The sequence below is a fragment of the Aptenodytes patagonicus genome, chromosome Z, assembly GCF_965638725.1.
Source record: "Aptenodytes patagonicus chromosome Z, bAptPat1.pri.cur, whole genome shotgun sequence".
Lineage (NCBI taxonomy): Eukaryota > Metazoa > Chordata > Aves > Sphenisciformes > Spheniscidae > Aptenodytes > Aptenodytes patagonicus.
The window spans coordinates 21,150,013-21,294,191 of NC_134982.1; the positions used below are offsets into that span (position 1 = coordinate 21,150,013).

At 39.9% G+C, this 144,179-nt stretch overlaps 3 protein-coding genes across 7 annotated transcripts; 2 read left to right on the plus strand and 1 right to left on the minus strand.

Moving 5' to 3' along the window:
• The first annotated feature begins 28,955 nt into the window (after positions 1-28,955).
• Positions 28,956-91,405, plus strand: MAP3K1 (mitogen-activated protein kinase kinase kinase 1). 4 transcript variants are annotated; one of them, XM_076361932.1, is made up of 20 exons: positions 28,956-29,437; positions 66,204-66,354; positions 68,896-69,102; positions 70,864-71,064; positions 71,984-72,100; positions 72,654-72,802; positions 74,766-74,887; positions 75,643-75,724; positions 75,854-76,031; positions 76,812-77,102; positions 77,546-77,667; positions 78,736-78,827; positions 79,077-79,266; positions 79,598-80,876; positions 81,803-81,955; positions 83,858-84,020; positions 85,508-85,639; positions 86,623-86,765; positions 87,253-87,384; positions 88,729-91,405. In XM_076361932.1, exons 1-20 carry the CDS (start codon positions 28,971-28,973, stop codon positions 88,876-88,878), a joined length of 4,521 nt encoding a protein of 1,506 aa, XP_076218047.1. In that variant the 5' UTR covers positions 28,956-28,970; the 3' UTR covers positions 88,879-91,405. The 4 variants fall into 4 exon arrangements, with proteins under 4 accessions (XP_076218047.1, XP_076218043.1, XP_076218045.1 ...); XM_076361930.1 differs by lacking the exon at positions 28,956-29,437 and adding an exon at positions 41,599-41,638; XM_076361929.1 differs by lacking the exon at positions 28,956-29,437 and adding an exon at positions 65,838-65,907.
• Positions 91,406-94,967: 3,562 nt separating this feature from the next.
• SETD9 (SET domain containing 9) lies at positions 94,968-103,323 on the plus strand. The gene is made up of 6 exons (XM_076362228.1): positions 94,968-95,079; positions 95,892-96,256; positions 98,025-98,148; positions 99,365-99,480; positions 100,721-100,826; positions 102,939-103,323. Exons 1-6 carry the CDS (start codon positions 94,994-94,996, stop codon positions 103,024-103,026), a joined length of 885 nt encoding a protein of 294 aa, XP_076218343.1. The 5' UTR covers positions 94,968-94,993; the 3' UTR covers positions 103,027-103,323.
• A 6,110-nt stretch (positions 103,324-109,433) lies between these two features.
• Positions 109,434-131,924, minus strand: MIER3 (MIER family member 3). 2 transcript variants are annotated; one of them, XM_076362385.1, is made up of 13 exons: positions 131,867-131,924; positions 131,089-131,113; positions 128,724-128,869; positions 126,664-126,798; positions 125,096-125,216; positions 122,761-122,846; positions 122,519-122,591; positions 119,874-120,025; positions 119,332-119,413; positions 115,790-115,881; positions 113,769-113,896; positions 113,436-113,581; positions 109,434-113,353 (listed from the first exon to the last, which is right to left on the minus strand). In XM_076362385.1, exons 1-13 carry the CDS (start codon positions 131,873-131,875, stop codon positions 112,896-112,898), a joined length of 1,653 nt encoding a protein of 550 aa, XP_076218500.1. In that variant the 5' UTR covers positions 131,876-131,924; the 3' UTR covers positions 109,434-112,895. The 2 variants fall into 2 exon arrangements, with proteins under 2 accessions (XP_076218500.1, XP_076218499.1); XM_076362384.1 differs by having other exon boundaries at positions 115,790-115,884.
• Between the last annotated feature and the right edge of the window lie 12,255 nt (positions 131,925-144,179).

Here is a 144,179-nt window from a genome sequence, read left to right on the forward strand (position 1 = left end):
CTAACTCTGCAAGCTAGGCTTGATGTAAACTGGCCACCTCCTGAAGAGCTTTCCCATTTAGTATTCACGTACAAGATAGCTATCCAAAGTGAAATCCCTTGTATTTCATTAATAGACATTGTTACTAAAATGAAACTCATTTCCTGGATTCTTTTAAATAAAGCTACCAAAAATAGTCTCATACCACTGCCAAAAAGTTAATGCGGTCCAAATTCCCATGGAAAGCATCATTGTGTGGTATTTTCTTCAGCTGGTGTATAATTACTGCCCAAATGAAATGCCACGTACCCCACCTGGAGTCCAGGAGCCATTGCCATCATCCATAAAAAGGAGGCTGTGTAGACCCCTATTCCTTTCTTCATACGGGTGTTGAAAGGAGAATGCTTATAGTAATGAGGCATTTGAGGCAATGTTGTACTATTAGTGTCATTAAATAGATCAAATAGAAAATACACTCTGTTCTGAAAAATAATATTTAGCAATGGCTCTATATCAAGACTAATAAGGTTAACAGGAGAACATATAGAAATCTGGAGTCTGAGGGCCAAATCTTATAAGATGCTGAGTGGTCTCCTCTTGCTCAGAGTATTAAGCATTGTTTAGTCTCTGTAGCTAACCCCAGTGACTCAATGGAATAACTCACATTACCAGGTCAGAAAGGCTGATACTGATTCTCCTTAGCCCTTCACTAGAAAAAAAAAAAAAAAAAAAAAAAAAATCATAGTTTCTTATGTATTTTTAACTGGCCCAGGCCCTTAGTTTACAGTTATGGGACACTACTCTTTTAACTGAGAACTTCTCTTCCCATTTCAGTTTCAGTATAAGTCATCTTGGGGTGCTCTGGATGAACCCAGATGGCTCTTAAGAGCTGTTTTAAAAATCAGTACTTGTGGCTAGGCTTGTACATTCTGACATCTCTGGTAACTGCAGCAGTTTGTTAGTGTGGTAGGCTGTGCTATTAGCATTTAATTTCAATATCTTTTATGAGCTTAGTGCGAGGCTCTGATCTGTGCATTCCTGTGAAAAAAGACAGGACCAATATTGTTTCATTGGTTCTTTTTGTATGCAAGATATACAAGAAACTCTTATCCTTAAAAGTATCTCCCTGCAACACAACACTGTTCATTGTGACAGGGAGCAGGAAACTCTGTGGAAATTGGGGATGGTTAAAGTCAGAAAAATGTTAATTATGTAGTGGGAAATTAGCTGCAGCAATGCTTTTCAACCTCTTTCTGTCTGGAAGCCCCTAAAAATCTGCAAGTGGGTGCAAACCACTTTTCAGGAAAAAAAAAAGTTACTTGCTAATGTACTTGTGTTTGGGTTGTCTTTCACAAACCCTTTGGAAGAGTAACTGCTAAGCTATGACATTGGTATAGCAGTTCCTTTCTCAGAAGCCGAGAAATGCCACAGTTTTTTTATGATGCCTTGTGAGAATCTGTTACTGGGATTTTAAGCACTGAAAAGAAATTTCTTTCAGCAAGAGCATGCTCAAGCACCCTCCCTGTTTGAGCTGTTGCAAACAAAAGCAACATTGGTATCTTCTGGCAGTTATTTGGATTTTTCTTGACTAATTTCTATACAGCTTTAATAATACTTAATTTGATATTTCCTGTCACCAGGGACTGAGATGATCTATTTCCGACAGAGTCATTCTTAATTCTCAGTATTAGCTAGCACGGGTTCTGATATTCAATGGTTACATAGCTATGACCTTGCTGAATAGTGTTGTATAATTTGACTGTACTTACTGAACAATTTATATCTTAGAATATTTATTTGTTCATTTTTAAGATATTAGGGGAAATGATGTCAGTTTCTATTTCCTTTTTTCCCCTCCAACTTTATCTAGTAAAGGTCCTATCTATATTTCATCCCTCTGCATATCTGAAAACAAAGATAAAAGTTCTCTCAGAGATATATGACATAGATGATAATCAAAGTATCACCTATGTATAATTATTCCCTACTCAAAGAAGAGCCTTGATCAGTTTGCATCTCTGCTACCTTGTATTTAGAGGACGAGACTTCCAGGATCATCATCTCATATTTTGGAGGGATTTTAGACTCCAATACTGTTTCTTACTCAAGCACAGGAAGCATCTACATTGTAGGCATCCTTTCTTTCATAAATATTCAGTACAGATTTACTTCTTGCACACAAATGCCATGCTCCTCTGAGCTTTGAGAAATTGTGATTCCTTCCCAGGGTGAATCATAAAAAAAATTCTTGATAGACTGAATTTCCACAGAAGAGCCTCTAGCCTTCAGCATTAGTAATCAAGCTTGGTTACTAAAATATTTGGTTATTTTTGGTTAAGGAGAACTTTTGAAGTTACACTTGAATGTAATTTTTTCCCTTTCCCTGTATCTCCATGTGCCTAGCATCTTTCATTAGCAGTTGTGTCAACATGGCTTAGAGAAATTGAAAGGAAACAAGTTGGAAGGCTTTTAGCATATAGTCACTTTGTTGTATAAAGATACAGATCATTAAAAAAATTTTAAACACCTGGTGTAGATAAGAGATACATGAATAATTTCTCATGGTCCCAAATCTGTATCTATTAAAGCAGCCATTGGGCTCTGTTTGGAAATAGAATTTGGTTATTTACTGTCATTTTCAACAGAAAACAGTATTTCCTATTTAGCTTCTTTAGACAGCCTTAAAATTGTGATTTGATTCTTTTTGTGTGCACAGTGTGTAAGACACTCTCATCCTTAAAAGTATTTCCCTGCAACACAACACTGTTCATGGAAATTGGAGATTTGTGTGAACAAATAAGAAGAAAGGAAACAAATTGGCATGACATATTGGCAATTTTAAAAGAAATGTTACAACATAAAAACATGTTTATGCTCCATAACATAGACCCAGGTTTAAATATGACTACACGAACCATCCAGCTTTGTGCTGGAACCAGGCTGTCACAGAAACTGTCCCAGAATTTCTCCCTACATCTTGAGCCCTCATCAGGGCTGTAGGAAGGTATCACCAAGAGCTCTTCTGCTTTTGAGCACACACATAAGCACGTAGCTTGATAGCTTTAAATTTATTACAGCAAGATGCATTGTCACGTGCAGTCACTGTGGAGTTTGGGTTTCTAGCATAATTTTAGTAGGATGATAATGTGCAATAGAGAGCTCCAAGGTAAAAGGGCAATGGGCTAGATTATTTACTGTAAAATAAGGTGTCCTTGTGAGACCCCAGCTTGTGAGAGGATGGGTTTTGTTCTGACAAAGAACTGCTAGAAGGCCTCTCTTGATTCCTGATGTAGAGGCTTCAGGGTCGCATGGAAATGATCTAGGCTACATACTGAGTGGATATGTGCAAAGTGAGTAGTTACGAGATCTTTCTTCACATGGAAACAACCTCATTTAAAGAGGTGGCTCGAGACAAAGTTTAAATCTGAACTTCTCTGGAGAAGTAACTAACCGACAAAACAGCTGATGAGCTTAATGAGTCATCTGAAGATTTAAGATAATGAAAAGTAGGTAATTTCTTAGAGGAAGAAAAGATTAGAGAGATCGCACATTTTAGGAGATAAATTGTTTTCAGAAAGTCAGTGAGAGAGAAAGGATCCCAAACTCTTTGGTCAGTAGACGTCCTGATCTCAGAGTGCTGAACCCAAATTTGTAAAAATGTGAAAGAAGTTGTTGTTTGATTTACGTATTTCTTGAGCCACTTAATGTGCTATGTGAGTCAGCTGTTGTTTGCCTGGAGAGAGAAAGCAGTGAACTGCTAGAAAGCCTGGACTGCAAACATGAAGCATTGGTGTGGGCACCCGGACCACAGAGTCCTGTTAATCAGCTGGACAGCGAAGGACACCTGAGGAAACTCAGCTCAACCACCCTGTGATGAGGGGAGCCAAGGATTTAGCAGGGGGAGCACAGACCACCCCACTCTTTGTACCTTTGCAATTTGAGATTGAAAATGCTTTGGGGCAGGGATTGCCTCACTGTTTCTGGTAGCACAGTGGGACTCACATCTCAGCTGGAGCCCTCGAGCACCACAATAAAGCAAATAATGACAGTCATCTCCCATAAACCTACTGAAACCCTGCCTCTATTTCAAGGAAGGCACCAGGATTATTAGGTCCTTGCTGGGTAACAAGTATACACTGTTATCACTTATTTTGCTCTCTGATTTTTTTAAGCTTATTTTTTCAGTTAACAAAAATTAACTGCATCTTAATGGATAGCTTTAATGCAGGTAAATAGACAGAGTGGATTTTTTATTAAGAGTGAATTAACTAATTCTGTCCTTACCTCTGTTTTAAATGTACTTGGCCAGAAGGGGAAGCTATAAATAATGTAACCTTGCGCTTTCTGTCTGTAGGACAGAGAAATGCAAATGACAGTCTAGTTGTACATGCCTGAGTGAAGACTGGAACTGAGCAGACTAGCCTGTATTAACATTTTAAGATATTTGAATCAAAGTGGTATTATAGGCTTAAATCTAACCAAAGGTTGTCATGGATTTTCATGTTATGCATAATCCCATCTAGCTCTTTAATAATGAGCAAAAGACTTGAAAAAAAATTTACAGAGACTTTCATAACAGAGTTATTTTAAAAAACAGGCTCTTCTCCTATAAGATATACATCTTAAGGGCTACTGACTGTGAGCAATACAAAGATCAAATGAATTAATTTCTAAAAATCAGGCTACTTATTTAATTGCTACATATAGATTTAGGTGCATGAATATAAACACATATTTGAAAATCCTAAGTCATATAGCCTTTTCAGATATGGATCAAATTGTGGTCAGGCAGTCATGTGCCTCAATTACCTTCAGGGAAGGCTGCAGCAGCACATTTGACACTAAAGAAAGGCTCAAATGGTCCAATACTTGCATGAGGAGGGAGGACAGATACTACATAGGCCTTCATGCCTAGCCTTCTAATCTCATTCCTTGGGTCTGATCTAGTTGTAAAGCTGCCATTAGTTCAGTGCCTGGATGTGCTGGAAACCATTGGTGGAGTCACTGGTTTGGCAGTCAAAAATACTGTTATAGATGATAATGGCTTAAAAATATGGCTGAATGTCTCCCACTGAGCACAAGAGAGCCAACAGCAGGCTTTCACCTGGGATTTGCCTATATTTTCCATAGGGTACAAAGTCTTTCAATCCTATTTTTTGTGCCTTGCAATTATTCCATCTATGTACAAAACTAGGTGTCCCCCAAATGACTTTTAAAGGGACTACAGGCTATTATTTTTACCTAATTACAAGAATGACTCATAAATAATTATCAAGACTTGTTCACTTCCTAGCAGTTTATCCGTTCAGCTGTACTGATGCCAGATAAGCTCCTCATTTCATTTCTTTTTCAAGGTGTGGCCCTAGGTCATGCTTGCTGGTGACCCAATCATTGTTTTGAGGCCAGGGGTCCCTGTCAGTCCCAGCGGAGGCCCCCTAAAAGGTCCAGCTTAATCTCTAATATCAGGTAAAATAAGAGACATCTGGGGTTTTTTTTGAGGAGATTACAGATCTGCAGTTTTGGTCTGATTCATTTCCATGCCATCCCTCATCCCTCAGAATATGGCAGGGAATGAGCACCCCAGGAGCCAGTGGTCTGAAATAAGAGAGTTGCAAAGGCAGTTTTTCTCAAATCATAAATCCAAGAGATAGAAATAGATGTCAGGCTGTTCGGTTCCTCTCATTGACCATTTCCAGTTGTCAGAACATTTTCTAGCTGTTGTCTAACAAAGAACTGTTAACTAAAAGGCAAACATGACGCCTTTCTGAACTAATTTAAAACTTTCAATTTTTTTAATGGGTGGAGAATTGAAAATGACTTTTTGAAAGTCAAACAAATGTCTCTATTTTCCATCCTGTAAAGGCTGGAATGTTGCTTTTTGAAGTGTACAAAATAGTAGCATATGGTGGCATTTTAACAACATGTCATTTCTATTACTGATCACACAGCATTATTTTATCCCAGTTGCTTTTGAGGCACTTGATTTCAGTACTAACAGCCCAGGATGAGTGTGAACTCTGTTTCATATTTTATAACACACAAATAATCTCAAAGAAGAGAAACACAAGGCTGTCTTCATTTTGTGGGGTTGGTTAGCTTGCAGATCTTTAAAAAAGGCTGCAAGTTATAATTTCTATTAATATGGAATTACTACTGTGGTTCTCATAACATCAGTGGTCTCTAAGTTAATGTAAAGATGTAGAGGACTGGTCCAAGGAAACCCAGGTGTGTGGCTAATGTTTCCACAGCCAGTCACTGAGATTAGAGGAAATTCCTGCCTGAGATACTCAGACTATAAATTTTTCCTCTGTAAGAGCTAAGTAGATCATTCTTGTCAAAGAAGCCAGTATTAAGTGAAAAGTACAAACATGTAAGCCTTTCATATTTTGACATCCTCAGTAGATTATGTTGTTTTCTCATATAACAAGATATTTATAATTAATCGTAAGGATTGTTCACTGCATGTTTTGTAGTGCTTACGGCTTTTACTGCTGGCGCTCATATAACAAAAGTTTCTGACAAAGCTTACATTTTTAAAAGGCTTTCTGTGAGTTCTTACCACAGTTTAAAAATAATACATGATGATCAATCCTTCTACTAAATTCTGGAATAGAAAATTTTTAACACTTTTAACTGCATCCTCTGATCAATCTAAGGGAAGTGGTAAATATACAATAAGTGTGAATAAGATATATTTTTATATCTTCTTCATCACTTTTGTCTTTCACTAGTGTTCAAATTTACTCTCCAAGGTGTAGGCAAACAACACCCTGAATTTTGTAAACATCTGTTTGTGATCATAGCACACAGGTTCAAACTATGCAGAAATAATATGTGTTCACTTATAAAAGATAAGGCTCAGATCTTTGGTCTGCCCCCTTTCTGTCTCCAGTTGTGTATTTTTGCTTTTCTGTGTTGGCATTTTATCACCTCAAAGTCACCTTTATCGCTGTGTTTTCTCCTCCTTTTCTTTCTCCCTTAAGTATTGATTTGGTCCTGGGTGGCTTAGTGTATTGAAGGCGCCGAGGTAACTTCTTGTCTAAGGACAGAATAAGATGAACTGCAGAACACAGCATAGGCATGTGATCCTACAGCTCAGCATAAGCCTCTGGTTTTTAGAGCTGCTCTGTGATCAGTGCACAACGTCCTAATAAGTGTGCATAATGCCCTTGCTACAGCCTTGCATCCACAGTAGCACACGAGTGTGTAATCATGCACATCTTGAATAAAATTTTCCAGTGTTTGGGTCCACAAGCCTGCAAGAATATAATCTGAAGTGTAGCTTTGTAATAGATATACTCAAATGTGCTTCCAGACATTTTTTGTCGTTGTATATATTGAAATGCAAATGCATAGGGTTTTACTCCAAGTCAACTAAAGGATTAATGATGCTTAATCACGCATGTACATCAGGTAAGTTGAAGTCCAGGAGAGTGACTCTGTTCCCCTTAGCTCACAGCTGCTAGGAGCGTGCTATGCACAGCCACATCTGAAGTCCTCAGCAGTGCTTTCAGCCAAGCAGGTTCAACCTGCTGAGAGTCATGAGTTTCCTGAGAGATAAAATAGTCTGTTGCACTGAAATTCCAGCTAACCGGAGAGCCTTCAAATCACGTTAAAGAAATCCAGATATAACATGCTCTGTAATCCTTCAGGACCTGATGATCTAAGTCCCATAACTGATTCATAGACGATCCCAAGGATTTTTCAGGGTTGTGATAAACTCTGCACATGCTTATGTAGTAAGTACTTCCTAAGTAACTGCGATATGACAGCTTTCACGGCCAGTCAGTAACCTATCCAATGTTCACCAAACAATGGGACATCAGGAGGCATTCCAGCACAGATATTACCATGAGCACCAGCTAATTCCAACAACATCAGGCAGTGATAAAACTTTTCATAAGCCTTCTTTAGTATTTTGCAAAATAGATCTTGGCCAAATGGAAGATTCCGAACTTCGTATTCTCTTTTTGAGTCCAGGAAAGTATGTTTCACCTTGAACAATCACATTAATATAAAAAAGACTTCTATTTAGATTAAACACCACTGCCTTCTCCCATGTCTATATCCATGTGTTACTCTATGTTTTTAAAGGAAAACTAACCTTCCTCTGCCTTCAGTCTAAGTGAATATGTTTGCACATTCATTCCAATGCAAATTTTATTCCAAACTTTGTAATTAAGACAGATATTTCCTAATCTGTCTCTCTGCCCCTAAGAGTATGTGGTATATTATAGAGGAGTGGAACTGAAGCCAGTATGGTCTAACAACAGAGTTCAGACAAGGCACCACATGCTGTGTAGCAGCAACATGTTATAAGAACAACCTGATCTTATATAAATCGTAAATTCCTTTCCCTGAACATAATGCTTTCTTGTGCATCAAACTGCCTCAAAAAGAAAGTGTTTTCAAGTGTTTTCCTTGGGGTGCGGGAAAGCCTCTCTTCGATTATTTTGTTTTTCTAGACATGAAGATAATTATTCCCCCAATTTTCTGTTGGGATAATTGATACAATGAGAAACAAGTTGAGAAGAGAGATGCATCAAGCCTGAAATTTTCCCCGCTATGCCAAAAAGCCATCCATGATTTGGCAGAAAATAAACAACTTAAATTAGGCTCCAAATCTCTTTTTGATAAAGCCATTTCATGGTTTAATAAAAGTACTATGTTAATGTGACTGGAGCAACTGTGAAGTTCCCTTATCTAAGCAGTACATCACTGGTTACATGACAATAGTACCAATATCTGAATACAGTGTTACTGCTGCAATCCTTTCCTGCCCTGGAAGTCTCTTGACCTCTCATTTAGAAAGATGATCTCTTCTCATGATCTTTCCTTAGCCTCAGACTGTCAGCTATATAGCTGTAGAGATGAGGCTATGCAGCCCTTAAAAAATGGAAGAAGATTGGCATCTAGAAATCAGACAGTAGTCTTTTTTAATTATTACTATGATCTATCCCAGAGCTGAACTAGAAATTATTCTAACCAGTCTAATTATTCTAACCTGATCTAACTGTCTGCAAAATGACCAATACCTTTTACTTTTTATTTTCAGTCTCCTGAAGGGCACAGGAGTCCAGGAAGGCTGGACATTCTTCAAGAAGGAGATCTTAAAGGCGCAGGAGCAGGCTGTCCCCATGTGCTGGAAGATAAACCGGCAGGGAAGATGACCGGCCTGGCTGAACAGAGCTTTGGCTGGAACTCAGGAAAAAAAGGAGAGAGTTTATGACCTTTGGAAGAAGGCGCAGGCAACTCAGGAGGACTACGAGGATGTCGTGAGGTTATGCAGGGAGAAAATTAGAAGGCCCAAAGCCCAACTAGAACTTTGGCTACTGCCGTAAGAGACAATAAAAAATGTTTCTATAAATACATTAGCAACAAAAGGAGGGCTAAGGAGAATCTCCATTCTTTATTGGATGCGGGAGGAAACATAGTGACAATGGATGAGGAAAAGGCTGAGGTACTTAATGCCTTCTTTGCCTTGGTCTTTAATAGTAAAACCAGTTGTTCTCTGGGTACCCATCCCCCTGAGCTGGATGACAGGGACGGGGAGCAGAATGGAGCCCCCATAACCCAAGAAGAAATGGTTAGTGACCTGCTAACTGTTCATGGAGTTCAGCTGTCTCACAGGGGGAAAAGGATTCTTGCTCATGAATTGGCAGGGCTCATTGAGAGGGCTTTAAACTAGGTTCAAAGGGGGAAGGGGATAAAACCAGGCTCACTAGAGATGAGCCTAGGGGTGGCGTGCCGATGCTGGGGGTGAAAGCGATAGCTCAGCTCAAGTGCATCTGCACCAATGCACACAGCATGAGCGGCAAACAGGACGAGCTGGAAGCCATTGTGCAGCAGGATAGATATGACTTAGTCGCCATCACAGAAACATGGTGGGGTGACTCCCACGATTGGAGTGCTGCAATGGATGGCTATAAACTCTTCAGAAGGGACAGGCGAGGAAGGAGAGGTGGTGGGGTGGCTCTGTATGTTAGGGAGTATTTCGATTGTCTAGAGCTCAACGATTGTGATGATGGTACGGTCGAGTGTTTATGGGTAAGGATGAGGGGGAAGGCCAACGAGGCAGATATCCTGCTGGGAGTCTGTTATAGACCACCCAACCAGGATGAAGGGGCGGATGAAGCGTTCTACAAGTGGCTGGCAGAAGTCTCACAATCGCTAGCCCTTGTTCTCGTGGGGGACTTCAACTTCCCGGATTTCTGCTGGAAATACAACACGGCAGAGAGGAAGCAGCCTAGGAGGTTCCTGGAGCGTGTGGAAGACAACTTCCTGACACAGCTGCTAAGTGAGCCTACCAGGGGAGGTGCCTCGCTTGACCTGCTGTTTACTAACAGAGAAGGACTGGTGGGAGATGTGGTCGGAGGCTGTCTTGGGCTCATGAAATGATAGAATTCTCCATTCTTGGTGAAGTAAGGAGGGGGGCCAGCAAAACCACAACCATGGACTTCCGGAGGGCGGACTTTGGCCTGTTCAGGACGCTGGTTGAGAGAGTCCCTTGGGAGACAGTCCTGAAGGGCAAAGGGGTCCAGGAAGGCTGGATGTTCTTCAAGAAGGAAGTCTTAATGGAGCAGGAGCAGGCTGTCCCCATGTGCTGTAAGAAGAACAGGCGGGGAAGACGACCAGCCTGGCTGAACGGGGAGCTCTTGCTGGGACTCAGGAAAAAAAGGAAAGTTTACCACTTGTGGAAGAAGGGGCAGGCAACTCAAGAAGAGTACAGGGATCTCGTTAGGTCGTGCAGAGAGGAAATGAGAAAGGCAAAAGCCCAGCTAGAACCTGCAATCTGGCCGCTGTCGTTAGGGACAACAAAAAATGTTTTTACAAATGTATTAATGACAAAAAGAGAGCCAAGGAGAATCTCCATCCTTTATTGGATGCAGGGGGGAACATTGTCACTGAGGATGAGGAAAAGGCTGAGGTACTCAATGCCTTCTTTGCCTCAGTCTTTAACAGGCAGACCAGTTATCTTCAGGGTACTTGGCCCCCAGAGCTGGAAGACAGGGACGGCGAGCAGGATGAACCCCCCATAATCCAAGAGGAAGCAGTTAACGACCTGCTACGCCACCTGGATGCTCACAAGTCTATGGGGCGGGATGGGATCCACCCAAGAGTGCTGAGGGAGCTGGCGGAGGAGCTCGCCAAGCCACTTTCCATCATTTATCAGCAGTCCTGGTTAACGGGGGAGGTCCCGGACGACTGGAGGCTTGCCAATCTGACGCCCATCTACAAGAAGGGCTGGAAGGAGGATCCGGGCAACTACAGGCCTGTCAGCCTGACCGCGGTGCCGGGGAAGATTATGGAGCTGTTCATCTTGAGGGCGCTCACAAGGCATGAGTGGGACAACCAGGGGATCAGGCCCACCCAGCACGAGTTCATGAAAGGCAGGTCCTGCTTGACCAACCTGATCTTCTGTGACCAGGTGACCCACCTAGTGGATGAGGGAAAGGCTGTGGATGTGGTCTACCTGGACTTCAGTAGGGCCTTTGACACTGTCTCCCACAGCATTCTCCTCCAGAAGCTGGCGGCTCACGGCTTAGGCAGGTGTACTCTGCGCTGGGTCAAAAACTGGCTGGACGTCCGGGCCCAGAGAGTTGTGGTGAATGGAGTTCAATCCAGCTGGCGGCCGGTCACGAGCGGTGTTCCCCAGGGCTCAGTTTTGGGGCCGGTCTTGTTCAATATCTTTATCAATGATCTGGATGAGGGGATCGAGTGCACCCTCAGTAAGTTTGCAGGCGACACCAAGTTGGGCGGGAGTGTTGATCTGCTCGAGGGTAGGAAGGTTCTGCAGAGGGACCTGGACAGGCTGGATCGATGGGCCGAGGCCAACTGTATGAGGTTCAACAAGGCCAAGTGCCAGGTCCTGCACTTCGGCCACAACAACCCCATGCAGCGCTACAGGCTTGGGGAAGAGTGGCTGGAAAGCTGCCTGGCGGAAAAGGACCTGGGGGTGCTGGTTGACAGCCGGCTGAACATGAGCCGGCAGTGTGCCCAGGCGGCCAAGAAGGCCAATGGCATCCTGGCCTGTATCAGAAACAGTGTGGCCAGCAGGAGTAGGGAAGTGATCATGCCCCTGTACTCGGCACTGGTGAGGCTGCACCTCGAATACTGTGTTCAGTTTTGGGCCCCTCACTACAAGAAGGACGTTGAGGTGCTGGAGTGTGTCCAGAGAAGGGCAACGAGGCTGGTGAGGGGTCTGGAGAACAAGTCTTATGAGGAGCGGCTGAGGGAACTGGGGTTGTTTAGCCTGGAGAAAAGGAGGCTGAGGGGAGACCTCATCGCTCTCTACAACTACCTGAAAGGAGGTTGTAGCGAGGTGGGTGTCTGTCTCTTCTCCCAAGTAACTAGTGATAGGACGAGAGGAAATGGCCTCAAGTTGCGCCAGGGGAGGTTTAGATTGGACATGAGGAAAAATTTATTTACTGAAAGAGTGGTGAAACATTGGAACAGGCTGCCCAGGGAAGTGGTTGAGTCCCCATCCCTGGAGGTATTTAAAAGACGTGTAGATGAGGCACTTAGGGACATGGTTTAGTGGACATGGTGGTGTTGGGTTGACAGTTGGACTCGATGATCTTAGAGGTCTTTTCCAACCTTAATGATTCTGTGATTCTATGATTCTATGGTTTAGTGGTGGATTTGGCAGTGCTAGGTTAACGATTGGACTTGATGACCTTAAAGGTCTTTTCTAACCTAAACGATTCTATGATTCTATGGTCAGATATCACTGACTTTTGTCTAACTCTTTACTTAATTGACTACCTCTGTATGAAGCTATAAAAGAAGAAAACAAACAGTAATTCAAATCCATGCATGGATTGTTTTAATTTTTTTTTTCCCCTCTTCTTATTATTACAAATGTTAGAGGGCATATTTCCATGGACTTTCTGAATAGGTCATAAAAATTACAGAGCTTTAAATGATAAAAATAAGTGAAATCAAAAGAAAACTTACCACTCTATTGTCAATGGTCTTCCATTTTCTTTTAGAGGAATATGATGCTAAAGACATGTTTTGAACTTGATTTTTCTAAGTAGGTAGTCTTGAGTGATTCATGTGAGTAAAGGATGCATTATCAATCCCCTTGATCATTTCTTACATACAGTGAAGAAAGTATCATATGTAGACACAGCTTCATTCTCACATGTGTTTAAGAGCATGTTTTGCCTTCATTTTACACTTCTGGAAGAGAGACAGCACCAAGCTGACGAGTGTTTGTACAGATCATATAGATCTTAGTAGACTTTAAAACCGGCTTAATTTTAAGTAGCATAGACTCAGAGTGTGCATACCTTTAAACCAATTTAATCCTTGTTGAAATCAGTTCAGCTTGTCTAAACACAGGATGCTTCCTTTGCACATTACTTACAAGATAATGTTTGCTCTAAGGGATTCTATAATGCATATTCCCTTTCAGATCTTTGAATTTTGAACTCCAAAATGGCTTTGGTAGAACTATTCTTATGTTACAGGTTGTTAAAATTTGTGAATGCATTGTAATTGAAAGAATACTGAAATTTTGCATGGCTATTTTGCATTTACAAAATATACAACTTTCAGTGCTAAGTACATGCAGCACTGAATCTGTATGATCATGATTCAACTTCTCTGTCTTTCTCAGCTGCTAATTCCCTGCCAAGTTTCACTGCTGGCAGTTTTGTATAGTATAAAGATTTGAAATCAGTATGTGGTTGGCAACAATTACAGAAATAAGTTAAAAGATCCCAGTGCATTATTTATTTTTAAAGTGTCTGGACAGCTTTCTTTCTCAAGTCAGTAGCACAAATCGCCCCTCTTGTGTCTTGGGCTAGGCTTCTTTCAGTTGCTGTTTCACAACATCAGTTTCACAATGCTGAGGCAACAGACAAACTAGTCTTCCTTGGCAACAGGCATTGCTATCAATTTACATTTCCTTTTAAATATTGCTGGAAAATTAGGGAGGAGTGAGGTTGCTGCAAAAATACATTTTAATATCATTACCATTGAGTTAGGTATGAGACTAATGCTTATCTCTGACTATAACTGGCCTGCCAAGCAGATGCATTTGTCTCATGGCTTCCCAGAGCAAAAGAAAGCATGTTGTGCTTTGCTGCCAGTGCTGGTGTCATAGGCCTGCAGTGGGGTATGTTTGTAGCTATCAGTGCCTTTATAACAAGGACCCATCCATCCTTTGCAGTGAGCTGTGCTGGCTTTTAGTATCCTGCCACTGCCACAGGCAGAGGATTTCCTGTCACTCCAAAGCACGCAGGTACAGTGATTTCTTTGTCTGCAGACATAAAACTGCATCGTTTTCTCACTCTTTTTATTTACAGGGGGGAACATTAGAAGCCACAAATACGAATGGTGCTGTGGTGACAGTCATCTGTATTGGCTTCTCCAAGGTCTTTGATGTTCCAGTCCCAGATAAATTAATTTCTTTTGTGCATCATGTCTTCAAGTCAGGAAGACTTTGTTCTACATTTAAATGCATGTAGTCATGGCCTTTATTTACATAGTTCAGATGCTAGGGAAGAAATGATGCTTCTGATTTTGAAAGCTCTGCCACTGGACTATTAAAACTCTGCACATATGGTTCTTATGTGACCGGTTCATAAAATGCAAGCAGACTCTCTGTTTCTTACCTCTGTTTACTGGTTGTTGTTGGGTAGAAGGAGGTTTAGAAGTGGTTTGGACAGAAATGAGGGTGATGTCTCTGTGTCCCTCTGCTCTGTTGCAGGGCAGGCTGGGCTGTGTCCAGCCCTTTTGCCAGCCTGTGTTGGCTCATTTCTTTTCAGAGGGAAGGGACCTGGCTACTTAATGTGCTTCATGCCAGCACACCCTGCTCTCGGTTGCTTTCAAACTCTGCCCATCAAAATTTCTCTAGTGTGGCAGCCACAGCCAGCCACGGCAGACAGAGCTGGGTATTAACTTGGGGGTGACAGTCCCTCCCTGGACAGCACGTCAAGGTGGGGTGGGTAAGTCTATACAGAGCTCCAGAAAAATCCCAGGTCCCCCAAACCTCGTCCCACCAACTTCTCTACTGAAATCCACTGGGACTTGGTCATGCCAGGATCTCCTGCAGTTGCCGTCCTTCGCACACATGTGCCATGGGAACCAATGAGGTTTGCATTGGGAAGAACTACCACGGAGGATGACAATGCTTGTAGGGTCCATCTGACAGAAGGTGACATTATCAGGGTGGGGACAGCAGGGCATATCTCCCTGTAGGTAAGAATGACTGCATATGGATATTTGCAATAAGTGGACTGAATTGTCATATTAGAGCAGGGCTGTGGCTGTACATCAGGACTCTATCAAGACAGAATATGGTTTTCAAGGTTATCAGCCATGGCTCCTTGTTTCTGCCTCCTGGGCTAGAAGCTGCCATCTCCTCTGTTGTGCCAGTAACTGTTGCTGTAGCTGCTCTTTAAACTGGTTGTGCTTATGATCTGACTCAAAAAATAGCAAGCAAACAAAAAGAGTTGCCTTTAAAAAAGGTTCTAATTCACTAAGGGGGAAAGCATACCTTGGGGTAGTTGATAAGGTTGTTATTGACAATTTCATTTGCCACTCCCCAGTTGCAGGGATGGCTGAGATGTATATGAACAAGCTGCTGAACCAGCGCAGTTTACAGCAAAATTTGAAGGCAAATGCCATGTTGTAATCTGCAGTATTTTGGCAGCTGATCTGTGAGCAGCTCAGCTGTCCATGCACTGAGAGCAGTGTCCTGAGTCACCAGCCTCAGCCATGCCGCATCTGCTCAGGAGTCAGTGCTCTTGGCAGAGGTTGTTGGGTTTTTAAGCAGGGTCATTGCACAACTTTGGTTTAGACAAGCCATATAAGAAATAGAACAAACACAACTGTGGGGACAGAAACTTTTGGGCTGCTGAGACCAAGCTGCTGGGCTCAGAAGTTTGGTAATGTCTTGAACAGATCTGCTGCCAACAGAGTAATCATGTGTAATGGAAATGCAGTCTGGACGCAGAGATAACCCAGATCAGAGTGCAGGATTTGAGTTGACACAGCTTGTGATTCAGAAGGCTGTAAAAGGAGAATATATGTATTCTCCAGTCCCAGTGTTTGGAGGTTTATGCTCCCAAAACTTTCTGGGTTTTATGTGGTGAAAAAAATCACTGTGTATAAAAAAACACCCCAACCTAAAGTAAAAGAGACTAATAAGAAACATAAGTCTATTTAATTTAAAATGAAGCAATGAAAGAGCTTTCTCTATACACCAACACTTTAGGAAATGTTAAGTTAGAAATCCATGGCCTATTCCTGCAAATTTTTATTTGCAGCAAGTTCTTTCACATGTATATCTTAATATCCTGAACTGCATTCTTTAAATGTATAAGTATATATTTGTAACAGGAACTCACCTTATTCATCTGTAAAACTGGGTTAATGACTGTGACCTATTAATAAACTACTTCAGCATCTCCCTATACGTAATACAAGACTTAGCTAATATAAAAACCTGATTAATCCCTCTCCTACCATAACAGACAGCATACCATAGCAAATCAAGTGTTTCCATTTTTCTGAGATGAAGAACTTTACTAACTTGGCAATTCTGCAAAAGCTCATCCATTCTCATGCTTTTTTTCAGATACTACAGGCCAATACAAATGTAAGATCCATTGCATTCACACCAAGTTTAAAATTGCAGGACTGTTGAAATGTTGTTTGGAAGGGCTTTCTTGAGATTATCTAGTCCAACCTCCAGCTCAAAGCAAGACTATTGCCAGAATTAAATCAGGTCAGTTGTCGTGTCGTCTAACTGAGCCTTGGAAACCTCCAAGGATGGAGATGTCATTAGATCCCTCAGGTTCCAGTGACAGAGGAAAAACATTTAACATGAAAAATATCCACCAGCAGCCCTCTACCTGACAGCTCAGTGTTAGGTCAGCCTTACTGAAAACGTAAGCTGAGCTTATCTCTGCATCCTGAAGGCTGGATGGAAAATGTGGTGGTGTTTCAATACAATCATTTTTATTGCTTCTTGCTCCTTGTTAAATTAGTTGTAAGCTCACACTTTGGCTGATTTATATTCTGCTATAGCACTGTATTTTGGCTGTTAGATGGTTTACTTATCATCTGAACATAACTTGGAGTGAATTTTCTGTGGCCTGACTTTGATGGAGGAAGAGAGGCTCTAGACATTTTACAGATACTTCCAATATTTTTTGCATTGCAAAAAGTAAGTTCTAAGAGATGGAGGCTCGTTAGGAGCTAACATTGTATAAAAAACACTTTGAAGTACACCAAATAAGACTTACTATTTTGTATTTTTTAAAGTTGATTATGATCACCATGAAATCACCGGTACATCATTACAAGGTTCGCAGAAATGTGATCCTCAAAGCACATTCATGGCAGGAAAACTTGGAAACCCCATGTGGCTTTGTGGCTGAAACACTGAATTGGGCAGACACAGGTTTTTATTCCCAGCTTTCTACTTGCCCACAGTAGGCAAATCGTTTCATCTGTTCCCCATCTGCAAAACAGAGTAAATGGCAGTGACCTACTTTATAAAGTGCTTTGAGATCTATTGATGAAAAAAGCTAAATGAGAGGCTTTGTTGATACTAAATAAAAGGTCTTATCTCTGGAAATTATTCGGAGGGCTCTGAGTCTTCATACAAGAGGATTGCTCTGATTTAAATATGTTCCTTTAGAAACTGATTCAGTTAAATCATTGCAACTTCCGTGGTACAGACAAGACCAAAGAAAAAGCCTGAAGCAGTAAGTACAGGGGAAAGGGAATGTATGTGTAGGTCAAGCAGTGCAGAGCAAAATTCTCTGAAGCAAGCACTTCAGTTGCAACCAGTTCTCACTAGCTTTCACCTCCTTCTGTTTTAACTCTGGATCACACTATATAAATGAATGTAATAGCAAACAAGATCCAGCCCTTTTACCTGAAGTTCAACCACACGTTATTCTGTGCTGCAATATAAACCATACTTGCAAATTTCAGTAGATTGTGCAGCCATGGAGGACAATTAAAAAGAACTAAGGAACAGCCTGTGCCAAACTTGGACTTCCTAGTATATTTTAAAGTTGAGATGATTCATTTTGGCAGCAGTGCAAAGCCTGGTGGGGGGGACTTAGCCTGAAGGATAGATGGTGTTGTCACTGTCATCCTTCCTCATAGTTTTGTCTGGAACAGCTTAAGAGCCTTTTCAGCAGAGCATGCTGAATCAACTCATTCTTGGCCAGCTCAATTTGCTTTTTGCTGAGCCCAGTGCAGGCAAAGAGGAGGGCGTGACTACCACAGCCTCTTTATTCTGCAGACTTCCTAGCCCCTTTGTCATGGTTTCTGCTACCTGGACCTAGAGAAAATTGAACCGTGTCTGTTGTCCAATGTATCTTGTGATAGGAGTTGTAATTTTCATGCATGTTCTTGAAGTGCAGAAAAGCTGTGTGATTCACTATGATGCTGCCACAAACCCCCTTATCTGACTCATGTTTTAAAAAAAATTATTAGAGCTTAAAAATATTAATGTGGGGTTTTTTGACAGTAACACGAAGAGGGAATAAGTGACATAGAATGCAATGGCCTAGGTGAATTAATTCAATCCTGGGAGATTGTGGGAGAAGTATTTGTGTTTGCAGCAAAGAGAGTTAAACATATTCTGCTTTAGATGAGTCTGTAAGGATTCCGGTAAGAGTATTTCGGTGCTTAAATCCAAGAGAAACAGTATCTAGTCAATCTAGTATCTTAACTGCAATCAACGGCATTTAAACTAAGAAGCACTGAACAGAGCACTAGGTCTCTCTCTTCAAAACATTTGTTGCTGAGGCAAAGAGGAAGCCCAAGCCATGACATGGAAGCCCCGTAAGTCCTTTTTCTTTCCACAAGGAGATGCACCTGTGCCTAGTGACCAAAGCAGATGGTCTCACCTAATTTCACTTCCAGCTTAGGCCATGAGGTTTCTGTGTGATGGTAAGTTGTTTCACTTGTCTGTGCTTTAGGAATTGCTGTTATACAAATAAAGTCTGGATATTCAGAGAATTACAGTGTTAAAAGTGTGGCGCAACCTTAACACTTTCCCTTGCTATGAATGCTTTGCTTAGGGAGATCTTCATATCAGTATTAATAAAACATGCCACACACCTTTCATTAGACATGTGGGAGGATGACCCACAGTATTTTGATTTCTCTTTGCCTCATTTAGATAAAAATACCTTTCATTTTTTAAGAGGTTCTTCTAAACTTGAACTTCTCATAGGGACAAGATCCAGAACCCTTACAGTTGGGCTGTGGGCAAGAGGGGACTTTAGGCAGATGTTGCCTTCACTGGGCCCAGGGACCTTAGCAGGAATTGTAACAGCATCCTTCCCCCATGACTGGAGTTGAACCACCTGCACTGTGACTGGTGCTCTGCAAAATCTTAGCTGAGATTGCAGAGGAAAAATGGACGAATTTTGTGTCTTCTCTGTAATTTTGGAGCCTCCGTATATCCTCTTCTAGACCAATGAATGCCAAAATACCCAGAAAATCATATGGTAAGCTTGGGCTTACTAGCAAAATTTTCATTCATACTTCCCCATCTTCTGCAGCAAGACTAGAATGCGAGACCAGTGGAATTCAGACCTAGGACCTTCTGAATACTCACAATGAACCCGCTATGAAAGCATCATACACTTCAATCTCAGGACAGCTTTTGTTGTCTTTGGTGTGGTACAATTACTAAAATAAGATGGTTGGAATGCTTTTCCATATACCAACACAGACTACAAACACCCTCACGCAGTTCTGTAACATACATCTGACATCAAATCTACTTTTGGTTATGGTTTTAAACAAATTAATTGACAGGCTTATAAAACTAGTCTAAGTCTCAGATATGAATCTTTATTATTCCAAATAGTAGCTATTTATTTCATGCTTTGTTGGGGGCAGGGGAAATAGAAACGTTTTCTTTTTATAGCTACAACTTTGGCTTTCATGACATCATCAAAACGCATTGGAATTTAGCTTCTCTTCTTTCAGTACTTTAAAAAAAGAGGGAAGGAGGAAGGAGACAGTTAATGTTACATATGTCTCTAATATGCTGTCATTAGTAATAGTTTTAGAATGAAAAATAAGAATCAAAGGAATTTTAAGGGAAAAAAATTACGTACAAAGAATTTTGCATTTATTGACTGATTAACATACATGTTCACAGGAGTTAGAGAAATAGTCCTGTTTTATTTTAGACATAAATAAGTTGCTTTATACCACTTATATTAGGGGAAATTCTGGTTTTAAAAAATAGGATTTTTGTCGTTCTGCAGGCATTTCCAGTTGGCGACATTCTTCCTTCATAATTTTCTCAAGTGATACTTTTCTGATGCTCTTCAGCTTCCTTTAAACATTGGCTAATTTAGAATGGTGAAAAGATGAGCTGTATGTTCCTTGATATCTAGACTCTCATATAGTACTGTATATACTACCCCAAATCCTTCAAAATCTGAAAGAGAAGCTTCTGGTAGACATATATAGTGCTTTATACAAGTATATATCTGACCATTGTGTTGAGACTGAAGATTCCCAGAAACAAAGTTGAGTTTTAAAAATCTGGGGGGATTTTTGGAAATGTGGAAGAGAACAGGGACTCTACTAGTCAGGGAGAGAAAAGAGCTATGTACTGATTAACGATGCAGTGAATGGCAATCTACTCTATTAAAATCTAATTGGCAGGATAACAGAATAAAGGATTAATTTGAACTATGAGGCTGTTTTAATGTATGAAAAGAAAAGTACCTTTTCTTAGGGTTTAATGAGTTTAATGCCTGCCTGTAGATTAACTGACATGGAGAGCTGGACTTTTCTCATACTTAAAATAAAATGTTGCTGCAATTTCATGTAAGCACTTCCACTAAACTAAGCCCAAATAAATCTGAGTTCTCTGCGAAAAAGAAGGCATATATAGTCACAATTCATACTAAACATGGGGAGTTAGAATATACAAAGGAATTTGGGAATAACTCAGAAAGTTTTGGGTTTAGGAACTTAAAAATAAGAGGAGGTGCTATTTTCTTTATTCAGCTTCTTCGCCCCGCATTTTATTTTTACATTTGGTATCTCTCCATATTTAAAATATACATGGGTATGACCCAGAGGGTGAAAGTAGTTATCAGAAAGGGGCCTGCAGTAGTTCTTACTGTAGACTGAAAGGTATGTTACTGCCCTGAGAAGGATTCTTTGTTCTGGTTAAACAGAGCAAACAAATAGTTATAATCTCAAGACTTCTGTGACTAATATGTAAATGTGTTAATACACATCCTTATCTTGGATAGAAATTAAAAGGAAGATTGTTCTTTTCAACATAAAGCAGACAGTTCATGCAGCTTTATGATTAAGATGTTAGAGACTACCTAATGGAGTTAATATAATGAATTAATATAATGAAATTAGTGTTAACATTTGTAAATAAAATCACCTCCAAATCTTGTGTCTAGGGGACAGGAAACTAAGAGCAGCAGCTCAGTGGTGTTCATTTGTTAATGAAATTCAAGAGAAAATAGTGATGTGTGTTTGAAGTGATCCGACTTGCACTGTTAGTATCATGCACGATAAACTTGATTAAGGCACTGTCCTTGAAAAGTAGTTACGCAACTCATTGGAAGTGGTTTGCGTGGTTAATACCTTCAACAGGTATTATCAGGTGGTCAGTTATGCTCTTGAGACTTGCAAGCCTTTGTTCAAAATCTGAAAAGTTTTGGCTTAAACGACAAAGAACAAGGAAGATAGGCAATCTGTCAAAATAAATTATGTATCCTACCTTGGCAAGCATTACATTAATGCCCTACCCCAAATCCACACAAACATCATGTCAAAGTAATTCTTAGCTTCTCAAGGCCTTTCATAGTGAAAACACGTAGAACATGTGAAGTCAGCTCAGTTTTGTACCCTGACAATGTTTCTAGGTTACATCAGCAGGATGAAATCAAATCATCAAAATTAAAATTGTAAAATATAAATCCAATCTATTAAAGAAGCAGCATATATATGTTATGCATATATTTATAGTAGATACATGTATTTATATTACATGCAAATTAACTTTGCAAATGTCAAAGATGATCAACTAATACAACATTTATTTTCTGTGATTTCAGTACCTAAGAGAAGGAAGGTAAGTATGCAGAAAGCAGAGGATGATTTATTGATAGGTGAGATGCATTAGTCTCTACAAACATAAAAAATGTAAATGAACCGGGTGTAGCAAAGGAAGCTATGATACAGAGCAGCAAGACCGCTATGAATGATAAATAAACCCCAGGAACAGCAACCAAATTCAAGAAGTAGGTTTATACTGTGGAATAGATAGAATTTTTTTTTTAAATATCTTTTTATCAGTAAATCAGATCTCAAGAAAGGTAAGAAATTTGTTTTGCAAAGATATATTTTATTTCATCGTATTTCTTTTGGAGCCAGCTGCTCATGCAATATAAAGGTAAGATGTTTGGTTTTCATACCAACCAAATAGTAAGACTGAAAAGTTACTTTCCTCAGAATTCTCCAGTGCAACCTTTCTTTCTCCAGAAACTGCCTGGGAAACGTTTTTATGACTCCTGGGCTCTTATTTGCACAGAAGAGAAGACTGTTGAAGCAACACCGTGTTGAAAGTATTTTGTCTCAGGATAGGCAAATGCCTACTACTCATGTCCAGATCATCTGGCTTTGCAGGATGTTTAGTTTAGGTGATAGCTTGGGACACTGTGATTAAGTGGCTTCGGAAACACCATTCTCAGGGACTGGCACTGGCACACAAGCAATAAAGTACTGTTGCACCTACTGTAATTGCTGGAGGGAATAATTTATATTTGAGAACTTGGGAAAAAAAATGATGCGGCCTCTTCTAAAAAGGTGGGTATGATAAAGATCTGACTGGACATAAAAAATCCCGTAACTGTTTTTAAGATCTGTGGACTCCCAGCCATCATTACAGCAAAAAGCTATTTGATTCACTTCTGCCATGGTGCCAGAAAATTAACAGGCCTGGCATAAAGGGATCATATGATGAACTAGGCACTAATGTTGCTGCTGAGTTTTCTTATTCCCTCTGACAGCTTGTGAGGGCCTTAGCAGGGTCTGCCTGGTGGATTTAGGAACAGCACTGCCACCACTGCCAGCCATCATGAATGAAAGCATACAGACAGTATTACTAGAGGGGCAGGGTGGGATGAACAGAAATAAAAAGGAGGGACAGAATGTGTCAGGCTGGATGCCATTACTGCACCCAGAAATGATTATTCAGATATGCACTGACTCTGGAGAAAGCAAGTAGGGTACTCTGTGGAGGGTGTTCTTGCCAGTTCCTTGCCCATCCAGTGATTATTTAGGGAGGCAGTTATCCAAAGGTGGCTATCAAGCTGTGTCACTCTCATCTGCTCCTCTTCTACAGGATCCTCATACAGCCTGTGTGGTATGGGCTGGATATACCAATCACGCGAGACTTGGTTCACAGCCCACAGCCAAGCTGAGACACACCAACAAGACTTGGCCTCATTTTTATGTTTGCTGATGGTTGAATGTTTATGCTGTTGTCATGTTACTGTCCTCTAGTAACTGCAGTTTATTGTTGGTACAGCATGATTCTGCTGCTGTCAGAAGAAGGCTGACAGAGCAGCAGGCAGAGGAAAAGAATAACTGGAGGGTCCTCTTTAGTGGGAGTGAGGAAGAGGTCCTTCTTCCGTCCTGACCCTTCATGCCCCCTTTCAGTAGGTTGCTATTTTGTCCTTAGAGACAAAAATAAGAGTGAAACTCTTGCATCTGTTCCCTTGTAATTTGGAAGTCTATAGCTTCCAGTGGAGACGAGCTTCCACAGTTTATTAACAGCTGTGCTTATGCCCCGTGCCTTTGTCTCACAGAACGGCAGGAATAATAAGCACCTAGGCTGAAAGAGATGTAACAGCTAGTGGTAGCAGTAGGGTAAAGGAAAACTAAGTTATTGCTGGTCTCCTGAGCCTGAAATGGTACAGTTGCTTTTCCCTGGGGAGGGAACAGATAGCGGTGCTTACAATAGACGTAACTTCTGATCTGGGTGAGAGTTATGTTGTCAATTTAGTTGTCTGGAAGAATATAAGAAAAAGAGCTGATGGCTGCAATAATTTTGGTAGCTTTTCATTAGTGATATACGAGGAGAGGTTTAACAGGTCTTGCTCACTTCATTACTAGACTTCCTTTGAGCAAGGGTTCACCTGGAAACTCAGTAATATTAAATCCCTCAGCCTTGTGTCAGGTCTGAGGCAGGTAAATATATTTGTTACCCAGTTACAGTTGGGAAAAATTGAGCCATGAAAGGATGGTGACTTATTCAAGGTCAGAAAAATTCTCTGTAGCACAGCCAGGAAGAATCCAAATTAGATATCGAAGTATCAATATTTTAAAGACTACCTGAGGTCACAAATTGAACTGATTTTAGTAGTTAATGCAAGATGTACAAACTAGTGACAAAAAAAAATCAAGGCAGCAGATAGACTTCCACTGTACAAGGACTGCAATTTAGCTTGCTGATTGCTTTGTTCCTTGTCTGTCTTTCATATTTAAATTGCAAACTCTTTGGGAACAGATCACCTTTTTGCTTTGGATCATACGGTGGATAGACCAAAAGGTTCCCCAGTTCATGAGTAGATGCTACAGGAAGAAAATTGATAACTGTGATGAATGTGACTAGACAGTGCAGGGCTGTTAGAAGGAACATCAGTATTGTTAGTTCTTAAAAAGAAACAGAGAACTGTTATTACATGCTTTGGCAGAAAAAGGAGGTTTAAGTACAGCTCTTTTTTTATATAATGTGTCTGACACCTAGGTCAAGATGTAATCTTAAGTTTTGTGGATCCAAAATACATTTTTAACAGAAGTTCAGTCCTGTGTGAACTGAAATGTGAGGGAAGAAATTAAAAGGTAAACCAGTAAGAAAAATAGTTAAGTAACAGTGAGACTAGACATTCCCAGTGTCTGAACTAAACCCATAGAATTCCCTGTAACAGATTCTGGTTTTACCTGGCTTTCTCTCTCCTGTAAAGCAATATGCCATCCTGATCTTCTGAGGTGGAATTGCTTCTGGAAGGCACACCTGTTACGCTATGAAGTAAGAACTGAGCATCAGCAACATGGCAGAGACACCAGCAGATTTTCAGCAGGTCCTAGGAAACAAGAATGAAAAGGACCTCACACTCTATGTCCTCATTTAGTTGCTTGACTTCTCCATTACACAGAGGCGTAAACAGGAAAGGATTATGGCTTAGGAGTAGGTTTGTTTTCCCTTTCTCACAATGGAAAGAATGAATGGAAGATCAAGGTGGGGATAAGTCTTTCTACACAGAAGAACAAGATGGGGAGAATCTAGTTTGTATACAGTATTAAAGCACTTTTTACATGTTTAGTCAAGACCAGAAGCTACGGACTGCGTTATCTCTCATATTTATTCTGTTTGTGGATGATGATGCCTAGGTTATGTATTCAGGGGCACGGCAGATTCCTATCTCTAGCATGTTGAAAATTGTTGGTTGTTCATGACACTGTTACAGGTTTTGTGCAACAAGGAAACTCCTTGGCTTGCAAAAACTTAGTGTGTTCCCAAACAGAAGTTTCTTTGTGTACAACAGTTGATGTTCCAAATGTTGCATGATGCTAATTTGAGGCCAAAGGCTTCCGTTTCATAACAAACCCTGGGTGCTGCTACTTACGACTTAGGGGAAACAGGCCCACTGAAAGCTGCTAAAAGTCTCATGTTACCCTCCAGAGCTGTATTTTAGATAGACTGAGAAATAATCTGTGCAAGAGGTAACTGAATATCTTTCTGAGCTCTTCAGTAAGTTTTATGCTTTTTGCAATGCAGTCAACTCACATTGATTAAGTGCAAAAGGATTTTTAAGAGCAGATCACAAGAAAACACAGATGTCAGTCAGCATGTTCACTTACTGGTTTCAGAATTTAGTACTTCCCATAGACCCTCTATGTTGTCCATAAATCTATGTTACATACAGGCATTACATTACCTAGCGTTCTGGAGTGAGGCATGGCAGGTGTTTTCTTTTTTGCCATTGTGCTGCCCTGGTCAAGACAGAGTGGAGAAACATCTGTTTGAAACAATAAGGTGAATATAAGGATCATAGGCAAAATGTAATTTATTAGAGTTGGATTTCAGCCAATACTCAGGGGACAAACAGCCCTTGTAAGACATGCTGTGTATTCTTCAATGACTAAATAGTGAGGTTTTTCCACTTCCCATCTTACCCAAAAGTAACTCAAAACCTTGATAGTGCTGGCCTTACTCAAAAGGCAAAGTCGTGCCCTAACAGGGATGGTAACAGCACTTGTCCGCGCTTAATTATTTCTTACACTGGTGCCTCCCACTGTCCCTGGATTTCATGTTTTGCCCTGTTCTTAGTTGCTTTCCAGAAAGCATTTCACCTCAGTGCACATGCATATTCCTCAACACCCCATTACCACTCTGACATTTTGCCTTGAATTTCCCAAGTTTCCTTACCCTTTAGGCCTTGTTGGAGTCTTAGCACTCTGGGAGAGGTGTCCCTTAGGAGTCTGTCAGACCAAAAGGATGTGTACGCACTCTTATCTCCCGGATTTACTTTTATTAGAGGTTTGCTTTTTCTTCTCTGTATCCTTTTCTAACCAATTGCTATTCAAAGCTGTATTCCTCCTCCATGTGACAAGTGTTTAGTAAATTCCTAAAGTTGGGGGTTTTTTTCTGTTTAGAACACTTTCAAAGTTGGTTGGTTTTTTTGGGTTTTTTTTTTTTTTTTTCCCCTGTGAGTGTGATTTTATGGCAGAGAGGAATATTTGAAAAGATATAATTGTGAACTGTTTGTTGGGTTTTTTCCTATTGAAGACTAGAGGATCCTGTGTACATGCAGGTTACTCTGCCAACAACTGGTAATAATTTGAGTTCATTTCGACCATCTGCTTCAGAATTTGCAAGCAACTAATCTCATGCCGCTTCTACAAAGCACATACTTTGCTCTGTTCTTCCCTGTATTTAGTTACATCCTCACTTTGGCAATAAGGCTTGGTTTAGGAATCTTCCAGAAAACTGTCCCTAATTTCTAGTAGAGGCTTTAAATAAGTGTCAAATACTATCTTTATGAAATTCAGAATTAATTTATCTTTAAATGTACATCCCTGAGCTGTACATTACAAGAGGATATTTAGACGACCTGCTTCTCCCAAAGGTACCCTGCTTACAAGGTGACAATGAATGCAACTGACTTTCTCACAGCATCCTTCACTGAAAAACCTTCATAAGGGTAGTTACAGCGTGGCATCTTGACAGACCCCCTAAGTGATTCACTTAGTGTGACCTTGAGGCCATGTGCATACTGATACTATTCTGCAATTATATGGAGCACAGACAGTCTCCTTGGGCTTTTGCTCTTGCAAGTCTAGAGGGAAAGACCTCTTCCAATCTGCTCGTCACATCCTTCAGCGAAGACTCTACATTTAGGTCAGCATCTTATGACATATGTAAGGCAAGAAAGAATCTGCTTCTGTTAGGAGATGCTTCTCACTCAACTAGTGCTTCACATCAAAGCAGTGATCCCAGCAAAGTGACCATACTAATGATCATTGTCGACATGCTTAGTTAATGTTACACTTGGGGGATACATGGCAAATTCTGAGATATAAGCCTCAGATATTCAGCTAAAGTAAAGTGCTTTGAACTGTGTGACTTCTACTGTATCCAAAATCACACCATCCTGAAAACAAGCCAGTATGCATAGTGACATTCAGTTTTCCTTTCCTAATCTCAGATTAAAACAGCATTCAAATAAGTAGGCTTGTTTAACGGCAGCAAAACAGCACCTTTCTGACAGCAATGTACGCCCTTCTGTTCTTGCAAAATTTTAAGTCCCTTCTCCACAGCTTGGAGGTTGAAAGCAAAACCGCCCAATTGTGGTCGAGTGGAAATCTAGACCAAGAGTAAATTTTACTTGGACCTCCCCAGGGTTCTGGTCATGTGATGTCTCCTGCCTTTCTTCTCTCTCCCAGTCCCTTGGGAAACAGCTGCAGCGGTAGGTATATGCGGCAGGCTATAATCTAAACTAGATGTGCGTACGTACGCACATATGGAAGCGGGTGTGCTCCGACGAGACATTAACGCTTCTAAGTAGTTACAGACATGGAAAAGGATCTGCGGACGGGTGAAGCGGCGCCTGCCAAGTGACGGCAGCCCAGAGAAGGACGCGTGAAGGCTGCAAGCAAGGATGTGCAGTGAATTTCGTGCTAATCCCAGAGAGGAATGAGCAGGTAAACTCGGGCGCAGCCGCGATTTCCCGGCGGCTCGCTGCAGCGCAGCAAGGCACCGCAGGCATTTTACTCCCTCCTCGCCCCTCGGCCGGCTCCCGGGGAGGACGTCGCCTGAGCAAGTTTTGGGGCTGCTGGGGAGAGGGTGCACGCAGACGGGGTGCTGCGAGCTGGGGCGCTGCGAGCTGGGGCGCGGCAACGCCCGCAGCCGGCCCGAGTTTCGGGAAGGGCTTCCCCGCGCCTCAGCTCCTCACAGGGCGGCGGCTGGCCCACGCCGCAGCCCCCCGCCTCGGGGCCGCCGGAGCCCCTGCCGCTCTCCCACACGTGGGAAGGGCCCGTGGGGGCGGGGACGCCACCCCCGCCCGGCGCCTCCGCCGGCTCCCGGGCGGGGCGGGGCGGGGCGGGGCGCGGCGCGGCCCGTCCCATCCCGTCCCGTCCGTCCGCGAACGGCCAGGCCCGGGCCAGGCCCTGCCTCTAACGAGAGGGCGCGGCGCGCGGCGGCGGGCGCGGCTCTTTCCAACGGCCAACACCTGCGCGGGGGCGGGCGGGGCGGGGCGCCGTGCGGCCCCGCCCCGCTGCACCTACAGGCGGCCGCCCCGCCCCGCACGGCTCGCCGCCACCAATCCGCACCCGCCTCCCGCCCCCTCTATACGCCGTTTGCGCAGGCAGCGCTGTTTCCGCAGCGGGTCGGAGTGCTGGCTCCCTCCCTTTCCCCCCGATCCTCGGGAGCCCGATGTGACCCGCCAGAGAAAATGGCGGCGGCGGCGGGGAATCGCACCTCGTCGTCGGGATTATCCTCGGGCAGCGGCGCGGAGGCGGCCGCCGCCGCCGCCTGCGGGAGCCTGAAGGGCGGCGCGGCCGCGGGGAGCGTCGCCGGGAGCGGCGGGGGGCTCCTGCGGGAGGCGGGCGGCGGCGGCTGCCGGGAGCAGCGCTCTGACTGGAGACGGAAGCAGCTGCGCAAAGTGCGGAGCGTGGAGCTGGACCGGCTGCCCGAGGCGCCCCTCTTCCTCGCCGCCGCCCCGGCCGCCTCCTCCTCCTCGCCGGAGCCCCCTGAGACGCTGTTGCTCCACTACCTGCCCGGGCCGCCGCGCTCCAGCCCCGCCAGCCCGGCTGCCTCCCCCAGCCGCTGCGCGGACCTCCTGGAGCCGTTGCCGGCGGGGACCCCGGCGGGGACCGACCCCGCCGTGGAGCGGAGGATGGAGCCGTCCCCCCCTGCGAGGTGAGGGGGCGCCAGGGGGGTGGGAGTGGGCAGGGCTCGACCCCGGGCGGCAGCGGGTGACAGCGGCGATGACGGGGCTGTTCCCGCGGGGACGGCTCGGCGTGGGCTCCGGCGCCCCGTTCCCCCCAGCGGGCGCCCGGCCGCCGCCTGGCCGCGGGCCGGCAGCGGATGCGGGGGCGGCGGGAGCTGCCCGCGGAGCGCAGGGCTGGGACGCGGCAGGCAGCCCTCGCCCGCCGCCTTCTCCCGCGGCGCGGGGGCACCTTGTGCGTGGGTGAGGGAGGGGTGGCCGCCGGGCCGGGCTGCCCCGCCGGCCGCCGCAGCTGTCAGCGGCGCGGGGCTGCGCGGGGCCCGGCAGCCGGCGCCGGAGGAGCGGGTCGGGCTGCGCGGGAGCCGAGCCGCGGGGGGTGGCGCGCGTGTTTGCGGGGGGTGCTTTTGTGTTTAACTTCTGCGGGAGTCCTGAAGGGCTTTGAAGTGTGAGTTCGTGGTGGTGGTGGGGCCGGATGTGTCAGCCATTGGGTCTCGGGGCGAGCGGAGCCCGTTGACTCTGCCCGCAGCTCTGCGGCGCCGGGGCAGGGCGCGGACTGCGCCGTGGTTCAGGCGGCGGCTGTGCTCCTGCTTCGGGCGCTTACCGAGCACCTGACCGCTTCCTGCACTGTCCTAGCAGTTTGCTGCACAAGATTGAGTAACTTTTTTTTTTTTAAAAGGATTTCTCTGAAGTTTAATTCCATCGTGATATTGCAGAACTGATTTCTTTAATTCTTAGTAAGGGGGAGAAAAGGCTTTCAAACATAGATGTCCTCTCTTTTTTTCCAAGAGAAAGTAATTTTGTGGTGGTTTAGTCTAGATGATACATTTCAGTGGTTTCATTTAGTGCCCTAGTGTTTGTAGCCCATATTTGCCTTCCGTATTATTTGGTAAGTCCGTTTTCTTGAGGTTTTATAGCACTGCCCATATTCTGCCTGTTTGACATCTGTAGAAGTATTCAGGATGAAAGCGAACTGATGTCCATGGTGAAGCAGTTTAAGTACTTCAGAGCACATTTCAGCTTTAACGTGTACTTGCTAGGTCTAACTGTGTGCGGGAAGGCACTGTGTAGTGCCAGTGTAACTTTGATGTGAAGTTGTAAAATTGACAATTTCATATGGATTTCTTGTAAGGTTTTATGTGATGTGGACTGTGTAGTTTAAGGACTTAGTATTAACATCCAAGGACCTATTTTAATGCTGCCTTACAGTTTGTCTGCCTAATTATTTAAACCTCATAAAAAATCTAGTTCCAGTTTGGACACGACTTGTGTATTCTTTTCAGTTGTGTCTTATGTCAGTTAAACCTCAAGGATATTTTTTAAAGGTTGACTTACCTTGGCACTACTATAACAAGAACTGTTTGCTAGACCAATGTCCTGTTTATGTGAATTCTCAGCAATTCAGATGGATTTTGGTCTATTTCTAGGGCAGCGTAAAAATACTTGATACGGTGTGGTCGTAACAGATAAGAAATGCCTCTGTGCTTACAGAAGGATTAGTGGGAAATCTTAAGTGTTTTTGGGGGGGAATATTGTATGAATTTTAGTGAGTAACTTGTCTTTTTATGACTCTTAGCACCATCTTTGTCTCTATCAAGTAATGAAATTATAATGTACTGTATCTTGTAATATGATTATAACCAGTTTCATGGCTTTCAAGGAAAATAAAGAATCAGTGTCAGAACACATTTCAAACAACTCAGTCACATGGTGATAGCAAGTGGGAGTTAGGCTTGATATTGGAGATTCAGGAAGGTCAATATATGTTGCATCGATGCTGAAACACTGAGTCCATCCTTGCTAGTCAGTCCCACAGCAGCAATGACAGAGCAGCTGTGGAATTTTTTCCTTTCACATGGACAGTTTTGCTTACTTTTAAGTACCTGCATTTGGACAAGTCAGTGTTTTGAGTGTGCGTACAAGTTAAAACCCTTCTCCTAAATGCTCTCTGACATTTGACTAGGAATGTTAACAAATCATAGGAAATACTAAATGCCAAGTGCTTTTCTCTTTAGTATTTTAGTGAGATGGTCTCCTTTGAATTTATCATAAGTGCAGTTGAAAATACATGGCAACATTAATAGTGGTTGTTCTTCAGAAATATCCTATAAATGCTCATGTAGAGTATCTCCATAATTCTGTATGTCATGTTACCACTAAACAGATGTTAGACAAAGTACTACTTTGTCAGGCCTTATCAAGAATATAAAACATCTCTCTGCCCTTATTGTAATATTAATTGACTTGTTCTAGCTGAAGGAGGGAAGGTAATTTGTATGTGAGTAGCATGTAGTATATTACACATTAAATTACTGCATGTAGCTGTTGCCCAGGCATTTATTAAGAGACAAACTGAAGGACATAATCAAAATAATGTATTATGTAGAGGTTTTCTATTCTGTTTTTAAATACAGTAGTTGTACTTTCCTGTAAGGATCTGCTGTTAAAAGATACTGTGCTTGCTCCAAAGTCCCCCTATCAGTCTCTTTGGTATTACAGTTACTTTCTTTTAAAACAGATTTTCTGTTTATGCTGTCATAAGACCTGCATGAGCCTCAGAATGAAGCAGAGAAGGGAAATTGATTCTGCTGTTAAGTCCTAAATGTAAATATTACCTCTTTTCTTTAATCTCTCAAGCATTCTGCTTGTCATGGCAGTAGAGCAAATATTTTCACTAAAAGCTGTGAACGTTGTAGGCTATGTTTTTATATCACTGTAAGAGGAGAAGGGAGTTGTTTTACTAGGAAATGCAGCTTCAACATAAAGCACTTAAGACTTCTTATCCCATGTCTATACTGACACTATATTGATTTGATTTATATAAAAAGATCCAAACAGTGAGTTCAGTGATAACTGTAGTATGACTTCTTGTAACTTGAGGGAAATCCATGAAGGCAAAATGTACCTCCTTCTCTGCGACATTAACAATGTGCTTTCAAAACATTCAGACCCTTTAAGTGAAGTTTATTTGTGTCTGAAATTGGTGCAAGACATCCCCAAGTACAGGATTAGTTATACTGCCAAACCCATGTTTTTATAAAAAATGAAAAGCAGGAAATGCTGCAATTCATCTCCTCTGTGTACAGTAACCATGTATTATGTGACTTGTGTGAAAATTAAGTGTTTGATTTAAAAATGTATGTGCTAGATACGGCAGACTTGTCAGTTCAGCTGCAAGACAACCTTTGTAGATATTTATACTGTATTTTCTGCAGTTGCTGTTTGATGCCTGCTAGAGACACCAAAGACGCACTGTGAAACTGAAGTTTTGACTATATGTACAAGCGTACTAGTAAAAGCTCATCAGTTTTAGCTCTGCTTATCAATTGTAGCACCTTTGATGACTTTCAAAGGAGGGCATGAATGCTTTAACAGAACACTGGAGTGGGCAGTGGGGTGAGAACAGAGGGAGAGCACGTACAGTGAAAGCACAGCATGGCCAAGGTTTGACTTGGGGTTTGGGTTTTTTTTTGACTGAAATGATGATAACTTTCTCTGTTCGTGTTGTCAAATGTAGCTAAAGTAAAAAATACAGCTTACTATTGACCTTGGCTATTCTTGGCTACGGTAAAATATAATTTTATGTGTTTTAACAAAGTCCATAATGCTGGGTATTTTTAACTGGCTGCTTAAATAAGCCACCAAATTTTCTGCTTCCAGTTTGAGCTGGATACTACCGTGAGAGAAAATTCACTTCCTACCTCTTCTGTGCTCTGTGGCTTGAGAGTACTTTTGGAAGAGGATCACCCTCTACCGTGTCTGATTTTTATCACTCTTGGTTATTGCAAGTGGTAGGGTTCTGCTTAAATGGTCTGATCTGGTATGGCAGTTTCTTTGTTCCTATGCAAAGTAAATAGATTGTAACTAACTAATCTAGAGCTTTCTGTCTCATTGGATTTAGTAATACTAAAGGTTCAGTCTAAAACTGCCACTCGGTGTAGTCTAAGTACTGCTCAGTGCAATACCTGTGTGTAGGCATGTGCAATTGTACTCTACATGTTTGACCTTTGGGTAAGGCACAAGATTTGAAGAACAGTTTTTCCGTGTGTATGATGGATGTGAACTTCACGAGATCTTTTGGTGTGCTGATGCATTTGTTGTCGTTTGAAGATGGAGTAAAGGTAACAGTGCAGCTGTGCAAACGTTTATCCTGGTACAGGAGAAGATGAGGCGGGAATGGAAACAAGTGGCTGGGGGTGGGGTGACTGTGGGAATGCTTCTGTTGGCTTTCACTGGCTTCCAGTATTGGTGAAACTTGGCTTAAGCTTGTTTAAAATAGAAATTATACGTTGCCATGTAGCTGTTATTTAAATAAACTTGTAAAGCTAGTTTTCAGCAGTGTGATAAGAGAACAGATCTGGTTTGACTTCTGAGTTTCTAATGCTAATCTCAGCGTTCTTCCAGGATTCTCTGCAAAGACCCAAAGGTCATCTTATTTTACTTTTTATCTGCTCTGCTCTCACTTAAAACTCTAGAATTACAGTTTATTCTTTTGCTTAAGGCAAAGTGGACAGAAAGCCTTTAATAGGGCTTCATTACTTGTATCTAGGTGACTAGGAGAACATGGTTAAGTGGAAAGTTGCTTTCTGTTGCTTCCCTTCCTTTTTATCTTTACCCGGAGGCTGAGCGTGTTGCCTGCAGGATGCGTCCAATTTCCTGTCCTGCCATGCTGCAGAACTGGAGAATCCTGCTCGGTGGTGAATAGTCTTGATTATTTTTTTCCTATAAGGTATGTTTGGGGTTTGGGTTTTTTTTGTTTGTTTCTTGGTTTGTGGGGTTTTGTGGGTTTTTTCTGTGGCGTTTTGGTTTTTTGTTGGTGTGTTTTTGGTTTTTGTTTGTTGTTTTTTGGGGGTTTGGGGTTTTTTTTGGAAGATGAGTTTTGTGGGATCTGGGCTGAAAATTGTCCTGAAAAAACAGCAGCTGTATTTACTTGATACTTGAGTCATTTGAAATGGGGGATTGTTTACCTTCTGTCTGGAAACTGGTGAAATACTTCTAGAATTGTCTTAATAAAAGCTGATAGAGCCATCACTCCCTCTCAGTTTTGCTCAGAAATGTCCAATTATTTGATAGTGCTCAGCATCTGATGACTAAGGCTGTGAAGGTGTTTGCAAAAAGTGGTGTTTTTCTTTAAACTTAGAATGTCATTGAGTATTCCTGGTTCTTTGCTATGAGATTAAACTGGAATTAAAGTCAGTCTACCTTTGTTTCACACTGTCTCCATCTATTTCTTTTGTGTCCCTGAACTATTTACATCATTCATGTAAATATAACGTAATACTGTTTGTTCTCATCTCTCTTGTCCTAATATTCTAATTTGTAGTGGAATGGCTGCTAATATACTTATTATGCTGGCTGCTAATATACTTATTATGCCAGGTGACTTCAATTCATCCCTAGTATTCCTCATCAGTAGATTTCACACTGCTGTTGATACCGCAGCTCATTGTAACTTACCCAGGGTCACTGTGGAAGGCAGGAGTAGAGTGCTGGAAAAATGAGTTGCATCTGCTAGACCACACTGACATCTGACCACATCTGACATCTTGTTTTCTGAGCTCTTTTCCATCCTCTTCTTGAGCATCCAGTCATCTTGCTTTTGAGCAAACTGAAATGAGCCTTTGCTTAGCTGTCAGCGATGATCAGGTCGTTTTGTGAGCTGGTAGTTAACCCTCAGAGGTATGCAACTAATACTCTTTGTTTTGGCCCATGCATATGCATGTTATTTCACTCGTTATTTCTCACAAAAAATCCTCAGGGTGTACGAGGGTATTTGAATGTCCTGTACGACCGTCATGCTTGTATCTTCAGGATTGTTCCTTTCAGATAATGAAAGGGGTTGGTGTAAATATTTGAAGTGTTGAAAGAAAAAAGTCTGATTTGTGATAATGCCAAATTGAGAAACAGTTTTTTTTTTAAACAAATTGTCAAGTGTTACCTCCCGTCCTCCTGCCAATAAATGCCTGCAGAATTTTATTTTAGTAATTCTTTGTATTCTTTAAACGGGAAGCTTCAAAGCTCAGTGGATAACAGGGACTCTAACTGTTCTGCATCTGGAGAGACATACAAAATGCAAATATCTGAAATGTGTGGTGAAACTTGCAGAGACTTCCAGTTTGCAGTTCATGTAGAGTTTATTGAGCTTGTCAGATTAATACACTCTAGCAGGCAAGTGTTTGTTCATTGTCATGGCTAAGACAATATTCTAATTGCTTTGAATTATGACAGTACCTTAATTTCTGGTTGCTGAATAATGTACTTTGAAAATTCACATGTAGTCAGTGACAGTTTTCTAAGTTTATCAATAGTTTACACTTTTTGTTTTCACTTCTTCCATGTTTTTAGACTGCGGAGTTGCCAGGTGTGATATATTCCTTTCAATTTTTTTTTCTCTTGTTGCAAGTTTTAACTTTAATGTTTTAACATTTTAACTGTAATATATGTACGTATATTACAACCAGATACGTAATCAGTATCTTAAATGTTCCCATAAAATACATCTGAAATGTTTGTTATTTCACTAAAGTAAATGCCTCTACAGGTGCCTAGCCTATGACTAAAGACTTGTTTGCTTAATGTAAGAAAATATTGTAGTTGTGACTAGCATGGAAGCTCACTCAAACAGTGATAATGTGTTCTTAAAAAATTGGAAAGGATCTCCCATATTAAGGATCCGTATTGGTTATTAATTTTGTTGGATTATTCATGGCTCCTTTAGTTGTGTAAAGTTCTTAGGCAGTTCAGACTTGAGATGGAAGTGTGAACAGCTAGTTTTTAAATGGAGTGGAGCCGGATGGCATTTTTCTTAAAACTATTAATATGATAAGTTTATTTTTAAAAAGTTATTTCAATAATGTCTGCATATAGTTCCAGAACATGAGCTCTTCTGTAAATATGGAAGAGACATTAATTTGTTGGGTTTTTAACTGTAAGTTCTGCATTTATTTGTAATGAACAGCTCAATACTGTAGGTTTCCTGATCTCTGCAGGCACATTGGATGTCCCAGCCTGTAGGAAGCACCAGGGCAGTGGGGTTTTTATGAAGTTTTCCATCGTAAGTGTGGAAACTAGCTCATTTATATTGCCCAGCAAATGCAGCCAGGCTCTTCACTGCCTGCCCTGCAGTGGTGGCTGCTGGCTTCTGGCAAGGTCACTGTAACCAGCAGAACTGGCTTTCTCTTTGAACCTCAAAGGTTAGGGCCAGGATCTCCTGCACTGGTACGTTCTGCTCTACACAGGCTTGTTCACACCTTCTTCAAACATCTTCCTAAAATTAACTGAGAGTTCCAGTTTCTTCCCCTGACAAGAATTTACTCTGAGTTGCAACTGCATGTTTCTTATCCCTCCCAGAGGCTCTTGGGAGGAGGAACAGGGGTACGTGGGGAAGAGGTCTTAAAGACATGCAGATTGTTCTCTGTATTTGTTTTTAAGCCAGTATTACAGGAAGAGGGAGGAGAAGCAGCTCCCTCCCCCCCACCCCACCCCCTGGCCTTGTGTACAAAAAGGCATGAAATGGAACTCCTTAAGCCATGCAGATCTCTGTCAGAGAGCAATGCAGATAGTCTTCAGGGTTGTCATTTTAGAAGTGCATTGTGCCAAACTGATACGGAAAAGATTGGATGACTGATCTGTTTGGTTTCTGCACTGTGCAGATAGACGTGCAGACTGACACTCAGACTGCCTTTTTTGTGGGAAGAAGGCAGATAATCCCCATCAGGGAACTGAGTAATAAAACATTTTGGATTAAACTAAGATGTTTTCCATCTGTGCAAAGTTGTAAGGTGCTTTCATGTAAGGATGTGTTCAGTATTGTAAACCAACGTACACTGATACCTTCAGCAAGCTGAGTGAGGAGAAATATTAACGATTGGCAAAGTGTTTGGCTTAGGTGATAAAGGGCAATTTAGAATTACTGCAGTGGGTTACAGTGGTGTAATGCCTGATCATTGCTTTTGGCTTCTGCTGCAGGTCAGCATACCTCCATTCAAAATGGTTACTGTTGTCACTCATTTCAACTATATTGTTGGTAGTGAAGGATTCAATTCTTATAAAGAAAAAGCTTTCTTTTTATAGGTACTTCAAAGCCAGATGGGTCCAAGTGACTCTCTTGGGAATGGAAAACATGGGGGAAAGGGTTAGAAAGCAGCAGATCAGTAAAATAAACAAATGTGAAGTGTTTCCTTGTACCTGGGGTGCTCATCATTTGAGCCCAAAAGAATTTCTCAGGCCAAGCTTTTTTCTATCCACGAAAGAAGAGAAGTCAGGGTTTGCAGACTGCGTTCCTAAACTCTCCTACAAATTCTGTTTCTTTTCTACTGTGGAAGCTGGACTTCCCTTTCTGAAGGGGAAAAAAAAAAATTGTTGGAAGGCTTTGAGCTGAAAGTTGCCCTATGAGATGTCCATGAGACAGGTCTTGATGACATCTTATTCAAATGTTTACTGTCTGTACCAAATACATCAGTGTCAGTAACTTTCCTTGGCTGTTGCTCTTGGGATATATAATATATACTCTGTATAATATAAGTTTACTAATAACATCACAAACCTTTGTGAAAACTGGCATTTCTCAGAAAGGTACTGTCTTTAAACAAATCTTTCCCCTATTTTCTCTACTTATATTAAACTAATGAAATTGTTTAATGTTCATCTTTCTAAACTCATTTGGAATATAATTATACTTGGTCTTGAAATTACATTATTTACATTGAAAAATATGAAGTATAGATTAGCTCTTTAGAAAGTGATGTATATGTATGGTAAAAGGAACAGTGCTACTGTATCTTCAGTTTTGTCTTTTAAGCTTGTGGTTAAGTTCCGGCATGTTCAGGTACAATGGTAAACCATCTTGTCCTGGTAAATACGCTGAAGTATATAATTCCCCTCAGTACCTCAGCAGAAAATTAGTATGCTCTACTGTTTGCTTGTTCTGACCTGCTCTGAGCCGCATGTTTGTGGCAGTATTTTACAATTCTGCCACTAGTGAGGATTCCCAGCAAAACCAAGTGTGGAAGGAATTGCTTTGGCATTTTGAAATCAGCTATGTATGAATTACATTCCTGTATTTTAAAATTGACTGCAAATGGGAATATAGGTCCAGTGCCAGGGCAGGCCACTTGTAGACCCTGGGAATCAAGACTGCAGGGGAGAGCACAGCCAGAACTTTTAGGCTTTTGGCTTCCTTTCAGCCCACAGGGTGGACTGCCGAGGAGCCAGCAAAGGGAACTAGTAGGAAATCTGCCAGCTTCTAGCACGTAGACAAAGTTCCGCAGGAGCTTCATCAAAATGAGTCTCTGACTTATTCTGAATTGACAAATAATTTTTTTTCAAGTATTTCTTTCCAGGCAGCAGCTTAGCTGTATGCCTAAGTATTTCCACTGTCTTAAAGTGCTTGCATGTGCATAAGTAGTTGAGACCTAAATAACCATAAATAGCTGGAACTTAAACAAAAATACAGGTTTTAATCTTATGAGTGAGCCTCTAGTAAAATCCTTATGCAATGGTGGAGCCTTGTTTGGTATTCTTTGTGAGCAAGTGTTCACTTGTGTATTTATCTTATTTGTGGTATTGGTGCCTTAGGCTGAAACAAAGCAAGGTTTATCACTGAGTCGGTGAAACTTCTCTAATCTGGGTTTCATTCAAAACATGAATCCCAATTCGGAGGAAAATCAGGACCCGAATTATGACTGTGCCCACCTTGGAGTCACATGTGACTCTTGCAGGGTTCTGAGTGAAGCTTCTCTGCTTGTCAACTCTGTCAAGCTACTGGCAGCAGGGTGACACTAGCATAAAACCTGTTGTACTTACAATGACTACATAAGTACTGTGCATCTTGTGGCCCTCGGCTACATAAAACTTGGTGTGGGACTCAAGGTTAGCAAGGTGGACTTTGATGCTTCAGGCAGCAGGTGCCTATAAAGCTTGGGGGAAAAAGAAGCAAGATCTCGTAGTACAGTATGTGTTTTAAACTGCAAGACCTCCTGGTTCTAACAGAATCTCCAAATATAAATGTGTGTTTCAATTTATGTATGTTTAGTACTCTTCAGTTGCTTCTGCCTAGGCCGTACTGATAGTGTTTTGGTACATGCTGATTTGTGAAATATCTAAAAATGGTTGAGTTTCTGTCATGATTAAAACCCTGATTCAAAGGATATAACAGTCGAAGTTGTCAAAAGTAAGAATATGATTGTTTTTCCTTTTTTCCCTTTTTTTTTCCCCCCTTTACTATACCTAGGACCTTTTTATCTATGAATAGCTATACTTAAGGAGCCGTAAGATTTTGAAAAAATACTCAGTTTGCTTCTTCCAGCTTATTGGGAAGTAATTCAGCTCTGTTCCAATTAATGTTTGTAAGGCAAAGACTACTGAACAAATTTACCTTCTCCACTTACCATTGGTACAAATCTACATTAAGTTTCTCTGGTCATAGAGCCAAAAGGGCTACACATCTCCCTGATTTGCACAACTAGTAAGTAGGTAAACTGGATTGGAACAAAGCCAAAAACAGATGGAGGACTGATTTATGCAATTGCAGCATTTTCAGATTTGTGACATGTTGTCATCTGTGCAAAGAGGTTATACTAGTTGGGACCAGCTCTGCTCTGTCTCCCCTCTGTGGGGACAACACAGCTTGTGTTACAGGAGTTGGTACCTTAAGAAGGACAGGCTCTTTTTTCCATTAAGTATTTTCAGTTAATCTCGGGGGGAGAAGACACCATTGCCTCTGGATTTCAAAACACTTTCTTGTGCAGCAAACACTATGACAAATAAGTTTATGATTTGGTGGAGGCACAAAGCAGGCCTATGGATTTTGCCCTAAAGAAATTTTTAAAACTTTTTTTTTGCTAGAAACCACAAATAATTAGTGCATAAGCATAAATGCAGTCAAAGGTTTCATTGTAGTTATAACTCGGCAAGGTTTTGGCATTTGTCAGTAACAGTCAGTCTATCCAATCTTACTTCAGGTTTCTTTACAATCACTTTTGGAAAATAAAAAATACTATGTAGAACTTGCTCTTTTCCCCCCCTAAGTTCCCTTTAGAGAACCAACATCTTGCTTTCTCTTCTGAAGGCCCAGTGTCTGCTTCACTGCATTTCTGAGCCTTATTGTGACAAGGTCTGCATTTTGATACCTAAAAGGAAATGGGAAATGAGACAATATGGGCCTAGCACTGTTACTCCCTTTCCATGTTCAGATAAATGGCATGTTTTTATAGCTGGGAGGGGATAAAGCTGGCTCTTGCAAGGGAAGTGGTTAGTGTAGCCGGTTCTTACCATGGTGACTTTTGATAAGGATTTGTTGGGTTACTATATACTTATTTGCAGTCACTAAAATAATGTATAATTACAGGATTTAAAATGTTTAACTTTTTCAGTTTAACTGCATTAGTCCTTCAGAAGCTGTGAATGGGCAGTCAGGGTGTAAGAATTGAGAACTGTGCTATTCCATATTCATACAGCAGCTTGCTTCTAACTTTGTGTAGATGTGTGGCTGGCTGGCTAATGCTTAACCCAGACATATTAAGCAAGTAGATGGGAAGGCTTTCTTCTGAAAGTGTTGACCTTCCCTGTCCGCAGTGTTCGAAGAGATACAGTTTGGGTCCTGTATCTGAATGTTCACCTAGTATTTGTTGTTAGAAATACAACTGAAGCTGACTATGCAAGCGCCTTTAGTTGTCCAGGATAGGATTATGTGACAGTGTGTTCTTCACTGGTCCTGTGCAGTCCGGGCTGAAGTCAGCCTTGTTCCAACTGCATTTCAAAGGTGCATCTTCCTTCTGACATCTGCATGGACTTGGGGCTCTGTCACCCTAGTCACAGATTGTCTGTCAGTTTAGTGTAGCAATTAAATCAATGGGTGACATCAGTCTTCAGCTTCTAGTTCACAGCCAGGTCACTTCCAGTACCTAGTATAAGATTAACTTGTTGAGAAAAGTATTTCCATAAACAGTCCATTAGTAAGACACAAGGGCATGACTTGTTTCACACACAGACTTTCCCCCAACTATAGTTCCACCAGTGTTTCCTGGAAACTAGCTTTTTTTTCTGGTCTTTTAAATATGTTATGTACTTTCATAGTAATTTGAAAAGCACTTACACACCTGTTTAAAGAAGTGAGACTGCTTTCTCAGTTACTGTCCCATTTTTGAGAGGCTGCTACTGTGATACAAGTCCTCATGGTAAGAAGTAAAATGAGTCTGGCATCTGTAGTGATCACAAATGTTTGCTTAATCTTTGAATATTTTATTAAAATTTAATAAGGAACTTATCTGTGTGTTAAAGCAAATGCTTTTTACATCCTCTTTTCTTAGACATCTGTCTTGTAAAGGTCTTTCAGAATACTATGCTTTTCATTGACCTTAAAATCAGCATATTGCAAATGTTTCAGTGATGATATTTAAACTTGTAAGACATCTGATCGCGCATTGATTTGACATGATTCCTTTTGTAATCTCTTAATATGTGGCAGTGCCATTAAACTAGAGCACCTTCCAGAGTTGTAAGAGGTGTGGATTTTTTTCCCTACTTTTTACATTCTTTCAAAGTAAAACTTAAATTGTGTAGCAAAGTAGAGAAAATGAAATTGGATTATGAATTTGTAATAATCAGACAAATTCTGGGATAGATTTCTTACTATGTCATGTTAACACTAGTTGTTTTTAACTTAAGGCTGAAAGTCCATTCAGAGGAGTCATAATACAGCAAGTGGTCACAAATGGGACTATAAACTAGTACAGCTGCCATGCTGGTCAGACTGCTTGGCAATCACCTGTTTTAATTTGTTGCTGGTTTATCCTTTCATGTGCTGAAGCACAGCTGATGAGTAAAAGCATTCTTGATAACATCTCAGGGAGTTACTTCAGATTCAGTTGTTATTGATTTCCTTTGGGTGAAAGATATTTCCTCTGTAACAAGGGGGATAATTTCCACTTTCTTAAGTTGGTTCAGTGAAACTTTGCACTCTTATTTCCCACATTTTTATGACTATTTCATTACTAGAGTAGGTATTACTGCTTCAAGTCACAGTCCTAGTTTGTGTTTTGTGTTTCTTATCTTTAAATGTGTTGCTTAAAAAAAACCCACTCTGCTTTAGGTTACTACTGACTTTTATATGGATTCTGATTTTTAATCCTCAAATAGATTGTGGAAATGTGGACAACATGCAACTTATTGAGATTTCACTTACGACTGTTTCTGCAAAAAACGCCTGTGAAGCTTTTGGAGGAAAGCTTTGTAAGGCAGATTTGACAATTTGATCTTTCCAGATAAGAATGAATGTTCTTGAAGATAATCAGCTCTTCACTTTCATTTCACTTAATTTTTAGTAAGACAGTTATGGCTGCTTGCAAATAAATGAAGTCACTTTAAAAATTGTAGATTGGTTTGAGTCTAGTACAAAGAGTGAGCAAACTAATAACTTGCTTCAGAAGGAAGGAAAAAAAAAAAATAAAGCCACAAAGATAGGCACTCTTTTGAGCTGTGCAAGTTCAGATTTTTACAATGTGAAGATACTTTAACCTGAGTGTACAGAAAATCAGTTCAAACAGAAATGAGTTATGCTTCATCAAATCCAAAAATCAAAAAAGGATTAGGTGAGTTGGGCCTCACCTGTGCCTTAAGTACATGTTAGTACTTGAATAGGATCACAAACTGTACCAAAACTTATAGCTAGCAACATTGTCTTAATTTTTTTCATATCCATTTGGATTCTCATTCATTGTAGTCTCATTTTCCTTGTGATTAGGCTTTTTTTCAAAGTAACTGTTATATCACTTATTCGGCTTTTTGTTTAATATTGGAGTTTCAAAACACATTCTTGTCTTCTGTTGCTGCTTTCTAGATTGATACGCTTCTGTCTGAATGTTCATACAAAAAACCCACTCAAGTTACTCCAATTTCTTTTAAATCTCAATTAATAGTTCTGAATTTCTCTTGTCAGTATTTGATTTACGTGTTTTCTGGAAATGAATGCATCTTCTGTTCTTTTTTTTTCTGTTCTTTTTTTTTACTGTGTCCTCTTTGATTAGAATTGCTTATGCAGAAAGTGAAGGTTGGATTTTAAATACAGATGAAATATGGAATTAGTTACTTAAATGTGAAGCCTAAATTTGGTAACAGCTTTGGGAGGCTTGGCATTTGTGTAGAAAATCAAATTGCTCCTATGGATACTTCCATATGAATTGGGAAGCTTTTGTAATGTGAAGGCGGAGAGGGGAACAATCCAGAACAGCAGTCACTGGTAGTCTTTCACCTTCTTCAGAAAGGTAATGCCTTCTTCTGAAGCAGGCAGTGGGAACAGATTAACAGAAGCGTATGTTTATCAGCCAGTTTGCTCAAAGTGATGTAGTTTGTTCTGACTTTTTTAGGATTGAGTGCATGATATTCAATATTATTTGCATTATTAATTTGAAGTTGGAAGTGGTTAAGAATCTTCCAAGAATAATGCCAAAATTTTACTTTTCTCACAATACGTAACTTGCTTGAGGTGCTTTTTGTTAAATGTTTTTGAAGAGAGGCTAGCTGGCTTTTACCCACCAATTTGAAAACCAATAAGGTTTTTTAAGGTCGTCATTTTAATGGACCAGAATTTGTTGTTGCATGAAGAAATTATAAGATGGTTTTGAACAGAAATACAAGATTCAGTCAATGTTAGTTTAACCTTCCCTTAGACCACTGAAATAAAATGAACTGGAAAAGCTCCGGAAACCAGATTAAGACACACTTGAAAGCACAGATTCATTTAGTGCCTTTCTTACTTTAGTTCAAAACTACTGGAGAATCTTCATGAGAAACTGGTAATAAATAGAAGTAAAAACTTGCTGCAGGAATATATGCCTTAGTTTCAGAAATTCCTGTTAAAACTGCAGTGCAGAAAGAGTATCTCAGTTGGTGAATTTAGTGCTGTGAAGTGACAGAGGAACTCTCTTCTTGTTTAGTCCCGAAGTGAAATGGCAACACTTGCAAATGATTGGGCTTTTGGACCTTTTGTAAGAGAAAGTGGTTTCGTGGCCAGCCTCAGAACTGTGTTGGTAGGGATTTGTGTCTGACAGTGGGATGTGGAAAGGAAAAGAGACAGGTCTTGGCTTTACTGAAACTCTGGAGCTGGTTCAGTGTTGTCATTTATGGCCTATTCTTCTGGGTTTGCCTTTGTTGTACGCATATGTTACAAGTATTTTCCATTCGTTGTTCTTCACTGCACTAAACAGTAGGGTGAAAGTTAAGGAAAAAATACTTCTGTAATTAGGTTCTGTACTTGATTTTGGGAGGTGGGTTTCTGATTTTGGTTTTTTACCTGAAAGCACAGCACCCAAGGAATGCTAATTTAAATAAAACTGTTCTTGTAGATGCAAAATTATGTAGATGGCTTTCAAACATAAGATTAAAAAATAAAGCGCATAATCTTCCTTAATTACACCCATGTCTAGGTCTAATACTGTTGTTTAAAACCCCTTAAATTTATGAAATAGTTTTGAATAGTGTCTACTACTAAGGATGTCCTGCAAAGTACTTAGTTTTATTATTTTCTGGGATACTTTTCTTAAGGTTTTAAAATCTGAGAAATTGTAGAATTATTCAGTTTGCTTTCAGTGCAGATGCACAAATCTTAATCTGCAGATTGGTATGAGTTTTCCATCAGATAACCATTTACATTGCATTTCATATGTGGGTTAGAAAGGTGTTCTAGATACACTGGCAAAAAAATACCATGCAGGATTTGCTGTGAAATGAGAAATCTGGAAGTTGCTTTCAAAGAGTAATGATTTAAAAAAGTGGGAAACAAATATGGAAGTTATAATTTAAACTTGTTCCACAGGTCCAATCTGGTATTTACTCCTTTTTTTAATCTTTGAAATGCTTTATTCCAAATGAAAGGGGAAAAAAATGGAAGCAGATCTCTTTTGCTCCCAGGCAGTGACGTAGTTAATGTCAGTTGGGAAAATTTTGAACCCAGCTTGTAAGGATGGGTCCCAATCCCATCCGGTAAGGATGCCTTTCAGGCCTGCTGTATGGGTTGGTTTCACAAGTGAAATATTGCTGAGTAGTGCAGTTCCAGCTCATGAGGAATGAGGAATAGTGTAATAATTATGATAGTATGGCATAATTGCCTATATCAGAAATTACTTCACAAAAATGCCTAAATAGTGTCAAAGGATCATTATCACGTCTGATTTTCAGCACTTTCCGGAAAAACAGTGCTTCAGTCTCCTGCCTCAATTTATTTCATTGCCTATTAATAAGCAAGGAGTTTACCAGCAAACTTGGGCACGTAGCTCTGTGGCACAAGTGACAGTTATGAGATACTTGAATACATGGAATAAAGTGCAAGGAAAGAATATATAGGTTGGGTCTGGGTGGTTTTGGGTTGGTTTTTTTTGAGGTGAGCGGGGATACAGATATTTGAGTGATTTCTGCTAACTTTCTCTGATATTGTTTCAAGACTTTTTGTTTGCATTTTTTTCTTCCAGATTTAGTGTTAATTGTTTGTTTGCTTGCTTAGATAGAATTGCTTAGTTGATTTGTGGGGCTGCAATTAATACCAGCATAGCTCAAATGTCTTGATCTGATGGCAAGTTAAGAGTGTTTCAGCATGTTTTACACTAGAAGCCTTCCTTTAATGATCAAATCAATTTGTGAAGCACTGAAGGGGTATACAGTGTAATATCATCTTGTTTGCTTATAATTGTTGTTATTCACTAACTTATGAATATATGAAACCAGAAAAAGATTCAGACAAGGATAACTTCCTCCCCCACACCAACACCCCCTCCCCCAGACACTAGTGGCATTTGTGCATTGTATTAAATTAGACATAGATACTTTTGCTTATTGTTCTCATACATTTGAATTCTACTGCCCTTCATAAGGGAGAAAAACTATGGATATTTTGATTGAGTATACTAAAATAAAAACTCCAGGTAACTAACTTGCTTCACACATTGATCATAATTTTTGTTGGTAACACTTTCATGCATGAGCTAGGTTTCATGTTCTGCTTTCTTCTCAGTAAGAACATTGCTTTTAAATTAATGCTGTTACATAGATGTGAACACCTCTCTTTGGGTCCTGAAATGAGGAGAGAGTATGGTATGCTGTCCTATGGATAAGAGATACCCATATCCTATGGATATGTAAGTAGTTTACTCTCTAATGCACTGTGAAACTGGAGCTGGTAAGTTGCAAATGGAACAGCCAGCTGCTACTTACATAGTAACATCTTCCAAATTAGTTAATGTTTTCTTTACTGTACCACTTCCAACTAGATGTATTATATGTGAATGACATAAGATTTCTTTTGCTGTGAAGAGAATAATTTTATAAGAGAAGTATTTGCATTTTGTAAACTTGTAAAACAACTCTTCCTAAAAAAAAAGGCAGATCCGAGTTTGTTGATGAACTTTTAAAAATACCGCTGTAAGTCTTCTGAGATAAAGTGCAGGTAACAAGTGCCTTGTACTTTTTTTTAGCTTACCTCATGCAGCTGAAATCTGTAGCGGATGGTGAGTTTGCTGTGGTCTTGACGCAAAGTAACCAAATGCTTACTGCAAAGAACAGTCCCAGTGAGTGTATTCTGCAGTGCAAGGAAACAAAGTCCTGACCTCCAGCAAAACACTTCCTGTTGTGTTCTTAACAGTGCTATCATAGTAAATTGTTTATTACTTAAACAAGTTGTCTAAGGAGAAGCTGAATTGTGACAGATCGTATAGTACAGTAAAATTCAGTTCTGTGCTGATCATATCTATTAAGTTTATTTAACTATTACATACTTTAAATTGAGTCAACTGTGTACTGTGCTATTCATAACAAGTCATTGCAAACGTCATGTAAGACTGTTTTTCACACACACATTTCCCTTTTTATAATTGTTGAAACAAACAGCTGTATTTCTGCATTGTCCAACCATTTGGGTTTTTTGAATGTAACGATCCGTAGAAAAAGAATTGCTTTATAAAATGTGCTCAGATGCTAGAACAGCACTTGAAAATAACTTCTGCTTTCCAGATTTCTGCCTCCCATGAACTGAGTTTCACAGAGATTTTTGTGTGCTTCACAGAGGAGAGAAGGGTTTTTTCTTAGCCAGATAAGAGAAACTGAAAGCATGCAGCTGACTTCTGCAAGATGTTTTTTCATTCCCCACTTCTGCAAGGGAAGGAGTCCTTATGAAGCCTTCTTTAACTTCCATTAGTAACTATCTTTGTCTTCATGCCATCTGTGTTATAGCAAAAATAACTTTAATGTGTGTATTGAAATTGCTGTCCTTTTTGTATTTATGTTTCAGAGAGAGCACGAGAATGCATCTTTCTTGATTAATGTCTGGTCTTGTTCTGTCTAGGCCTTGGGAAGAGATTGCCTTTTCATTGTTGATACCTTCAGGAATTTGAGGTTGTTTTTTGTTTTTGTTTATCTTTAATTCTGCTGCCAGCTTTCCTTCATAGCTGAGGTAACATTTTCAGCGTGCTAATGAAACACTATCAACATCTAGGTACAGCAATCTGTTCCTGTCTGCCTGTTAAATGTTGAAAAAGTGACAGTCGTTTTGATAGTCTTGCAAAGCAGGATATTACAGACTTCTTACGCTTTGTCAGAAACTTCAATGCCTAGAGCAGGAAGAACTGCTGAGATCCCTAAGAACATGTTCCAAGGTACAAACACATAGTGTTTCTGTTTCAGCTTCACTGTTTGTGAGGAAACTGATTTAACTGAACACTTTTTTTTTATAGTTTGTAGTAATTGATAATCATCTTCTGATTTGTTTAGGTATGACTTAGAAGTCACTTTTTAACAAGCCATGGTGCAATCAGACCTTATTTCTAAGAATTCATTGCTAGTATAGTTACCCCAGGGAAAGCCTTCATGAAACGGAACTTGCCTTCCTTCCTCTCCTCTTCTGGGCTGTATGTATGTGATGATACTGACAGATCTGTTTGTTGAATGTCTGTCTGCCTGAATGGACAGCTTCTTTTAGAGTTTTAACATAAACTATAGTTGTACAGTTTCTCCTTTTTTCCCTCCCCAAAAGGTCAGGTAGGTGATTTGAGATTTTTCCATCTCCCAGTTTGATTTGAGTGAAACTTACTCATTGAATACATAAAGCATTTTATGGCAATATCGGATGTCCTAACCTTAAGTATTATTTCTCTGCCTCCTCATCCATCTCCCTTCCTAAAGGGGAAAGAAATTTTAAGGAAAGCAAAGGTAGTAGATTATATATATTGCTAGGAAATGCTATCTGTGTAGCTCATGGTAATATATATTGGAGTCTGTAGTTCTCCACATTGGCAGAGTTATTTGGTTTTTGTAGTTTAAATGCAGTTGTATATAATGGCATTTCTGGTCTAAGATTTTCTGAACATTGAAACAGTGGGATTTCTTGTATCATTCTTGTGTATTAATACTGATAGTGTGACGTGTAAGCAAGGACATGCAATGTATTCTACCTAGAGAAGTCAAAGACCTTCTTAAGGTAAACTTATTCAAAGCAAAAATAAGGAAGCAAAGCCTGTACTTTGTGGAGCAATTAGTTTTCTCAATGCTCGGGAGGGTACCCGAGTACCCTCCTCCTTCTTGACTTCTCTACAGGAGCAGATTTGATTATTACAACTTTTTTAAACTTGCCTCAGGATTGTAAAAGAAAGGGGGGAGCTCAAGGGGTCTGTGTGTGTGTCTTTTATGGGAATTATTTTTTAAGTTACTGTATTCCCAGGCCTTCAGTTTTTCTGTTTTTTAACAGTGGGGTTTGTTCCCTGACCTACATTTCTACACAAAGGTGGCTTATAAATTGGAATAAACAATATGCATTTACCTCTAACATGTATCTAACATAACTTTCTGTACTATAGTTAATTTCAGCTGTCATCTTGCCTTTTTTTTTTTTAGTGTTGTGGTTGTGCTGAGAAAGCATCATTTTTTCTTCTTCTCCGAGGTCAGCTCAACTTCTTTTAAACATCTCGGGTCATTTCATGTGACATGCCTTCGGTTTCTAGAGTGCAGTCTACATACAAACCAGCAGATGAAAGCTTACAGCAGATCAAAAATCAATTGGGCAAATTCATGCAGAGGCATCCTCCTCTGATTCCTCCCTGAAGCGCCACATTGCTGGTGACTGTGGGGAAGAACCTAGGGAGAGGAGTTGCTCAGAGGTTGTTCCTGTAGTTTTACCATAGCATGCACAGGTAGTTGCTGTTTGACATAGGATACTGGATGAGGTGGACTTCTGGTTTGGTCTTACAAAGATGCTTTTACAAGGAGATCCTGTGGAGTGACAGACTATGCAGCTGGGAGCCGTGTGAATGCACAGTGTCTACAGTTGCCTGTAAGCTCTATTGTTATTTATTTTGAGTCATACTGTCATGCTTCCTTTCTGTCCTGAAAATGTAGCATTTTCTTCCTACCATAAATAGGAAACAAAGGAAGCAGTTATTTTTTGGGAGCAACTTCTTGAACAGAAAAACAAAAAAAGTAGTATTAATTGCTTTCAGAGTGTTAAGCTTTCCAATACATCTATTCTCACGGCTGCAGGTCATAACCCCTGCTATCTTGCTGAGTGAATTCAGGTTGAAGGACAACAAACTTCAGATTTTGGGGGCTGTAGTTCTCACTTCTGAAGCTTCATTTTAATAATAAAACTTTCTTCATAATATGGAACTGTAGTCTCCAGTGTGGTAAATTCCATTGCTGCATGTGGGGCATCTTCTCTACTGGAATAAATCTGTATCACAGTACATGTGTAGTGTGAAAATGGAAGACCTTCCTATTATGTCTTAAAAGACTGACTGAAGCTTGTTCATCAGAAATGCCACCCTGTCAGTTTTCCTGGGAAGTTGTTGCAGGACCATGTTATGAATTGGATTGGAGATCAAATCCAGTTCAACAGTTTTCTATTTTCTCCTCTCCATCTTCAAATTTCAAAATGTGTGGTATTAGTTTTTTTGGGTTTTCTGAAGTCAGATCCACATCAGTAGGGAGGAATAGAAATGAATAATCGAGGCGGGGAGTAGGAGCTCCTCAAACTGACATTGCTGCTGGAAAGATGGTATATGGAACTGTTTCAACAGGTTACCTGCCCAAGTTAGGATAGCTTCTGGCCCCTTCATCCTCTGTAGTGGTGTATATAACAGTTTATTCAGAGCCTAGGTATTTAAATTACCTAATGTGTTTCTAGGCTTGTTATCATTCTAGTTCTAATGTTAGTACTTGATCCAAGAGTATTCTAGCAGCAAATTCAAGATCCTGCTTGCATATAAATATTTTATGGACTCTTTGCTGTTTGATTATTATTTTTTAAATACTCAGTGTATTTTTTTTCCATGCTTAAAAGTATCTTAATCTATAAAACTTAAGGATTTATAGTTGAGATTTAGATCCATAACCAAACTGAAAAACTTGAAGTACCCACAGCAGCAGTAACTTGGCCTTTCTTTAATGGATATGGAATGGCAGATGGAGTGATAAAAAATGAAATTTGGATGTCTTAAGTGGATTTGCATTCAGATGAATACCCTGAAAAACTGTTTTAACTTTTTTCTTTTCATTCCTCATAAATTTTTGAAAACTGCTTAGTAAAGAAAGAAAAAACTTGCAATTTTTACTTTTTCTGTGTTGTCCCATGAAATAAATTTTCAGTAATCTCTCTGAACTTCCAGTTTTACAAATGTTCTATATGACCTTCAGTTTGATAACTGAATCCCAGGGAATGCTAATCTTTTTTTAAAGACTACATTATAATGCGAAAAAGCTTAATATCTCTGTCACATACTGCTAGTAGATTGGAAGGTTTTAGAACTTTGTTGCAGCCTGCTATGAGCTGATTTATGTTGCAAAAAAATGCAATACTTCTGATTTTTCTGTTTATGATCTAGTTCAACTCTGGCCTATAGAGGAGACTTTACGTGTCCATTTTCCCTTTTGCTGTATGAGTACATCCTTTAGTTGCAATATTAAAAATAAAATTGTCAGCTTTACTTTTTTTTTAGTTAAAATTCAACATTTATATTTAATTGATTTTGTGTTTTCTAATGAGCTAACGAGGGAAGATGTTGCATCTTGTGTTTATGCATGACAGGTTTTAAAAGATTAATTACACAGGGTTTTTTCTTAATAGCCTAACATTAATATTTCTTAATAAATTGAACTTTAGGAAGTTGAATTTAAAAATTGCCATCAGGAATTAGTTATTTTGGACTGAACTGCATAGAAAACAAAGCTTTCAACTGAGGCCTCAGTTTGAACTCTGCTTTCATGTAGTAGCTAGCTCTATGCTGATGATACATCATCTCTAACTGTGCCTCTTGCCTGAAAAGGGGAGCGCAGCAGTCTTCATGAGTTTAAATGCCTGCAACATACTGCTGTAACTGCATTTTCTCATTAATACTTGAACTAAATTTAAGGATGGCATTTTACAGTAACATGGACTCCTAGTCTAACTGCATGTTTGTACGTTTCACCCAATGCTGAATTTTGTGTTACATTGGTTGCACTGACAGTGTTAGGTGCTAAGTTGAAAACCGGTCTGCCCTAGGAGGCAAGGGCTGCAATTTTGTTGTATCCCTCTAGAGCAGGTTAGTGTGGCTGTAAACAAGACCACATTTTCCTACCTTTTATCATTAGTGTTGTGAATTAATTGTGTTGAAACTGTCTGAAATCCAACATTGTTGGGGGGCAACATTAAAGCTTAATATGTAAGCAGATACAGGTAATGGGTAAAACACATCTGTGCATTAAAACAGTATTTGTGTTAAAGTTTCCTTGTAGGGAGGGATGCATGCGATATGCTTGCAGCAGCATCCAAAGTTCTTCTGTCTTGCTTTTGAAACTTGACAGAGCTATGGAAATACTGTCCTGTACATAGGGCTTTGTGTAGTAGGCTCTCTGCTTAAGGTGTGGATTTTTAAAATGTTTAATGTATTGGCAGCAACAAAATTTAAGATTAAGTACATTCATTTTATGATCCCTTCATAAATGAGACACTCATACCAGGGACTGACACAGTTTACGTGCTTTTCCCATATAGCTTTAACTTGCCCTGCAAGACCTTTCTTAAAAAAAAAAAAAAAATCCAAGGACAGTGCTAATACATGTGAAACTGAAAATCGAAGCTCTGATACTTACTCACTTTACAAAAACAAAAGCGTGCAGGGATAATTTGAATAAAATCTCTGCTCTTCAGGACTGAAGTTTCTCTTGAGCTGTTTTAAATAAAATGCAAAAATGTTTTCAATTCCACTGCTGCCTGAATACTTGCTAGTTCCTAATAATGATTGTTCTTGTTAATCAGGTGGTGGTGGTAGTGACAACTAGGAAGCAGAGGAATATAAGCAAAATATTTGTAATCTGGCTTTCCCTTATTTCAAACAGCCTCAGGATGGTAGCACTTGGGCATGTTGTTCTTTAGGGAGGCATGCTGAGAAATGTAGAAAAATGATAGTTGGGACAAGGAAGTGCTTTCAGTTGAGTATGTGGTTGGCAGTGGACTTCTGTGCTAAAGATTTCAAGGGTCAAATATAAACAAATGAAATGCAGCCACCTAAGTTATACTATTAATCTCCAAATCTGCTTGGTGATGTAAGACACCTTAAAAAAACAAGTGGATGTTGATTTTTGATTCTATTGTTTTTATGTTCTAGAACAGGCACTCCTGAACCAGGGGCCTACGCATATCTCCAGGGTTTATAGCTTAGTTGTATTTCACAAATTCCATAAAAATAAGAAACGCAAGGATTTTCTGTACAAAGGTATAATTTTAAAATTAAAAATAAAGTCTGCAAATCAAGATGTTTGAAAACCATGCTGTAAATTTGGGCTTGGTAAGAAAGCCTTCTAAAGAAAACTTAATTCCTCGTAATTTAAATTTCAATATGGCCTTGCTTCTCATGTGTAATAGTGAAATGTCCTCTTCCAGACAGATGATAGGAGGTTTCTCTTTTGTGTTTACAACTTTCTCAAACATGTATCATGAGAAGTTTGAGAAAACGGTAGAACTTCTTTGCATGTATGTGTAACTAAGTCATTGTTCAACCTATCAAAAATATTTTTAATGATTTTAATTTTGGCACATTGGATAAAGTTTACTTTTATGTATACCTTAATTTTTATTAGTAAAGTTACTGTTATAAAAGAATTAGTACATTCTGTTTTTCTGGTCTCAGGGAAGCAGTACACTGCTTTCACTTCACTGTAAAGCTCAGGTAAGCATTAATGCTTCATGATAGCCTGACCACATGTTTTATACCAGTTTTTTAAATTAGTTCCTTTGGGTGGGGAGGCAGGGATGAAGCAAGGAAACCTTGTCATTGCTGTACATGAATACTTGGGCATTGTGAACTTCATGTGGGAGCATCCCAGCATTCTTCCTTATATTGGGAATATTCATGAAAGGGCCTTGCTATTATTATTTTAGATTTCTTAATGTAAGTTTATTGATAGTGTCAGAATTCCAGAGAACTGCTCCATTAAATTTCACACTTGATTAGTTGAGGGCGAACACAATTGTGGACAGAAGATGAATGTTTGAGGATTGCATTGATGATCTTACACGAGTAGTCCACAAAAGCTTAGTGTATAGTATTGCAGAACAAACACAGTCTTTGTCTTTTGGGCTATGTGGGAGAGCAATTTAAAAATCTGAAAGTACACTTGTGTGTTAATGTTTTTTCTTTGCAGCCATGGACTTCACTGAGTGCTGCTATCTCAGCTGAAGCAATGCTTGAGGGTACTACACAAATGGTTAATAACTGCTTCCTAGGACCTTTCAGGGTCCTTTAGCATGGATGAACTGCATGGCAATTCTTAACCAAATTTTCCTTGGTTGCAGGTTCATGGTTTGGAGTCTTTCTTGCAGTTCTGCTTTGACTGTCTTAATTGAAAAGCTTGAGTGGGCCCCAGGCTTATTCTATCAGCTACCTGAAAGATGGTCTGTGTAGTTGTAGGTTGTATGTGATTGACGAAAAATTGATATCACTGGTCTTAAATGGTAGCTGATATCTTAACTGGTCAACAACATACAGGAAATCAGAACCTATTAGCTTGAATGCTGACAGTCAATTTCTGATGAAGTAAGAAGTTTAAATGGGCTGATAGTTTAAAAGAAGGATCTGACATTGTGCACTTGTAAAGTACTAAATACTGTATTTATTCCATCTCTGATGATTGTCAGTGTTAAATATTTAAAACAAGTCCCAAATAAAGCCAAACTTGAATTTTAAGTGCATCATTGTAATTCCATTTCTTAAGTTCCCTTTTTAAGGGAATCTAATATGTGAGAGGGAGATCTTTGTCATTGAAAACATGTCTCCTCTGCCTGAAGTAGACATATATCTCTGTATTCCTGTGCTCCAGATAATTATCTTACAGATATACTTGGCATGCATCCCACCTAAAATACCTTCGGTGCTCATCTTATAACCAATGCTGTTGAATACAGTTCTTTCAATAAGCAAGTAAATGGTTTTTTTTGTGATCATACTTACCTTGTAGCTTCAACAGTGTAAGACTACTTCCTCTTCTAAGACAAAAGTCGTTTCTTTTTTTGTGCTTGTGGGTTAGGGTGAATGAAAAAGCTTTCTTACAAGTCGTTTTAATGTGGTACCTATCCATGGCAATAAAGAAAACTACCTGAGTGCTGCTGTTGATATTTTTGAAATAAGTGGCTTTGAGATTTTTGACAGTTGGAATTGTTCGACTTTTTATAGTTTTTTGAACTCCTTTGTATGTCCACAAAACTTGTGTACTATGATTGCCTGTGCTTATTCCAGTTTATAAATTTCATGGTTTTCACAACTTCCTTCCTCCTTCCCCGATTCTTTTGGATCAATAAAAAGATGACATTAGTAAATTTAGCTACTCCGATTTTGTTTAACAACAGTATATGAAAGTTTGTGTTACTGTTGTAACTCCTTCCCAGCCAAAACCCATATAGTTACCCTTGGGGAAGAGATCAAGGAATGGAGTTATTAACTGGAATTACTCTCCTATTCAGTTGTGCTGCTGATTAGAAAGCACAGTGAAAGATTAACTCTCCAGTTCTGGAAAACTTTCCTCCATTCCTCTTCAAAGAGATTTTTAGCCACAGTAAGAAATTGTTCATCGTTCTGCCAAACACAGATACAGTTGGCATGATCTAGAGTTCATTACTTATTTTAAAATATTACTAATTTTCAATATAATTTGTGGCCTCAAAGTCCAACATGAGGTTAGAGACAGATTTGTTCCAACTACTGTAAAAGTACATATACCAGAATGATTGAATAATGCAATAGTGGGACATGGGTGAATATCAGTGTAGTTTTGGGGTTGTTCCACAGTGTGGTTTATTTTGTCCTGTTGGTCATGTCTTTTAATCTTTCCATACTTCCTTAGATGCAGAATTGTTTTCAGTGTTAAAAGTGGCATGGTGGCGTAATCAGTACAGTGATGATGTCTTACAAATTTTTACAAAATGATCACTTTACACAATCTTGATGGAAGGAGCTAGCAAGCATGGGAATCCTAAAAAGTGCTATCCTTGAATCAAAAATTGCTGTTTAAATTAAAAAATAAATGCAAGAAATGAGAAGTAGCCAAAGCACTTTCTGGTAGACTGCTGAAAGGCAGAAGTGAAGGCACCACTCCCAGCTCCCCCATAGCATTTACTTGATTTGAATTCAAAATGTTATCTGACGACTTTCTGCAGGAAGTGTAGGTTTGCTTTTTTTATTTTATTTTTCACTTACTACTTTCCCTGTATTGATTACTGAATCCATTGGTCTGGAGAACTTGGGAGTGTGGTCAAAGTGGGGTGCAGGGAGCTAGCATGTAGAGCTGTACACACTGAGCACTGGTTTTAGTAAGCGGAGAGATGACAGAGTGCTTGATGGCCCACAAAACCTGCTGAAGGTTGGCAGTAGTCCACTGGAAGTCAGTGTCCTAACTGAAATCTGAAAGTAATGAAGGCATCTTTATTCACTACCAATGTCTGTTTAAACTAAGACTTTGCACTTCATGTCAGATACTGCTACTCGTTCTTGAACCTGGACTTAGTAGGACCACATAGAACTTGTTAGATAAAAATAAATTAATTTTGCTTGTTTCATTTATTAATATTGTTTCACAGATAGGAAAAATGATATCCGGCTGACCCAATAGCCCTTACTTCTTACATCCTCCCTCAAATGCTGTATAAATGCTTAATACTGCTTCTAGTTGCTGTTGCACAGTATGTCTTGATGAAATTAGACTTTTCATATATTAGTATGTTTTGCATAAGTGTAATATCTATCTATATAATTTCATGCTCATGCATCTTTCTAGATAAATGTAATGTTGTTTATTTTTACCTTTTTATGGCAGGGTGCCCATGGTTTGTGAAACTGTTTTTCCCAGGTGCTTGCTTATAGGAGAATATATTGTGCTAAGGAACCTGAGAGGGAATGACTGAAATGAAACTTGAATGCAAAGCCTTTCTGATCAAATTCTGTTCACATGCAACGTTGTGTCCTTCTACAAATCACTGGTGACAAGCTGGAGCTCTTGTAAAGTGATGCTTCTCTAGTGTTACGCTTTCACGCTGCTATGTGAATGTGTCTGCAATCTTTATGTCAATTTTTAAGCAAATACTGAAGATACCCCTTTCCCTTTATCCAGGCCCGTATCAAAGGGATGTGAGCTCACTGCATTTTTACTCTGACAGTATGTAATTTGTAATTAGTATCAAGAATTACATTTCTAAAGAAGTATGCATTGCTATTAATTAAAAACTTAAGTACATTGTTATAAGTGAGATATGAATGCAGCAAAGTTTTTAAATAAAATCTCAATCAGGAATACACTGAGGATGATAAGAAAAAAGGCGTATTTTTGTTAAGGAGTAGTCCATATACTTGCTGTCCTGTAACTGGCTTCCTTGCTTTGTTATCACAGAGCTATTTAGTTATTACAGACTTTGTTTTTATTGTTTGCTAACTACATTGATTTTATTTTTTTTTTTAAGTTACCTCACTAAATACTCCCCTCCTCATCAGGTAAGATTTGTGCACTTATTTTCTCTTTACACTATGGATTTTAAAGAAGCCGCAATAGGAGTTACTGAAACTATAACCATTTTTAGCCATATGCTTGCAGAAGTTTTGAATGCCTTTTCCTGTCATTTTTTTGTCATGTTAGTGTGTTGTTATCTTACAAAAATAAACATTTGTAATAGTAGCTGCCATTGTTAAAGTGGGTGTAGTTACTGTATGCTTGGCCTGTGGCTAGATTAGTTGACAGATATCACCGAAAGGTCTCCTTGTTGCACAGAGAGACAGTGCTCTCCCTGTACAGCACAGAGCACTCTGTATACATGCGAGGGTGTTATATGTGTGAGAATTAAGGAACTGAAGTGCCTAAGTCTGGGTCTTCATGGTGAGAGCCAGTTCACTTTTGACTTTCTGCTCATAAAAATATGCTGTCCACTACAGATCTACCATAAGTGGGTGAAGGGTTCTAATACGTTGCTATAGGGTTGTATTTCTTCACCTAGCAGTTACTCAGAATAGGCTTGCAAGGAATTTTTTACTTTATTTTTGCACCCCAGGAAAGCTTTTTATGCCAGAGCCAGAAATATATATGGAAATGTTTAGTCCTCTTTGGCTTTTGGAGCAAAACTCAGCATATGGATAAGTCTTCGCAGGACAAGGGTGTTTTGAATGGGTCTCTTGAGTGTCAGTGAGCAAGACAGATATCTCTTTAGCAAGGTTTAGTGTTTATTTAGTAGAGTTTATTATTCCTATATCATAAGAAATCATATTAATGATACTGATTCTCAATGTAACTCAGATTGATAAAGATCTGAGGACAAGAAATATGAAAAGAGAAGAAAAAACAAAGTATAGCATAAGCTTAAAAAAGGTTGGTACAAATAACAAAACCAGACACAGACAAGATAAATAAAAAACTGAATTGGGATGATTAGCATACTAGGGTCCTGCTTCATGACTCCTAAATGCTATTTCAGTACAACTAGTAGGTGACAATAATAACTTGTTAAAATTGTCAGCAGTGTATGCTAAGAAACAAATATAACCCTGGTGAGAAATAATGATTTTTATCACAGCAGTAGGCAGTCAAATCATTCTTCAGAAAAAAACAAAAACAAACCTGTTAAACGTCTTTCTGGGTCTCTGGTCTCCTTCTGTAAGGCCAGAGATTGTTGGGTTTTATAACTTTTCGAATCTAGCTCTAAAACATTTAAAGACTTACTTGTTTTGAAAAGAATAAGTTTGGTTCTCCATTTGCCTTACATACTGTTTACTGTCTAACCAGTCATTAAGACTTAAAAATTTTAGAGTATGTTGTGTTTCTTTGCTAGAAATTACATGTTTATAAGCCTTTAATTTTTTATTTCCTTTCTTATGTAGTTTATTTTTATGATCATCTTTTGCTGAGAGAATTTTAAAATTCTCTTTCCAGCAGCAATCTTGGAACATATGGTATCTGCTGATAATTCTGCTGTTTTGAACAGGGCCAGAATGGTCTAAATTCCCTTTCTCATTTATAACTCCTCCAGAAATGATTTAATAGGTTTTAGCTTTTGAAATGCTACGTAGCTCATCCTGTCCAAGTTATTTGTTTGCATCCTATCTTATTTCCACCATTCTAACTGGAGGTGGAGAATGTAGTATGCACGGCTTTATCTGCTTATCCCTATTGTCTTAAGCTGATTCAAAGAAAGACATTTTACTATAAAATGTCTTACGGTCTTCTCTGTTGGGGATAGGGGAGTTAAATTGTCTAAAACTCTTTATCCCGTGCATTATGTGTGGAGACATTTTACACTGCTCTGACAGTCATCCAATGTGCAATAAGCAATTTCATCTTTAAAAGTGGGACAGACACTTAAGTCAAAACAGTATGAATGTTCTCGTATACCAAATACAGGGACTTATAAAAATAATCTGCAATGAGAACTTTGTTTTAGGACTTCTGTTTTGGGTTTTATCATACTTTTAATCCCATCTTTCTCTTAATGGCTTCAGACTTTTACATCAGTGAGGACCATATCTGTTCTGACCTGATGCTTTCTACATCTTAGCCAGTTGCATTTCACCTAATACTCCTGTTTTGGGTATGCAGGTTTAAAGAATCTGAATCCAAAGTTCAATTTGGTGCCTAAGAGATTACACTACATACTATAAGTTAAGAATTTGATTCTGTTAAAAGGGGAGTTGGCTTACGTGATATATGACCAAGTAAAAACTTGGCCTTATACTTCAGCAAGAGGTAGAGGAGGGCTCTGGTGGGCTAACCTGGGGAAAAAAGGCTAACCTGCCTTTCTAACACCTGCACTTGAGATCCTATAACCTGGTGCAGACGAACTAATCACACAGTTGACTGTCAGTGAGCACTCATATTCCAGTCTTTTTAATGACGTTACTGCTGTTCTTGGAGTAGGGCCCAGTAGTAAATTGCACTGGGATGGGCGCAGGACTTGTCTATTCTCTTCAGTTGCCGTAATGTGAACTAGGCATACTGGATTCTGTTCTCTGTTGGGATACTGAAGTTTGTCATACAGTAAGAAACTTACGGATCTTTGTGTAAGCTATATTACCACACTTCAGATATATTAGTCCAAACACATAAAACTACAAAAATACTTAAGCTGCACAATTATTGGTAGCTTTGGGTCTCATGTATCAATATGAATTATCTACTTCCTGTAATTTCCAGAAATTCTGGTCAGTAATGGCATAAACTTTTAGTTTTATAGAGATAAAATACCAGATTCCCTCTGCAAACCTTTTAGTATGAAAGTGAAGATTCTGAGAGATCATGTAATATAAGTGCTATTTTTACATGTTGAAAATACCACACTGTGTATACCTTGATGCATCTGAGTTGGTACTGGGAGACTAAATAACAGCAGGAAGGATTACAGAGCCCTAGGATCTTTTGTAATACTTGTTTCAGATGTCTGAGAGCCTTCTTATGAAACATGCAGAAGAGAGAGGCCCATTTGATTAGCTTTGTAGCAAGCATCTGTTGCAAACAGAGACTGGTATTTCTTGGCTTGTTTTGTAGGAGGACTCATTTTCAGTGGCTACTGAATAGTGCCAAAATCTCAAAGTATGGCTAGGTGGCTTCAGAGCAAGCAATCCAACCAATGTTTTACATATTTCAAGGAGGTGGATTTGTCTTCATAGGAGCTAGAAAATCCAGGCAGGTAATTTACCTCTGTAGCTTTAGACATCCATCTTTGGAGATTTGAGCCTTCATCACTGAGGGGATGATCCTTGTTTACTAGGGCCTGTGAGGTTCCGCTGAAGGTGATGGCTCAGTCTGTGGACATAGTGCTTTGGTTGTGAATATTGTCCTGTTAGCAGTGAAGTATTCTCTTTGATAAATACACCTTTTGACATACCAGTCTTCAAGAGGCATGCTTGATAAAATGACTTTACAGGGAGAGAAGACAAGGGTTGAATCAAACTGGGACTAAATAACAATTATTATCAAACTAGTAGAGGTATAGGCTCAGTAGTTCTCATTTAGAGCCAAATAACAGAATGGTTTTTCTTTCATGTTTCCACATTCTGTACTGGTTTGTTTCCCTTTTACAGAAAAATGCTGGAAGAAATAGGATATGTTGTAGCTTCTAAAACTACTTTGATGTAAAGATGCAGTGGCTGTCACCTGATGGTGTTTTCCAATAGGGGCTCTTGCACTGCAGCCTGGGACCCCCAGGGCAGCAGAGGTTCCACAGAGACCTGTTGGGTGTTATGTTTCCCTGTTTAATTACATCTGGGCACCATTTATGCTTTTTCTGTATTTTTATAACATACAAATGTATTTATAAGTATGTTTCAAAATATATGTAGAAGGTACAAGCTTATGTAAGGTAAATAGAAGGGTGTTTCTAATGCAGAATGCTTGTTAGTGATTCATCTAAATGACATAAGAAAGTGGCAATTTTTTAATGTGAAAGGCAAACAGTAGATGTAGAGTACCACTCAATATATACTCCTTGCGAGCTTCAGTGGATGGTGTGTTGGCCAAATGAAGAGAGCCTACGTTATTCTGAAGGGAAGATGATGAAGAGCTATTGGAGAAGCTGAGGCAGCTAGGAAAAAGAAATATGATTATTGTTTTCCCTTTTGTGTTTGTCAGGTACTCTAACAGAAGAATAGAACTTAATTTCATACTTCTATAACATTTGGCTAAAATCCCTGTAACTATTTTAGGAAGCCAGATTCATTAGTCTCTATGAAGTAGTGTGTTTGATGCTGTCTTTAAGTGGTAATTGCTGCCATTTAGTACCAGGTTGAGAAAGTTCCCTGTTTCAAGTTCCATGTTTCATTTTAATAGAATGTGCCATACCTGATCTTTTGCTTTGTTAGGATGGACACAAATGGTTAGGTGATAGATGCCAGCAGTAGTGGATCCAGGAGGAGAAGGAATGAGAGACTGGCAGGAGGACAGACGATGCCTTGCCCATCTTGGTCTGATTTTTTTTTTACTGATCTTGATATCATTAAAAATACTTAATGGCAAAAAAGAAACTGTGAGCACTACTGGAACTGTTAGTGGCAAGAAGTTATCTAAAACTCTAATAGCTAACCTTCTCAATTCAGGGAATGGCTAACTCTTTTGTCCCTGTTCCCCACACTGAGTGCTGCTCCTAGCATGCCTCCAGGCCAGCTGACTAGCCCAGCATTCTAGGGACCTGTTGAGGCTTGGGTTGCAGGTAGCTGGGTGCCCATATTCTTGCTTAAGGTCCCCAAAATGAGCACTGTACCCTCCATCTAAGCTTGCCCCCAGTATTGATTGTCACCATATATGGCATTTGCACTGAGCAGAATATATAATTTCTCCCATATTCGTTCCTTCTCATTCAGTGCTTTTCCATCAAACCCTGGGCTCTTCTCCTCACAACCTATTGTTGTTAAATGCATCAATTGTTTCTGTGTGACCACTTTTGTTTGTGAATGTTTTCTGTGGTCACCCATGGTTTGACTGCTGCTGGTATGCAAATGGTATGCAAGTTACCTTTGCTAACTTGCTTCAGACAAATGTTTAAAAAAAAAATTACTCAGCAGCTAATAACTTTTTTCCTCCCTATGATTGGGTATTTGTGGATATAGCAGACGGAGTTTCCCTTTTCTTGGTGAATTGACTCTTTCCTGTTTCAGAACTTGCCTTTTTCCTGTTTTCTTACTGCTGATAAAATCTGGTCCAGCGTGGCTACTGGATAAAGCTCTTTGCCCAAATAAGACAGCAGAGAAGCCAAGACATCTAGCTGTTTCTAAACATTGGGAAGCACAAGAAAATGAACTGGAGCTGCGATTCAGCTTTTGTATACCATTATATGCCCTTTGTAAGAAAAATAATTGCAGAGAATTAGTACTAAATTCACTGAGCTATTCCAAAGTAAATCTTGCTTGTGTATTCCACAACAGCTTGCTAAATAACGTGTATTGAGTACCTTGTTTTAAAATATTGAATCATTGAGCCATAGAGAACAAGTTGTTAATAATCTAACTATTCAATTACTGTTTGCAAGTCTTCAAAATTAAGACACAGAAACAAAGGACAATGTTTTGCCTTCCCTATTGCACAAGATGTTGCAGTAGACTGTTTCCACGCAGTACATTAATCTTATTATATTTAGTTTTATAGTTCATGAAGCAAATAATCCAAAGTGAATAATGCAGTTATTAATGTGCAGACCACTGAGCTTATGCATTAAAAAACAGTAGTAATCACACTGTTGAGCTTGCTTAGTACTTTAGAATTACAATTTAAATCCATTTCTTCGGAATTTCTTGACTAATAATACAGGAGCTGATGTCTGTTGGTTTAAAACTACTAATAAAACGAATTTAAAAGATCCTTAATGCTGCCTTTTGGGGGGGCAAAGTTTAAAAGTTAAAATTTATCTGGAAAAAAGCCTTGTATCTCTTTTTGCTTGATTCATGAAAAGCTGAAACATTTAAAAGCAAAATCCTCTGCTTCCTCCACAAAGCAGAGGCGTGGGCTGTTGAGAAATGTCAGACTCCCTGGTCCAAACTAGCATGTTCTAAGATCTGGTTTTTTGCCTGCTCCTTAGCTTTGTCACTGCTGTTCAAATAAAGCACCACCTGGCAATCACTTAAGCACATCGTTACTTTGACTCATGAATAGGTTTTGCTGTATGAAGATCAGAATGCACTGTACCTTGCAGGATCAAGTCTTCGGTGGAATATGCTCTGGATTTATTATTTTTATTTTGTGCTGAGGTACAGTGATATGGAGACTGGCAGTCTATCCATTGTCATATAGGAAAACTGTAGCTTGCCTGGAATAGATGAGGGGGTTGCTTTAGATTAAAAAAAAAAAAAAAGAAAAATCCCTGCAGGTTCAGGGCCACAAAATGAAGATGTCCTGCAGTATGCAGGAGCTTTGTGCAGCCACAGGAAAATATTTTTTCCACAGACCCAACAGTATAAGAATATTTAATAAATATTCTAGCCAAGCGTGAGTTAAAATATGAAGTTTTCTTGAGCACTTCAAAAACTGAATTCTATAAAACTACCCATAATACTTAAATTCTGCAAAAAGATAACGGTGGTTTACTAAGCAAAAGTTTTCGGACTCGGTTGCTCTTTCCCACCTGCGTGGAGGAGAAACACAAGAGTTCTTTGTGCAGGCGAGAGTAGATCGGTTTAGCTGTCACATGAGAGGAAGATAGTTGCTTCTGCTTTTTAGAGAACAAGCACAGATTGTGAAGCCTCCACTGTTGTATTACATTGTTCATGAATTCAAGTCCAAGGGCCTCTAAAAGACTTTTTTTATATCAGTTGGGAAGAGTTAATCATGGTTATATGAACAAATGAAATACTGTGTCATTCTTTCACTGCTGGGATAGTGTTTTCTGTCTTGTATACAAAGTATTCATGAAACTGAGGTGGTTTATGCCATGGAATAACTAATATAAAAAACAGAGTAACTGTATTTTTAACTTCCACCTATATTATTTCGAGCGGTACTGTTCTTATGCAAAGATTTTTCTTTGAACTGATTTTTTTGACTGAGGAAAAAATACGAAGTTGACCCTTTTTACACAATAGTTTTTTCCCCTATTTTAAACTTTTAGGCACATTCTCCATTTGGACTCTACCAGCTGCTATAATATCTTTGTTTTTCATTAATTATCATTAGGTTTTTTGTCTCTGTTTCTAGAAGGCAGCAGTATGGAATTCAATGCTGGGACAAAAATAATTTTTATGTCACTTGCATTAGTTTTGAAGTAAAGCAAGCATTAATGCTTAACCTCTGAAAAAAACATTCATTCTTAGGTGGTTTGTGTTTCTATTTATAAACATTTCTAAGTCTTTAATTGCTAGACACAGTTCTGAGTATCTAAAATTGGTTATTAACAGTAGGTCTAGATGTTGCTTGAAAGAAAATGTATTTTGTTTACAGTGTCCATCTGCTTATTACATTTCAGCACTGAACAGGAAGAGTTATTTCCTGCCTCAGAATACTTTGTTTCCTTTGTCTCTACGATGAGAGGAAAAAAATAACAGTACTCCTCCTGACCAGTGAAAACTTCTCATTTTTCTAAGTAGGGATTTGTAATAAATGAACCTTAGTAATACATTGCTGATGAAGATAGGAATTGTAATTTTAACATCATCTTATTGCAGTGAATGTTACAGGGAATATGTTGTGGGTCATCATACAGTACATAACTGTAGTTTTAACTGCATAGCTAAGTGTTTCAGAAGCTGAAGGCTGCATGCATGAAAGCAGCGGTTGTAACTAAATTATATAGCCTTGTCTTCCACTTTGTGATTTTATTTTTGAAATAAAATTTCATTCTGAGAGTTGGCTTCATCAAGCTTGCTTATTTTTAAAGACAGCTAACTGCAAGAAGATGGGTGGGGATGATGTACTGCTGCTTAAGAATGTGGTTTTCTTGGTGATTTAGCAGATAGCTCAACAGAATCAGGAAATCTTCCAGACTGTTCATATTTGTTTTTCAGTGTCTGACAGTATTTTTTGCTTTTTTGTTGTTGCCAGCAATCACAAGCAACTACTTTGCTGTAGGTCAAAAAAGTACAAGCCCAGATGGGTTACACTTTAATTTTACAGATACGAACTTGCTGTGAAATTTGCTATAATTATAGCTGACTTGAAGAGCTTTTGAGTCATCAGTCACTCAGAAGGCAACTCTCAAGGCCACTAGCCTTACTTTCATGACTTCTGTGTCTAGTTTAAACATACTTACTGTGTATTAGTTTACAAATCCTCTTTTTTGAGGAAGAGTTCATGTATAGGAAGAGGCACTACAGATATAGTTTCATGCTTGTGCATCATTTCCTATAAAGATGGAAAATTTTCACCATTAATTTATATTCATTTTGTAACTTGTTTTAAAATAGAGATTGCAAGCTTTGAATTGCCAAGGAGTGCATGAACCATCACAACACTTGTGAAACCTTTGGTGAATGACATGACATACAGGGTAATTTTTGTATTGGTTTAGTATTTGCTAAGACCTTGCTTTTTATTGGGTGTCTAATGTTACAAGCAGTACACACATTTTAAAGACATAGCCCTCCAAACAGGTATGCTGCAAATGGCAGACTAGCAAATTAGTCATAACTCTTAAAAGGCTTTCTGCAGTCAGTTGGAAGTAATGTTTTAGCAGATGCTTTGTAAGGAGAGCGGGAATAGGATGGCACAAAGTTTCAGAATGCTGTGATATTATACTTTAACGAAAATTAATTGTGTTTATGACTTTTTTTTTCTTTGCTGTAGTCGTGACATGGAGAATAAAGAAACCCTCAGGGGGTTGCAGAAGATGGATGACCGCCCAGAAGAGCGCATGATCAGGGAGAAACTCAAGGCAACGTGTATGCCAGCCTGGAAGCATGAATGGCTGGAAAGAAGAAGCAGGAGAGGCCCTGTGGTAAGTGGCACTGATGGAACGGCAATAACTGTAACAGCTATTACAAATAAAAATTCCTTAAATTTCTTGCTGTTAGAAACCTCTTTTTCTTAACAATTTGCATACTCTTAATCATGGTCCTCCTGTTCATTTTTTGAGTTGTTTAACAGGAAACCGTGGCTTTCTGAAATGTACGCATTTATTAAGCTTTATTTTTAAGAAAAAGGCATATAGCTGTGGTGCTGATTTGTGTAGTATAAAATAATACTGTGACAACACTGCCCTCTAACGTCAACAACAAAAGCAGCTCTTGTTCATTAGGTAAAAACTTGAGTTTGAGTGCAAAACGGCACTATAGTCCTTTGTACTCCCTTGATTCTTAGGGGTTTCATGACTTAAACATTTTCAAACTAAGGAAAAGTGAAGTTTTCTATGTATTGTTGCGGAAGTGTATGGAATTTTTGCTAGATAAAAACAAGCTGCAATCTTACTAGAACCAGAAAAAAACCAAAGCTGAGTAACTCCTTCACACAAGTCTCCACTCTGCTAAACTTTGGATGCCAGAGTATTCTATTAGCCTTTTTGGTAATGCTTTTATGTAAATGGCTCAGAAGCGGCTTTAAGAAATTGCGGGCAGATCAAACCTGAAACTTATTAAACATAGTTACAATTCTATTTAGTATAATGCTGGTTGGTTAATAGCCATTGGTTACCTAAAAGTGTAGTTGCATCTGTTGATGTGACTCCCATGTACCACTTGATGGGAGTGCTAATTTAAAGCTAACATCATCTGATGCAGTAAACAAGTGTTTGGGGACAGCTTTTCTGGAACAGAAATAAGAGCGTTCTGTTGGTAACTTTCTGTCATAAGAAAGAACATTGAAAATACCTACGAGTGCACCAAAAAAGCAATACCTCAAAGGGTCAAATAACACAAAACAGTTCTTACTTTAAAAACTTTTAAATGCGTCTTGGTTACTGCATAGCTTGAAATTGTTTCCCTGCTCAGCCCACTTTCCTTGAGGTTTCTGGGGTTTTTAATACAACTTTTGATGCTCCAGATTCTCAGTTACTACCATTTTACATTTTAAATGTTTTCCAACATAGCAACTGTAACTTGTCCATAGGCACATGAATTTGCATTCTGACCTTCCAGGAAAGAAAAAACATTACAGTAATTGGTAGGAGGGAAAAAAAGGCTGCACTGCTTTTTATACTTCTCCTTTATCCTATTCCCTTTTATAATCAGCAGTATATTTAAAAACAGTAGCAACAAAGGTTTCTGAAAAGTTCAGATTTGCAATACATTAAATATGGTGACTTCTTAAAGTAAAACAAGCAGTGCTTGGATCAAGGCTGTAAATGCAGATTTTTCTTCTCTTAGGCAGTGCCTAACTGCTAGACCACAACCTCCTCATTGTCCTCTCTCCCTGTAGCCTGCTGAAACTGAAATGCATTTCTAGATAGTGGAATAGCTTCAGCTGGATGAGTTAAATGCTTCAGTTTAAAATAGCATTTGACCTTGTGGATGCAGTCCAAATCATCAGGTGGAAAGGCACGGAGTCTGGATGTCTCTTCTTCCCCATACCCTGAGCAGGGAAAGCCCCTTCCGTTTTCTGACTAAATCAAAGAGACCTCTGCAACTTTCTAGAAGAGGTCTGCTCTGTTAATCTGAAGTGTTACTCGGAGCTTCCTTCCATCTTTGAGTCAAGCCTCTAAGACATGGAGAAATGTAGAACTAAAACTGAATCTGCCTGCTCTGACTGCTTTTAATTCTATTCCCAGGGGCCTTACTCTTATGCATTATGTAGGTCTGAGAGGCAGGCAGCTGAAAGTTGTCTTGAAATACTCCATGCCTCAGTGTCAAAATTCAGTGTTCATGCAACAAAGCACTGTATTAGGAGTTCACAGCTCACTCTGCTTGAGCACATGTGTCTATTCATGTAATGCAGCACTGTGCACAGTGATTAGCTCAGATACCAGATGTAGTGTAGCTGTTTTACTTGTATGGCAGGCAGAAAACCCAGGTGTGATTCTTGTAGGACACAGCACACCTTAATTTTGCTGCATTGCCTCCAGGTTTAAAGTAATTTCTACTTTGCAACAAGTATTGTGCTGTAGAAATAGCAACCCTAGTATTTCTCAACTGATACTTACTGTGTATAACAGGTGAATCCAACATTATAGCTCTTAATAAGCAGACAATGCCTGTAGGGGAAAAAAAAATCTTTTGGCTCCTACTATTCAAATGGGAGAACTGCTGTCTTTGAGATATGAATGACAATTACAGAAGTACTTTGAGAATCAAATCAGTTGCTGCCACAACTAACATAAGCAGCACAAATGGACAGGAAAAAAGGTTCTTGCTTTTGTGTTGCGTATAGATTAACAAGATAACCCCTATTAGATGTTAATACTAGAACCTAGGGAATAGGCAAACTTTGGATGTCTGGGTAATGGCTTAATTATGTAATGCTAGGAAAACAAGTTATGATTAACTTGTTTTGTTTTAGTGTAAAATGATCAATTTGTAATTCTAACACATGGTTTAATTTCTGCAAGGTGGTGAAACCTATCCCCGGGAAAGGAGATGGATTGGAAATGAACAAACTCTCTCTAGAACCTCAAGCTGAAGGACAAAGCACTGCTGCTTCACCTACACAGAAAGGAAGACGTAGTCCTTCTCCTAGTAGCTCCTCTTCATCATCTTCTAGGACGGTTAAATCTGAATCACCAGGTGTTAGGAGAAAAAGGGTATCTCCAGTGCCTGTAAGTTGCAAGCTGTGATGTAATTTTTAATTTGGCTATATTCTGCAATCTTTTGCTTATAGAGGCAATTAATCCTCCCTGTGTAGGGCAAGATGCTGATACAAAGGGGTTATGACAGGATATCACTTGAGTGAGATACGCAGAGCATATCTCATGTTAGTTTCTTATGTGTGGAATTTTATTCTCTACTCTTAAGTGTGTGTTTTCTTTTTAAGTCAGTCCTGCTTTCAATTTTTATTTCTAGGAAATAAATGAAGAAATATAGATACTCAGTCATGAAGACATGTATGTTCTTTTAGCTTGATTTGCATGAAGAGGTGCTAGTAGTTTGGTTTTTTCCTGTAGTTTTGTATGTCAGTTCTCCAGGCAGGTATATTCTGTCAGGGATAAGATTGTTGACTGGATTAAGATTCCTGCAGAAAAGTGTTACTGGTATGCTATTTGTGATCCTTTATTCCGGAATTGATCTTTATGTACAGATTAGGGAAGATTTAGGTACGTGCATTGTTAGAAGACTAAAATCTCTATCATTACATTTGATCTGGAATAGAATGTTTTGAGCAATAGTAACTGGCTTCATTAAAGAAGACCAAGAGTATAATGTTTTGAGCAATAGTATCTAATGTGTTTGCTTGTTATAAAAATGCTCATCTACATTTAAGCTTCATTTGACTTGCCTACAACTTCACAGTGCGAGTAAGAGTAAGATCTAATTGCTTTTATTGTCCCATTGCTCTAAACAAGGTTTCCAAAATCAATTAAAATATGTACTGCCATTCCTCTGAAGTAAGGATTAATATCACAAGTTACAGCACTACAACACAGCTCCTTTCCTCTTGACAAGAGAAACTGAAAGGTTAAAAAAAAAAAAAACCCCAAACCAAAACCACCACAACCCACTAAACTATCTAATTTAGCCTTTGATCCATTTTTACTTGATTGTTTTTCTTTGTTTTATATTAACCTTTCACATGAAAAACCTTAGAAGTTCATGCTATCTTTTACTGAACTGATGGACAGGGAGTCAATTATAACCTGCATCGTAACATAAAATTAAAAGTGGATATAAATCAAAGCAGAAGATTGGAAATTGGACAGAGGCATTAATGCATCTCATAATGTTAGAAATGTGAAGAATTTAAATAAAGACAATCATAATAAAAGATTTAGGCCATTGAATTTTTGATGATGGGGAAATGAAACGAAACAAAACAAACCATCCTGAGCTGAAAGTTGCTTTAATTGTGCAAAGGAGAAGAAGTTGTATCCTTTTTTCCTTTTCTTTGGAATTTCTTAAACTTTTGTTCTTCATTGACCCTATATTCCCTTTTGTAAACTGTAGTCATAGGATTTCTTCATTTATGAAATGTATTAGCATTATAGCCTTATATAATAACTTCCTATATTGAGTCACAAGTCTATGATTATCTTCTGATTGAATTATACTTGCTAATTCAGTAGTAATATGGTAAGGCAACCAACGAAGACTTGAAAATAGAAGCAATTTAAGACTTCTTTTCTGTCATAATACCAGATAAAATTTCAGTTACAAAATTTCAGTTTTTCTTCTGCCCTTGAGTTCTGGGTGTGGAAGAAAAGTAATCCTTTTAAAGTCATATAGTCTAAGTAGGTTGTAGTAGTTTCAGATTTTGGCCACTCTCGTATTCTATGTCATTTGGGGGGGGGGGGAACCAAAAAACCCAACACTTAATTAAACTTACTATTGTCCTGGAAATGCTTTTGATGGAACCACTTATGTAGTTTCAGAGTGGACGAATAACACCACCTCGACGAGCCCCATCTCCAGATGGCTTCTCTCCATACAGCCCTGAGGAAACAAATCGTCGTGTCAACAAAGTTATGCGAGCCAGGCTGTACTTGCTGCAGCAGATAGGACCCAACTCTTTCTTAATTGGAGGAGACAGCCCTGATAATAAATACAGAGTGTTTATTGGGCCTCAGGTAGAGAACGTTTTTGTGTTGTCTGTAGCTTTTATTAATTTATAGATAATCTTGGAAAACTGTTCAAAACCAAATTAGATCAAGGTACTCGCCTACCCATGATAACGGTTCTATAAAGTAATGTTTAAAGGTTGTAATCTGTGCTCATGTAATATAATGATCAGCTTGTATTTTGTCAAACACGTAGCAAGTATATTAGTTTTGTCTAAAGTTTCTCTTTTTTTTTTTAAAAAAAAGACTCTAGTTTGGAAGTAATTACTATTGTCCTGTCTATTTCTCATTCCTAGAAGTGTCTCCGAATGATGTATCTTAAGTATTTTTGGCTAAAATTTGGCCACTTCATTTTCCTAGTTTCTCACTCTGAAACACTTTATTTCCTCTATTCATGGGATATATACAAATGGCAAGCACATGACATAATTCCTTTAGTGGTGTGATAATTTCGTTAATACCCATAGTGAGGTCCTTTTCATAGACTTTCATAGTACTGATGTGATGCTACATTGGGGAACATCTAGGTTTTTGAGTAAACAGAAGCATCTCATTTAAGTTTGGTGTCATGTTATGGATATACAATGATTATATGCATAAATTCCTTCTAGTATGAAGTGTAGCAATAGCTTCAGTTGATTTTAAAAAAAATTAAAAATGGGAAAAAAGTCAGTTGAAAACTGGTGTAATAATTTTCTGCTTTTATATATGTATACCTGAATAATATTTTGGGAATTCACATTTTCTGTAAGGCCATGTAGGAAGATATTTACGCCTATATATGAAGTACTTTGCATGAACTACTGGGGTTTTTTCGGTGTGTGTGTGTGTGGGAAGTAGTAGATGTTCTATGATGCACTTAAATGTAGAAAAATTACCTATGTAATTATCAATTCAGTAGTGCCTTAGCATATACTTTTCTTTGCAGACTTGTAGCTGTGGCCGTGGAACGTTTTGTATTCATCTGCTGTTTGTTATGCTGCGGGTGTTCCAGCTTGAACCCTCAGACCCAATGCTCTGGAGAAAGACACTGAAGAACTTTGAGGTAATCGATTTCTAATAGCTTTAATATCAGATCTAAAATACACTCCAGGTAAAAGTCTTTAGGACATTATCTTAAAAATGCTGAAAACAGTTGCTTTGAAAAGCAACAAGAATATATGTTTTTAATTATATCTTTAATTCAGTCTCAAGAGCTCTGTAAGTAGAAAAAAATAAGCTGCAAATAGAAGACAACTAAAAGAATAGTAGAGAGCTGTAGTTTAGTGAGTGATTCAAATCTTGGATTTTCTACTCAAATTTGTGTATATGTCTCATTGATTAGCTGAAAGGTAAACAGAACGAAGGTCTTCAGAAGTAATTGTGGCATACTTAAAGCTGTTACTTTTAATAAGCAAATAAGTTTTTGTTGTAAAGTGTTTCTTGTGATCTGTTTATTAGTAAGACTTCCGAAATTCCTGCTGCTGCTACTGCTAATGCGTTATCATGATGGTGAATAGGTCTTTTTTTTAGCAGTAGTTAAGCTTCAGTAATATTACTTTTAATTACAAGCTATCCATAGCATAAATACTACTGTTGCTGTCTTTTTCTGATGTTAGGTTGAGAGTTTGTTCCAGAAATATCACAGTAGGCGTAGCTCGAGGATCAAAGCTCCATCTCGTAACACCATCCAGAAGTTTGTCTCACGCATGTCAAATTCTCATACATTGTCATCATCTAGTACTTCTACATCTAGTTCAGAAAACAGGTTAGTATTTTTCTAAAGAAATTAAAATCTTTATTCTGTAGTTTTCTTGTAATTTGGGAGGCTTAGAATCACCTACATTCTTTTTGTTCAAAGCTGCTTTCATTTCAAGCCATGTTAAGTCTCTGTATTTGCAAATGATCAAGTCAAGCATACATTAGTCACAGTGGTACCAAGTGGGCATATTTGCTTTATAACTTCTGTTTGAAAAATGTTAAGTAGAGTTGTGAAGAGAATTTTTCTGACCCTTTATGAATTTGGGAAACAAACTTTTGAAATCTAAGTGCAAGACTGAAGCACATACTAACTTTGGAAACCTATTTGTGCGCATTTGTTCAAATGCAGCACTTGTGCAAATGTTGACAAATGAAGAAACATGATTTTTCTTTTTCTCTTGTCCTACTTTGGAGAAATGCTTGTGCCTATGACAATATACTGAAAAATTTTGGGGTAAATGCACTCTGTTTGTGTAAACATATATATAAAAAAGATAAAAAAAAATAAGCATATATTTAAAAAAACGCTTCATGTAAAATGTGTGATTAAATTATTTTAAGGGAGCTATTAAACTATTATGATTTTTATAGTTTACAATATTAAACAATGCCTTATTTATCAATTTTAAGCGATGTTTGATTCTTTGATTTTTTTTTGGCGTCACTGTAAATAAATTGCATAAACAAAGTAGTTAAATACGTAATCTACTCTGGAACTACTTATCTGGCAAGCTAGTTCTTTTAATGTAGAAACCTGTGTAGGAAATTTTTTTTTTAATAGAATTGGCTTCACTGGTTTGTGAACTTCAGTGCATTAGTTTTCATTTTTTTACAGGATGAAAGATTTTTCATTTGTTTGCCAGTACACCTGATGATTAGTTCCTAGCATTACTGGTTCAATGAGATAAGCTGCTGTTTTGTGCAACTCTAATCTTGCATGATATAAGTACTGGAGAACACTGAGCATCAGATTCATTTGAGATAAAAGTTTATTTTAATGGATTTTTCAAGGAAAAAAGATAGTGTCAACCATTTGCAAGGAAATAGAAGTTAATGTATGTGTATAGAAATAATGTATATACAAATTAATTTTATTTTTAAAATATCTTGTTGGTGAACAAACATAGGGTTCCTGCAAGCTTTTAGACACTCACCAACTATAACTTAAATTTTTGCTATGAATAGTAAAGAGTTTTGCACATTTAAACAATATTACAGAAGATTAAAATCTGTGTTTTTCACGATGTGTTGTTAAAGTTCAGAATAATTTTTCTGGCAAAATCTCTGGTTATATCCATTTAAAAATTAAGGTGGGGGTAAATAAAATGGAAGCAACATGTAAAACAGGGAAATTTTTATTAAAAATTTACATGTGACATGTAGGTATGTTGGTGTTCATGTGAATCTATTGCATCTGTTTCTGTTAGTGGCAGAAAATTCTTGAGTGGCTGTTATCTTCTGTTAATTTTTTGAGTTTTACATAAGTTCATCAAGTAGTATTTACAGTTTCCTGTAATGGGCTAAAGACTACCTTGTGACTCAATACTCTGAAAGGAGTGTGATGGAAAAAAATGTGGGTAGCTTTCAAAATACAAAAGTTTCTTAGTTTTTCAAAACCAAATGATAAGTAAAAAAGCGAAGGTTGGTTTGTTTAAAGAAGCCTTAGTGGAAAAAAAAAATGTAAGTGCCTAAGGCTGGGCCTTTCAATCTCTAATTGGTATCTGACCTAGTTTGAAAAGATGTCATGCGTTTTGTGACTTTCCCTTTCATTTCAACAAAGTGGTGTCTGTATTCAGTGCTTCTAAAAATTTGGTTGCTTATTCAGATGGAGGTTTAGGAGAATGATTAATGAATAGCTTATAGTTACTCAGAAGTGACTGTTCCAAACTGGAACTTCATCTTTTTTCACTGTTAAAGCCATTTCTGAATTCTGATGTGCTGCTTCTACAATCACAAATCTATTTTTATAGTATGAAGGATGAAGAAGAACAGATGTGCCCCATTTGTTTGTTAGGCATGCTGGATGAAGAGAGCCTAACTGTGTGTGAAGATGGCTGCAGGAACAAATTACACCACCACTGCATGTCAATTTGTACGTTATCAACTTTGTCTAGTTAGGTTCTGGTGACTCTAAATATGCAAAAGTGTTATAACTTAGTGGGGCTTTGTTGCGTTTTTTGTTTGTTTTAAAAGTAAAAAAACAAACCTGCTCTGAAGTGATGACTGGTACCTCTTTGTGAGAGTTTGGTATCATTTGAGTACTATTGATATGCTTTATTTTATTAGTTCTTCACAAATCAAGTTTGTAATTTGATGCTTTGAGAAAGAAGTTAACTGCAGGGCTAGAGGTTTGAGCCTCTTTTACCTGAGTGAAAAGATTATGTCCAATTAGAGCAAGGTTAGGAACAGACTTTTAGCCCCCTGTGACTTGTCATTAGAATGCATGAAAGTCATCTACTATCAGCTAGGATTATATAGTGAATTACAGAGTATGCTTACATACTACACTAAATAAAGTATATAAATAGTTAAAGTTTGCTTTAACAAATAAAATTCCATCTCCCATATTTTAATACTTCTGAAAAAGCATTGCCTATGTTTGAGGTACAAAAGGAACTGCATATCAGTTCATAACTTTTAATATTAATTGTAGAGCTAAACTGAAGCATTTCTGCATGCAAAAAATGTTTAAATGCTCATATTTATCAGGCTGCTGCAAATGGCTCAGTTCAGAAGCATTTATCCTGAAACTAGCATTCTTCAGTAAAACTTAGAAATAGTAATGGCATCTTCTGGTTTTATGCACTGTAAAACTTAAGTATGTATTATCCTGTTGCTGTGTTCCAGGGGCAGAAGAATGCAGAAGAAACAGAGAGCCACTTATCTGTCCTCTTTGTAGATCTAAATGGAGATCTCATGATTTCTATAGGTAAGGATTCAGTGTGTGCATAACAAACTCTGTTTCTGGATCCTTAGTTGATGTTCCTAAATATGCTGAAGTATTTACTTCAGTAAATGTTTCATTTGTTAATCCACATTATTTGTTGTTAATCTGTAGTCATGAATTGCCAAGCCCTGCAGATTCTTCTGTTCTCCGTGTGGTTCAGCAACAAACTCAGCAGCAATCTACAGCTGGATCACAGAGAAGAGCCCAAGATAGCAATTTTAACCTTACTCATTATGGGGTCCAGCAGATCCCTTCTGCCTATAAAGATTTAGCTGAGCCATGGATTCAGGTAACTTTACTTTGTAAAAGAAGCTTCAAATGTAAAAACTGATTTTGAACTGTTTTGCTAGATTTGTCAGATCAACAATTCAAAAATTTATTCTGAATCCCATCAGCTTTGATTATTATTGGAAAGAACTATATTTAATTTGCATCAGAAGAGAAGGTTTTCCAGTCTTGTTTTAGCTGGGGTTTCAGTTTTGGACTTCATCTCAGACCTCATATTAAAGGTCCATGTAATAAAATGTAGTAGTCTTAACTCTAGTTTTGGTTGTGCAAGTGTCACATAAATACAAAGTGGGCACTTACTGTTACCCAAGTTGTGTTGCAGGAGCTGAATGACCTAAACAACCTCTAGAGTCTAGAGGTGGGTTCAACTGAGCAGGGGTCACACACTTAAAAGTGGGAGAACTTGTATTGCCTATATTTCTGCTGTAATTTTTATCTGGTATAGCTGGACCTTGGTTTCAGGTTTGTTTATATCAATGTCTAGAAACAAACTCCATACTGAATAATTAAAATTTAGAGGGAACGAAACCATCCATACAGTCGTCCTCCCACTTCTCTTAACAGAGTTTTTGGAGAACCAATGACTCATCATTTATGACGTTTCATTTCTATCACAGAATCCTTTTTTAAGACACTGTACCTTCTGACACATTTTTGCTGTCAGACTTAAGGTGATTTTTTATCAGAAACACTTCTTTGCTCTTTTTGATGGCTCTTCTTAGGTACTTAAGTTTCAGTATTGTTCAGTTTGACTACTGTAATGTTGCTTTTTCCTTGGCAGGTATTTGGAATGGAGTTAGTTGGCTGCTTGTTTTCTCGAAACTGGAATATACGAGAGATGGCACTTAGGCGTCTTTCCCATGATGTTAGCGGTGCTTTATTACTGGCTAATGGTGAAAGCACTGGAAATTCTGGAAGTAGCAATGGAAACAACACAAGTGCTGGAGCTCTGGGAGCAGCTAGTGGGTCATCTCAGACCAGTATCTCAGGAGATGTAGTGGTGGAATCTTGCTGCAGTGTGCTGTCCATGGTCTGTGCCGACCCTGTCTACAAAGTGTATGTTGCTGCTTTAGTAAGTAGTTGTTTACTCATCGTATTTTATTAATTTTGAAGTTATTTTATTTTTGAAGGGGAGGGAAAGGGAGGATATATATAAAGTCAGGAATCCTAGTAATTGTTGTTGAGCACTACTGATGACTTAACTTTTAACCATCATCTGAAAGTGGGATGAACAAAATCCTCAGCAAGAGTGAAATGGCATGACTCCACTGGCCAACCATAAGGAAATGCTTGCTACAGTGCTAAGTATTAACAGTACTTGTATGACTAGGTTCTTTCCAATCTCAAGGAATACATGACTAATTCTAACAGTGAATATGTAGTAAGCTATTTATCATGTAGGCATTTCACTGATATTTTAAATGCAATTTATATAAAACTATTTACAACTCTCTAAAAAAATGAATTGTGTTGCTAATTTGATTTCATATGTATTGCTTTTTTCCTTTCTCTTAGAAAACTTTAAGAGCCATGCTGGTATATACTCCCTGTCATACTTTGGCAGAGAGGACTAAACTACAGCGACTTCTCAAGCCAGTTGTAGAGACGATATTAGTTAAATGTGCAGATGCCAACAGGTATACTGTCTCATGAACTTCAAATTCATTTTGGATTGTTACTGAAATGTCTTGAAGCTTCATTTGTTGCTATTTATGTGGAACTAGGAGGCCATTTATAGTTGATGGTGAAATAAAATGTGTGGATCATAAGTATGAATATATCATGTTTTTGTTAAAGTCTAATTGCTACCAACAAACTTCTGGCTTGAAAGGTGTAGGTTTTGAAAGCACCTGGTTGTATTTTTCCAACACTTTCAGATCTTAAATGATACTTTGCTTTCATAAGGCCTTTTTTCCCCCCCTTAAAATAAAGGAAGATGTTAGGTGCAGTCATCAACCATCCCCTCCATCTCAGTTGATATTATTGCTTTGGTCTAATTCTCATGACTCACCTTTTAAGCAGTCAGCAAGTACCAATCATGTATGTTTCCTACTTCAACGGAAGCTGTTGTACATCTGTGACATGAAGTGTTAACATAATGCTTCTGCTTTTTATTTTACAGTCAGTGTAATGTTAGGAGATAGCTATTCTGAGTGAAAGCCCTTGGCATTTCTGGCTTGAGTAGGCCTTGTCTTCCTGTCCCAAGCTACCCCGTTTGTTCTGCCAGACCAACCATTTCTTCACCTGTACTGTAAGCTAGATGCAGAAGTCCACCAGCTTGACTCTTTTGTCTCTTTTAGGTTTAGTTCCTAAGCAGCATTTCTTCTGAAACTGCAGCTGGAGATGCCCCAGCAATAGTCGAGCAATAGGATATCTAAAGTTAAAGGAATAAGTGAAATAGAGCTGTTCCTTGTGTTGCTGGATTCCTGGATTTGGCCTGTTTTTCAAGAGGATGAGGTCCTATTTGGGTTTTTGTTTATTTATTAGTGATAGACATTACATTTCTGGAAGTATCCTTGTAAAATTGTCACAACTATTGGTAGCTTACAGATAGAGGATTATAGAAATGTATTGGAATAAAGTGATGTGAAATTGTTTTCCACGCACAAGTCCAAGCTAATGATTATTGAAATATAATGATTAGAATGTTTTTCCTTGAAAGCATCTGCTAAAAGAGTTATTTTTTTTGTTTTAATTTCTTATAGTCGAACAAGTCAACTTTCAGTCTCAACGCTATTGGAGATGTGTAAAGGCCAAGCAGGCGAGCTGGCAGTTGGGAGAGAAATACTTAAATCTGGTAATAATAGCTCTTCATATAGAATTGAATTATAATTACAAGCAAATATACTGAAGCATTTTAAATTTAATGCAGGATTTATCCAATATCAGCATGGCAAAGAGAACGATATTTCTCTCAGCAGTTTGGGAGGGGGTTAATTTGGGCACAGAACGTGCATTTCTGTATGATACAGTTCTGATCTTTATTTTGATCAGAATGTAGATTGTGAACATATCTAATTCTTATTTTTATCAACTTTTTTTATAGGGTCCATTGGTATTGGTGGTGTTGATTATGTCTTAAATTGTATTCTTGGAACCCAAACTGAATCTAGCAACTGGCAAGCGCTACTGGGGCGACTTTGTCTAATAGACAGACTTCTGTTGGAATTTCCTGGTGAATTTTATCCCCACATTGTCTGTGGAGATGTTTTACAGGCTGATACCATAGTAGACAGGTACTCACTTTTGCTATGTGACTATTACTCTTCATAGTTGAATATGTTGTTGGTGATTTCTTCAAAAAAATAGTTGTTCTAATTCCTGTAAACAAATAGTATATATTTATATGCAAAAGTGCACTTACTTTATGGAGTAAATGGTTGCCTTTTTTAAAACTTCTGACCCGTGAATCAATTTTGAAGCACCAGTGCAGCAATAATTCTACTGCAGAACTGACAGCTAAATACATTATCTTGAAATGGCTTTCTTGGCATTAGTTAACTAGAGCAAATAACTGATATTTATACACTGATATCAGTGTATAAAACACCTCTTTTCTTTTTTTAGGTATAAGAAACTTCTCTCCCTCTTAACTTTCGCCTTGCAGTCAATTGACAATTCCCACTCAATGGTTGGTAAACTATCACGGAGAGTATTTTTGAGTGCAGCAAGAATGGTGGCAAGAGTGCCTCATGTTTTTGTAAAGCTGTTAGAAATGTTGAGTGTGACAAGCTCAACTCATTATGTAAGGATGCGTCGACGTCTGATGGCAATAGCAGATGAAATGGAAATTGCAGAAGCCATCCAGCTAGGCATGGAAGAAATGCACTCTGGGGAATGTCGACATGAAGACTTTTTGCAGCTACCTGTACCAGATAACTCTCCAGAAGCTACAGAAAGTAATACTCCTAACAATACTGTCCAGTTATCAGGGAAAAGTCGGAAAGGTTTAAGTGATAAAAAACTGAGTGCCAGTCCAGAGGACATTTCTGAGACGCTGGCTGGCCTTGCTGTGGGACTTCCTGTTTCATCAGTAACCACTGAGCAACCAAAGCCAACCATTCAAACAAAAGGAAAACCCCACAGTCAGTGTTTGAACTCTTCTCCCTCATCCAGTCATTCCCAGTCACTATTCCCAACGCTTCTGTCTCCTTCAAACCCATCTGTACCAGCTGGCACTGTAACAGATGTCTCTAAACTCAGACCTCAGGGATTTGTTCCCTGCAAAATTCCCTCACCTTCTCCTCAAACACGGCGGAAACTTTCTCTCCAGTTTCAGAGAAACTGTTCTGAAAATAAAGAACCAGAGAAACTTTCTCCGGTTTTTACCCAAGCCAGGCCATTGCCATCCAGTCACATACACAGGCCAAAGCCATCACGACCTGCTCCAAGTGATGTGAACAAGCAGGGAGAAACCTTAAAAAACAGTATGACACTTGACCTGAATGATATTTCACAGTGTGATGGCAATAGTAGTAGTAGTAGCAGTGCAGTTATACCAAGTGAAGAGACAGTGTTCACACCAGTAGATGAAAAATGTCGATTGGATGTTAATGCAGAGCTCAATTCCAGTATTGAGGACCTACTTGAGGCCTCCATGCCAACAAGTGATGGCACAGTTACATTCAAGTCTGAAGTTGCAGTTCTTTCTCCTGAGCGGGCAGAAAATGATGATACTTACAAAGATGATGTAAATCATAATCAAAAATGCAAGGAAAAGATGGAAGCTGAAGAGGAGGAAGCTTTAGCTATTGCTATGGCAATGTCAGCGTCTCAAGATGCCCTGCCAATAATTCCCCAACTACAGGTCGAAAACGGTGAAGATATCATAATCATTCAGCAGGATGTAAGTATACTTATGGGAATTTAGCATAAGTGTCAATTGAGGTTCACTGAATTTATAAAGCAGTGCTGTTATATTTCCAATGTTACATAAAACACAGAGGTACTCAATACCCTCTCCTAGGAGTTGGGGTATAAACAGTCTGCCAGTTGAGGGTGCTAACCAAATCCTTCCATGGTTATTAACAAGTTTAGAGGAGGTATTTGGAAGAGAAACATCATGCCATGTACCAACTTTTAAAATGGCAAAGGAGGAAGTGTAAAAGTGAGGAAACCAGGAAATGAGAACAAAGTTTTTAAGCAGGAGTAGAACTGTACTGAGTCTTAATGCTGATTTACTTTGAAGGCAATTGTACAAAACCAAACTAGTTTCTGAAAGCAAAGGCAGAGTTGGAAGAGATCTTCTTGTCAGCGCATCTTGAGAGAGAAGATGAGAGATACTTTAGAAGTCAGAAAAAAGATATTTGTTGGCAAATAGACAAAAGCACCAGAAATAAGAATAGAGAAAGGGGTATTTGTGATCCTTTGCATGAGGTAACAACATGTGAAGCATAAAATGGGAGAAATAAATTAAGTAGAAAACAACATGACTTTGGTTGTGTTTACTATAGGTGCTAACTAAAACCTTAACTAGACATGAGATCAGGAATCTAGAAAAAAAGTCTTGCTCTTATTTGTGTCCTTAAATCTTGCCTTTCACCTCCGGTAGTAATGTAGAGGAGGCTCTCTGTTCTTACATACAGTAGGAGTATGTGGATTATGGAATACACTGGTGTTCTGGTCTCAGCTGAAACATGTATAACCTGCAGTACAAAGAACTGTAAGGGAGAGGAGAGGCATATAAACCTGGATATTTCATAACCTTCCAGAATGTCTACATTTTAGATGCATGCTAGTAAACATGGAATTGATTTGGAATTTAATTTGCAGACACCAGAAACCCTGCCTGGACATACCAAAGCAAAACACCATTACAGAGAAGATGCAGAATGGCTTAAAGGTCAGCAAATTGGTCTTGGAGCTTTCTCTTCCTGTTACCAAGCTCAAGATGTAGGAACGGGGACATTAATGGCTGTAAAACAGGTAAATACTTCAAATACTTCACTTTATGGAATATATTGTGCTTGTTCTTCAATATTTCTTTGGAATATTAAATATAAAAGCTCTCTGCTCCTACAGACTTCTCATGTTCCTTGCTTCCTCTGCTCCCTGTCATGTGGTCTCACATAATACATAATAAAGTCTTTATGTGCATGGTATTAACACAGTATTTTCAGGTTTTTTCACTTCTCCTTAAAATGACAAAAATACTGTAATTCTTTTATATGCCCATTTCCTTGCATAGTTCTTCAAACGCATTTTTACATTTACCAAGTTCATAAATCAGAGACAGAGTTAGGAATGGAGCTCAGATGTCTTGATTTCAAAGTAATGCCCTATTTGCAAGGTAGCTATTAAAAGTAGTTTCCCCTTACTTGTTAAGATTTTTTTTTTTCCCTAAAACAGTTTAAGCGGAGGAAATGTAGTTTAATGCTTGTTTCCTCTGATCCAACAGCCAACTTTGAGGCAAGTATTTTTACTATTTAAATTAATACACAACAGAAGAGTGACTGAGAAAAGAGGCCCAAATGCATTCAAGATTTTTGAATGTTCTAGATGTGAGTAAATCTTTCACACTTAAGATGCCTGTCCTGGTTTTGGCTGGGGTAGAGTTAATTTTCTTCCTAGTAGCTGGTACAGTGCTGTGTTTTGGATTTAGGATGAGAACAATGTTGATAACACGCCGATGTTTTAGTTGTTGCTAAGTAGTGCTTACACTAGTCAAGGACTTTTCAGCCTCCCATGCCCTACTGACTGAGAAGGCTGGAGGTGCACAAGAAGCTGGGAGGGGGCACAGCCAGGACAGCTGACCCCAACTGGCCAAAGGGACATTCCATACCATGTGACGTCATGTACATAAACTGGGGGAAAACTGGCCGGGGCGGGGGGCCGCTGCTCGGGGACTGGCTGGGCATCGGTTGGTGGGTGGTGAGCAATTGCATCATCCATCACTTGCTTTGATGATTATTATTATTATATTTCAATTATTAAACTGTTTTTATCTCAACCCACGAGTTTTCTCACTTCTATTTTCCAATTCTTTCCCCCATCCCACCACGGTTGGAGGGAGAGTGAGTGAGCGGCTGTGTGGTGCTCAGTTGCCGGCTGAGGTTAAACCACGGCAGTGCCCTAGGTCTGAATCAGTGATACCAACACAGAGGGAATCTTAGTCCTAACATTTTCTTATTAATTCTAGATTGAACTTATACCTATGGAATTGAGCAATTTCAAAACATTTAATCAGGGAAAGAATATCTGTCATCAGCTGTTCCTCCTTTGAAACTCTTGCTTATGAAAGAGTAGGACTGTCCATGTAGTCCTAGAGGCTTCTCGTGGAGAGATGATGATGATGATTCTGATGCCCAGGGGAAATTCTTTGCAGCATACCATTATTTCAGATTTAGTATGGATCAGAGCTGGGGTTCCATTACAGGACTTCTGATCTGCTTCCTCCCCCTCTCATTTCTGGGATAAGAGGTTTAGTTATGAAACAGATAGTATTGTTACACTGCTAAAAATCTTAAAAATAACAACACTGTCAGAATCCCATTTCAGGCATTACCTTGCTTCCTTTTCTTCAAAATCTGGAAGAAAAAAAAAAATAATTCTTAGTTTAAGCAGAGGAGAGTGAAGAGGGAAGTTTCCCCACTCCATACTTGGAGAGATTTTTGTTGGTATTTCCCCAGAAGATCACTCTTAATTTTCTATGACTGTCTCACATGGAGATACATTCTCAGCTGAAGGGGCTTGAGATAAAAGAATACTTGCTGTTTCCAGATGGTGAAAAGGGATGGAAAACCATCCATTCCTGCTGCTGTACTGAAGGGGGGGGTCACAGGACTGGTAATTATGTAAGGTAAGTCTGAATACCATATTTCGAAACAGGTAACATATGTCAGGAACACATCATCTGAGCAAGAAGAGGTAGTTGAAGCACTGAGAGAAGAAATAAGGATGATGAGTCATCTGAACCATCCTAACATTATTCGAATGTTGGGTGCTACATGTGAGAAGAGCAACTATAACCTCTTTATTGAATGGATGGCAGGTAAACAACTACTATGCCAAAGAAAATGAAAATGAGTTTTGAACTGTGTAGTTTCATACTGCATTTTGCATCACTTCGGTTTGCAAATTTGTATTTTCATTGCTGTTGGTAACCAGTTTAAAGGTCTACTTACAGAACAGTTTAAGTGGTCGTAGTAATATTCTTACTGGTGCATCCTTTTTTTTGATTTGGAATTTTCCATACCTAATCTGCCATACGGTTAAAGCAGTTAGAAGCCCTGAACAAAAACTCTACTACTTTTTCCTCAATTTCTGAATCTAAACGAGGAGTTAGAAACTTTGAGAGACAGGCACTTCAGTTGGAAATACATCAAACTTTTGTATTTTCAGTGTAGCTGTGTAACTTTAAGTTATTATTAAAAATTACTTTGCTAGAAAGTTTGGAATACCTGTCACATGTTTTTGTCCCAAGCATTTTCATAAAAATTCTGTGAGGTGATATGCAAAGGCATTTAAGAACTTAAAGTAAATTTCTAATAATGGGTAGTAAGCAGGATGCTTCGGGAAAAACATGTTCAAATCTTAAATACATTTAGTGGTAATTTAGTAACAAATAGTGAAATCTTTTCATTATTGTACAGAGCAGGGACAAGAAAGTCTATATGCTTTTTTTAAGAAGGAGCTTGGTTAATTTTATGAATGTGATTGTATGTTGTTGCCGTTCAGTTACCAAGACTAGATTTGGTGTTTTATACATCCTTATTTGTTATAAAAGAAAGCATTGCACCTTAACTTACGTTCTTTGGCAGAAACCACTTAGCAATACCAGAGTGCTAACAAGCAAGGCCCAAGTATGTGTTATTACAAGCAGTAGTGCAGAAAATATTTTCTCAAAACTAAGGAAGTTTAAGTATAATTTTTCTGAAATAATAATATTTAGATAATGAAAAATCAGGAATTGTCTGTACCTCATTCATGCCCAAGTTATATTAGAATACTTTGAGAGGCACAATGGAAATCTAAAATCTTGAGGATCTATTTACCAAATTTGGAAAATAGAGAAAGATGCTGCTTTTCCTTGCTTGTCTACTTACTTCTATATATTGTTACTTGGATGGTAACAAAAGTAAATTAAGGTCCTCAGAGGGAATGCTTACTGGAGGCTGCGCATATCTATTGCCCCAAAGAAAGCTAGTGTTCTGCTGCTTAAACATTAATGCAAAATGTGGATAAATATGTGTAGTTTTTTATCAGCAACAGTACTTTGTACACTAAGGGATTTGTACGTTCTTTTAAAGAAGTGTAAAATTACCAGGAAGCATGAAGACTTAAGTCTTTAATGTGTACAGTTACATGTAGAAAGTATATTACTTTTTGCCTATGAAACTTTTTAATGTTTTTTTTGGGGGAGAAATCTAATTATAAATTAGGAATACCAATACTAAGTTCCAATTTTAGGAGGCAGTGCTGCATTCTACTAATACAAAATATAAGTGTTGATTAAAATATATTTCTTTAATCTTCTAGGGGGTTCAGTTGCTCATTTGTTAAGTAAATACGGAGCCTTCAAAGAATCGGTTATTATTAATTACACAGAACAACTGTTACGTGGCCTTTCTTACCTCCACGAGAATCAGATAATCCACAGAGATGTTAAAGGTGAGAATTACTTAGAATGTCTTTTAAAAAAGAATATTCAGAAAGCAGCATCTATTTTGGCTTGAGACTTATTGCTTCTCTCAGATACCATCTCAAAAGTGGTATTTCTATTGGGTTTGTCTGATCATTCTTAAGAACCTTTAATTACTGAAATTAATCAGAATGTTCATAGCATGCTTGGGGATGTTTGCTACCTGTGCCAATAGTTTAGAAAAATTGGTTTTCTCAATTTGTTCAAATAAAATATGAAGTTGCCATATGGCTTTAAAGATTGCTAGTTAACGTAAATGTTTACACTGAAATGTTAGTAAAATCTGTGAACAAGCCAAGATAAAGAGGTCAGATTTCTAATGTATAGGAATATTGTGATGAGTTTTCTTCCTTCATCCTAATTGAACATAAATACAGTTGTACTGTGTTTGAGCAAAATGTGGACTTTATTGGGAAATACCAGTCTTACTGCTTTAATGTCACTATAGCTGTCCATGAACTGGAGAGATATCCAGATAAGTAGCAACATAGTGATGGCAAATATTTGTCTTTAATATTTCTTCTTAAAATAGGGAAACTTTCAATTGCTCTGCAATTCTCTTCAAGACAACTCAAAGTTGCTTAAGGATGAAATAAGTTTAAACTTCACAGGGAGTTGCAGGCAATGAAAACCTCCAGGGTTTTAGGTCACCATTTTCCTTCATTATTTCATGTCCAGGCATTGTTCCAGAATCCTGTGTTTGTCCTACTTTTGAAGTGTGATTGCTTCTCTAAATCTCTCGGACAGCCTCAAGCTGTGTGCAGTATCATTCAGGCATAACAGAAAAGTGACATTATTAGACTTTGTCCTTGACTTTTAGATTTCCTTGATACTGGGGGTGGGGAACATCAACCTATTTATAGTTTTGAAATGGAGGGAGGAAGAATGTCTGTTCATCCTTTTGCCTTTAATAGAAAGCCAACTAGCAGTATTTTTATTATGCTGTTGACAGGTGCCAATTTGCTAATTGACAGCACAGGTCATAGATTAAGAATTGCTGATTTTGGAGCTGCAGCCAGGTTGGCATCAAAAGGAACTGGTGCTGGGGAGTTTCAGGGACAGTTGTTGGGAACTATTGCATTTATGGCACCGGAGGTAAGAAACCAGTTTTGGAAGTTACTTCAAAAAGTTTGTTTGAACTCTTTAAGTTAATTCATACAGCCAAATAACAGAAGACTGCTGTAAATGCTTCAAATATGTTTTAAATGTACTTGTTCTAAAGAATAGGAATTATTCCAACATGGTGATAATGACATTTCTTTCTTGCTGTCAAAGTTGTTTTAAGTAGTTTGTTACAAGATACATCTATCATAAGTATTGTTACTAAAGCCCAAATAACCATTTGGTCAAAAGCTAACTATTACAATGTACTTTGCTTTGCCTCTTGATCAGGCATTTTATTTACTAGCTCTCTATAGCTGTATAAATCTTATGGCATTTACATCACTGATCACTCTCTCAACCTGAAATGTTAATCAGAATGCACTTGGTTGACGATTTCCCCCCCGCACCACCCCATCTAAATTACTTAGAGTTAAGAGACTTTGAAGCAGATAATCTGAGCTTTGGTCTGTCTGTCCAGGTTCTGAGAGGTCAGCAATATGGTAGGAGCTGTGATGTGTGGAGCGTTGGCTGTGTTGTTATAGAAATGGCTTGTGCTAAACCTCCCTGGAATGCAGAGAAACACTCCAATCACCTTGCTCTGATATTTAAGGTGAGGTATTTTGTTGCTACCAATATGCTACAAAAGACGCTGACTAATTTCATACACAGCAATGTGAATTTTAGAAAAGTATACAAGTAGTAGGGGTTGTTGCAATAGCTCTTCTTTATATTGGAGCTGTTAGTACAAAATCAATACTGATACCAACGTAATCATACTTGCTTGTTAAAAAAAAAAAGGCTACCAACACAATAATATGCAGAAGAAAGCTCTGTTCTAAGATATAAATACGTAGTGTAATAGGCTAAAAAAAAATTTGGGAATAGAGTTGATCTTGACTCTAGACAGAAGATTGGGATTTGAACTTGTTTCTTACAATCCTGTAAAGTACGGGAGCAAAGTAAGTTTTTCTACCATAAAACATTTATGTGTGTATTCGTATTTCATAGTGGGGAATTTCCTTTGGTAAAAACCTCATGTTCCATGTGCAGGTTTTGCTGAAAGATATTTACCATTATGCCATGCTATATATGAATATTGCCCTCCCTTTTCTAGGTCATCCATTCTGGCATTCATGTTTCTTACTAAAATCAATTAGGTATATTTAATTCTAAAAGTCTAGTTGAACTGTAGGCATGAATGAAGAAAATACTGCCGCAGGTGAAGAAAGTGATTATTAGCATTTTCACTAGCATGAGTGAAGAAAGTGTTTCCACAAAACAGAACTAGCACAGCAGTATTCAAATATGTTCTAATTAAGTACAAATCACTTGTGGTAAGAGATGTAATTGTCTTGGTTCTGCATCTGCGTGAATCTGGTGGTGCCACCCTAGTGTTCTCAATCATCCTGCTGAATTTGGTCTAGAGAAAATCGAAATTAATTTGGTTGGGAGTCATCTGCATCTATCTGAGAGATTGCCATTTGGGGTGGTAGCAGAAATACAGAAAAGACAACACAAGAGAGCATACCCAGCTTAACATATCATAATATAATATCGCTCAGCTTAATACATCTCCATGTTGGCTTATGCCAGTTAACAGTCACAGTAAGTAGTGGACTAAAGAATACCCGTATGTATGGCATAAGAGCTTTTCTTACAGCCTGCTCAGCAGATGGTCACTGCAGAATCTTGCCATAAGAAGAAAATTCAGAGAAAAGTACAAAGAGAGAGGCAGACCGTGAAAGGTAATAGGTATAAGGGCAACTTAAGACCCATTTTATAAAATGGAAGCATTAACGTAATCTTCGAACTGCAGTGGGAAATACGCTAAGTGGAGAAAAGCTCATAAATATAACTCGTTAGCTGAAAATGATCAGCTTGTGGAAGGTTTTTGGGGTAGGAGAGGGAGCTTAAGAATCACTGACTTCTAAAAAGTTATCTTCCCTTTGTTCAGATTGCTAGTGCAACTACTGCTCCATCAATCCCTACACATCTGTCTCCTGGCTTGAAAGATGTGACTCTTCGGTGTTTAGAACTTCAACCTCAGGACAGACCCCCATCAAGGGAGCTGCTGAAACACCCTGTCTTCCGTACTACATGGTAGCTACTTATGTATAAGGCTGATAAACTGAAGAAGATGCTACTGAATATACAGTAACTGTCTTGCAGTGCAGTTAAGCACAGCAAGTTGTATTATTCTGCTGGCCTTAATGATAGATACATCAAGGACTTAAGGCTAGTGGAGGACCCTACCTAAGTATGTGATTGACAAATCGAGATCTTTACCTAAGATCAGTATGCAACATTTCACAACTTGTGCAGAGATTTGAAAACTGTGCCTTTTCAAACATCTGGCTCTATGTGAACACAAAAGCATTTTTCCTTAAATCTGCATGATTATTTAGCAGATAAGTGATTTTTACTTTATTTGGAGCACTTTTTCAGCAATATTAGCAGCTGAGGGGCTCAGGACCTATTTTAATATAGCAATCACTGTTCCATTTCACATCATGTAGATGTAAGCAGAGGATTCTGCAATTAGTCAGTTTTCAGCACTGGTTTAAAGGAAGTTCTGTATCTGTCCCTTTTAATTACACAAAGTTCTCTGAGTAACAAATCCAAACATTGATGGATACTTTAAAAAAATATTTTGCCTTCCTTAAAGTAAGAGCAGGCAGTTGTGGTTCACTGTGCATTTACTGCTGGCTGTGTAATTTCTTTTGAAATTAAAGTTTGTTTTCATTGTATTTTTAACTTTCAGGGAAAGGTGATCTTTCAAAATAGTCTTTAGAAAAAGATGCAAGCTGTGTCACGGAACATCTTGCTGACACAAGAGTTTTAAAAACAGATTTGCTAGAAATCTGGAATAAAATAAAATGCCACCTTCAACAAGGCAGTGTTGAAGGCTCTGATAGCACAGGTTATTTAAAAAACAGAAAAACCAAGGTTGTTCTGCATAAAACAACTTAGTCTGAATCATGCTAAAAGTTGTTGAGCCTTCTTCTCATATAGCAGTTTTTTCTGGCAAATCGTGTAGAGAAGTTTCGTGGCAAAGGCCCCAAACCCAGCTCCCATTAAAGTTTATGGGAGACTTTGTCCTGTGCTCCAGTGGGAGCAGGTGCCAACTATGAGCAAATCTCATTCTTTGTGTAACAAAACTGAGGTCACATTCTCTACTGATAACAAGTTTTACCTGCTGTTTTCCTTCTGCCGTACATCATCTATTTACTGTAGCCATTAGTGATAATTTACTTTGAAAATGTTAAAAATATTACCGTAAGAAAGGTATTTATTTTAACAAGAAACAAAGTTGGACTTGAAAAGCAAGATAAAGTAAAATGTGAAGTAAAGCTTCACCTGTAGTGCAAAACTTGTGTTTTTTAGCAGGTGTGTTTTTTAAAAACAGGTTTTTAAAATTATTTTAAAGGCAGGTTTTTAGATTCTGATGCATGTAATTCTGAAGGAAAATGGCAGCTTTTCTTTTGCTTTTTTAAGAGGGGGATCTTTTTAAATCAAATACTGATTGTGTTTAATCCATTTGAAAAAAAAATACTGTTCATGTTTTAACTCTTCAGAAGCCAGTTGGATTGTTGGACTGAAATAGAATTGGTTTCAAAGACTCAGGACAAACTACATAAGCTATGGTACATTAAAAATGTACAATACAAATTGGAAGTAAAACATCTTAAAGATAAGTTTACAGGAATGATAGTGCTCATACTAATAAAAAAAGCAGTGTCATTAGTTGTGAGTGTGTTTCTTTTGAAAATTTTACATTCCTTTGTTTTAGAAGATTGGCAGACTTTGAAGAGTTAAAAAGATAATACCGAAATGTGAAGTTTGGTAGCTCTAACTGTTTTGTACTTGACTCTTTTTTTTTTTTGACCACTTTAGAATTTCTCATTCTAATAAGATTGTTTCCAAGTCTTTCTTATGTGCAAGCTTTAAAGGATGCACTCTTGCCAATTCATGTACTGGAAGATCGGTTGTCAGATTAATACTGTTTCTGGCAGAAATGTAAACTGTATAAACTGATGAACCTCAGCTAATCAGTATTACTTTGTAGATCACCATGCCTACCACATTTCAAACTCAAACTGCCTCTAGGTGTCCAAATGCATTTGTTTGAGTTTGTTTGCGTTTCCCTCAGCTTGCTGGTAATTGTGGTGTTTTTAAAATGCAGATGTGATGTAATATTCTTATTTTCTTTGGATCAAAGCTGGACTGAAAATTGTATTGTGTAATTATTTTTTTGTGTTCTTAATGTTATTTGGTACTTAAGTTGTAAATAACGTCTACTGCTGTTTATTCCAGTTTCTACTACCTCAGGTGTCCTATAGAGTTTCTTCTACCAAAGTTCACTTTCACAATGAAATTATATTTGCTATGTGACTGATTCCTAAGACTTCCAGGGCTTAAGGGCTAACTTCTATTAGCACCTTACTGTGCAAGCAAATTTTACAGAAATCTCTGGGTTAAGAAATTTGGCTTCATTGTATCCTTTGTTATTTTAAATATATCAAGATATTTTAATTAAAAGTTTTTACCCCATTGAACCAATTTTATATAGTATAATTTGTACCTATTTTGGTGTTTTTTGTCTTTATAGTAAATAAAAGTTTTTGAACAAATTTTGTCCTTTGCTTATTGTAATGTAAACACGTTCAGTTTACTTATGTGAATAAAATATTTCTGGTACACTTCACTGTTTATACACAATTTCATATGCAACACTTGATATATCAAGACTTAGTTTCTGATATTAAATGACACATATAAATGAGTATTGGCTGATATACGTATATCTTAGGAGTATCAATAAAGAATGCTTAGATAAAGGGCAGCAACAAACACTAAATATTTTTTTAATCGATAATAAAGGTAGGAACTTCTCTTAAAACAACACTGTATCTATAAACCTCACTTGCTTATGCCCTTAGATCAAAGAGTAAATGTCTAAATTTTGCATTACTGCAAACGTAACTATTAATTACCAAGTCAGGTGATCAGTTCTGGAGCCATTGAGGTGTATCTTGGAAGTTAATCTGCTATTTTACGTTTTCAGCGAGATGCTTCCGTTGCTTGTCATTTAAGTAGCAAACATAAGCCTTTCCTTATTCAGGCAATCTGAATACGTATTGCAAAGCTAGGGCTTGTTGCAGTTGCTTGTCTTTCTCCTGATTTTTTTGGATACTTTTAAAATTAATCAACTTTTTGATAGTTGAAAATTAAGTTCAAGTATTCTGTAGCCTTTTTTGTGACAATGAAATTCTACATTTTGAAGGATCGCTGTCTTTATAATCTCCATTACTTGTGTGACTTTATGCAAATAGAGACGAAAATACCAATACACCAGCAAAAATTGGCAGCAGAAATCTTCAGATAAATTCTAGTATCTCATTATTACAATCAGAAAAACGTACTAACTGAAATGTCAAGAAGGAAAATATATGACAAGGATTAAATAAAAGATAAATTTGAGTGTAATGTATCTTCCTTTATTTGATTTACTATAGAACTCCTGAATCTTACAGTACTGTGTGGTAATTATAATGTTGCAGTCTCCTTTTTAGGAACAAGGGATGGCAGAGATCACCTGTCCCCAGCAGTTGGCAGTAAATGTCAAAGACACCTACTAACAGAACCAAATACCTTCATTTGCAAAGGACTTGTTCAGTTCTTCCGCAGGCAAATAGTAAGCTATACCCACTTTGATTTCTCTGGTGAGAATCGCGTTCCATGCTGCGTTCTACGTGACGGTCATAGGCTGAAGTCTGACAGTGTTTCATCTTTGCAAGTCCTCATTGAAAGGTAACGATTGCTTCCAGAATATGTTGGAGTGTCACGAGGATCATGTATTTCCTCTTCACAATCCGAGTGGGCGACTTGTATGCGTGGCTGTTCTGACCTGGCTCTGCCGACCTCCCAAGAAACTCTATTTCCCTTACTAACTTTTCTCTCATTGCTTAGCCTTCCTTGCTGAGCTGAATCACGAATGTGACGGTCTTGCTTCTAAGAGCCACAGTATGCATATACTGTGGCAAACGTGCATGTTGTTTTCTGGTTATGGCTCACAGCTGCTGAAGTCCAGGATTTCAGTTGTGAATGGAGACCTTTCTTCCCTGTCATTACCAAGAAAGTCCAGAAGATGGCAGGAAAGCATTTTGAGCCAGCCCCTGTGCCATTTCCTTTTATTTCCCTTAATCGTTTCAGTTTGCAACATACCATCACTCAGTTCCCGTTCTCAAAAGATGTGCAAGGCCATCGACGGAATTAAAGTGAATATGGAGTGAATCACGAAGCAATTTATAAATATTTGCAAGGCTCTGAGACAGGAAGTTAATTCTGCTTGTTTCATTGCTTTGGTGGGCCTGCCTCACAAAATCCCAAACTCTTGGCAAGAGTTCAAGTCCAGACATAGGAGTATAAGCCTTGACAGTGGTTTGAGGTTTGATTTCTCTGTTCGCCCCAAAACTAATTCTCAAACACTAGCTCCATATGATTATTTTTTTAAACTATTTTCCTAAGAAAGTAAGATACATGCTGTCATGTTCTATCCCATTTTCCCAATAACTTTTTACTTCATTGGCAGATTTTAACTAAAACTGCAGATAAGGAGCAGCATCCAAAGATACAAGTTTTATGAAAGTAGGTACCCAAGCAGAGAAGGGAGAACAGTAAGATAACAAGGAGAAAACATTACCCTTATCTTGATATCTCTTAACTTAATGATTTGTAAAGAATGATTTGGGGGCCTTTGTTAATTTTTGCAGATCAATTGCTGAGCGATTGTTTTCTTGACCAGATTTTTTTTCTTGTTTATTTTACAGACAATTGATGATAGAATGTGGCACCAAAAGAGCTTATGCACCCACCCCACATGCACTCAAGTCATAAATGCTCAAGATTTGTTACATATCGCTTCTGTCTGGCTTGTTAGGTTTGCAGGAAATGCTACAGACTGCTTCACACCAATAAGCAGGCTGCACCTTTCAAGCTGCAGTCGCTTATGATGCAACGAAGCACAACTCGCGTCTCCTTGTCACCAGGGCCAAATACTAGTTAAAAGTGTGGACAGAAATGTAACAGGTTTCAGCTCTGGGCTATTGATCCACTCCTTCTATGACGTGGATCATCTGAGGCACTAAGTCTTCAGTGTCACTAGAGGCAGGCCCAGGATAATTTTGGAAAGGTGATCTGATAGTGCTGGGATTGCTCCTGGATGCAGAATTGTCAAGGAGGTGGGGTTCAACTGCTGCTTCTAGATAATTTTTAAATCTCCTTTTGGTATCAGATCCTGCCTTTTTGCATTGTTTAATAAAACAGAAGGGCCATGCAACATTATTTAGATAGAGGGGTGTGTGTATTTACATATGTAAGTATGCACCCATGGGACATGAGTTTTCCAGAGCCTGCAGCTTTCCCTTTTTTGGTGCAAATGTACCATGCCTTTATACTACCTACGGTTAACCAGCTCTTCCTATGCTGTCAGCCGTTGAAGAACAGGGACTCCCAGCTCCACTTGAGTCCAACTTCATAGATGAACAGCTCACTGTTTGCATTAAAAAATTTCTCGTCGCTTGTGAGCTGCCTCCTCTCCTTGGCTGTGTGAAGGCTGCTCCCGGCCCAGCTGTAGGTCGTGCGGGACAGGCCCATCCATCCGTATTTCCCTGGGGCTCTTTCCCCAGGAAGTGACGAGGTGGCGCCTCAGACGCCCGGTGAGCCTGAGGAAGCCCCATCAGGTCAGTCAGTTCTGACGGCTGACTTGTACTTTTTTTACTTTATTTATAGGTTTTTTTCATTACCTCTGTCAATTGTAATTTTAAAAATTAACTTTTTAAAAATTAAGAAAAAAATTAGTGTTGGAAGATCTGGATTGCAGTTGTGCCGTCACGTGTGTTAAGGGCACAGCAGTGTTACACGGAGTTGTGTCTTGTTACTTAACAACGTCCGTCGCTGTCGCTGCGCGGCGGCGCCCGATCTGACGGGCGGGGCGTCGCTCGCCACCACACACCGCGGGCGCCGAGCGCCGGCCCGGCCGCGGCTTTCGGCCGGCGCCCCGCCGCCTGCTCGCCGCCCACCGGCCAATGGCAGCTCCCGACGCAAATAGGGCCGCGCGTCCGGAGCGGGGATTGGCTGGACCCGTTGCGCGGGCGCGGCTCGGGGGAGGGCGGTGCCCAGGGCGGTCGTGAGGGAGCGGGCGCGGCTCGCCCGCCGCCATGCTGCGGGCGCTGCGGCGGCGGTGGGACGTCTACAAGTACCGCTTCGTGCCCTGGCTGGCCCTCAACCTCCGCCGCAAGCGCAGGTGAGGCGGAGGGGCAGATCCTAGGTGCCACCGGGCAGCGGCGAGGCCGTCTGGGGGGAGGCCCGCCCCGCCGCCCTTTCTGCCCTCCGGCGGGGTGAGGTGGCGGCAGCCGGTGCCGCCTGGTGGCGTTCCCGCAGGGTTTTTCGGCCTCGAGTAGCTGCTGGAGCTGGGTGAGCGCTCCGCTCTGGGGCGAGGAGCTCCCGTGGCCGAGACCCCGCTCCCCCCTTCTCGGGAGCGATCGGGGGTGCCGCAGGAGCTAACTCGGGTTTTTCACTGGGAGGTGGCTGCTTTGCGAAAGTGGTTCAGCCTTGTGTGCCACTTCGCTGGCCTAAAACTCTGATACTTGGATACGTCAAAGCGGTATGTAACGTTAAAACTAGATAGATAAGTTTTTCTTTTTTTCGGTAAGATGTGTTTGCCCTCTTTTTAAAGGTAAAAATAGTGCTTGAATTCAAATGACTACGACATTGTTATAAGTAACATAAATTAAAATCCTCCTAGTTGGCATAATAGTTGTCCTCGCCTCATTTACAGTGTAATGAACTATATATATATTTTTTTTACATAGTTTGATAATCACATATATTTGATTTTTGGTATGTTTGTCACTAAGAGCTCAGTGGGGTTTAACCTACTTGCCTTGCTGTAAATACACAGATGATGGTTTTATAGTAGGATAGGTATGAAAGAATATTCCTTAGAGTTTGGGTTTGCTTGAAACAACAGTGCATATAAGTTGCTGCTGTAAAATGGCTCATCTGTATTTTATTTAGGAAAAATGTAATCTTAAAATATTTTTTTTTTCTTTACAGGACCCTTCGATACGTTCCAGAAAGCTCCCAAGACAAAATTATCTCTGATGAAGATGTCTTTGAAACACTACTGCAAATATTTAAAGCTCTGTTCATAAATGACTTCAGTAGACAAGCACATATTTTGGCCTTATTTCCAGAAATCAAATGTAAATATCTGGAATTACTGACTGTTGAGCAGAAGCGATCAAAAGTAAATTCTTGTGACCATCAGAGTCAACATGTGTTTAGTCCAGAGGAAGTTCTGTTTAATACACTAGGGTTCAGTATTACTCGAGACCGAAGTTCCCTGGTGTCTGCTGGAACTGGAGTCTTTGTTACCAAAGGTTTTGTACCGAAGGGGATGGTTGTATCTATGTATCCTGGTAATGGAATGTTCTTTTTTCTCATTAAGTTAGATGTGATTTCTAACCATCTAATTATAGAATGCCAAAGTTCTACACTAATTTTTATTTTACGAGGTTTATTTCTGTCTTTCCTTAACAAAATCACAAGTTACGGTGAATGAGAATATTTCTGTGTAAACTGACTAGAGTTCTTTTGGAAAGAAGCAAAGCTATATTGGGGGGGGGTAATTTTGTTTATTAAAAAAACTTTCAGTACTCAAAGTCTGATTTTTCAGCTGCTAGAAAAGTTTTTCCAGATTCTTTAAACACAAATGCATGGGAGCAATTTCACGTAGATGAACAATACAGTTTAATTCTTTGGGGTTTCTGTTTTGGATAAGGATCTGAAACATGAGGTTTTGAGGTCTCTGCACAAATCAGCAGATAAGACTCTGAACATTTCCAAAGCACAAAAATACAAATTAGAGAATGAAGATAAAACCTTTATTTAGCAGAACTCTCTTCCATAAAGCATGTTTGGAAAATCAGCACTTCTCTGTTCCTCCTCCTCATTTCTTGGAACTCTATTTGCTTACATTTCTTAAAAAGATTTGTAATTCTGTCAGTATGGCCAAGCTAGGACAGCTCTCCTGAAATGCTCTGGATTTGTTTCTGTTTCATCTGTCAACAGAATCATCCCCTGCATGCAGTCTCTAGCTTGTGCCAGCATTGCAGGATCGGGACTAGTCCAAGCATGGGGCAGTGGAGCATGTTTTGCCATGCCAAAGCAGGAGTGTGGCCATTACCATTGACTGGTAAACTGACTAACTGTCAAACAACAATCACAGGGAATGAGCCTGCCACCTTGCAGCTCGCTTCAAATTCCAGGCACACACTAAATGTGAGTGTAGGCTCATTGAGAGTCTCCTCTAGCAGCTCATCTAGCAAAACAAGAGGATGAGCTGTTGAAATGCCTGCCTTTTTCAGGGGTATGAAGGAACCTGGAGGGCTGCTGGCTGGGGAAGGGACCCTGTGGAAAGAGCAGGTCAGTGCTCTCCTGCCTGTTGTTTGGCAGTGAGTGCAGCCTGCCAGTGGGGCCTTGGCCTGGCTCCTCGTGAGATTGCAATGAAGGATTTCTGCAGAGGGTTGCTGAAGTCGTAGTGGGTGTGAGGAACGCAGGACTGCAATGTCATGAAAAATTGCAAGCCAGTGCACTGTGACTTTTCTGTGCTGGGAATCCAGGGCAGGTTAAATCCTGTCCACGGATTTGGGAAACGGTCTGCTGAAATGATTTGTCTGATCCTGGTTTGGCATTTTCCCTCTCCTGTACCAAACAAAATCTCTGATCAGGGTGGTGGAGGGAGGTGTTTCAGGTTCTTTGCTGTCTGTGTGTGTGCTTTTCAGAGAGTCTTGACACAGTAGTAACAAAACAGCTTAATATCTTCAGCTGTGCTTTCCTGAACGAACATCACGAGACGTTTTCCTCTCTGAAGCAGGCCAGTTGGCTGTGATGCTTTATCTACCTCTCACATGGATACTGGACACAGGCCTTCTCTTTAATGATTTCCTTCAATGGCTTCTCTCTTTGGAATATCTCGGCTCATGTAGATTTTTTTTGCATCCCACATAGATGTGTCTAATAGCTTGTAGGTTTACAAGTGTTAATGTCATTAACTGAGAGAGGAGTTCTCTCCTACCCCCTCTGTCTCCTTTGAGTTTCTGTGTGGAGGGGACTGGATGATACCATAAGCCCATTCTGACAGTTAACTTATTTTCTTCTGAAATAATCATCTCTGTCTTGCAACAGGTACAGTATACAGAAAGCATGAACCCATCTTTTTCCAGTCCCTTGGCAATCCCTTTATTTTTAGGTGCATAGATGGCGTCCTTATTGATGGGAACGATAAAGGACTGTCAAGATCTGTGTACAGGTAAGCAGTCAAAAGAAATAGGGGATTGACACTCAACTGATTTAAAACAGCGGTACTAACAGTCTCAGTTCCCTGTTGTCTTACCCTAAATTGAGTTACATTTGAATATCATCCACCTATGTGTATCTCGTAATGCAAACAACACAAGGGTAAGAGCTGCTGGATGTGATCTGTTATGTACTTGTTGTGTCTTCATCTGTAACGCCAATGAGATGTGTTTTGATGTACAGAGACTGTTTCCTGTAAAGAAAGTAGTTTTAATAGGAGCAGGTTGTAGCAGAAAATATTTTAAAATGCTTCTGAGCTGTTACCAAATCTGTTTAGTGGATTAAAAAAAAAAAAAAGCCTTTATATGGACTTGCTAATGCCAAAAGGGTGAATCTGGTAACGCCAGCTCTGGTCTACAGATGAGCACTTAAGAAGGGAGCAGTAACTCTTATTATTGCTGCTGCTGTTACTGTTATTATCTCAAGTTGGAAGGGACTCATAAGAATCATCGAGTCCAACTCCCTGCTCCTCTCAGGACTACCTAAAAATAAACCACATGACCAAGAGCGTCGTCCAGATGCTCCTTGAACTCTGACAGGCTTGGTGCCATAACCGCTTCCCTGGGGAGCCTGTTCCAGTGACCGACCACCCTCTCGGTGAAGAACCTTTTCCTAAAAATGCAATCTGAACTGCCCCTGACACAGCTAGCCTGGCCTGTTTTAGTTTACCTTAAAATATAATTTGCAGCAATTTGTGTTTAAATATGACATGAAAAAATAAAATTAGTAACAAGCAAAATGATCTAAAATAATACCTAATTTGAATACTAGTACCTACTAGTACCAGATTTTAATTCTGGGAATGAGTTTGAAGTTGATATTGTAATGAGCCTTCACATCTTCAGGGGTGAACAAGATGTGTTGACACTTCTGTAATGGTAACGTTTGATCTTGATTTCTGGAATTGCATGTGGTGGTTTTGTGCGGGTTCTTCCACCAGGGTCTGAAACACACCACACGCTAGTGGGAGGTTTAAATGTACTTTTTAAAGTATCATCGAGGTGTTGGTCCGTGCACACACACCTTCACCCCAGTGTTGTCCTGTCTCCCAGGTGGGTTGGACAGCTGTAACTTTACCCAGTGACTGTGGCCATTTCTACAGGAGGAAGTACAGGTAACCTGTTAAGTGCAGGAGCAGTGATTCACATTAACGCTGTCGGTCATTTCAGGTCTTGCAGCAGGAGAGATCAACTTGGCCCATTTCAAATGAGCGATGAGAGCTGGCTTACAGCTGCCCTGCAAAACCCACTGGCGGTGGGACAGTATGTCAACAACTGCTCACATGGTAAGTTGCCAGGTAAACTTTCCAGGCTTAAATTTGTCTTTATGGATATAAATTATTTTGGAGGTGACACAGAGAACCAGATACCGATCTTGGGGCACAATAGTGCTGTTTAAAACAAGGTAAGCGCTTAGAGGATAAAGAGTTTCTGAGGCTTTTTGTGACAGCTGGGTGTTGGAATCCCCGGCGCAGCGACGCTTCAAATACACTTGTGCTTTTCTCACTGACTCCCCCCCAGTCCCCCAGTCTCCCTCCTAGTATGTAGAATGAAAGGCACACATCCCAAAATGTGAGATGGTGGGAAAGGGTAGGACCGCTGGGCTGAGGCAGTACACAGAGTTGCAGATAAAGTTCCCCAGTGTGGTTCAAGCAGGCTTCATGAGAAAACCATAGGCACAGTGAGTGACATGTACAGTAAGATTCTATCACTGCTCAGTTCGAACGATAATACTTTTTTTAGACTTCCTTATGTTTATGCGCAAAATATAGAAACTTGGTATGCTCTAGCTGTTGGACATGAAGAGAGGAACTATTTATTTATTCTGTCTTGCACAGTATGTGTTGGTCTTAAGGTTTGGTGGAATAAATAACTCATGGGAATGGTGGTGAGGTACAGAAAGTTGAATTGCTGCCATACCTAGCTTCTAAGTGGCTTTCGGAGCCTGCATTACACTAAAGAAACCCTGCCTCCAAGTAGCGTCCAGAAAGGTTGCTGGAGTAACGAACCAAGTATTGACTGGCACGGAGACAGAGGGCTGTCCCATGAAACTGTTTCTTCCAGGTCCAGTGTCCATGTAAAGAAAATTCCCTTCTTCCTGCTGGACAGATGGTGATTTTCTCCCTGGCTGTATTTATGACATATTTTGCCACCAGGAAAATTTTTTTTCAAGATTGTTTTTTAACTGTAAAAGCAAATGTTGTACATTAACAACATCTAGCAATGCTGGAAGCTACCCCTGGTGCTATGCAAGTTGTGCCCCTTCATTCATGTGTTGATAATCAGGTCATCCTGCTTAATGCAATAAGGATGAATTAAAGCTCCTGTAGTTGGTTGTGTATCTCCTGTGTAAATTCCAAATAGGACTTCAGAGGAAGCTGAGGTAGCTCCCAACAGAGGCATGGTTTTTGGGCTTGATGAAGCATCTGGTACTTTTGCAGCAGTACGTTTGATATTTATACACATCTCTAAATCCTATCTAAGATTTTCTCAGTATCATAGAGACTTTTTTTTTCTTATTTCTAGAAAAAGCAGCCAACGTGTGTTATCAGGAGTTTGATGTGCCGGGATATTTTCCAGTAGAACTGAAACAGTATCTTCCAAACATCGTCTACAGCCATGACATAGAGAGGTCAGCAGCGAATGAAGGAGCTTACAGATTTGTATGATACAAAGCATACTGTATGTGTAAAAAAGACAAACTTGGTTGCAGAACAATATTATTCCATATGAAGATGAGTTACCCAAAAGTGTGCACCTGTATGGAAGAGTTAGCTCTTTGAATACACTACTTCTAAGTGATTTACAAGACTATTTCTTTTTGTTCCTTTTTCCACATCTTTGCAAATGAGATCAGCATAGTTCTGAAGGCACAGTTTTACAAGCAGTGGTTACACTGTAGTGTGATTCTTCTGAATCCCATAAAGCACTAGTTACATTTTACTCGTATTACAGTACTGAGGTTTTTCAGTATGTATTTTAAATGTAGTTAGCAACGCTTAACCAATCAAAGCCCTTTTAAGGTAGTTGAGATTTAGGCTTCTTACTCTCCTGGTCTCCATGTGAGGAATGGAGAGGAATTCCTCTATGTGAGGAATAAGCAGATGAATTTGCAAGAAGAAACCTAAAATTAATTTGTATTGAGACAAGTGAAATACTATGCATTATAAAGGCATGTGACTTTTAGTTACACTACACAATTACAACATCCTCATTACGACCTGAAAATCCACCTCTTTTAGAAATTAAAACACTTAGAAACCTTTCTCAGATTTTTGTTTGGAAATGTGGGAAAAGTGACAATTAGATGAATATGTACAAGGAGCAATATGGACAACAAGGACAGACAATATGTCTGGAAATGAGTGTCCTGTACTGCGATATAGTCACGAATAACTTTTGAAGCTGTGACAAACTAAGTTGTAATGTTGGTCCTGAATTTAACACACCAAAGAAATTGCGCTTCTGGTCCCATTGCTACCTTCAGGAACCAAGTAATCCTCTTCATCTAGAGAATATATAAGGATTTTAGAGCAGATCATCTAGACTTTTAATGTAATTCTGGAGCTATTTTAAAACTCTGAAATTTGGTTGGAGAAAGTTATGGTGCATATTGGAAAGACGGCTTTTCTGGTTAAACTTAGACTTTGTTGAGGCAAGGTTAAAGATGCACTTGTAATCTGCAGGTAAATAAGTAAATGCTAATAAAAGAAGTGGTAAGACTGAACTTTCCAGAAGCCTGGATGCTGTATTTGAAGTGTGAATGTGCAGTGAGCAGAGCTAAACTATGGGACCGTTTCAGGAAGGGGGAATTTTGCTCTCTTCCTTGGAATCTGTCCAAGAAAATAGTCAGTCACCAGTTCTCCCAGCGTACAGGCACCAGACAAAAGATCCCATCTGCTTCTAGCTGTTTGTTTTGATACTGGTATTTGCAGTGCTGACAACATAGGTAATCTGGTTTCTAAATCTTTTTCTGTCTTGTAAAAGAGTTCTTGGTACTTGTTTACCTTTTTGTTATTGTTGTTTGATTTGTTTCAAAATGGCCTCAATTTGAAGACTAAATTTCTTAGTAATGGGGACTGTTTGGGTTGGTGCTGTTCTTCACTTTCACGTTCATCAGCGTCAGAAGAATGTGCTCTCCCTCCTAGAATAGATACTTGAGCTTTAGGGCATGGTCATTTACTTAAAGGAAGTTTAGGGGGGTGGGTTCCTAAATCTGTCTGTAAGAAAACTGTTTGCCAGCCACTGATTTCAGCTTGGGGTTTATGGAGAACTCACCCATCATCGTAGACTGCAGCAGGTCTCTGATGCAGTTCAGAGCTGTCTTTCTGGACGTTGTTCGGCTGAGAGCAGGTTTAGCCAACCTAGCACCTGTGGGTGGGCCTGTCTAGAGGAAGGATTTCTGCTCCGTGAACTTTGCTGTAGCTTCTCCTCCTGTCTGTGTGTCTTTTTCTCTGTCTTGACTAATTCTTTTCATTTCTGAATAATTGTGTGAGTGGAAACATTATATGCATACCCACACAGGCTGTGCTGTTTTTGGTAATTATATTGGTTTTACTTATATTTGCTATCTGTATTTCAGTGTTGTTTTTCCAGGCTCCTTGGCCTGCATTATGCGTATTGCTCCCAAAAGTGATCTAGACAGGAGCCATTGTTTTAGCTCCTTGCCGTGAAGAATTAAAAAAAAAAACAAAGGCAAGTATAATTGTTCACTTCCGCATGTTTTGCTTTTCCTTTTTTTCAGCCACCCAAGGTGTGTAGTGCTTGTCACTCTCAGAGACATCAAGCAAGGAGAAGAACTTTTTTCTAATTACTACACTGTTGTCAGCTGAATTAGTAGATTCAAGACTGAAGAAATCTATGTAATTAAAATACTCACTCTGTGTGTACTTCAAGCTTCATGAGCATTTTAACATAACGGAGGGCTGTAGCTTTACCATTTAGAAAGCAAGCGGCAGGCTTGTATTTCCCTGAAGATACTCCACATGTGATGCAGAGGTGAAGGTTTAACCATTTACATCATTAGGTTGTCAGCTGTCTACTGTTGTTGATATTATTGCTTATTGGCGTTCAGCTGTCCATACAATAGCTCATAAAATAAAAACCTAAGTTCTGGACATGTCATTTAATCTTCTGGTTTGCACAGTTGTCTGAATATTTTGCCATTTCACTTCTCGTGCTTACAATGGACACAATGTGTAAAAATTACTTCCCTCTCGTGAACTCTTCCTTGGGTAATCCTCATAGTTCACAGCAATTACTAGTTCTTGTTCTGGTTTTCTTGGAGTTGGTCCCTTTGGTATCTGCTCCCGTTTAGAAAGTATTTCAGTGTAGCCACTTGTCCAGGTCTTTTACGAAGCCAGTTTTGGAGCAGTGCTAACAGGCACTTCGGATGTGCCTGCATGGTGCGCTGTCACCAAGAGGCCAAGTTGACCCACTGGCTTTAGCTATGCCTGTCCTGGGGCGGGAGGAAAGATGATACGTATCTTGACGCCCTGTCCAATCCTACTTTCAGTGGTTCAGTGAAAGTTTCCTGGCATGTGGCAACTTTCATAGCTTTTATTCTCAAAGAGAGAGAACTTCATGTTGCAGTGTAGCTGGAGGAAATAATGCCAACCAAGGGTGGTGTGTATTTTTTTTAACGAGTTACTGGCATAAACAGAGCCAGCCATTCCCGCGTTAATTTTTGCTGCTGTCTGCAAAGTGCCTCCAGAAAGTAAACAAGAGACAGCTTGTCAGTCTTTTGGTCTGGCTAAACAGCTTGGGAAAGAAAAATCATCCCAGTATTTACTGCAGAAGTCCAAGCAAGCCTCCCAATGCATTTGTGGTTGGCATAAGCTCATGAGAATGGGGGAGCCGGGAAACCGTGTGCTCTAACGAATCTGGTAGTGGTTGGGGCAGCCAGGGTGCCCTGCTTAGCTGCGGAAGCATCCAGTCTCCTTTTCAGAATGCAAAGCTTTTCGGTGTCTGTGTTACCTGGTCTCCTTCCAAGCCTGAACCTTGTCTTTCATATTCATCTGGAAGTCCTTCTCAGCCAGAGAAGGCTGGCTTTTTCAGGAGGATTTAAATAGCAGAGCTATGAGATAGTGGCATGTGGCTCAGCACGGGTTGTACACGTTTTACGAAGATGCGGGGGACAACTTCTAGTGACAGTCCTTCTGTCTTGACTGCGTGGTAACAGATCAGAGCAGGCGGTGATCTCCAGTCTACTGAAGAGGACGCTCATCCTCCTCACTCTGAGGATCCCTTCTCTCCTGAGCTGGGCCTTCTCCCCAGCGCTCTGGGAGGAGGTTATTGGGCATCTCTTGATCTCTGAAGAGGAGGCTGGTTGTCGGGGCGCCTGCAGTGTTGCTTAGCGCAGCAGGTCAGGGTTTATGGGTAGGTGGGGAATACTAGTCTCAGCATGCCAGAAAAGGCAGGTGCTGTTCATGTTCTCCAGGCAGGGATGCTGTCATGCGAGGGTGATTACAGCATAGATTACTTCAGCTGTCTTATTATACACTTGTTAATACTTTTTAAATTGCCAGATTTGAAAGTATACTTCTGTCTGACAGCTGTGAAACTTAGGTTTACGACTCATTTATTGAGAAAGGTTTGCTTTACTGCACTTGCTGCCTCCTGGATGTGAATGTTGCACAGTAGTGGAGGACTGCAGTGCTGAAGTGCAGGCTCCCTATCACTAACAGGGTACGTGGGACTGGCTTCTTGCTGAAATAGTGAAACCCGACAGCCTGCTTCAGGGACTGCTCATACATGAGGGAAAGCAAGACCTGGCCTGCAACTGGCAGCAGCAATTGACTTCTGTCTGCTGGTGGCTACAGAAAGCCAAAACGTGGCAGGAGGAGGAGGAGGAGGTGCAGTCAGGTGGTACTTCTGAGCCAGAAGCAGCACAACATGGGGACTGAGTAGAAGAAAAGAAAACGGGAGAGCAGAAATAATGGTCCAGTAAAGTGCTACAGCCTGTGAAAGGGCTTCAGGTATATCAGACTTCCTTGTCTTTAGCCTCCTGTCTCTTCATGGAAGGTGAAAGTCATTCTAATTCGCTGTGTGCCCGTTCATTACCACCAAACTGACACTGCCAGTGCCTGAGAGGAGGATGCATTCTGACGTTATTTCAGAGGTAATGTGCAACCTGATAATAACCCAGTAAAATTCTCTATGCAAGCTATTTATGGTTTGTTAATAATCATTCATTACAGTAAGTACAACCTCTCTCTTGAAAGATGATTTGCCTAGGTGATTTTGATTGGAATTCCCTAAAAATAGGGACTTACTTGGCTAACTCTGTTTTTATATGCCTGTACACTTAGTGGTAGAAGAAGGAAAGGAAAATCAAACTAAAATTTAAGGTAGTTTCAATTACTGACAGGCCAGATCCGCTAAGTCCTTCTCCTAGATGCGGACCCATAGTCTGCACGTGTTAAAGTACTGTACTAATCAGGAGAGAATTTGTATGTTTAAATCTGTTGCCAGCTGTGATGCGCTGGCGGGGATCTTCAGTGAGGATCACCAACTGTCTTGGGCCTGGCTGGGATGGAGCCAGCTTTCCCCGCAGCAGCCGTCACAGTGCTGTGCTTTGTGGTAGCTAGAAGGGTGCTGGTGCGATTCGGCTACCGCTGAGCAGCGCTCCTACAGCGTCAAGGCTGACTCACCAACCCCCTTACCCCCAAAGGCCAGCAGGCTGGGAACAGGAAAGAGTTTGGGAGGGGACGTACCCAGAACAGCTGTCCCAAGCTGACCAAAGGGATATTCCATACCATATGACGTCATGCTCAGCAATAAAAGCTAAGAGGAAGGAGGAGGGGAGGGGGCATTCGTTATTAAGGCGCTTGTCTTCTGGACTAGCCACTATGCATACCGAGGCCCTGCTTCCCAGGCAGTGGCTGGACAGATGGGAAGATGAGATGGGAAGTGGAGAATAAATATTTTTGTTTTCCTTTGCTTCTGCACAGCCTTTGATTTTCCTTTATTAAACTGCCTTTATCTCGACCCACGAGTTCTTTTTCATCTTAATTTCTCCCCCCCCCCCCCCGTCCAGCTGAGGAGGGGAGTGATAGAGTGGCTTGGTGGGCACCTGGTGTCCAGCCAGGGTCAAGCCGCCACCACAACAACACAAGAGCAAAACCAGGAGAGCATGGGGCAAATGGAAAGGTTCACCACTGCACAGAGAGTTTTAGGCTTATTTTTCCTGTATTTGTCTGAACTCCTTACCCCTGTGGTAAATGTCCTGGTAGTCCTGGTGCTGCCAGCGGGGGAGTCCCCTGATTGCAGGCACCGGAGCACAGCTTGCCAACTTGTGGGGGGTTGAACAGCCGAGAAGCTTAGCAGGTTCAGCAGGAGCAGGAGTATGGAGCCCTTGACACTACAGTATTGATTCGGAAACACTAAGGGCCAGCTGCTGCTGTTTAGATGGTGAAATCAGATTTTGGAATAAATGAGATTGCATCAAGAGACACCCAGCTGGTCTCACCAGGCTCTTCTGAAGAGCTCTGCAAGGCTCTGACTTTTGACTTCTTGGCTCAAAAGGCAAAGCTGGTGGTAACAGTTGACTGTAATTCTCCGGGAGGTTAAGTTGTTAACTGGAAACCCTGTTGATTTGGCATTGCAGGAGAACAGAGGTGCTTGAAAGAACAAGAGCTAACAAACTTTGCAGGGGTGCTGCAGACTCCCAGAAAGAATAAAGAGATGGCCCACAGCAGGAGAGGGATGTATCTGCTGGGGGAAGGAGCTGCAAGGGGTCAGCAGAAGAATCGGAAACTCACTTTAAAAAAGCAATTCTTAATCAAGCTACTGAAGTACTCAGTACTGAATCAAGATTCTGAAGTATCACCAGTGTGATTTAGAGAGGGGGGCATGAAGTAGCCTGTGTCAGCTTTCCCGGTTAGCACGCCTGTGTTTGAAATGCCTGTCCACATGGGGAGCACACCCTGAAGGGCTGGGCTGGGGGGCGGTTGGTGGCAGCTCAGAGCCCCCTCAGGGCTTCGTTCTCAGACCTGTTTTATCCGTCACCACGGTGTGTGGCCATGGAGAGTGTGATCAAGGCAAACCACATCTCCCTGCTGTGGTGCTTCTGATTTGGAAGGAATGAGGTTGTCAGGCACTGAAAAAAATATACTCTTAAACTACTGAAGGGTATGTATGTATGCATATATTTTAATATATATGTGTGTGTGTATATATTCATACATATACACAGGTATGTTTCTATACAGGTATACGTGTATCTAAGTGGGACTGGTATAGGGGCCGCGGTTCCCCAGGCAGCTCCCATGGCACTCTGGTAGGAGGAGAGGGGGAAGGGTGTGAGTGTGCGTAAATGCTGCTGCTCATCCCTCCCTCCTTCCCTTGCTCTCAAAGCCACCATTCCTTCCTGGCCACTGCTCGTCAGACCCTACTGTGAGCTGATCTGACTTGCTAAACATGGTGACACCACCACCACAAACCCCAGGCTTTCTTGCTTGTTTTGCTTTCTGCTATTGCAGCGAGCCGAAACAGCTCATAGAGGGGCCAGAGCGAGTGAGCCAGCAGGAAGCCTATAGGTAGTGGCTGCAAGTTGCTAATTTATTTGACTCGCTGGATCTTATGAACCCATGCTTTAAGACACTTTGATTTTGTGTGTAAAGGTGATGCTGTGCTTACCCGACAGCTCCTCGTTGCCTGCCGGGCTGCTCTGCTCCCTGGCTGCGTTCTCCTTCCCCATGCTAGTTCCGGAGCTCACCTGGCGACACAGAAAACCGAGTCAGTAGCTGCAGCAAAAGGGAGCGATGCTCTTCTGCCAAGGTCATGAACTGCGTCAAAGCTGTTTGCACAGCAGGCAGACGCGCGCCAGCGCTAAGGCAAAGGAGCAGGTGGGGGTAAGCAGCCACACTGCAGGGCAGGGGGAGGCCCACGACTTCAGCATAGCGGGAAGGCAGCAGGAAAGCATCTGCAGAGGCATCCTGGCCTCCTCCCGTATCGGAGGGCCAAGATTTGCTGGGAGCTCTAAATTACTTTTCCCTAAAGAGAGGGAAGAGAAATCCAAGAACTAGTAAAAAGTGTTTTAGCAAACTGATTGCTGGGGTTTATGCTTCTAGTCTTTGCTGCCTTGCATTTTGTGGACAAAACAAGGACTCAGGCACCGAACACCCAAGCACCATAAGGAATTCAGGGGCTGCTTATCTTTTTAGTGGCAGAAGTGGATGTGTCCTGAGATTACTTTAATGGAAATGGAAGTAGTTTAACTAACTACTGAGTTGGGGGGGGAGGTTTACATTATAGATACATATACTAATTAAAACAATTTTTGAGACTCCAGCATCGCAAGGCTAACAGTTACATCAAAACAAGAAAGGACTAGATAGGGTCGGTCATTACGATTTGTTCTAACAACGTTGATCTTCATGCTGAACAACTAGAAAAAGGGAGGTGCAGCCCGTCACCGAAGAGTTTTGGGTAGGTATTTTGTCTTGCACCTTGTAGCAACCGTTGTTACAAAGACACTTACCTAGCATTTCTTTATCAGGGGAAGCAAAACTCATTACATTTCTTGGCAAATTACAACTTTTGCTGTTCAGAATTGTATCAACTTGCACTCCTATCTAATTAAAAAATAAATAATCATTTCTTTACCCAAAGCTTTATTGTGGCAACCACTGCAAAAACAAGCACGCTGGGCCGAGGAAAGCACAGCACTAACTCTGGCCTTTGACAGAATTGGTACGCAAGATCTTAGAAGTAATCAGCGCTTTTCAGGGTCCAAGATTAGTGTTCATTTTCTCGAGGGAAAGGAGAATCAAGACAAAAAGCATTTCAAATAGTTTAAATTCAGCATTAAGGCCTAAGCAGAGTAAAATTTTTGTATTCACGCCTGTAATCTAGCTTGACATGGATTTAAGGATTTGGGCAAGTTTTCTTACACCAGAGAACAGGAATGCGTTCCCCACAGCTTACCATGTAGTTCTAATACTGGGTTATACTGCTGCGATGCGTTGCTCTGAGGCTACGTTTAGGTCCCATCTCAGAGTTTGCTGTACTTAAGCCGTAACGTTCTAACGTCTGGGGGAAATCATTACTTACTATTTTACCTGCATGGCTGCATGCTGCATTTTTCAGTCTTCTCTCTGTAACATTAAATAGCGTGGTAGCGTGCACTTCAGCAGTACCTGGAGTTCTTAAAATGCGTTCAGAGTTACTGCTAAATACTTCTGAAAATGAAGTAGCAAACATAGTGCAGATGCATGAAAAGCTTTACAAGTAAAGAAAGGTTTCCAGACATTTATTTCTGGAACTGTACACCAGGTATTAAAGTACAACAAATACAAAATAATGCTCAAAAAAATCAGTGTTTATGTACAAATATTAAAACCAATGCAACAATAGCGACTTCCTCTTGAACATCTGATACTAAAACATGTTCCGATTGTCACTAGATTTGTTGTTACGCACAGGGTACTTACTTTGAACTGAGAATAACTGGAATCTCTGTTTTATTAGGAGGACTATAACCATTCCTACTGTATTTTACAATTGATAGTATCTTCCTTCTTCTTTCAATGAAAAATAGGAATAAAAAAAATAGTAACCTTGTCATTATTTTATAAATTACTGTATTTAGTTTCCCTGTCTGTAGACAATGTGCTTGTAACGCTGAGCAAATAGTGTCCCTGTCGGTCAGTTTATCCATTAGTTACATTCAAAGTTGAAATATTCACTAGAGACTTTGGTTAAATTAAGTAGTATCACTATGTTCTACTTGATCTGAAGTTTTCCTATATTTTTGACCCTCAGTTTTAAAAATTAAAAACAGGAAACAATTGCACAATTCATTGACCTAATTGTACACAATTTAGTATTCTTCAAATAGTATTGTACATCCTTCAAGTAAATTCAGCAGTTTGACCATGACAAGAGGAAAACTAAACATTTAAAAACCTAGCATGAGAAGATGACGTATGACTAACCAAAGTAAAAGTATTGCTATAATCACAGCACCAGTTACACTTCTAAATGAATCAGCTACCCTCTTCAGGTTCCCTGTACATAAAAAGGATACATTTACCAACACTGCAATTGCCCATTATGGATTTTTTGGTTTGTTTGTATGAAGAAAAAGTGTGGCAAAGGACAAAGAATTCATCACAGTTTGTTACAAGAATTGTGCTTCACCGTCAAAGAACCAAGGCAATGTAATTTCTTCATATGGTTGCAATTCAGTTATCTTCATGCTGACTTTCAAAACGCAATTCTTTTAATAAACGGTAACAAGTTCTCCATTTAAATGTTTAAACTGAGAGAAAAATAAGCCAGTCCAGCTTTTAAAAGAAAAGTTCAATAAATAGCTATTTTACATGGATAAAGTCATAGTGGTACAAATTTATGAATGTCACATCAAGCATGCACAAAAATGTTACTATACACAGAAGTAGTCAGAAAATATTGAAATAGATATCTAAAAAGATATGAAGAATTTACATATTTACAAAATCTTGCAAATTATTGCCTCATTTTAACAAGGAATTAAAAGTAAACGATACCAGCTAGCTAGCCAACAGGCTAAATAAGATCAGCATTTAAAAATCTATTAGACTAGCCGGAATTCATTTTTCTCTCATATCATTTTCTGAGTTTTGGTCAAAAGTCTTTATTAAATAACTAAAGTGTCCATTCAACTCGCTGACAACCCAAACCTTAGACAAGTCTCTGTCTACATTAAGAGCCCAGCAATGCATAGATAAACTGAATATATTACTGCATCAGCTAATGAGAATGGGCATGTTCATTTAAGTGCAACTGGTATAAGCATTCAGTCATCTTTGTATAATGATTTTTATACAGACCAGCCACTCACTGTAAACCCATAGATAAACTTGAATGTATAACAATGGAGGATTATGGCCAGTATTTTACAAAATTACATAAAATGTGTTGATTCATAAACAAAAGAAACAAGGTACAAAGTTCAGCACAAAACACAGCAACAAGAAGCTGACAACTCGGCTAAAAATGTCAGAGTACAACGCAGGGCCAAGGCTACCCGTTATTTACTGTGTACTTACTAAAGTTACGTATTTCAGATGTGTAAGTTAAGAACTGATTACAAAATTGTCTCTACTTTTGTCCACTGTGCTAAACTAATTTGTTTTTAATATGGTAAATGTGCTATTGCGTAAACACTTCAAAGTAATCTTCATTACAAGGCTGTAAAGAAAACTCCATACGCTGCATCCGAAACTCAAGATGTCAATGCAGTTCACAGTATGCATAATAAATACCCTCTTCCCTTTCAAATATTAAAGTTACTACTTTCTAATTACTCAGCATAACCTTGAAGCAAGTATTACAAATATCAACAACGCAAACTTAATCACTTGAATAATGAAAACAAATTAGTGGCAATTAAATTTGTAATACAAACAGTGCAAAGAAAAAGTACGGAGGGAAAGGGGTAATCCTACTGAAGTAAGGTTCAGATTCTCATTAAAAAACCCTGCAAGTTGTATGCTACAACATGTTACAAGCCAATGCTATGTTTGGTTTGACTCTCCCACAAGAATTAGAACAAACGTTTGCAAGACAAACTTCCTGGATGGCTAAATTGCACTCAATGCTCAAAATAAAAAAATTACTGAAGTTAAATAGTTGCTTTTATGGGAAACATTTTTACTCATCCTTTCCTATTTGACCAAGGTAGTGAAGTGCCATTTTTGAGCCAATGACTTGCCAAAACAAATAAATGCAATCCACACTAAAGAAAAACTTTCAAATATATACTTCAAGGTTCTACTATTCCTATATAAACTAGATAGTCCCTCAAAACTGTAACACTTTGAACTGCAGTGCTCAAAACAATTTAAGATGTCTTCCAAATGTAGACTGTTAGTGGTAAATCCTAAGCTGTGCAGACTGTAGCTTTATACATCAGCTGCCTTAGGAAAGTTAAGGTACACGATTACATTACTCTTCAAAGTCGTGGACAAAACCCATCCGAATACAATATAGCCTAAACCGCATCTGTTTAAGCCAGTAAGTTTAAAGTACACAGACACCTATGGCAGCATCATTACTTCTGTGTAAGGTAGCCATGGCCTATCATTTTGCAACAGCATCGAAGTGTAGGTCTTCACACTTTACTCATGTTAAGTCCCTTGTGCTAGCTTCCACCAAGATGAACTTGCTGTTTTGTAAACTGAAGTGCTCTAGTTTAGTATCACATGAGAGAAGGTTCCATTTAAAAAACATCCTTGTATGTTTGTGCAGTTTAAATTAAAGTAACCCATCCCTGCCTTTATAAGGGAAAAAAAAAAAAATGCTACATTGAGCAGGGATCAGGATCGGTACCTGTAAACATTGTTATTCCACTGCATCCGTTACGGCAAAAGTAACTTAGACTAAAAAGCCACTCCAATCTGTTCAGAACTTCTGTGCTGGTTTTGAAACGGTGGCCTCCGTCTACAGGCTTTAAAAAAAATTGAAGCAGAGCTTAAAGCTGCACCACAGAGTTCTCTTAGTCCCAAACTCTGCCAAACATCCTATGACATTTCCACATTTATGGACTGAAAACAGAAATTACTCTTGATAAATCAAGATATAGTTCTATACATACAAAGACATCACTGATGTCATAAAGTTCAAACTTCCAGTGAAAGACTAAGCAAACCTGATAGCTCCCATCAAGTTTACTACTACTGCATAAAGTACCCACTGTTTATTTACTTTTCCACAGTCATTCTGAGTGAAGGGCAGCATGTTGGTGAAGAGTGTGGGTATTGATAAAACCATTTGTCTCATTTGCAGATAGACTGCTGAAGTCAGCCACTGAAACAGCCATTTTGGCACTGGTAATATGGTGTGTGTGGTTCTCAAAGTCCACACCAAGGTTATTTACAGAGACATCATTCATGAAAGATTCCGGAACAGCAATTCCCATTTTCAACCTCTTCGCAGGCCTTTCTGTCTCCTCACTGCACATGTTCATTGGGTTTAGCTCCGAATGATAAAAGCCAGTCTCAAATAAATTAAAACAATCACTTTCACCATTGCTAGGCAAGTTAAGCAATTCTTCTGTTCCGACAGGCACATGATTTACTGGTGCTCGGGGTAAGCTGTCCATAGGAGGAAAGGCGTCATCCAGGCAGTTCACATCTGAAGTGTGGCAGACTGTAGCTACACTATTTGTCAATGCTGGAAAAAAGATGAACACAAATGCAAATGAAACAGTTGTTTGCATATTTGCAACAAAAAGATTTTTTTTTTCTTGATTTACCTGTCAACTCATTGGCAGTGATGGAGTTCAGAATGCTTAGCTGTTGATCAGGAATGGTTTCTGTTCGACTATTAGACGTTAAGGCTGAAGAATGCACTGCTCCACCAAGGGCTTCTGCTTCATCTACCAAACGATCCATGTAGTCCCTAAAAGAATATTGCACCCATAATGTATTATTTAACTGGAAAACAAGGCCTAAAAGTGATAATGGATTTAATTTCAGTTGCCATAGCCACTGCAGCATTACACTGCAATGACAGAAGGAAAAGAAAAAAAAAATTTCTACATTTATGATTCGCAACAGGAAACATAGTCCAAGAATGTTTTACTTACGTAACTCCTGGATGATGGTTATATCTCTTCTTTCCAAATCTTGTTTGCTGAGCGAAGTAATCATAACGTTCTGACTTCTTCCACATGTAATAGAAAGCCACACACTCAGCAACTGTTCTGGTTCTTACCTAAAAGGAGGCAAGAAGAATTGACAGATCAATGCAAAGACTTATGTTTTGCCATCTCCCCAGTTCCCATATTCCTGCAATATTGTAAGTTTTATTGTTCTAGCATCTGGAAGAAAACAATTAAATTAGGAGACTTCAAAAAGAGATCTACAGTTTCAAGTAAGTATTACATTTGTTCTACTCTATGCATTATTGGCTTTTTTAAAACTAGATTGAAACTGTAGCTACATCTGAAGCATTTATATATATAAATATATGTAACAATTTTTTAAACTATAAGATAGACTCTCTTAAGATGGAAAAAGCTGAGCAAATCAATGACCTCGGAGAAGTGAAGCAGGAAAAACTTTGGGTACTTATTCCTTTTGGTAGAGCCCAGAACTGTGGAGGCTTTGACAACAGATAATCACGACAGCAAATGCTTAAACAACAAAATAAAATTGTGGTCTTGTTGAGAAGGTATAAAGGACTCAAAAGACTCATTTTGATCTACGTTAATTGTTTGTCTCTTTCCCCAAAATGGAGGTTGCTATGTGAAGTCAGATTCTTGGAGAAAAAGTCACTACTTCTACCTGTATTCTTATAAACTATATCCATTTTTAGATGCAAAAACATTTCACATCATCACCAGCCCACAGTTCCAGTTTAAGTTTTACAACTAGAATATACAACTCTATCCAGATATAGTCTGGCAGTAAACTACACTTGAGCTTAATCAAACTTATAAAAACATCAGAGGCAAATCCAAAATGCCTTGGGTGCAGCAGTAAACCTTGCTAGTTTAGACACAAACGTACCAGGCAGGGGAGGAAATTAACAGATGTCCATATGCTAGTATATAAAGTCCCAGTTAACAATGCTTTGTAGTACAGCGATAAAGAAACATCTCTCGTTAAATTTCTCCACGGACTAAATCTTGTCTAGCTGATACTTTCCGTATACAACTGTCATCAGCTTATGCTGGGCCCCAGAACTTTCCCTAAATTTTCTGGCATTTTACCTACTTGGAAAAAAACCCAGTGGATTTCTTAGACAAGTTCTGGTCCGTGGTGACAGATACATCAACACACGTACTTTGTTGCATGTTGGAAAAAATATTTTTAAAGTATTTCTTTGCATCTCTGATGAATTACTGTTTATTGGCAAGGTCCATTTAAAATCTGAACCACCCAAATATTATTTAGGACACGTTAAACCAGGTATTGAGCAGGACTAGCAGACTGGTGTTGAACAGCAACCACAACCCTATAAAGTTTACCTGAAATACAACAAAATCACCAGACTCCTAAAGAAAAAAACCTTAAGGTGGTATCAAAGCATAAAGGCGATATACAGAAAATTTGGAAACATCCATACTGTCAACTGTTGATTTTTGATCAAAAAACCCCCCCCAAACCCTATTCTTCAGGCACAGAGGAGTCAATCAGAAGCAATCCAGGTCAAGATTAGAACTCCTTCATTGGCCAGAAAACAGACTACTGATGGATTTCACTTTCTGAAAATGCAAAGAGCTAAGTCTGTTTCTGTAAAATTACACCTTCCTGGTGACAAAAATAAGTTAAGTAAAGATGCATTTTCCCCTCCCACAGCCATGGTATGGAAATACTGTACTTCTAGGAGAGGCACACATTTAAGCTAAATTATAATATAAATGCATAAATGGAAATAATGTCAACATAAGTCAATTTCAGAGATAATACATTGACTCATCTTGCAATGCCTAGCTTTGCCAATGACATCTGAGGAAAAATTAGCACAAAAATGCCAAGCTGGTTTTAATACGTTGCTTCTTATTTCACTCTTCTGCATGGCTTCTGACAAATATATTGCTTTTACAGTTTTTCAGCATTCGTCTCATCTACCAATTCTTCCATTTAACTGTAAAATACTAACCTTGTTTTTCTGTATGAGATGAAAGTCTTTTCCATAAATCCGAAGTGCATGTTCAAAGCTTCTGCATTCTTCTTCTGTCCATGCTGTCATCTCTTCTAGACAATTACAAAAGTAGCACGATAAACTTGTTTTCACTCACTAGCCTTTTACAAAGAATAAAATATTTGTTGCTAATGGATGAATATCCAAAAGCATTCTAAAAAAAACAATAGTTCATTTATTTAGACCCATGTTCTTTCCTCTACTGTACAGATATCCTACCTGAAATCTAACCTTCTTTATAAAGACTCATAAAAGAGTTTGATTTCTGAAATCTTTCAACCTTGAGGGCAAAGGACATTCAAAAGATTTATTATTTCTTAACATTTGTCATCAAAAAACCAAGGTTTGATAACATCAGCGAGGTGTCAGTGAGATAATTTTTCTGAATATTCCTCCTCATGTAGGATACAAAGAACAGTGGTTGCTGGAAAAAAGAGTGAAGGAACAACCTGTTGTGATGGATGCCCCTGCTCTACTGAGTGAGCAGTACTTTGATTCAGGCATCACTGACAAGTGGGCCTGACTGGAATCAGCCCTGCTGTGCAAACTGCGAGAACTGTGCTAGGCCATATCTTCTCAGAACTAAGGAGTCTTTAGCTCCTGATAAGACATGGCCTACAGTACCAGCCCGAGCTGGGACTAGACAAAACTAAAACTGCTACAGCTGCACACCTGCACATACACCAAAGGGGGGCTGACTACGAGTCAGTCACTTTACAAATATCTGTAGCCCCTCTGAGCCCATTGAGCTCTCCTGTACAGCAGCAGGCTGCACAGAGGTGATCTCCCCTTGAGCAGGGAAGGGACACCTCTCAAGGTTACCCTTCATGAAGGTAACCTTCATGAGGTTACCTTGAGGTAACTCAAGGTTACCTCATACAAAACTGAGGTATGTGCCAGACTGCAAGGGGGGCAACCAGAGAAATACCATAAAGACCACTCCATGGGACCCCCTTCACCTGGCCAATCTGCACGAAAAATATAGGCAGAAGCCTGGTGAAAGCAAGCCTGAGTATCTCTGGCATGTCTCCTTAACTGGGGGAGATCGTATTATATTAGATCAGGATGCCTTTTGGGGACCAGGAGCGTTCTTGAACGAGGGACCATCCCCTAACACTGAACCACACTCTATTGCCTGCTGAGTAGTGTATCGGGCAGGAGGCACAGACCCTTGGGATAGAGGGGAGCCCACTGCTATATCAATAAGATCATTAAGTTAACTTTTTACTGCCGTTACAAAAGCAGCCTGCCTTCAGGCTACGAATGACAGAGGTGCACATGGTGATTACCCTATCTCTGCCCCTGTAGACCCAAAAGCGTGAAACCACTAATAGGGGGAGCCCTGGCTGTTTTAAAATTGTATACCTCATTGCAAAAAGAGATGAAATTAGACAAACGTAGAACATAACACTCAAAAGGGTCAGGATGGCCAACCCTGCCTCTGACCCATCCCGACCTGGGCAGACTTGATGCACGGCATCCTAAGTCATAGTCGAGAAATGGGGTGGGATGAACCGACACCAGCAGGGCTATCCCGAGCTAATGTAGACAGCAGATGGATCTGGCAAGTAAGACAGACTCCCCAGGACTCCCGACACTTTCCTTGATCTCACAAACCCCCTGGTGAGGTAGTGGACCCCCAGGAAAAGGCATAATGAACTGTGGAGGAAAGTCTTAGTGCTAGGCATACCTCGGGTAGCCATACAGGGCCAATTGACTGGGACTATACTTAGTCTGATTCCAGGCCTTTGAAAAACAAGGGATATCAGGGAATCCGGAACAAACCAACCAACCATCTGCTCCTAAAGATCCCACGAATAACCCTTTCAGACTTCTTAAGGAGGATCTGTGAATCTTTTTTTTTTTTTTTTTTTTTTTTAAGATAAAACCTGCAGTTTCTGAAACTGAATTTTAGTTTTACAAACAACAACAAAAAAATCACTAAAAAAGAGTAAGACTTTTAAAACAAAGTAGCTCGAACTATTTGAGTAGGTCAGTTTTGTCTCAAGTATTGTTGCTTATCTTGACTATAGCTTTGGGTCTATATATAATTAAGAAGGGATATTTCAGGCATCTTACATTCATAATGGTGATCCAAAAAGTTTCTGTTCAGCTGGCATTTGAAGTCAGTGGGGGGGGAAAAAAAAACACATTTCAAAACATTTCTGGAAGCAGACAATGGAACCAAGACCTTTCTGCTCCCACATGAAGGTGATAATCATTCCACTGCAATGCCATTTTCTTTCTTTCTCACCCCATTAATTTTGCACTCCTTACTACAGAGTTCTCAAGCTTCAAAGAGAAGAAAACATCCCCATGTAAAGTCTCACTGTTATGAAATTATCTTGGGAGTGGTGGATTTTTAACTCTCATCCTGAGAATAGCAGTAAACTTCAGTGGGTAGAGTAGATCACAGCAAAACGGTTACTCTAAGAGACAGGCACTGACAATATTATCATCCTTTGCGATTTTTAATGAGGGTATAGTAAGTCCCATCTGACTTGGGGGGAGAGGGGGGAGTGTGAGTACTAGTCCTTAGGATAGAATTTTGGGCTCTGAACCACAAATGGGCAGAGGTATTTTTGAATCCCAAAACAGGAATCTAAATCCTAGAGAGGTGTGGGATTTAGGATACAACCCTGCAACTGATACTTTCCTATTGTTTAGGTCTACACAATCTCTTCTTGTACATGACCTTTCTGAAGTACTGCTCTGATAATCCTTATTGTCCCCTTCAGCTTTACCTTAGATATTTAGCTTTCACAGCAACTCACTTGAAAACACTCAAGTTCCCTTTGGATCCAGTCCTGAGTAGGGAATATCTGCCAGAATATCAATTTATACCAGGGCTCATACTCCATTTCTGCTTTATGCAACACATATGTTAAAATACAGGACAAAGAACTGTCTTTGCTAAATGATAAACTCTCATTTTCATTTAAGGGAGTAATAAAGTTAGGGACAAACAAGATGGAAGCTCGTTTTCCACTGTAAACTCAAGCAAAGCTCTCCACACTCTACCAAAGACCTATAGAACTATACGGTAGAACCAGTTTAGGGTTGGCATAGCATAACATTAGCACAGTGAGGAAGAGAGTGGGTCTTATTTATATAGCCAGCTATATTCTCCTGATTCTGGTATAAATGTCATCAGATTATATCATGATCTCAAAAAGACGCTGTACTATGGGTGAGAACTGCCTTATGGGAGCAAAATCACTGCTCTCCCCATCCCTCTCCTCAGTCTATGCCATTCTTACAACAACAATGGAGGAAAGAAGGGAAGGTGAAAAGCTGATCCTGCAACCTTTATACAAGTTGCAAACTTCCCTAGCAGGGTTTTCCAACTGGCCAACAGTCAGATTATACCTAATCTGCACTAAAGACATCATGGAAAGGAATGTGCTCATCAATCTGATTCACTCAAGATTTTTCTACACAACATTTTTTATTCTTTTTCTTCAACACACATTTCTGAAAAACCAGGTAATCTCTCTTACCTTGAGATGCCTTTCCATTTGAGCAGTATCTCTCAATTGCTTCTTTAACATTATGGCTACTCTTGAGAAGTTCATACAGCGCCTATAAAACAGAAAAAGTCTTTAGAAAGAGTCAAAGTTTGCAAATATCCAATCTAGACTTCTAAAACTGCCTTTCAGTGAACATATCTAATGTAAAAAAAGAGGATTTATCTTTATACATGATGAAAATTTTTAAATAACAACTAAAAGCAAAACAATCCAAAAGCTGAGGCAAGGTTTAATTAAGAAAATGTAAAACATTATATGCAATTATTAAAAAAGCTGGATTTGTCAACAGCATGGCAATCAGAAACATCACAGATCACAACGCTGCCAACATTCAAATACTCATAATTTTAAGCATGTGCTTAAAATGACAAATAAGATCCTGACACAAATAACATCTAATTAAAAAAAAATAAAGAAATTGAGTATTGCTGCCTTTATAATACAAGGCAGGGAAAGAGAACACGTTAATTACAAAGCAATGTGTCACAAAAGGAACAGGATATAAAACATACTTGTTCATTGTCCCGTGTATGTAGTCCTTCAGGAATTCTGCCAATCATTTTTTCATTTCCTGTTCTTAAGGAGGTTTCAAAAAGGTATTCTTTAACTTTACTTTCTGAGATCACATCAGGTTTCCAAAGTAAATGGTCTTCATTTTCATAGGCTGTTAAAACAGAAATCCATTAACGCCAGGTGTGATATTTTTAAGGCTGTAACATTAAAAGCTATTTCACAAAGAACAGGAACACAGAAGTATTCAAATCAAGCACCATCATGCCACTTCTAAATTGCAGCTCACTTTTCCCCCAAAAGCCTGAGTTAAGAGACAGACACTGCAGTGTGACATAGCGAAGAGATCCAGGTTCCATGAGGATGAGATAAGGGACTGAACTCTTGAGACGAAGAGTCTTTACAGAGGAGCAGCTTGTTGACAGCTAGATGATTCAAGTCTATGTATTCATCATCTTCCTATAAACAAACTAGCAAAACCATTCACAGTTTTATTCAGCTGTTTTCAAAAAATAAACCACAGTTTACAGTAAAAGAGTGTAGGATATTACTTTAATATTTCAAGTATTAAATTTAAAAAAGAGGTGGTGGCTAATTGGTCATTTTCAACTAAAATTTGCCAAAAATTACTTAACAGAATGGAAATCTAGGTCTCAGTGTGGTAATTTGTTTTTCCATTCACTAACAACTGAATGCTGTTAAGAACTTCTACACTGCATACCTTACAAGCAATCAGGGTGTATAGTCCTCCTTCATAGTACACTGAAATCATGTATGCACCTCTTAAGTAGCTTATTTGACAGAAAATATATTGGAAATATACAAGAGTTGGCCTGAACCTTTGTCAGTCTGTGCACTTGTTTCAATTCTAGATTAAACTATAAATCCTTTACTCTGATCAATAGATGTGATTAACATTGCACATATTATTTCACGTACTCTCTTGGTGATACAGAATTGGAGAGTTATTCAACTCAAACACACAAGCGTAATGGTTGTTACAGTAGAAGAGATGAAGATTCTCAAATCTCTCATAAAACTACAGGAAACAATATTAAGCTAAGGTGAGGAATAAAATTACATCTCCTCTGAAAGTTCTGTTACAGCTTAAGAACATGGAAAGCTTTCAAACAGACATGTTACAAGTGTAAGGTTTATAGAAGAGCAGAACTACCTTCTAGCACAATTCTGGTACTTGGGACTACACAGCAGAAATATAAGCCCATTTGCCATCACAAGCTCTTCAGGGAGTACAGAAGAGGCTTTCACAGAATCCTCCACCCCTACAGCCAGGTCCAACCTCTCCGAGCACCTCTGACACTCAGCTTCAACTTCCTTTATCAACCAAGACAAGCCGGCACTTCTTGCTGGAGTCCATGACTGATGATCTCAAGAGGAGCTCCTTGGGCTCTCCAATCTGGGAGCTACCTCTTTGCTCTTAGCCATGCCAGCAGACAAGACTCTCACCGGTTCTTTCTAGCACCAGCTCATTCTAGAGAAAGTTGTCCTGCTCATCCTCTGGTTATTGTCCCTTCTCTAGTTCTTGGCTGAGGAGAAGTCAAGATGTGTAAACAGTAAAAGGACTATCCAGATAAATTCGGTTCCAACTCCTCCATTTCTTACAACCCATAAGCATCATGCTTGAATCTTAGAAAATAGGAGACTTCCCTAGGTCTCTTAAGCAACCCAAGAGATGTTCACTTGCTAATGCTTCCAGCTCCATCCATACCATTCTTCTTCTCTATTGCAAAGGATCGTTCTTCAAAAAAGCAGTTGGTAATGGTGAAAAGACTTGATATACTTCACTAGAATAATATTCCCACGAAAAGTTACGGTTCGAACACAAGTAACTTACAGAATATTGAAAATTTACAGGAAAAAAAAATAAAAGAATGCCCTTCATTTATTAACATATTCCCCAAACTGTTCCTTAATTTCACAGCTGTTCCACCCATGAGCAAATTTCTTTCATTATTTGCTTTTTGAACTCCACAGCTATATGGGCTATACTTTTCTCATAGTGAAAGTTTCTAAAGATACCAAGTAAAACTCTATTAAATAAGTTATTTTTTCTACTCTAGCACAACTACAGTTTTTAACCTAAATTTACACTGGAATAACATCATACTTAAAACATCGTATTTTTTAAAAGACAGTGTATCAGGACCTACATCTTCTACTCATGCTATGGAAATTTAAAATACTTTATTGCTTTGTTTTCCATATCCATTTTGTAACCAACAATGTTGTGCTTGCCAAAAAACAAGCAAAGAAAAATACTGTTTTGAAGATCTTCAGTGTAAACCGTTACATGCTCATAGCCCAGTTATGATACTCTGATGAAAATATTTCCTTCTTGACCCGCAGTTTGTTGCCTCCTAATATTACTAGACACTTCAGAATTAACACTGTAATCCAGCCTCCAATGTTTTCTTAAGAATGTCCTCTCAAAGTTGAAGAATCGCATTTCTGAGACATAATTACGTGGTTGCATTACTTCAGTTTTCTAGTGCCCCCCCTTCTTTTTTTAAGGTCTCTGAGACTTTAACTAAGCCATTGAATTTACCTTATGAGCTTAAATAACATTTTCCCATCAACTGCTATGTATAAACATAAAATAAAAAGTAAAACAGTCAGAAGAACTTACCCTTTTCATCATCACTGTATCTGCCAAGGTAAGGTGGAATTTCAGCCTGGTACTGTGAACCAACCATTATTTCCTGAAGATGTAACAAAAATGAAAAGAGAAAGGTATTAACTTAGTATTTTGTGTATGGAAGCATTAAAAATGCCTCCATTGAAGCATTAAAAATGCCACTAACCTGGCATTTAGCAGAGAATTCCAGAATTGGCAGTTTTTTAAATTATTTTTTAAGATATAATTATTACCTTTCTCAAATCTTCAGATGAATTGCCATTGTCTGCCTCTACATCTTCACCATCTGATTCCTTATCTCCATCACACGTAGTGTTTGCTTCAGACACAAAGAAGTTTGTTTTTAGCTAGGAATAATTTTCAGTTCAAACACAGAACTAGAAGATATCCTTTACTTTTGAAAGGAGCAGCTCCTTTTATTCTGGGAGACACTTATCATGAGTCTGTTGATCTACATTTCTATCAGAAGTCTGTTAATCTACATTTCTATCAAACTAGCATGAAGTCAGAAAGCACTGGTACTTGTATACTGCAGAACTGAAACATTTATCACCACTGCAACTGAGACAATCTACTATATTTCTAACAGTCAAAAGGAAATGAGATCATTTTTCTTCACCAATTTTCCCCAATAAAGGCTTATACCTTACAGAAAAGGTATAAGAGAAACAGAAAACTTCCAGGGCTATGACTTAGCCTCAGGTTAATCACAAACGAAGTAAAGTTGAAGGCATGTCTTTATTACCTACTAAAACCTTTCATCAGAGGTTTTAATGGGCATTCAAAACATTCCCTTAAAACAAGGCTGCCTCAGCCTGGAGTGAAGATACAGGAGAGATATACAAAATGGAATAAGCAAAAGACAGCAAAGACTGCTTATTCCTCTTTAATCTTTTTTTTTTTCTTAGGAAGAAATACAGCAGAGCACTCCAAGCAATTCAAATACAGTACTCCACAGAAGAACTCACATTTTAGAATCTGGAACGCTGTGGTACTGGGTTCTGAAGTAATTCTATTTTTATAGCTGTATAATCCCTGGCAGAATGGAATCTACAGTTCTGATACGATAAAAGCTATTTTGTATTCTCAAACTTCAGAGACAACATGCTCATTAATAGGGTTGCAATTTTAGCTTCATCACAACTAAACAGAATTGTCAACAACAGAGACAATATCCAAGACTGTATGGACTGAGGCTCTTCTTCTGTAGTCATTACTACAATCACCAGTCCATCTCTTCTTGTTGTTAGAAGTAGCAAGCAAGAAGCTAACCTGAATGCATGAAATAACAATATGCCTGGATAATCACAGGCAGTTATTTTTTCCAATTAATGCAAATTTAATAAAATAGCCTATATTATGTATTAGACATGTTTAATCTTAAAACTTAATGTTATCTTAGTATCTGAGAAATAGAGAGAGATCAGAAAAAAAGATGAAACTGCCAACAGCACAGAGAACTGACATCTCCCTCCCTGAAATGGTGGATATTCGATTTTAAAATGTCCAGCCAAAAGTTCTAACAGAGCAAGTAACATTCTGATAGAAAACTATGATAGCTGAAAACAAAGATGACTGTTTCTTAATCCTCAGTAAGATGAGGGGCTAACCATTTTTTCTATAAAGCTGCCACACTTTCAGTGTCATATTCATTAACAGTTCACAAGCAATGTGTAAGTGCCAGCAAGTTTGGGGTTTGCTTAACTGAAAAAAGAGCATTATGATTTTTAAGGTTTTTATATCTCTCTTTCAATACAAATGTCTTATATTTACTACACAATCAGCAGCATGCAAAGGGCTACGATTGCTGATTAACTAAGGCAGTACATCCCCCTTCTCTAGCAGAACGAAATCCCCCACGAATAGCTTAAGATACTTGCCAAATTAAAACTGTGATAAAAATCCTCCACATTGCTTTAACTCTAGCACACCAGTGAACAAATGAGCTGCAACAGGCAGTGAGGAATATCTCGTCCAGGTTGGATAACTGAACCACTGGTTCTCAGATCTTTCCCGTAATAGCTCCACGGGTAGTGAAATTTTGGTGGTCATGGGTTTATAGGCCTTATCCCATATAAAACCACTTTCGCTCACCCCATGAAGTCCTATGGAAAAGTGATGAATGTGTGAAGGGAAATAATCACAAAGAAACTGCATCCCAGTTCACATCCACAGGCTGCACGGAGGAGTCACTGGCTTAAAAGCAGCAGCAAAATTTTAGTAGAGAAACACTAATTTAAAAGAATGTGTTACATATTCATGTAATTCACTAACATACTGAAAATCATGAAGGGTGTTCCTCAATACCACATTAACTATTAATTATGAAGTTACTGTATTTGTAGAAAAATTAATTTTACTTTTGCTTTGAGCACAGTACCAAATAGAAGTCTTTTAGGTAATCAGTAATACCAACCAAGGACAACATTCATGTACAACATCCTGCAAAGCACTGTTTTTCAATTCCCGGTAAAGTCAGCACTACTCTGCAATTTTGGTATTTTAAGCTAGGAAGCTATATATAATGTTAAGACTTTTTGAGTACTATTATAAAATTACGTTTCCTACATCTTAATGGCCGAGGAAAGAAGTCAGTAGCCTCATGTGAAGTAACTGACGGTGTCAGGTCATCAGCAGAGGACTGTGTTTCTTCATCATCACCCGACAAGAGGTCTTTAGCGATTTCCTCCTGTATCATTAAAATAAAAAAAAAAAACCTCAGACTGACTATTAAGTACAGACTGGTGAGCATTTAGATTCAACAAATTCTAAGTCTCATTAATTAAAATGCATTATTTTACCATAAGTAAATTTAGTAGACCATACTCCCTTAATTAAAAAGCTAGCTTGCTCCTCCTAAATCTAAGAATAAATATAACCATTCATTTCAGAGTTGAACACAGGGGTTCATTTCCCCTTTGTCTTCTATTAAAATAAATGCACAAGAAGTAACTTCTGCAAGCATCAATCTCAGATGTCCCTCCAACTGCTTCCAATGAAAAATGCCAGTGGAAACTGCCTCAAATCTTTAGAAGTCTGTCATTCTTTGCATCACAGATATACCGAAGCTTTAAAAGGCTGTTACCCCTTAAACTCTGGGGGGAAAAAAAATAAAACAGCCAGGCACTTTTGTAGACTTTTGCTGAGAGGACAATTACATATAATAGACAACCTGTTATCTTCCCAAAACACAAAAGATTGACATTTCTGTAGGTTAAAACCAAAGATATTAAGAAAGAAAAAGCACGCTTCCTCTACTAGCAGACATGTTTGAACCCCTCTATATAGAGGTTAGGAAGGGAAAGAACTATATTAGACAACAAGCCGACTACATTTTTGTAGCCTCAACACAATCGTGAATCCTAATGAGAATCAGATGTGCAGAGCCATCATTATACACTACTTTCTGTGGAGTTTACCATTACATCATACTCACAGAAAGAAAAAAAAAAAAAAAAAAAAGAAAAAAGATAAAGACATATACTTACTACCTACATACTTTATAATCCAAACTACTAGCTGCATATGCTTTATAGCCAAAAACCAGATTAAAATCTCAGATTTCAAAGTTAGCTTGCAAATCACAAAACCTGAAGTTTCAGGTTTTTACATCAGCAATGCAACACATAGAGTCACTGCACATAAAACAATCTCTCTCTCACTCCCCAAAGTTGAGACCTTTCCAAATGATATGCATTTGAAAGCAACATTCCAAAGCATTAAGGAGTGCATTTTCAAGTTATTCACAAATGTGTTGATACTTGACACGTGTGTTGGAAGCCAGAATTATTATTTCTGGACATTGCATACATTATCAAAAAATCCCACTTCTATTAAAAAAAAAACCCACCTATTTAAAGTTCTTTGGATGTGTTTTAGAAGAACTGTTAACTTACTCGTTTTTCGTTTGTAGTAATATAGTGTCACTAAAGTTGCTATGCATTTGTAAGTGTGATAATTGTAATTAGAATCAGGTCCTCAATATCCTTGAAAAAGAATGAATTCAGAGTAATATTATATATTGAAATTAAAAAAGATACGTATTTTGTAAGATCAAGAGATAGTGAAATATAATTTAACGACACCTGGATTTCTGCTTTTAAACCATAATACAGGGGAAAACGGTTCTGACTTACTTTATCTAGAGTCATATCTGGAAGTTCATCTGCAAGTTCACTTGGAGAGCTATCTGCACTGGAACCTGCCATAACTGGAATCGTGGGTTCATAGCCATAGAATGCCAGTAAATCTTCCAATGGCATGTTTCCTTCCTAATACAAGAGGATTTACAAACATTTCAGCATATTGCCAAATACTTGTAAACAGTTCAGGCCTAAAAGGATAAGACACATTTTGAAGAACAAAAGTAAAAAACAAACAAAAACTTAACTGAAAGCAGGAATCTTGATTAAAGATTTAAAATATTTTCAGGCACAGGACTGAAATAATTCATAACCATGTCTCCTGGCATATAGTGAAGTCCCATCAAGCTATTGAAGAAAAGTGTTTAATGGATGAAACTAAAGAGTACTTATTATAAATTTGCTCCTTATCTGATTCATACTATAGAGCATGATTTGCCTGTATTTCTTCAAGACACAAGATTTCCTAGAAACACTAACAACCCTCCTACAAGCGAGAAATGCAGAAAAATTCAAAGACTTTAGTCCTACATAGTTACAGCTGCAAGTGTGCAAAAACCCACAGAAGTAAACCAATACAGCAAATTTTAAGCCCTCTTTTCCTTCTCCTGCACAATATATTTTATAATGACCGTTGAGAAGGTAATAGGAGAAAGACAGCTAGTGATACAGAAAGCAAAAATCAAGAGAAAGGCTTCATTTATAACTTGTTTTTTCCAACAGCTTTTGATCAAGTGATTTTAGTAAGTATCATCATACTTGCATCCTAATACAATTAATAAAACAATAAAGTGATTTTTTTAGTTACCTGATTGAAACCATCAAAATATCAAAAATATTTTCCAATATTTATACCTTTAAAAGTTACACTACCTTGAAAAATTTCTTGCTGAACTCATACACTGATTAAATTACTTGTTTTCTTCAGTCAGCTAAGGTCTTAGTCCTGCAAAGACTTTTCACAATGGATAACCGTAAACTCATGACCCAGTCTTTCCAGGATTGGGACCTAAAGTAATAAAGTGTTTAAGACGAGTGGCTCTCAGTTCTTCTTCCTTTTATTATAGAAGCAATAAGATAATTTTGTGGCGTAACAATTCCATTTTAACCACCAGACTTGGTAAGCTGCTTCGCTATTATAATTGCAAGTTCATAATCTGCGAAAATGTAATTGTAAAGGTAGAAGGACAAAAAAAAAAAAAAAATCAGGAGTATAAACACTGTCAGCTCCACATTTAGAAAATTTGTTTTTACATGGACTACAAAAACACAGCCTCATATTTGATGCTAAAAATTACACTTTCCTGGAACTCTGTTGACCAAAATATGCAGTTATGCTGAATGGTGTAAGTGGGTCACCAAACAGTACTGCAAGCAGCATCAATTTGTGGGTGTTCAGCATTCAGCAGGTGTTTAAAAGAGGTGATGCACTGCCACAGATGAACAAGAGGTGTAAATAGGAAAAACATGTAATTAAAGAGTGTAAAATGGAATAGAAAAAGCCAGGGAGCATGCTGGTCATTTTGTACACCCACCAAATGCCAAACGGATGAAACTAAGACAGAGAACTACCATTTACATAGCAAATGAACGTGATCCATCATGCCTAGAACAGGACTGTTTGTTTGCATATTGGAAAAGCAAAACCTGACCAACAGAATGAAATACAGCTAGCTGCCACTTAATAGTAGGCAAAATGTACAGTTTCAGCTTAGATCCAACTTACAAAACTTAGAAGTGATAAGTGATATTAGATGACAGGACTTTAAAACCTGCTTCAGCGATTTCTCTACCAAAGTGAAATGACTACTAAATGAAAAAGAGTATGAACTTAACATAACACTAGTATCTTTGAGAAGCCAAGTTCAGCCTTTTTGTGAGGATGCACTGCTGTATCGTAATCAAACCTGATTCTTTTTTTAAACAAGCTGCAAAGGCATGTTGCAGGAAACTGCATTATACAATACAAACTGAAGAATAGGTTGAGTGTTCTTTTCACTAGGAAAGTTACAACATGTATGGACAACATTTACGAGACAGCGAGTCACTCTTACCTTTTCTAAATCTTCAATTTCAGAGCTGAAATTTTTGCTTTCTTCCATCATTTCCTCTTCTTCGAGAGTTCGCTCATCATCATAATCATGTACCAGCATTTCAGCAGATGGGTCAAAGTCATGATCCTCAGACGATAAAGAGCCAACTATCAAAAAAACCTAATTTGAGTCATTTTTTTCCTATACCAACATATGAAACTACATCACAGAAAAAAATACGGTTGCATGAATTCTTTTACATACAGGGTCAGAACTCTCAGTGGAGTAACTGGGAACAAATTCCTAACTACTTGACAAATTCAGCTTTTTTAGCTGGCCTTCCCATTTCATATTTGTAATAGATGCAGTTTCCTCTCTTGTAGTAGAGAGTACTTGGGAGAAGTACCTAAACTACTAAAACAAAGTTTCCAAAAGTACAATCCCAAATTAATATTTTACTGAATAAAAGATTGTGCAAAACGTCCTTGAAATCACCATTAAGGTACAAAGCACACAAGTCACAGATGCTGCAAGACTGTGATTTATAGACTCTGACTCTATTTATGTGATTTATATGGTAACAAGCATAGTTTTTCACTGGTAAAACAGCTAACAGGTTTGAATCAGCTTCCTGCTAACAGCAAAATAAACAGCGAGACTCGCTTCAGATTAGTTTAGCCTCACAGATGGATCTTTTATTAAAACTAATTTAATTCTTAGCACTTGATCTAGAAAGGAAGAATAAACATAGCAGAGTTTCAAGAAATATTGAAGAAAATATACTGGAAATAACAAAATGCTTCTAATGGATCACATTAATTAACAAGCCATTGTGACAGCTCTCTGGTCCAACAGACACTTTTTCATTACTCAAGAGGATAGTCATAAGTCATCAAAAAAGTAGTTATTATTTTAAGTGCATTTTGTCAACTGTTAGAAAGGTTGTAATTAGATTCAACAAGTTTTAAAGATGCAAATATTCTGCACCACGAAGTCAGTGTTCTACAATGAAAACCACTGAATTACAGGGTTGTTTTGTTCTTTAATGTTCACTTTCTTATGGCTTTCAGGATGGAGAAAAGACACAGATTATGATATTTCTCTTTAACTTCTGGTTTCCCCTTCTAGTTCTTACACACTAGTGCTCTGTTGCAATCCTTGGCTTACAAGCACCAAAGAAAAGGTTTATTAAGAATTATTTCCATGTAAGAACTTCTTCAGAAGTTTTGAAGGGAATAGCTACAAATTTTCCATCTTCAGAAAAATAAAGTGGTATCCCTCTCTGCACTGCTTCCAGCCTTGAAAGAGACAGTTGTATATATTAACACTGCTGAGTCTTAAAGCATCCAACTAATTTTTCAGCACTTATGCTAAGCATTCATTCCTTGTATGCAGGTAATTAAAGTAAACTTTGTTTAGCTTCCTTAAGACATTACTGTGAAAGTTCATGATATCATACTGTAGAGAAACATTCAGGCCAAAAATGCTTTTTATTCACATGCTATTCATATTACGGTCTCATAGAACTTTCAGTATAGCTGATAACACTACTCCAATTACAATAACGATGTTACGTGTTGAATTTTCCTGCTATTGGCCATCACATCCTGAGCCAGTTTTAAGGAAGTGTCAACTGCCTTAATCTAATATATATTTATAAATATGGGTGCCCAAGATTATTGCTTCTAATTGCTGTTCTAACTCATTTTGAGTAACTCAAGTAGAAGTTCTATATCACCCACATACTTTAGATAAAAAAAGCCCCACTGCTTTAGTAGCTCTGAATGCTCAATATCCAATTTAAAATATTTAAAGCCATATTCAAAAATACAAGCTCAATAAATTTCCTAAGAGTAGTTAAAAAAGGTAACAGCCAATGCAGAAGGCAGTTACACAGAAGCAAATACATTCCCCAAATACTTCTCCGAGAGTAGCCCTGCTGCTGTTAAATATGCTTGCTTGTGTAAAGTATTCTAAAGAACCTTAGCAGCAGTTAAAGCCTTAAAAATTACTTATCATTATGATTTTAAACATTTTCTGTTATTACCAAGAAGTAAAAAATTTACACAAGTCTGTAGTTATCAGCAACAAGACAAGCAGTCTCTCTCCAGGCTACACAGCTTTACTGAGATACTGACTTAAAAGTACTACAAAACTTTGTTTTCAGTTTGGGTTCTGAGCAGCCAATTACTAACTGCAACTGGAGTTAAGGGAAGGACTCCACAGCGCACATCTCCTTCTCTTAAAAATCTGGCAGGCGGTTAATTGCGTGCACATGAAGCATTAGGAAAGCTACGAGGGGATAAATTTGGAAAGGAGCAGGAAGGAGACAGTGGTGTGCGGGTGGCAGGCTGGGTGCCGGAGCAGGAGGTGGGTGAGGACGAACCTGGGCTCGAACTCCCAAAGGAAGCCTATGGGGAGAAGAAAGAGCGAGGTGAGAACGGGCTCCCTCCGGCCCGGCAGCAGGCCCGGGTCTTCATGTCATGCTTCCCCCTTCTCCACCCCCGGAGCTGCCCCCTTCCCCCGTCGCTCCCCGCCGGCCTCGGCCCCTGCGTCCCGCCCTGCTGGCCCCTCCATCCCGTCCACCCTCTCCCGTCCCTCCTTTGCTCGCTCGCTCCCCGCCTGCCGCTCTCCTTCCCTCCTCCTCCGCCGGCAGAAGCCCCTCAGCAGCTGCGGCCGGCGCTCCCGCTCCCTCCGGCCCCGGCCGGGCGGGACATGACAGGGGCAGGCAGCGGCGGAGGCAGCCGGACCGGCCGCGCCTCTTCCCCGCTCCCAGCCCGGGGCTCGCTCCTCCTCCCTCCCTCCGGGCGCTTCTCCATCGCCCGCGCTGCGGCGGCGCCGCCGTCGCCGGCCCGGCCCGCGCCCCCCGGGGCCCGGCCCGGCGGCCGCGCCCCCCTCCGCGGCCTGTCGGCCGCCCGCGGGCTGCGAACCCGGCACCCGCGCTGCGCGGCGCCCGCCGTGCGGCCTAGTCGCGCAGGCTCCTGCTACCCCGGCGCCGGCGGCTCCGCCGGCCGCCCCGTCGTCCCGCCGGCCACCCCGCGCCGCCGGGTCGCCCCGGAGGCGCCTTACGGGGATGTCGAGGCGGGCGCGGGGGACCTGCCGGCGGCGGGGCCCCGCGGGGAGCCGGCCGAACCCCGGCGCCCCAACCCGCTTTCCCCGCTCACCTCCGCCATATTGGGACGATCGGGCTGAGGAACAGCGCTGCGCCGAGTGCCCGGATGGGGCCGCTAAGCCAATGGCAGCCGCCGAGCCCCAGCCGGAGCCGGCCGGGGAGGGAGCGGAGGGGCCGGCGGGACCGGGCTGGGGCGGAGGAGGCGGTGCCGGGGCAGGGGCAGCGCCGGGACCCCACCTCCGGCGGCGCCGCGGCCTCCCGCCCCGGCCGGCGAGGGCGCTCTGCCCGCCGCGGCCCGCCGCGGCCCGGCCCTGCCCCACCCGGAGAGGGCGCTCGGCGCCCGCCGTCGAGCCCAGGCCGGAGCGGCGCGGCACCGGCGCCGCCCTCCACCCGCCCCGCCCGGGGAAGCCTGGGCCGGCAGAGGCTGCTCGCCCCGGGGCGAGGCGCAGCGGCAGCCGGCGGGGCGCTCGCCGTGCTGCCTCGGGGGCCCCGAGGCCGGCTGGAGCCTGGGTAACTCGGACACCTCCCGTCTGGGTCAGCGTGTCTCTGACTGCCGCGGCTTGCCGTCCTGTCCGGGGGCCGGGGATGCCGTGCGGGAACGGTACCCGGCTGCGTGACCTGCGCTTCACTCGGCATCGAGCCCCTTCCTAGGTGCTGGTGTGGAGGAGGGCTAGCAGTTACGCCGACACCCAACATCCGAAGTGTCTGGAGCAGGAAACAAAATGTCAAAGCCTTCCTGTTGTTGGTTGCCTGCTGTGGCTTAAACAGAGAAAGTGAAATTTACTTTGCTTTGTTTTTCTACCTAAAAGCTGAGGTGTTTTATGTGCAAGTAATATCTATTCCATTTTTTAGTGCTATTTTTTGTCCTGGTATGCATGAAATGGGAATTGGGCCATTTTCAGCTTGATTTCTTCATCCCAGGCTATAAAGACTCATGCTTTTAATTTCAGAGTCACATGTTTCTGCTTCTGTCCAAAATAACATCTGCCATACTTGCTATATCAAGTATTGCTCTGCTGGAGGGGTGGTGTGTGTCACAGCAGCACTCAGGTGCAATACTGCCCCAGACTGTGTCCCACCCGGGGAATTTGGGAGGCTCAAGGCTGTATCCCAAAGTGAACAGCTTCTTTGGATGCGTCCTCAGTTGGGTTTGCAGACAGTGTAGAGATCCCAAGCTAGTTCAGGTACTTAAGCAGTGGAGTGCTGTGCTGCTTAATTTATTCTGCTGGGACCTGTTGCTCTGAGAAACAGAGTAAATTAACTTGTGTCATGTGCTGCACTACTGAGTCTAGTTTAATTCCAGTATATAAACTGTGTACCTCCAAACTACACAGCAGCCTAAGATGTAGACATACCTGCTATTGATGTACCTGGGGTAAGATGTTGATAACATAAAAATCCCAAGACTTTGCAGAAACGCATTTTTTAGGAAAGTTGTCACAGTCACAAGCAGCTCCAGCAGTACCTCATGCTCTGATCCCGATCAGTCTTTGCCTTTTTCCAAAGTTGTATAAACAGGTTAGGGAGTTATCTGGTAAAAATGATCAGCAACAGACAGATAGGCTATGTCACACTGCATGTACTCAATAATTAAGATGGAAGATTTAATCCTTTCCACCTTTGACTGGTCTGGAACACCATTATAACCAGTAATGCTCCTCAGCTGTTTTCAGTTTCGTTCTCTCCAGATACACCAAACCCAGTTCCTATCCCTGTTCCCTTGAAGCCTCAGCTCAGGTAGGGCAAAATAGCTTCTCATGAACGCAGAGTGTGTAACACATACACAGATCTGTTCATCTTACCAACAAAATAGCACAGGAAGTGCAGCAGGAAGAATCCCCAATTTAGGGAAGTACATATTTGCTACTATATACATTTTCTCAATAGGGATTCTCCATGATTTGGATGCAATTAGCTATTTCCTAACTTCTGAAGTAGTTTACTTCACAGTCTTTCAACTGTTTAACATGGTTAAGTTTTTCAATTGTGTGCAATTTTACAGAAAAGCCTTCTGTTGTTAACTTGTCACTTAAAATCTTTTATCAGATTTAGATCAGATCTAGAACTGAATTATAATTCAGACCACTTTGATAAAATAGTATGAACTCATAGCTCTACCACAGCAGATCATGAGGTGTGTTCCAGAGCTGCTGTACGAGTTGCAGCAAGAATTCTGGAAAAGCTAGCGCTCAGAGTTGTGGACAGGGGGCTGCAAGACAGGGGGGAAAAAAAAGTAAAACTTACCGGGTTCTAAAGCATAACAGTGTCAATAATTATTATTACTATCATTACTATTTTGCTTTATTTTATTTTGATTATTGAACTGTTTGTATCTCAACCCATGAGTTTTCTCACTTTTACTCTTCTGATTCTCTCCCCCATCCCACCGGGGGTGGGGGGGAGTGAGCGGGCAGCTGTGTGGTGTTCAGTTGCCGGCTGAGGTTAAACAATGACAGTCCCGTTAGAGGACAGGTCCTGTATCCATGCCTTATTCTATACCATCTACGTCATGCCCAGGTCCCACACTTTCCAATACATCCCAATTAATCACCACCACTTTTCCTATCTTTTGATATATACACACAGATATCATTCCCTTATTCTATGGGTCGTCCCTGTAAAATGTTTGTTGAGTTCATTTAGTCCATGACTTCGGGCTCCATCTATCATACCAGTCCTTCTGGGCAGGAGAGATGGTGTGTGGTGTTGGACTGTTGCATGCTGAAGTCAGTTCTGGTTCTATCATCACTGCTCTTTGCTTGGTTTCATCAAAGTTCATTCTGCATTAATCTGGGTGACTCTTGCTGTAATACCATTGATATGGCATATAATATTATATAGCAATTAACATTATACAGTTCCAATCATTGGCTATTCTCACCCAAAGTCAAATCCCCTTGAGGTACACACTGGACTTCCCCATCCTCCTGCATCACCTACCAAGTGCACCCAGGTCCTTGAGCAAAAGCAATCCCACGGATGGGTTTGCCTTTGCCTGAGGCAGGAATAACCCAGACTGTTTTCCCCAGCATATTTATGTGCACTACAGGGACTTTATCCCCCTCTACAGTACGCAAAAGTTTTGACTGGGCAGGGCCAGCTCGATTGGCAGATCCCCGAGTGTTGACTGACCAGCTGGCCTTTGCCAAATGTGTGTCCCAATGTTTGAATGTCCCGCCACCCATTGCTCTCACTGTAGTCTTTAACAGTCCATTGTATCGTTCAATTTTCCTGGAGGCTGGTGTGTGATAGGGGATGTGATACACCCACTCAATGCCGTGCTCTTTGGCCCAGGTGTCTATGAGGTTGTTTCGGAAATGAGTCCCATTGTCTGACTCAATTCTTTCTGGGGTGCCATGTTGCCATAGCACTTGCTTTTCAAGGCCCAGGATAGTGTTCCAGGTGGTGGCATGGGGCACGGGATATGTTTCCAGCCATCCGGTGGTTGCCTCCACCATTGTAAGCACATGGTGCTTGCCTTGGCGGGTTTGTGGGAGTGTGATATAATCAATCTGCCAGGCCTCCCCATATTTGTATTTTGGCCATTGTCCTCCATAGCAGAGGGGCTTTAACAGCTTGGGTTGCCTGATTGCAGTGCATGTTTCACATTCATGGATAACCTATGCAATAGTGTCCATGGTCAAGTCCACCCCTCAATCACGAGCCTATCTGTATGTTGCATCTCTTCCTTGGTGACCTGAGGTGTCATGGGCCCACCGAGCTAGAAATAATTCACCCTTATGTTGCCAGTCCAGATCCACCTGAGACACTTCAATCTTAGCAGCCTGATTCACCTGCTGGTTATTTTGATGTTCTTCAGTGGCCAGACTCTTGAGCATCTACGTGATGGACTTTTACAACCAGGTTCTCCACCTGGGCAGCAATATCTTGCCACAATGCGGCAGCCCAGATGGGTTTGCCTCTGCGCTGCCAGTTGCTCTGCTTCCATTGCTGCAACCACCCCCACAGGGCATTTGCCACCATCCATGAGTCAGTATAGAGATAGAGCACTGACCACTTTTCTCAGTCAGCAATGTCTAAAGCCAGCTGGATGGCCTTTACTTCTGCAAATTGGCTCGATTCACCTTCTCCTTCAGCAGTTTCTACAACTTGTGGCATGGGACTCCACACAGCAGCTTTCCACCTCTGATGCTTTCCTACGATACAACAGGATCCATCAGTGAACATGGTGTATTGTGTCTCATTTTCTGGTAGTTCATTATACATTGAGGCCCCTTCAGCACACATCACCTTCTCCTCTGACAATATTCCAAAATCTTTGCCCTCTGGCCAATCCATGATCACTTCCAGGATTCCTGGGCGACTGGGGTTTCCTATTCGAGCCTGTTGTGTGATCAGTGCAACCCACTTGCTCCACGTAGCGTCAGTTGCATGATGTGTACAGGGGACCCTCCCTCTGAACATCCAGCCCAGCACTGGCAGTCGGGGTGCCAGGAGGAGCTGTGCTTCAGTACCAACCACTTCCAAAGCAGCTCGAACCCCTTCATACGCTGCTAATATCTCTTTTTCAGTTGGAGTATAGCGGGCCTCGGATCCTCTGTATCCCTGACTCCAAAACCCTAGGGGTTGACCTCAAGTCTCCCCTGGTGCTTTCTGCCAGAGGCTCCAGGCAGGGCCATTCTCCCCGGCTGCGGTGTAGAGCACATTTTTTACATCTTGTCCTGCCTGGACTGGCCCAAGGGCTACTGCATGAACTATTCTCTCCTCTTTAATTTGTTCAAAGGCTTGTCGTTGCTCAGGGCCCCATTTGAAATCGTTCTTCTTCTGGGTCACTTGATAGAGAGGGCTTACGATCAGACTAATTCAGAATATGCATTCTCCAAAAACCCACGACACCTAAGAAAGCTTCTGTTTCCTTTTTGCTAGTTGGTGGAGACATGGCTGTTATTTTGTTGATCACATCCATTGGGATTTGACGACATCCATCTTGCCATTTTATTCCTAAAAACTGGATCTCCTGTGCAGGTCCCTTGACTTTACTTTGTTTTATGGCAAAACCAGCTTTCAGAAGGATTTGGATCATTTTCTTCCCTTTCTCAAAAAATTCTCCTGCTGTGTTGCCCCATACGACTATGTCATCAATGTATTGCAGGTGTTCTGGAACTTCATCTTGTTGTAGTGCAGTCTGGATCAGTCCATGGCAAATGGTGGGGCTGTGTTTCCACCCCTGGGGCAGTCGGTTCCAGGTGTACTGGACGCCCCTCCAAGTGAAAGCAAACTGTGGCCTGCACTCTGCTGCCAAAGGGATTGAAAGAACGCATTAGTGATATCAGTTGTGGCATACCACTTGGCTGCCTTTGACTCCAGTTCGTATTGAAGTTCCAGCATGTCTGGCTCAGCAGCACTCAGCGGTGGCGTGGCTTCGTTCAGGCCACAATAGTCTACTGTTAGTCTCCACTCTCCATTAGACTTCCGCACTGGCCATATGGGACTGTTAAAGGGTGAGCGAGTCTTGCTGATCGCTCCTTGGCTCTCCAGTCAACGAATCAGCTCATGGATGGGAATCAGGGAGTCTCAGTGGGTGCAGTATTGCCACTGGTGCACCATTGTGGTGGCGATCGGCACCTGTTGTTCTTCGACCTTCAGCAACCCCACAACAGAAGGGTCCTCCGAGAGACCAGGCAAGGTGGACAGCTGTTTAATTTCCTCCATCTCCAAGGCAGCTATACCAAAAGCCCACCGGTACCCTTTTGGGTCCTTGAAATACCCCCTCCTGAGGTGGTCTATGCCATGGATGCATGGAGCCTCTGGGCCAGTCACAGTGGGGTGCTTCTGCCACCCATTCCCAGTTAGACTTCGGCTTCCAATACAGTTAGCTGTTGGGATCCCCCCGTCACTCCAGAAATACAGATGGGTTCTGCCCCTTTATACCTTGATGGCATTAGGGTACACTGTGCACTCGTGTCCACTAGAGCCTTATACTTCTGTGGGTCTGATGTGCCAGGCCGCTGAATTCACACAGTCCAGTAAACCCGGTTGTCCCTTTCCTCCACCTGGCTGGGGGCAGGGCCCCTCTAGTCCTTGTCATAGTTACTCACTTCTTGTAAAAATGAGTCAGAAATCTCTTCATTAAGATCGGAAATAAGATCAGCCCTTCTACTCTGTCTGGGGAACTGCCCACTGGAATCTGGAGCAGCAATTTTCCTGGAAGAATCCCCTTTTGTGATTGTTTTTCCTTGCAACTCACGTACCTGTGCCTCTAGGGCTAGGGTAGATCTTCCATTCCACTTCCTCATATCCTCTCCATGGCCACACAGGTAAAACCACAGGGTGCCCTGTGGTGTGTACCCTTTACATCCTCTCTCTTGAGCAAAAGAACACTGACTCCTAATAGCTGAGATACTGGTCCGTACAGGTGGGGAGTAGGACCTATCCTCTTCGAGTTGCTGGACCTTCCAAGACAGTTTCTCCACAGCTGAGATGAGGGAGGAAGAGAGACTTTCTTTGTATTGCCAGAGTTGACTAGCCAATTCATCCACCATTTGTCCCTCTCCGTCTTTCCAGGTTATTCCTGCCAATGAGTTGGCATATGATGATGGTGCGCTCCTTACAAACTTCCGCCACATAGGTCACGTGCACTTGACTTCATCTGGATCTTTGGGTAGCTGCTTGTTGTTCAGGTGACCATAAATCATGTCCAGCATGGCTAATTCCCTCAGGTACTGGATACCCTTCTCCATGGTGGTCCACTTGCCTGGGTGACATATAACATCTTCCTTGAAGGGATACCTTTCCTTCACGCTTGACAGGAGTCACCTCCAGAGGCTGAGGACCTGTGTCCCTTTTCCAACTGCTTTGTCAATGTCCCCTTCCCTAGAAAGGGATCCCAGCTGCTTGGCTTCTTTACCCTCTAATTCCAGGCTACTGGCCCCATTATCCCAGCATCAGAGCAGCCAGGTGACAATATGCTCACCTGGATGATGGCTGAAATCTTTTCACATATCTCGCAGCTCACTCAGGGATAGAGATTGGGTGGTTACTGCCTTGTTTATGAGTTCTTCCTCTTCTTCCTCCCCGGGCAGTGGTCGGCTCTCCTCCTCCTGTTCTCTGATAGCCCTACTCCGGGGTAGTCTGCCTCGTCCACTTCTTCCTCTGGCTCCCTTTTAGAAGAAGCTTCTTCCTCCCTTACTAAACGAGCCGACTTCCGCTTCCCAGATTTCTTCTTGTGTACAGGGGCGACTGATACTGGCACAGGTTGGTTCTTTGGTTCAGCTGGGGGGCCTGTCGCCGGGGTCGGAGTGGCCGCAGGGCCTGTTCGTTTATTGTCAGATCCAGAGACCTTCTCTTCCCCTTGAGGGTACTGAATAGTGTTGAACAGGGCTCGGCAGGCGTGGGCCTAACCCCAGCATGTTGCAGTGATCTGTGTCTCTCTGGAGCTGCCAGGGTGACCGCATACTTTTTCCAAATATCCTACTAATTTTTCAGGATTCTGCACTTGTTCAGGGGTGAAGTTCCAAAACACTGGGGGTGCCCACTGGCCTAGGTACTTGCCCATGCTATCCCACACACCCTGCTACTCATACCTATCCAGCCTTGGGGCAGATCTCTGGATGATATTCTTAAATTGCTTATTAACCTGAGACAAAACTAAAACAATATTCCCAAGAAATACCAATAGAATTATCTTAACTACCCAAGGATGTTCAAGATACTGAAAAGTTACTGTAATGAAGGAGGAAACACCACAGAAGAAGGTAGCAATGCTGTCATTCTGTATTTCCTTCATAAAAAGACCTCTCAGAGGAAGAACTATAATTGCTAATTGTCTCCACAAAGTGGTACCTGAAGTACAGTAATGGCTTCAGTACAAAGCTCAAATGCCAGATTAAGTTCAAGGCCAGTGTTTTAATAACAAACCTCCCAGGCAAAACATCACTAATCACTGCAGACCACAGCAAAGTGCAAATCCAACACCGATCTCTAACATGTACAGCAAAAAAAAAGAGCATGATGCAGATCAGATAAACTAATATTGAGAACAGATGAACCAACATTGTGACCCGCAACTGTTAACAGATATAAATTCCTTAATGTGCTCTGGTTAATCTGTTCCTGTCTCAAAGCCTTTGAGTCCCACATTGGGTGCCAAAAACGACTGTCGTGGTTTAACCTCAGCCGGCAACTGAGCACCACACAGCTGCTCGCTCACTCCCCCTCCCCACCAGTGGGATGGGGGAGAGAATCAGAAGAGTAAAAGTGAGAAAACTCATGGGTTGAGATAAAAACAGTTTAATAATTGAAATAAAATAAAATCCTATTAATAATAGTAATAATAATATAAAGAATATATAAAGCAAGTGATGCACGATGCAATTGTTCACCACCCGCCGACCGATGCCCAGCCAGTCCCCAAGCAGCGGCCCCCCCCGGCCAGCTTTCCCCCGGTTTATGTACTGAGCATGACGTCACATGGTATGGAATGTCCCTTTGGCCAGTTGGGGTCAGCTGTCCTGGCTGTGCCCCCTCCCAGCTTCTTGTGCACCTCCAGCCTTCTCAGTCGGTAGGGCATGGGAAGCTGAAAAGTCCTTGACTAGTGTAAGCACTGCTTAGCAACAATGGAAACATCAGTGTGTTATCAACATTATTCTCATGCTAAATCCAAAACACAGCACTGTACCAGCTGCTAGGAAGAAAATTAACTCTATCCCAGCTGAAACCAGGACACAGTGAAAAAACCAAGCATTTTCTTTTCCTGTCTTTCCCTGAGATTCAGATTTGCACTTGGAAATTGCAGCTATACAGAAAAGCTTACAAATATTTGCAGATTCCAATGCCTACAAAAAAATGATGGTGAAAATCTGGATCCCGAAGACTTGAAAAGGGCTGCTATGATCCTCTGTCTGAGTGGGGGCTGGATTTTGATAGCAATATCTATAGTGCAATTATATCCTATGCTGCTACAACATGTTTTACCTCCCAGTGGTTTTCACTGGGTACAGATCAAGATAAAGAGTGAGGATGGTGAAGTTACTGGGGCAAGCTCGTTCGAAGGGGATGGTAAGGAACAAGGATGTGATTGCATCACTTCTTCCTCAATTAGCATTTTTCTCCAGACACAGGTGTGAGAGCGTGGTAGGCTCTTAAAGTGTAGCTTGGAAACCAAACTACCTTGTGGTTTTGTGGAGTCTGGTATGGTGTTGGTACGGAGCTTCCACCAGAGCCCAGTGCTTTCACGGGTGTGCTTCTGCTCTCTGCCTTGCCTCCCTGAGCAGAAAGGCAATGTGAGACTGCTTTTTCCATTCTAGAGGGAGTTAGAATTAGAGATGGCTGAACAAAATATGCATACAGCATATATACAGTGAATCAAATAATTACATCAATGCAAACGCACTTTTCCATAGCTGCTGGGCATACAAGACCATGTGGGGTTCTGTATTTCAAGTTGTCTTTTCTCTTGAATCAGAATCAAGAAGATGGGACAAAAATCTGCTTAAACTGTTCTTTCTGAAGTAATGGAGAAAGATACGTTTTGTGTCCATATTTTGACCATATTTTATCATCAAGTTAATCTCAGATCAAAGAAAGGGGAAAAAAAAGATTTTGAATTGATTTTTTTTGTTTCAATTGATTGAAACAGAAAAAAAAAAATTAAAATTAATTAGAAAAGAAATATCCAGTCTTTTTTTAAAAAACCCAAACCACTAATGCAATAAAGCTGAACAGTTGTAGATGAGGAGTTGCAAGATAAAGAGTGCAGAAGCTCTAGAAGAAAATCTTTTGATCTGTAGCATTTTTTTCTCCTTTACCCTTAAAGAATGATAAAATTAAGTATTAAGTCTTTTACTTTCTGCACTCTTAGGTGTATGTCATCATGGATACATCCAACAGGTATATGGTGATCAGAGAATACCATAACCATGTTTGAAGTCTTGGACTGTATCTGGGTGGCATTAAATTTGTGATACTTTTTCACTTCAGTCCACACTCTTCCAGCAAACCTGTTGCCCAAAGCCCTACAGTAATGGCCTCAAATAGCCCTTTCTGTAGGCATAATGACAAAATGTAAAGCCTGCTTGTTCAGGAAATGAAGCTGGTCTTAGACCCTTCGGCTGTATCTCTGCTAGTAAATTAAATATGCTCAGGGATGCTTCCTAGACATTAAAACCACCAAAAAGCACAGAACTGCCCACATCTCTGCCAGCAAAACCTCTGCTTCCTTCAGAGACTGCCTGTTGCAGATGGACTGTTGCACACAATAATTCCTGAAGGGTACTGAGGAGGCAGGCTGGTGGGAGCAGGGCACGAAGCATGCAGGGACTAGCCTCATAGTTTGATGTTATGGATGACCATGTGCCAGTGCCATTTAACTCACTGGAAAAGATAAAACTGTAGAGATGAAATTGTAAAAATACAAGTCACCATCTCCCGCAGATCTGTGTTCTTTGAGCTTTGAGATGGGAGGAAGGAAGGAACCCCATCTGTGTATTAGGCACATCACTTACTACTCCTAATCACATTGCTTATTATGCAGATACCGTGGTTTTGAGGATCGTATTTGCAATAGACGATGGATACGCAAAGTAAGTTTTTAAATCCCCTGGTTGTGTCTGTCTCCCAGTGCTTTAATTTTCATGAGTGCAAGTAATACAGCTTTCTGCAGTACTAACTGGACTCTCGTATAATGTAAGGAGGTTTGACTTTTTTAAATAGTGTTGCTTGCTTACCTCTCATGCCAAATTTTCACAGGGAATAGTTTTCCCTACCTCCGTCCCAAGCTTTTAGTATTCTGCTATTTTTATAAAAAAGAAAGTTTAATTTCTCCCTAAAGAACATGGATAAAAAGTTTTAAGTGATTTACTTTTCACAGTAATAACAATAATTTAATTTTAGTAATAGGCAAACCAGCTTATTTTTGGTGAAGCTTACCAACAGCCAGCAGATTTACAGCAAGGAGATGTTTCACCCAGACTTACAGACAGATATAGCACATTCATGTAATGACAGCACTGGTAATTACATAAGATATGGTGTAATATGAGCATAACAAATATTTTAATTTAGGGGATTTTTTAATGGCTTGTTTTGTGAATTTAAACAATTTCATTTGTATATAATCATAAATAGTTGTAAACAAAAAGTTAGTTATTGTAGCAGGAACTTAGGCAGCCTGACTCTCCTGGCCAAGTCACTCTCTCTGTTTCCCTCTACCAGGAGAAGCAGCTTTTTAGTGAGCGCTTCCTTCCAAATCATCCTTAATTGGAATCACTGTTTTTGTTTGGGTTTATTTGCAATTCAGTTTAAAGTGCCAAGGGGTTTCTAGCTGGCCAGTATGTTGGTCAGTTTGCCCTCCAGCCTCTTTTACACGTTGCTTGCCTGCATTGAGTTTCTCCCTCTTTCTAGACTCCAGAGTCTTCCCCATCTTTTCCAAGCACCTCTAATGCATCCTCTCATTTCCCAGCTGGCATCCCCCTGCCTGTTCCTTAGCAGGGACTCACCCACATGAAGCTCCTGCCCACCACAGCTCTCTTGGGCATCTTACAGAGGCGGTCTAAGGAAGGCTTGTTATCAGGGACCCACCTTAGGCTGCACCCTACAGCCTTCCTGGTTTTACCACTGAAGGGATGGGATAATCGTGGTGTGAAGGGGATGAGCCCCATGCTCCCTCGAGGGCCCAGCTTTCCCAGGAAGGGCTTCTTGCTTAGAGAAGGCATCTTTCTGATTGTCTTCATACTGAAATGTGACTTCACTTGCAATATAACTGAAAACAACTGTTCGTCAGCTACACGTAGAAAAACAGATGAGCGAGTACCTCCTCTGTATGCCTTACTGTTGGGCAAGGAGGAGTGTAGGATTTTCTAATGAAAGGGTAGGTGTGTGATTAAATTGTAAACAATTAAGAGAATGATGAGAAACAATGTCTCCTACGTATAATATTATACCTTGCTAATTTTCATTTTATAGCATCAGCAGCTGTGTCACATTGTATGAAGGAAAAAAACATCACGCTTTTCTGTGTCTCTCAAAATATTTTAAATGCATACACAATAGCCACCATAATTTGAAAAATATTTAGAGGAAACTTGCTTTTAATTAGTAAAGAAATGCTATCAGCCATTTTGGCAAAGTTAGTATAGTGTGATAGGATATCATTGTTTTGGAAGGACTGAGAAGGAATGTTTCCTAAACAGGAAGCCCTGTACTTGTGTTTTGAGGGTGTCTTGCCTATTTCTTTTGAGGCAGTTTATAATAATTAGCAAGTTTACAGAAAGTATCATCATTGTCTTTCAAAAAGTTCGCAAAGATACACAAGCATTTATATTCTGCAGATGTGAAAACTAAGGCACAGAAAAGTTAAAAAAAACTCAGCCAAAGCCTAATGCAGGATCTCTGGCAGAAGTGAAAAT

Coding starts and splice junctions, on each gene's coding strand:
- MAP3K1 (XM_076361932.1), top strand. CDS start 28,971: ATGGCGGCGGCGGCGGGGAATCGCACCTCGTCGTCGGGATTATCCTCG. Junction 74,888..75,642: donor CCACCACTGCATGTCAATTT/GTACGTTATCAA, acceptor GCTGTGTTCCAG/GGGCAGAAGAATGCAGAAGA. Junction 86,766..87,252: donor TTGCATTTATGGCACCGGAG/GTAAGAAACCAG, acceptor CTGTCTGTCCAG/GTTCTGAGAGGTCAGCAATA.
- SETD9 (XM_076362228.1), top strand. CDS start 94,994: ATGCTGCGGGCGCTGCGGCGGCGGTGGGACGTCTACAAGTACCGCTTC. Junction 96,257..98,024: donor GGTTGTATCTATGTATCCTG/GTAATGGAATGT, acceptor GTCTTGCAACAG/GTACAGTATACAGAAAGCAT. Junction 99,481..100,720: donor TGTCAACAACTGCTCACATG/GTAAGTTGCCAG, acceptor TCTTATTTCTAG/AAAAAGCAGCCAACGTGTGT.
- MIER3 (XM_076362384.1), bottom strand. Junction 128,870..131,088: donor CTTTGGGAGTTCGAGCCCAG/GTTCGTCCTCAC, acceptor TTTTTTTGATAG/TTGGCTCTTTATCGTCTGAG. Junction 122,847..125,095: donor CTTTCCTCGGCCATTAAGAT/GTAGGAAACGTA, acceptor TTGTGTCTGAAG/CAAACACTACGTGTGATGGA.